The 144179-nt window shown below is 41.7% G+C and overlaps 3 protein-coding genes across 5 annotated transcripts; 1 reads left to right on the top strand and 2 right to left on the bottom strand.

Moving 5' to 3' along the window:
- Positions 1 to 43195: 43195 nt before the first annotated feature.
- On the bottom strand, positions 43196 to 66604 carry BMS1 (BMS1 ribosome biogenesis factor). Its single transcript, XM_082486160.1, is given in 25 exon segments — positions 43196 to 43694; positions 44389 to 44550; positions 45037 to 45212; positions 46128 to 46275; positions 47304 to 47426; positions 48411 to 48469; positions 49005 to 49185; positions 49756 to 49944; positions 51623 to 51691; positions 51693 to 51746; positions 51748 to 51807; positions 52838 to 52914; positions 53872 to 53953; positions 54486 to 54643; positions 55769 to 55870; positions 56703 to 57532; positions 58103 to 58239; positions 58956 to 59152; positions 59846 to 59967; positions 60603 to 60745; positions 61252 to 61440; positions 62963 to 63042; positions 64484 to 64674; positions 65828 to 66070; positions 66535 to 66604. Coding segments are annotated over 24 exon segments (3942 nt in total). The 5' UTR covers positions 66004 to 66070; positions 66535 to 66604; the 3' UTR covers positions 43196 to 43457.
- An 18092-nt stretch (positions 66605 to 84696) lies between these two features.
- Positions 84697 to 92090, top strand: TMEM254 (transmembrane protein 254). The gene is made up of 4 exons (XM_082486539.1): positions 84697 to 84861; positions 86824 to 86927; positions 88146 to 88205; positions 90507 to 92090. Exons 1-4 carry the CDS (start codon positions 84754 to 84756, stop codon positions 90625 to 90627), a joined length of 393 nt encoding a protein of 130 aa, XP_082342665.1. The 5' UTR covers positions 84697 to 84753; the 3' UTR covers positions 90628 to 92090.
- Positions 92091 to 97119: 5029 nt separating this feature from the next.
- On the bottom strand, positions 97120 to 133302 carry LOC309674252 (L-threonine ammonia-lyase-like). 3 transcript variants are annotated; one of them, XM_082486245.1, is made up of 12 exons: positions 133061 to 133302; positions 128834 to 128860; positions 125229 to 125571; positions 119292 to 119408; positions 118153 to 118394; positions 113876 to 114041; positions 113306 to 113402; positions 112324 to 112399; positions 111487 to 111612; positions 110070 to 110237; positions 109702 to 109759; positions 97120 to 100388 (listed from the first exon to the last, which is right to left on the bottom strand). In XM_082486245.1, the coding sequence occupies exons 1-12, from the start codon at positions 133192 to 133194 to the stop codon at positions 100290 to 100292; spliced, it is 1653 nt and encodes a 550-aa protein (XP_082342371.1). In that variant the 5' UTR covers positions 133195 to 133302; the 3' UTR covers positions 97120 to 100289. The 3 variants fall into 3 exon arrangements, with proteins under 3 accessions (XP_082342371.1, XP_082342373.1, XP_082342372.1); XM_082486247.1 differs by having other exon boundaries at positions 133255 to 133269; XM_082486246.1 differs by lacking the exon at positions 128834 to 128860.
- Positions 133303 to 144179: the final 10877 nt, after the last annotated feature.

Below are 144179 nucleotides of genomic sequence, written 5' to 3'. Positions count from 1 at the left end.
TAAGAGATCTATTGAAATTTCAGACAGGAGCTTGTTTATCTTCAGTAAAATTTCAGAGAGGTAATGTAATTTGAAGTTTGGTGTGGTGAATCAGAAGCTGACAGGTTAAAATAATTGAAAATGAGCTCAAATTTTCATGTTAATTGCATGCTGCAGGAAAAATTTCGTGCTGCAGCCTCACATTGAATCAGTGAACAGAGACACCCAATATTTACTATCCATCAACATTACAAGCATTTAATAAAAAGTTTTCATAACGGAAAGGTTCATGGAGCTCCGATGGATCATTTCCATTAACCAACTTCTCTCCACAAACTAAAACTCCATTACCAGAATCAGCAGTCTCCTATTCTTTTAAAGCTCAGTTTCCTCCTAGAAACAGCAGCTTCTGTAGCACGTAAGAAAGACAGAAAAAGCAACATTTTCTTGCATCTTCACCAAGATACAAGAAGTGAATTTGGGACAAAAAGGGTTTTTTTTTGTTGTCCTGGTTTCAGGTGGGATAGAGTTAGTTTTCTTCCCAGCAGCTGCTGTATTTTGGACTTAGTATGAGAATAATGTTGCTAACACATACTGCTTTAGTTGTTTCTAGGTAATGCTTATATTAAGTCAAGGACTTCTTCAGCTTCCCATAGAAGGGGAGAAGAAGCACAGGTAGGATGAGCTGGCCAAAGGAATATCCCATACCATAGATGTCATGCTCAGTATATAAATGGGGGTTGGACAGGGGGCAGGAATCCACAATTGCCACTTGGGACAGGCTGGGCAACCAATCACTGGCTGATGAGCAATTACATTGCATCACTCAGTTTGTATATACTTTCACCTTTCTTATTTTCTCTTCCATTACTGTTCTACTAAACTATCTTTATCTCAACCCAGGAGATTTTTTTTTTTTTTTTTTTCTTTTCTCCTTTTTCTCCCCACCCTACTGGGGGAGGCAAGAGGAGAATGAGTGAACAGCTGCATGGTCCTAGTTGCTAGCTGAGGTTAAACCACAACATTGGGGTTTTTTGTTTTAACAGGGGAGCCCTGGAGAAGAACACAGAGATGTGCAAGGGAAAGGATGGGATATAACACTTGACTCATTCAAGCCAACTGTGATTGACAATACATTTTAAATTAATCTCAGTAAAACTGCTGAACACAGGACCTATGCTCCTGTTAAAACTATTTGCTTGTCAGAAGAATTTAGCTCTAGATTGCGTGCCTGGCAAAGGGAGTAATAACAGGGCTCCTCATCATTATATACCTGCTTGTTTTCTGAGTTAAAAGTATCTCAAGTTTCAAAATGAAAAATGAAAGCGAATCATACAACTGAATTTACCCCCGTCCTGTTTTGAGTAACACAAGACTAATTTCTCTTTCAGTAATTTTACTTTTCAGTAAGGTCTCTTCTAGTGCTTGAGAAAACTTTGTTTCTAGAAGACTGTAGTCCCTGAAGCTGTGAAAATATTTACTTTATAGCCCCCTATGGTGTGTGGGTTTCAAGGTCTCAGTGTTTTTGAGCTCACCAGGTGCAGGGATGAGGAGGAGCAAGAGCTGGGCACTTGACCCAAGCTGGCCAACAGGATTATTTCATACCCTGAACATCACGTTCAATATAATTTAGAAAGTTTGCTGAGGAGAATTTCTCTTCTATGATGGCTGCCACCCTGAGAACTTCTTGCCCTGGTGCTGGACCCCTGACGCCATAGCGCTCGCAGTGTCCCACATTTTCTGTCACTGCTGGGAGTGCACAGCTTCCCACTGATACAGTGGGCTGAGTATAATTCTTGTGTATTTTATATTGGTATCAGGATCAATATTGGTTCTTTAGTATTCTTCATGTTAATTATTTAGTCTTATTCTATTAAATCTGTTTATATTTCAACCCTCAGGTTTCCTTGGTTTTCTGATTCCCCTTCCTGGGTGGGGAGGGGGTCATTGGGTGAGAGAATAATTGTCTGAATGACAATAAATTGTTGTGGGTTCCTCAAACCATAACAACCCTTTAGTAGAAGCCCTTTAAACACAGTTGAGGATGTGCAGGAAAACAGGAAGCCTTCAAAGCAATCTAATGTTCAACACAGTCTGGAAACATCAAGTACCTACTAACTTCAGCATTCAATGCAGACTGTTAATGTCAGGTTAGGAGTCTGCACTATTCCACACTCAACTGGTCATACCTGGAAGTTATCCATGCCCACACACTACAGATAACCTAACCCCCACAGTACATATGCATACATTCATAGTACAGATCTCTTCTCCAGAAACTTACATTTTCTTACTCGCATTCTCCATTTATTCACAGATCTATTAAATAGGAGGAAGGAAGTATACAAGCACTTACAGAAAGCCAAAACACAAGCAACAGCTCATGTGCCTAAACAAGATTAACTGTGCATCAGCTAGCCTGTCTGCATTACAAATTAAATGTTTGTCTGAGCTATCTAGACCACAGAAGTTTTTGAATTATTGTCATCATGTATTTTCCATATTTTTTGGCAAGAGAAAAGAAACCTTTGAAGGACTCTCAGAGGCTTTAGTCAAGAGGCTGATACTGCCTGTTCTTGGCTAGAGTTTAAGCAATGACATTAGAAATGATTTTTAGAAACGTGTCTGGCATTAAAATGAATAATCAAGTGGTTAAATAAACATATTAAATGTAGACTAGCATTTAATAAGTATAATATAATTTTATTAATACAGATATTTGAAACAAAACTAATACAGGTTTATAGAGAATATATTAGCTAAAATTCCATAATCTAGCTTGCATGTATACTTCAGGGATGATGATGTCCCTAGAAATGATGTCCATGAAGCGAGCGAGCTACAAATATATGAATTTGGGTCAGTCTTTATCAGATATTTATTTTAATTCATTTATTACAGAATGAAACTCAAGTAGCTCAGTCATGTTTATGGTTGTTTTAGAAGAAAATAAACAGGGAGAATAATTTTGCAAAATCTAAATGCTTAGGCTATATTGTCTTTTCCATTAAAAATGTCACTAGGGGAATGAAGAGATAGATAAGCCTTGTACCAGTCCAGGAGAATCAAAGTGAAATAAACTACGAAGTGAAGGAAAAAGGTGATTCTAATCACTAGTCCAATAAGAAGTAGAGCAAATTAGTTAATTACTTTAAGTGTTATTAGTAATGCAGTATTTTATGAAGTTTACTGGCATATTTCTCTTCACTGTGTACAAATGTTGGATTTTTGTATAAAACATCCCCAAACCTATAATGAATCATCAGAAATGATTGCTTTTGGTAGTTGCAAATACCTAATAAAAGTTAACACGCTGAAAAGAAGGGAGGGAGGAGGGTGGGGGAAGACAAGCAAATCATACTAGACACCTGCAAGCGCCCGGGCACTTGCGGGTAACTCTTCACCAACCAATTTTGCTTATATCACAGCCATTCTGTGGGGGATCTCCTGGGCATGCTGATGGAGCACGTCACCTGACCTTCAGCCCTTCATTTTACTGGTCTGTACAATCATTCTGATAAAAATAACACTTCACACACAGACTATGAGTTTAACTTAAGCAAGATCTTAAGCTTGCTCTGATGCAACATCATCTTTAGAACCAGAAAAATTATAGATATAACTCAAAGATACTAAGAATGATATCCAGTGTTCGGGGTTTTCTTGTATCACTTGCATTACTCTCTTTTGTCCTTTGAGGTCAAAAGGACAAAGCAGAAGATCTGACATAACCCTTCCCTAATAGCCTCCACAGTGCATTTTCTACAGCAGTTTAATGAGAGCAGTAAATGAACTCAATCTCAGGACAGTTACCCACATTTTCTGTAACAAGGGTATTTGCAAAGTTAACAGCCAGCAGGCAGCTGCTGGGATGAAGTAGGTCTGTCTGAAGCTGCTTCTAGCTGTGAAATACTGTAATCCCTCTCAATTTCTGGTTATTATTTTTTATAGCTGTGTCCCAAGAAAAATAGGGCTCATCCTAAACCAGGTAAAAGAACCAACCATTTCTAGGAATCACTGGGTATTAATCTTGACATTAATAAAGGTTTAACACTGCACTAGTATTTCTCCTTTGAAAAAAGCAAAGCAACATTTGTGAACAAGAATATGCTCACACAGAAGCTGTGACTTTCCAAAGGAGACAATTCATACTGAAAGATGAAGGGGAGGGGCATGTGCAAAATAACAGAAAATAAGTATTCCAAAATGGTGTGCCTCTAAAATATTTTGGGTTTAAATGCTTATATGTGCATGTGGAGGGTGGGGGTGGCTTTATCGTGATTCTCCCTGGACTGGTTCCAGGTCCTGTGTTAAGTGCAGCCAGTTACAGCATCTCTTAGAAACAAAACAAAGGTTTCTATAATTTCCTCGGCTGTTCTTTGTTATAGAGCACATCTATTCCAGGTCAGGCATAGGCCACTGCGTTCCCAAGTACTGGGTGTCCTCAGCTTTGGAACATGGTACTTCCCTAGGTTTCTAATCAAAAAAAGGTGTTTGGCAGCCAACAATCCCTAAAGATTGTTAAAAAATAAAAGGGTACTTTTCTACACTAGGCAAGAAGGTTTCACATTTTATTCATCTTTGTTACTAAATGGTCAACTTTTCCAATGCATTCTAATTAGGACTACATCCCAATTAGATCTGTATCTTTAGCAGTGACCATTGTGCAGTAGGTCTGTTCACCAAGACAGCTCTCCCTAGTTTATCTCCAGAGGAAGTTCAAAGTGCTGAGGCTGAGATGTATTCCATCACCTGAAGATTTTCAGCGTTTTTCTGTTAAATAGCCTGAAGAGAAACCAGCTGCAAGTCAGTGTAAGATGACATTTGGCTTTCTGAGGGCTTAACGCAGTTCAGCGTGTGATTAGAAGTAGCGCAGTAAAATACAAGCTGTGTCTAGAGGTTTCCTCTTCTGAAGGCGCTGTCCTTCTTTCCTGTGCATGTGAAGATTTGAGTTTTCACAGAAAACTCGAAAATAAAGTCCAGACCTGCCTCTAAGGAAGCACACCCTTCCTGCTAGATCATTGCTCTGAGTTTTGAATTCATTTATTAGGCTGGTGGCTGGAAAGAGATTGAAGTGCAAAGAGAAAGAGCAAGGAAGAAAAGACATGCAGGACAATCACAACACTTAAGTCTACTCTTCACTTCTGCTTAGCTGTATCTGTAACACTATTGTGACCAGAGTTAACAAACCCAAGCAGAAAGACTAGCTGCACAGCTGCTGAGGCAAGAAAATTCAGACAGTAATTGCTGAAGAATGTGCTCAGCTATTCTTACTGGGTTTTCTAGTATGAATGCAGTACTCCTGCAACAGCACAGCACTTTTAACCTAGTTCTGGAGCACCACCAACACACAACCGAGCACACCAGCAAAGCCCCAGTGCGGACATGCCCCACAGCTTTCCACAGAGGACTTCCAATTCTGTAGTAAGCAAGACAACTGTGGGCCATATACAATACACTGCTTAACATTAGCACAAGGAGGTCATCAGTAAAGGAAATGAAACAATTAGGTGTGGACAGAGGCAACAGAGAGAGAGGCTAGTGCTGTCTTTACAGAGCACCCCAAACTGCAACCCAGCAGACTTTGAGAGACATTAGCCTGCCAAGCAAAACACTTCCCTTGCCTGGTTTTCTCACGAGATGTGGATAATAAGTAAAGATGCATATATTTTTTGGCAGAACACTGTACAGAAGTACAGTATTTGTAACCCTACTAAAGTTACTAGCATTATTAATTACTAATATCATTACTGTTATATTTTATTGGCAAACACTTATTTAACACTGTGTTATAAATGATGGGATGTAGCACAATGTCTCATCGAACAGATGCACGAGTTTATTTCCTGGGGCTTTTCAGTTTTGAGAGTCTTCCAAACAATCTTGAAATATTCATATTTTCTTGGGTTTGGGGGGGTGGGGTGGTTTGGGGGTTTTTTTGGTTGGGTTGTTTTTGCAAGTTTACCATGTTTCCTTTACCCCCTCCCTTTTTGTCTATAAGTTCTTAAGTGCTATAAAGAGTATTTGTATGCCTTTAAATGAACTACACATTTCACACTGCAATATTTAATCTTCCATGATGTCAAGAAGACGCTCTCTGTTCTTTCACAGTAGCAGTACATCTCACATGTTATTACTAGAAAAGGTCATGAAAAGATCAATATATGCCTTATGCTTACATATCTTAGTATAGGAAATTGTCCTTTAGAAGCAATATTAAAAAAAAAACTCCCTTAGAAGGAAGCAGAATCATAAGGAGTAAAAGTGGTAATTAATAGAAGGCAGATGGAACGCCTTGAACCTTCAAGGTATGATCCAGCGCAGCCTAAGAGGAGATAACATCCGTAATAGACTCTTAATAACATGAACCACAGATGTAAGTGGAGCTGACTAACAAGGAAAAGCGAGGGGGAATGGGGAGCTGTTATGTTTACTTACTGAGAAGGGGATGAGACTATAATCAGTAGATTAAGCAAAACTGCATCCTCCCAATGCCCCACCCATGCATTTTTTGTAATAATGGCGTAATTCCCTGCTCCTTCTAAGTACTGACTGCATCTCACAGCCAGTGAAGATTTGACTCAATAACTAATTCAAAGGAACTGGGTAACAAATATAATTTGAAGTTGTGGTGAGAGTCACTAGTTGGCCCAAAGTCTATTTCTATAGAGTGGTTTAGGTTGGAAGGCACCTTGAAGATCATAGAGTTCCCACCTTGCTACCACGGGCAGGGACACCTCCCACTAGACCAGGTTGCTCAAAGCCTCATCCAGCCTGGTCTTGAACAATTCCAGGGATAAGGCCTCCACAACTTCTCTGGGCAACCTGTTCCAATGCCTCACCACCTCGGAGTGAAAAATTTCTTCCCGATATCTAATCTAAATCTCCCCTCTTCCAGTTTGAAGCCATTACCTCTCATCTTATCACTACATGCCCTTGTAAGAAATCCCTCTCCAGCTTTCTTATAGGCCCCCTTCAGATACTGGAAGACCACTATAAGGTCTCCCTGGAGCCTTCTCTTCTCCAGGCTAAACAACCCCCAACTCAGCCTCTTCTCATAGGAAAGGTGCTCCAGCCCTCTGATCATCTTCATGGCCCTCCTCTGGGCCTGCTCCAACAGGAGCATGTCCTTCTTGCGCTGAAGACTCCAAAGCTGGACACAGTACTCCAGGTGGGGTCTCACCAGAGCAAAGAAAGGGGCAGAATCACCTCCCTTGATCTGCTAACCACATTCTTTTGATGCAGCCCAGAATATGGTTGGCCTTCTGGGCTGCAAGTGCACATTGCTAGCTCATATCAAGCTTCTCGTCAACCAACACACCCCCAAGTCCATTCTCCGCCCAGCCTGTATTTGTGCTTGGTGTTGCTGTGACCCAGGTGCAGGACCTTGCACTTGGCCTGGTTGAACTTCATGAGGTTGGCAGGGACCAACCTCTCCAGGTCCCCCAGATGGCATCCCTTCCCTCCAGCACATTGACCACACAGCTTGGTATCATTGGCAAACTTGCTGAGGGTACACTCAATCCCACTGCCCATGTCACCAACAAAGATGTTAAACAGCATTGGTCCCAGTACCAACCCCTGAGGAACACCACTTGTCACTGGTTTCCACTTGAACATAGACCCATTGACTGCAACTCCGAGTGCAGCCATGCAGCCAGTTCCCTATCCATCAAGCAGTCCATCCATCAAATCCACATCTCTCCAATTTAGAGACCAGACTGTCACGCAGGACAGTATCAAATGCTTTGCATAAGTCAAGGTAGATAGTTTTAATGATGTGTTGTTACTACTGTTGTTCTATGACAACATTTTTGGTTTGGGGCAGATGGGCATAACAGAGTCAACCTTTTCCTATTGTATCAAAGCCCTTGCAGAGATTCACCATTACAGATAACAGTTGAAAGAATTTTATTGCAGCTTCCTTCTTGTGTGGCTGTGACCACCAGGGAATCTGCATGCTACTTAATCATTCACATCCTTTTCACACACAGAAAAATGAGTTACAAAACAAACCAATTCTGAGATCTAAGAGGAATTTTTGTATTGAAAGTTGGAGTTACTGCAATGTAGGAACCTAAGCCAAAATTACAATCTTCAAAACCCATGTTCACTTGCCTAAATTCCTCCAATACATTAGTTTTCAACATTTCAAATTCCCCATCTGCCTAGAGCTTGGCTTCTGCAAATCCATGTTGGGCAGGTGAGGAAGGCTAAGGAATTCACAACTTCACATCTGTGTCTTGTTAACACAAAGTAAAGTACTTCCACATATTTTAGCCAAGAGGGTAGTCTAGCAGACATTCCCATAGTACACTGAACAAGTTTAACTCCACAAAAGTGAGGTTCATCTGTCAACTTCGACCCCAGTGACATGCCTCATTCGTTCTTTTATAGGATAGCCTAGTGATGAGAGCACTCACCCAGGAAAGAAAAAAAAGCTCTTGTTCCGAATGCTTTATATTTAGAAGTGATTTTTGAGTCATCACCACAAGGACAGATTTTCTTCTACAGCACATGACACAGCTCCCATTCCTTTTCCATTTACTCTATTCGAATCCTGAGAGTGCCCTTTGAATCCCTAGGAAACAGACTAACTTCAACAGGAGAGATGAGTAATACCTCCACACAAAACAGCCTCCAGTCAGGATGGGGGCTGAGCTCTCACCAGACAGAGGAAATGAGGACAACACTAGTAACCCACATACTGTGGACATCTCTAGTCACACCTGTTTCCAAGAAGAAAACTGTTAAATAACTCAGTGCTTTGGTTTAAAACCAAAAAAAAATAAAAAAAAAAATCACTGCAGTATTGGCAAAAGGAATTCCCTGTTACAAAATCCAAATGGGTTGGGCAGCTTCTGGGATGGAATTCAGTTTTATCATACAATTGTGCAGCTTATCAAACTTACTAACTCCCTTCATAGAGTAGCTCAGTAGGCCCCCATCTCCATCTGTTGAATTTTGTGTGTCTTGCTGAGAAACCAAGGTCTCTTCTCTAAGTTTGCACAGAAAGATTAGGGTTATAAATTTTCCCAGTAGGAAAAGAAGGGCCAAAGCAATGTGTTGTTGAATCCCCATCTCTATTTGGTCTTGATAACTTGTGTGTCTCCTCTCACAAAGGCAGTGGGGCTGTGACCTGTATGCCCACATCAAAGACAGGAACAGCTTTCAAAACCGGATATTCAAGCTTTGTATATTGACTTTCAGGTATTTCCTCAGAGTACTATTGTTCTGCTCCTTTTTTGGCAGGTTCTTGTATATTTTGTCCCAGTTAAGTGTATCCAGCTGGATTGTCCAGGCAAGTCTCTTACCAGTTTGGGAACCAATCACTGTACTCAACTGTGACAGTCCTACATCAGCTCTTGATCCAGATACTTGTCCAAACAGATGGTGTTAAAACAATTGCCTCCACCTGGAAGCAGATTCAGTGTCTAGATGCAAGTGTGCAGTACTGCGCAAGTGCACAAGTTAGAGCCTACACCCAGGCTTTTGAAGGTGGCAAACACCCCTGATCCCACCTCTGTACCTTACAGTAGTAAAGACGACTTTTATCCTCTAGTTGTTTCCAAAGGAAGGTCAATCCCCACGCATTGTCTACAATAGATTGTTCTGCCTTTTATATTTTATGCCTAACGACATTTAACTAAATAAACAATAGGGCATTTTCCATAGGGTGTCATTCATATCCTATTACTACCAAGTGACCAATTGTCAGCATGTGGCCACGTGTACTTAAGGTGCCACCTAGAAACTATGGTGTTTCTCCATTTGGAGCTCAAATATATTGCAACATAGACAAACAACAAGATATAAGCACATCTGCAAATAAGCAGCAGGCTGCCTTTACACCTATTGTTTCACTTCTCATAACCAGTGATTTTTGTTATTGACATAATTTTGGCCCAAGACACCCTGTAGCATGACAAAAAAAAAAAAAAAAAAAAAAAAAAAATATCTTTCCCCCAGGACTCTTTTGGAAAATGTAAAGCTTCTTTTGTCCTTTCCCTTGGAACCCATAGTCCTGAACTCTTTTCTTATTATTATAGGCTTGAGGTTTTGTTGTTTAGGTTTAGATCTAGAGACACTTGAACCAAGATTGTTTTTAAGATTACGTATGTCTGTCTCTAGCAAGAATGGAAACAGTCAGTTCTCATTTTGCGTTGTTCCTTTACTCCAGAAGGAGTGTAAATGCCTCAAAATACAGGTTACATTTTAGCCTTCTTGTAATAATTAATAAAATTATAATTAATGTCCATGGCATTACTAAATAGGTGTATTGTAACTGCTAACTTCACATCATGGTTATCTAAACCAAGCACCCAGCAAAGACAGATGAGAAAAGTTAAAGGGAACAACCACTCCTGGTGAAAGAGCAGTCCCTTCATTCACTTCAGTGATTCAGAGGAAGTTGGGGGAATTTCAATTAAGTAAAATATTGATTTTTAACTTCCATTATTTCTTAATCTTGGTAACAACTTGATGCACCTTAGACACAGATTTTCTTAGACACTGAACAAGCACAAAGAATTGCCCTTTTTGTGTTCCTCACTGCAGCACATCAGACACTGAAAGCAATAGAGAAATCAATAACAACTGCATATAACTTTCCCGCTGAACATAAGTGACACCGCCCCCCCCCATGCCTGGGCTGAAGGCTTCCTTCTGATCCAAGTGTCAGGCTGAGACTTACACTGACATAGAGACACTTTGAAAAGCAATCTTCACACCAGAGACTAATGATAGAGAGGTCCCAGTGACTAAGCCCAAGGCTTTAGTTTCCTTAAACTAGCCTAGGTAGTCTCCATTTTACTATGTATAGATATAGACAGATAAAACTGGGCAATTTACTTTGCTCATAAACCTGATTAAATAAATTTTATTAAGGTTCCTTTGTCTTTTCTGGATTTTATATGCAACTTCAGCCTGCTAGGAGAGAAAAATTCAGCAGAGGTGAACTTTCCCTGAATCTGCATTAGACCTTTCCAGTCACTCAGCAATTTTTCCGTTTGCTTCAGTTACATAACCACTCTTGAAACAACATATGGATTTACTATAGCAATTCAGTTGCTCACACTGACTGTGTTTGAACACGAGCACGGTCATTGACCTTGAAATACCTCAGCAATAATTCTATCTAATTCTCTAAGATATTAAAATAAATATTCTATAAAGATATGGTCACTAGAACAACTCAGATAACTAAGCATATGTCTTTGCTAAGAATTACATTGCATGCCAAACTTTGCTTAGCACGTACATGGAGGACTTGTATAAAGTGTAATAACATATGTGGACTTATTCTAGGCACAAGTACCTTAATCTATGCGAGAGTTGGTTTTTGTGTACAAATGAATTTTTCTTGTTCTCAGAGCAAGTTTGTGATGGTTTAACAGCACACGTGGTCAATATTTAGAGCAGACAACAATGCAGAGCAGACTGATTATTTGCCCTATGGTCATAAGCAAATTATGTACGAAAGAGCACAGCACAGAGGACAGCGAGAAAAACAAACCAAACAAATATCAGCTCTTCAAAAACAGGTAGTTTCATTTCTTGCTTGTCTGACTGAACAACTAACCAAAAAAAATTCAATACATGCAAAGAAAAATGGCCAAACTGTGACATATCCCCGTTGCTTGATAATTAGGTCTTCAGCTATGCTAAGCTTTTATTACATCCAATTTCAAGTGTGTGGAACTCAAAGAAAATATTTTCTGTGAAAATTGCACCTGAACAGCTTCAGTTAAGGTACACAGAAGCTATAGAATAATTTTTAGCTAGTTTGGGTTTTCTTATTTTCAAAAATGAACTCCAGTTCTGTATGCACCTGAAAAAAATGAGAAATTAACATTGAATGTTCCTGGTATTCCATGTGGATTAGTGAGCAAGGCTGAGAATAAGTCCAAGAGTAACATGAATGAGGCAATTTGAGGTAAAGTGCAACAAATACATTAGCCAATGTTTTGGTGATACTTTTACTAACGGGCAGGAAAAAATGGTAAAATGGTTTTTGAAACATACTCCATGAAAACATGTTCTAACCAAAAAAAGTTATGGTTTTTTAAAGATTTGTCCATGAGCATTTCTTTCTCTCCCTCCCCCCCCGCCCCACTATTTATCCCCTCTTGTCCACCCATTCACTTTTTCCCCAGAAGTCTCCTCAACTGCTATTCATGTAATTTCTTTCCCAGACACACTCTCTCTCTCTCCATTTGTTCCAAGACACAAAAAGTAGCCTGTATACTGCCCAAAGAAAAACTTATAAGTTCTGACTGGTATAAAATACTCCAAGGGAAACAGGTCTGTAAAGTGAGAGGGAGTATGCTGACTAGTTCAAGGTTGAAAGATTTTAAGTTGACCCACCAAAGAGACAGAATAAAAGTTGAAATATCTGGATTTTTGTTAAGGAATCTTCAGCCTTCCATTACACATTTCACATCCAAAATTTGTCCGGTTTATCATGCTGTCCCCACCCCCAGCACAAGACAACTTTACTTAAGAATCCAATTTGTCTGCCATTCATCAATGCCCTCCACGTGAACCTCATGGCATCACAGAGACATTTCTATCCCCTGCATTCACAGTGCTGGAGTCTCTTGAGCCAACAAACTGTCAAATTAGTGCCAACTCATGACAGCTTTATGATATGTAATCTTGTTCACTAGCAAATGGTCTGAGACCCCCTGCTTGCTACTGCTGTCAAACGAGAAATGCTTTTTTGTCTCTCTGTGATAAATTTATATTTTGAAAGCAGATCCCAGCTGGGAAAGTAGTGGGTTTGCCTCACAAAAATCTTGCTAAGCACACTTAACTGTTTTCTCCATGTGTTACTTAAGAAGCTTTTAGGTTTTTCTTGAAAATGATAAGTTAGGGAATAATAAATCTGCTTAGATTAATTCAAAATTTACATTGTCCTGCTGATTCAAAATACTTATTCACCTAACAAGTAACAAATCCTTACTCTTTCAGCATTCAATCACAATTGATGCAGTGCTAAAATATTTTTCCTAATCTATGTGGGCTGTAAAGCCCACATATCAAAAGCTGATGTGAAGATAAACCCAATTTATTCAAACATATTCAGAAAGAGGAAAAGTTGAAATCAGAGAACACTTCCTAAGATTTCAAGATGCTAGATGACAGAACAACATGGAGAAGTTAGGAAAGCAACACACATATCCCTTTGCACAGAGTTCTTTGAGACAGAACATTAGTCTGCACTTTACATGTCTTTATAACAACTTTGTTCTAGTCATTGCAGTATAAAACAACAAGATTATACTAGCTGAATTGTTGCACGTATCCTGAAATGTTCAGCTTTTACATCCCTCCTTGTGTAAGTGAGCTGATAGTAACTGCCTGCATTTATTTCTTAATTGATGGCAGAATTAACCACAAGAAGGAGCCAAAAGAAAAAACTATGTGTGAGAAATGCTTAAAAGCACGAATGCTATTTTCTATTTGCTTCATTTATAATTCAACAGACACAAAGGGTGCAATTCTGCAAAGTTCCCATACAGAGGACCCTAGTGAAGCCAGGGGAAACATGAAGATTTACAGGAACAAGCCCTGTAAAAAAGGTCAGAAAACCCAAACAACCCAGGAGTAGGGGGGACAAAAATAGGACATTAGGAAAACATCAGTGATGACTTTCATTTTAAAAGTTTGGTTATACTGTCTCCCCTTCAAAAAGGTCCAAGTGTAACACAATTGTGCTAGAAAACAGTCTCTAATTTTTTTCTACTGCATGTTCCTCTGCTCTACAGGACACCAGAAAACATTCATGCTTTTGCTTCAGAAAATCCATTCATAGGTGCAATACACATACCTAGACTTGAGCTGACAGGATTTAACTAATAGAGCATTCATACGTACCCCCATGTAAAGTCTATCAAGTAATATCCCCAAATTACTCACATAAACAACCTAGACAATTAATGGACAAACTTATCTCACCATCCCATTAATCTAGCTGTGTTAGGACTTGCAGAGACTACAAGGCCATGTGAAACAAGGTGCTCAAATGCACTGGATCCCTGGCTGCACAGACACTTAACTCCAAATTTGTGGCTGGGTAGGTCAGAGAGACTGCTGCAGGTCTGTGTGGAGCGATCCTGATCTTAGAGCTGCTGGAAGGGAGAACATCTCCAGGCAGAGTCAATAGTGCTGCTACAGATGAGCAAATAGTGTCTCTAGGCATTGATGGCCTCATAGGAAGATAAAATTCTATTCCCAATCAAAACCCCAGGAATGGCTCCTAAAACCCACCCACAGTTGTGGGGGGAGGTTTAGCACACATTTATACCAAATGAGACATAAGGGGATTGTGTTTTCTTAGAATCAACTCATAAAACCCTATTCTTGAACTTCTGGGTGAGGTTTGTCAAAAGACTAACTCAGAACCTCAGGCAGCAGGGTAACCTGAGCACCGCACCTTGTCCCAAGACAAACCAGTGACTATAAAAGGCTGTAGGAAACACATTCCTGCCACTCTCTCCTCACCGTCCGTGCCCTGGAGAGGAGAGTCCAACCCCCCGGGGACTCTCCTCCTCCGAAGCGCGCTCAGGAAACCCAAGGAAGCAAGCACTTTTCTCACCAGGGAGGCACCTTCCCTCCCTCGCTCCCACTCGGTTCTGCTTGCAGAGGAGGATGGTGGCCCCTGCTGGCACACGCCACACCAGAAAGCTCAGCAGCCGCAGCTAGGCAGATGCTGGCTGAGATTACCCCAAAGCTATCCTTTTTTTGTCGGAAATTACTACAAGTTGTTTCATGAATGAGGATTCTGTAGCTTTAAGATTAAAAATAATTGCAGATATACCCCAAAGCTATCCCTTTTTTTGTCGGAAATTACTACAAGTTGTTTCATGAATGAGGATTCTGTAGCTTTAAGATTAAAAATAATTGCAGATATACCCCAAAGCTATCCCTTTTTTTGTCGGAAATTACTACAAGTTGTTTCATGAGTAAGGATTCTGTAGCTTTAAGATCAAAAATCATTACAGATATTCCACTATATTTTATAACTGAATCTAAGATACTATTTTTTTTGGGGGGGGGGGGGGAGTACTTTCTAATATGGCTGATATTAAAACCCAGTAATTAATGGGAGAGAAGAATCTGCAGCTCATCCCATTTCCACTCTAGTTTATTTCAAAGCGTTGCTTGTTCCTGTACTCTGGCCAACTAGTGCTACATTACATAGTCTGAAATTAGTTAGGTATCAACAGAAAATTTGGCAGCACAAGCAAGCAAGTTTCCATACAACATCTAGACATACAAACTAACTAATTCAAATGTAAAAAGCCCACAGTTCTTCCATCCTTGCTCTTTCTGGAAACTAAAATATCGATACGAATGACAGATTTTTGCAAAATAACTTGTCCACTGGAGTTTCAATTAGCAGAACTATTGCCAGATACAAGTTGGAATGAAGTATTGGAAAGACAGAACCTCAGTTGTTTACAGTCCTTTAAATTTAGTCCTTTAGGGCTAGCATTTTCTGTATTCAGATGAGAATTTTTAGATCATGAAGAAAAGAACATTATGTTTCCCATGTAGTTACTCATACTAATGTCTTAAAAATATTTTAGTTAGTTTTGAGTAAAAGCTCAGATTCATTTAGGTTCATGTAGCCAGGCACTTCAACACACCTAAGAATTTGCCATGCTGCAATAGGCCTAAACCCAGGCAATCTAGCCAGTAGCTCTGCATATACAACTGCCTGCCTACAAGCGTTTAAGACGTGCTGCTTGGTCTTTCCTGTCGCACACCAACAATCCATCTTTCCCATTTACCTGCCATCTAATCAGAAACAGAGATGGGGCCTTTCCACTTGCAAGTTAACAAGTTAGAATTGCTGCTCACTTCACAGGACTGCCACAGACTTGAGCAAAACGTGTGATCCACAAGTGCCTTTCAATAATGCAAGGCATGAAGTCAAGCAGGAAGATGCTTTTTTATTAGTCATCTTTTTAGCAGAGAAGTCTTATGTTGTGAGCCAGATAAATCCCTGTCGCTCCTTCCTCCGTATTAGCATGCAGAAATGTGCCTTTCCTCCTTAGTGCCAGTTTACAGTCTAAACAGAGCTGAGGAAGAGAAGAAAGGAGGCACACAAGTTTCTTGACACAGGAAGAAATGGAAGCCAAACTCTGGTGTTCCTGCTGAGGTTCCTTTCAACCTTACTGCACATCCAAAGTGGACATATATTGCAGTATATTCAATATATAGTATAGTTTGTATTTATAAATAATACATATACTCAAGTATACTTATAAAATATGCTTAATCATTGCAGCCTATGATCCTTCCATGAAAGCTGCTGCTATGAATTTTCATAAAACATCACTTGAGTACAGGCTGTAGCAACCAACATCTCCGCAGTGTATAGCTGAGCTCAAACCTTTCTGTACATGTTCTATGTTGGTAAACTTGTGTTTGTAGACAAGGGAAAACTGCACAGACCTCAGTATAAAGTGTACTCAACCTTTGATGTTCACTACAGTTACAGAAAGTGACATTCACAGCTGTCGCTGTTAAATAAGTCCTAAGAAAAAAGGAATGGATCGCTATTGTAGATTTTTAAGAGCATTCTGTAAATCCTTCAAATCCCAGCCTACTACAGAAAAGCTGTAATAACAAAAAATAATTTAAAAAAATGTAAAAAGAGAGAGAAAAAAGAGCAAGCAGGAGATTATGATGCATTTGTTCTTTGGCAACACCCGAGAAAGGCTCCCGAGAACATACTGTATCACAATTGCCAGACTCAATTAAACTTCAGGGTATATACCTTGGGTCCTGAGAGCAGGTAGATTGCTTTCATGGAGAAATCAGTTCTGCAGGGAAATTGGATCAATAAAGCCCTCAAAGTGTGCCACAGTTTCTTGCTAATTTTCCATTGCTAACCACTCAATAGATGAGCATTAGCTACCCTGCCTTTCCTTGATCAAGCACATCGTTAACTCCTGCTAAAAGAAGTAATCTGCTATGCCGCACCAGACGCGCTTTCCTCTAGGGGATCAGAAAGAGCCAGTGTTCCAGGCATCACTTCTCCACTTAGAATTGAATTTGTGTTCAGACTTCAGATAAAGCAAGAAATGAAAACATTACTTCTAAATAAAGAAAAGCATGAATTTCATTCATACTCTCTTTCATGGAAAGGCATTAAAATTAATTCTCACCACTGTGCTAATGCGTCACATTATTTTTCAAAAAGCACTGTTCAGTATCAATAACAGATGCTCCATCCAACTAATCCTTCACATATCCTGTCATTTGTTTTGGCTTTCAAGCTTGCTGCTCTTAATGGATTCTTTTTCCAAGTAATGCACATCATCCTAGATGCTGTATCATTGCAACAGACGGAGGTGCCTCTTTTCCTTTCTTCCTCCACTCTAGATGCAATTTTTCTGATGCGCTTTTCCCAACCTGTTACCATACAATGTTAAAAGTGATACACACACACGAAAGAAAAATCTTACTTGAACAATATATTGTACCTGTAGGTGAACAGTAAGGTAAAGTAAGTATGGCTTCATAGTTAAGATGTTAAAACAGGACACACAAGACCTGCATTTAGTTCCAGACTCAGCCAGGAGTCTGTTACTACCTTAGGTAAAATTCATAATCCTTCAGCTACAGCTTTCTTCTCTATAAAATGATAATGACATTGTCCATATGGTTATTTTATTTTTGAGCTATTTTGAGGTTTAGAGCATTCTGTATTTGCTTATGTCCAATATCTAATACCTCAGAATACAGGTTGATAGGGGTCTCTCAACATTTCAAGGAAGAAGAAGAAAAGCAGAAAAGAATCCTCCTAAGTCAGCCTGTTTCTTTTCTAATTCATACGTATTTATAGAAAAACGAATAGTTTTCATTCTTTCATTACCAGAAATTAAACGGGATACAAACACTTTGACAAATTAGTCAGGAGGAATCAAAGTGTGACTGACAGTTCCCTTCAGGAAGGGATTAGAGCCACAGTTACAGGCAGGATCATATCACTCGCTCCTTTTCACTGACGAGATCTCTGATACATCTCACATTCTCTCTACAAGTAATTACATAGATATTGCCTGATTTTATATATCTAGATAGGTATCTATAAGTATATAAAAATCACACACAAGCAAAATGTGGCAGCAATATATTTCTTGGAAGCCTACATGAAGATGACCTTTTAAAGGAATATCCTTTTATAAAATCAAAATGCCATTCTGCTTCATAAGACAAATTTTAAAGGTAAAATAGTGAAGCAGTATTAAGTTAATATAGAAATAAAAACTTACATATAAAATGTTCTGATATATATACACATGCATATACGCATGGGATATATACACATAAACAGAGAAAAACATCCGTTTAGGAGTCCAGAGCAGACTTCCCATTCACTAGGTAATATCACCATTAAATTTGATCATTGCTGTCTTAAAATAAGTTGGTAAAAGTACAAATAGGATGTACAAGAAAAGGAAATCTGCCCAACATCAGAAGTTACAGACTGTGCAACAATATTATGAGCATCCTACATGCATGCCCTTTCCCTTATCAGTTCCTTTGACTAATACTGTTTCAGGAAGGCAGCATAGAATCTTCATGTTATGGTGCAATCATCAATAAACTGACAGTTTTGTAGTGTATATATGTTTATACATACATGTGCTCAAATTACTCTAGCACCATTCTTGTATGATTGCAGTTCAGCATATGCACAAAGCATATGCTTAATTTAAATCCTATGCTTCAAGTTAAACACAGGTTTGCGTGCTCTATCTAGGCAGCTTAAATAACTATCAGAAAGAAATACGAGTTTTGCTTGATCCTGGCTTGGGTTGGATTTCTACAGGTTCTGCACAGAGCCCATCACATACTATGAACTGTTACCCCCTTAAATATCAGGTATGAGATTTGAAATTATAATTTCAATAAATGAACAACCCCACACCTGTCACTAGGAAAGGCACACGGGGGTGGGGGGCAACATGACTATTACCAGCAATTGTATGCTATTTTCCTATGCCTTTCACCATCTCGGAGTTAAAAAGCACCTGGAAAAGACAGGCTTTAAGCTTTTGAGAGTTACCTTTAGTCAGTCTTTTACATCACTAACCACTGACATTCAACATCATGTAATTGGGAATGCCTTAAAGGAGGAGCTGCAGCCAAACACACAAATACGTATTGTTCTAACTCAATCTAATTTCTAGGGCACCCAGAGGCCCTCGGTCCTGAGAAACTGCCCTCGTTCTGCCGCTCTCTGAGGTAGGTGAGACAAAGTTTAAGAGACACAGTGCACTAATAAAGAGAGACACCTGTGACTGCCAAGTTTCCTGTTCCTGCAAGTGCTGGCATTGCTCCTGGAACAGAGGGGAAGAACAGTCTGTTAAAGTACTGTTGTCTCCAATAGCTCAAACATCTGCAGGAATAATAAGGGGATTTACTCTTCTTTCGTCTTTGCTTTCTCCCACTTCTTGGCCACTTTCAACTACAAACACTTGTGAGGTTTGTGTATATGCCACACTGCAATATTGACTTAAATCTGACAGCAGAAAGCCCCAGTTATTTATTTAGTTTTAGCTTGCAACACTAAGTTTCTGTGGCAGCTTTTCAAAGCATTATACTGAGAACACACAGAAAACAGAATGTTTAAAAACCTTTTAAAATAAAAAGCCCTATTTGGTCCTAAGGAGTAAAAAAAATAAAAGCATCTGCATAAGACTTTATTACATGTAACTGGACATTTTTCACTGTTGAAATTGAAGCTTTCAAGAAGGCCCCAGAATATAAAGCCTAAGCCATGTTTCCAAAGAGGTTTAAGAAGATCCAGAGTCAAGCTGAATATGTGAATATATCTAACACCAGTTTCCATGGTAAGTGTTGTTATATGTAATTGAAAACACTAAAAGAGTCTTTTCTATAGTTCTATAGCTAATATGTTACACTAGAAAGAGGTCTTAAATAATTATTTTTAAAACATACGTAGGATTTCATCCAGAAACATACAGGATTCATCTTTTGTGAACAACAATGTATGCTGAAACAACATCTCGATAGCCCCAGCTCTCCTCAAAATGATTTTTTGAAGCATTGCAAGCATGAAAGTAAACTAATATCACGGAACTCTTAATTTAAATAGTTCAGAACTGGTGCGTTATCTGGAGTGAGATAAAAGTATAATCCAGTTTGTTACCAAATGGCATGCTAGCTCATGTTCTGGTTGTAGTGAAGTATGTTTGCTGTCTTCGGAAGGTACATGTATCTCCACTTCTTAACCGTTGGCATTAAAACCAGTATTTAAGAGTTGGAACAACTTGGCATGTGAAAAGGTGAGTTAGTCCTCATATGGGACTAATTTAGACAGATATCTACCTAAAAATATGCTCAATCACACACTATAGCAATCACAGGATGAAGTTTGTATCACTGACTTCTACAGCAGCTTAGACCCTAATGATCCCTGCTGTCCTAAAAATCTATTCCTCTAAAAACAAGAAATAAAGTAACCCACCACACCACAAAAACAAGATACAAACAAACAAAAAAATACCACCAAACCCACACACACCACACATGATTCATTTTCCTATTTTGTAGTTCTATTTAAGAGTTTAGTTGGCTTAGGACGGGGAGTAGGCATCTTCCTTATGATAAATCAAGTTTTCATCTCAGAGAACTTTTAAAACACATTATCTGCAGCATTCAGACATGAAAAGAGTGTCTAGCACACATGCCCTGACTGTATTAGATGCGCTTTCCAAGCTCAGATGTAAGAGTTCAGTTCCCCTCTCATTTCTCAGGTGAGAAAGGGCTAACAGTACTTCAAGAGGTAGTGCATACTCTCAGCTGGATAAATTCTTTCACTGTGGGGAGAATTACAGTCCCAAAGGAAGCTTCTTTCTTCTATTAAAATGAGAATGGCTGCTGAGGGAGGCAGATCTGTGGGAGAAGATTTTTAATGAACTCAAGTAGAAATTGCGTGAATTAACAGCTGCGTCACAGGACTGGGAGTCAGGAGAGATGTGCTCTATTCCTGGCTTTGTGACCTCAGGCAGATCGGTTTTACTTATAATTACTACGCTATAAGTAATAGGTAGCCAAAAGTCTTGTAGTGCAATACTTACATAGTACTGTTAGCCATTTTATGTTGCTTTCAATTTACTGGCAAATGACACAGTGGATGTCTCAGCCTTTCTGAAAATATAAAGTGGGGAGAGAAGACAAAACCCAGGACCTGGCTCACTGGGCATCACATGCATGCACAGTGAAGAGCAAGAGTGAACAGGCATAAAGCAAGCAAGAAAGAAAGAAGCAGGATTGTCCTAGCCATACTGTCCAAGCCAGGAGTAGCACCCAGTACATCTTATTTCCAGGCATTTCCCCTATCACTGGGCTATGAAGCCTTCTTCACCTGGTGCTGTTACAGTGGCCTCATGGCCGATGCCTGAGGTTGTTCGCTTTCTGTTTAATCCTTTACAAAGAATAATGACAAGCAGCAACTGCCATCTCCTTCTACTCAGTCTTTTCAAAAGACCTGATGTGCCTCTTGCATCCTTTTTAAGATCAATTCAAAGCAACACAAAGTATCCAATGGTCAGTACTGCAGAAGAAACTGGAATAGTGCCATTTAAAAAAAAATAAAAATACCTAGAAATCAACCATTTTAATACCACAAGTCCAATAAATAAAGTTACAGAATTGTCTAGGACTTTGCTGGTCACGATGTCAAGCATATTTAAGGAAACTAGTGAAGTATAATAAATTGTACATGCAACAGGTTGTATCTTGCCTCCTGCGAGCAATATGAATGGCTTACAGTTTGGAAGGGGGAGAGGATTATTAATCCTCTGTAATACTCTTATTACAAGACTATCAATCACTTTGCTATACATTATAAAACAGAGACTAGATCCCCAAAGCCAAATAAAATTCAGAAAGACATTCTACATCCTCTTTCCTTCTGGTTTTGCAGAGTCTTTCCCCAGCTGGTATTAACGCAGACAACCTGTTTCTTTGCATTAGCCTCAAGCTGCCTCTAAGCTCTCAGTGCACCTTGGGTAAGAGATTTCTGCTCTCATCCTGCACCTTAACCACTAGAGTTTTAGAGAAAATATTGACGGTAGAACTAAGTCAGGTCAATATTTGATATCTTGGCTTTCTTCATAAATGAAATTAACACTGCAGCAAGAAAAAGCCCTCTAAGTTTTATCAGTTTTGAAACATAAGCTCAAAAAGGAGGTCTCAGGTGTCTTTTGAAAATGGAAGGAAAATATCCCAGCTATGAACTTTAGACAGTGACCAAAATTTTTAGTATCTACCTATAATTACAATTCAAAAATTATTGCATCTAATATTTTTTCAGAAAGCTGCCCCTAAGTATTAACACATTTGCTGAAAATGAAAAAAGAAAAAATGCAGGAGAAACCAACAACCAGAATCCTACTGTGCAGAATCATGAAACCAGGTTGTACAGAGTAAGAAATATAGATATTTGAAATAACCTCTGTCATGGAGACTTCAATTGACTAGAAGTTTCTCTTAGCTACCAGTCTGCAAGTTAGCAGGCTAGATGTATGACACGTAACATTTGCTCTCCTTCCTCCTTCTGCATATATTTATGGGGCTAAAGAACTTGATAACTAAGAAGTTTGTTACAGCATGAATTCTTCATCAGAAGAATTACCCAACACCAGCATCCCCTGTTGTACCTGACATCTAGCTGAATTAGCAGGTGTTTACCACAGTTCTCATCTGTGGTGTCCAGTTTGCCATAGTGAAAATAAAAAGGGAAAACAAACCAAAGAACCCACAGACCATTTTTCAGCTATATCTTTACTATGCAGAAAAAGATGAAAAGCCCTGTTGTGGGGTACCAGAGGCATACTGCACCTCCCCAGTGGACAGAAATGGCCTCAGACAGCAATGAGCTACGACTCAGAGAGCACAACTCAAACTGAGTGTCCCAGCACTGTGACAGCACACACACGTAGGGTGCACAGAGCTAACCTGTACTAAGAACAAAGGCAAAAACCTCATGGCCTGAAGCCCTTTCCTCTAGAAACACATCATCAGCTTCAACACCTACAAAGGATCAGCTTAAATCCAACAGCATGAGGAGAATACATTTGTAAAAGGCTTTTCAGCTCCATCCCAGTAAAATCAGATTGCTCAGCTAAATTAAAGCCTTTTTTTTTTTTTTTAATACCATTCAGGAACAATTAAGTCCATAATGTACTCAAACTGAATTTGTAGAAATCTCATATTTAGTTGCCAGTATAAAGCACATCTTTTTCCATTCCTTTTATAATATTCATCACCAACATACAACCATAGTCTATGCAAAACTATTGAAAAACTGAGAACAAAGACTATGTTTAGAAGATATACTTGCCATTTGATTGCAGAAAGAAAGTTATAATGGTGTTTCTGAAGACTTAAATATTTCAATTACTTTTGCTGGAATTAATTTAAAGTGTTTTATACTTTTCCTGCCCTTCCTGCCTATAAATGCACAAACTTTGTTCAAAGAAATCAGTCTTGGCTTTTCCAACAAACTGGAAAGGTTAAATGCCATCTTAATAAGAAAAGAAACAAATTTAGGAAGTGCTAGAACTATGGATTGGATGCGATTTCAACTACTTTCAATGTAAGCACCAGTATGTTTTAGACAACAGAAATTCTCCTTTACTTTAGTAGTATTTGCAAGAATTAAGTAAATCTCTACCCCTTCTCCAGTAACACGATAAATATGAATCACGCCCCATAACCAGTAAAACACATAGCATCCTGGTATAGCGAGGGAAGCCAGTGACAGGGAACATCACAAGGTGGAAGCCAGACACAACCAGGAGAGCCCCACACCCAAGGGCTTGCCTGTGGCACAAGCCAGGCTCAGCTGCCCTTCCTGCCTTTGGCCATTCTTCACATCTACCATGTGTTCTTTTTGTACCATGAATTTCTTTCCCAGAGCACAGAATAAAAAGATTACTTCAGGCAGACCCTTTTGCACTTTAATCCATCTAACTGGGGACACTCTTCAGCAGGTAGATGCTCTGGTTTCATGCTTCACAAGTAAGCAAAACAAAGAGCAGCAGCAAAGTCAATGTGTAAAGTTGCACCTCACAGAATAAAAACACCTGGCTCATGTGCCTCCTCAAGAAAACCTAGTATTAGCCAAAGCATTAGCTAAAATAGAAATTACTAGTATATATAACCTCTGCAAAGACCATTTCTAGATCTGCCTCTCAGAGCCCAGCAGGTCACAAGACACTTCTTTCTGCGAGATGGAAATCAGCCTGACTTCTCTTGTTGACTTGAGGAGGGCCGATTCACAGGACTAGAAAACAGCAGCTATAAAAAGATCCATGACAGTCTTTCTGTTGCAGGCGAGAGCTCTGCCCATGCTGTGGACTGCAGAGCAGAAGGTAAGCTCTCTTGGTGCTGCCCCAGGTGCAGCAAGGACTGAGGAGCCCCCAGGCATCCTGGGCTGCCAGCAGCCCCTGCTACTGGACGAGCAGCAACTGCCTGACACCTCCCTGGGCACCAGAGAGGGGAATGTCACATAACAGCAGTGTCCAGGGAAAGAAGTAGCCTGTTTAATTGTGTACAAACCCAATTTCCTTCCTAATGTCCTCTCCTTTCCTCACTTGAATAAGGTACAGCTTTATTATGTTACTTGGCAAAGAGCAGCTTGTTCAACACAATGGCAATAGTTTAGGTTTTTCTGGGTAGGAGCTTAAATGAGCATTTGTTAGCAACCCCTAAAATTCAAGCTAGGTCCCTATTGCTGTCAGCAGCATCCTGACAGAAGGTTAGAAGTTCAGTGCCGTAACAAGCAAAACAGCGCCACTTACTTACAGCATGTGCATCCAGTGACCAGGCAGCGTACTGCTCCCACTTGCAGGGCAGCAGGGGAACATTCAGAACTTCAGCTACCAGTTCAAGACAAAGTGAAAAAAATGAAATATATCACAAAGATTTCTCCTTTTCTTAAGGGAGAAGGGAGAAAGGGACTTAACTGAAGCAGCGCACTTGCCTTGTCATAGCACTCCTTTGCCCTCAGATCACAGTTTAAGAGAGCACCCTGGGATTACAGTAAGACTGTAGCAATTGCTTAGCTGCTGCTCTGAAAAATATGGACCCTTTGCCTCTTGTGGTTCCTTTTTCTGTGCTTCCAACAGAAGACTTCCTAACAGGAGAGAAGGCCCGATATCTTCATTTCTTTTCATTGATGAAATACTGCTAAGGGTAAACACCTTTAACAGAAATTATGTGTTATCACCAGCATGACTGATATCATAGACAATGCCTAATACTGCGTCCTGTAACAAGCCATGGATTTTAGCTGTATCACATCTACTTGTGCTAACATTTGTAATGGAGATGATTTAGGAAGATGGAGAGGATTTAAAACAGTCCACACAAAAATCTAGCAAAATAAAAATCAGTAATAAACCAGCTGCAATCCAGCTCTCAAGCCCTTTTTAAAGAACATATAAAACTGGTTGAGGCTTTCAGCTTGTTATGCAGAAACAGTCTTCCCAGGCAAGCCCAGCAGGTGCTTACCCAGAACTTTGCGCAAAGGCCGGAGAGCAGAACAGAAGTTCACTGAAGCCTGGGACATATGGAAGCAAACTGCTTCAATGTCCAAATTAAAAACTGCAACAGAGACAATGAATGATGTTGAAATTAACTGATCTCTGTTAAAAAGAATTGTTTTAAGAGAAATATTTTAGCAAATCTATATTGCCCACATGAATACAAAAAGATATTCTTTCAAACCGGGATAGCACGTAGCATGACTGAGGTCAGCAACATCAACCCACTCAGCCAAAACCCATCACTGAAGTCAGAGCCATTTCTCAAACTATTTGACAAAAACACCTCTCTTCCACTCCGCTGAGCGGGCAGCTCACACTGGAGTCCCTGACCTGATTTCACCCACACTTCTTAACCTGCTCTGGAGTTGTTTGGCTGCACACCCTGGTCACACAGAGACATGTATACATACACACACAGGCTTCTTGCCAGTCAGGACACACAGCTTCATAAGTACTACACCAAATGGGGCTGAACCTCAACAAAATGCCAGATGGGTTTGCTGGTCTAAAGACCAAAATCATAACCATTACAATTAAACCTTAAATTTTTTCAGAAGGAGAGGTTCAGGCTGATGGTGCAAGTCTCCAGGCCAGCCATCACTCTGCAAATGCCATTTCCCAAGAGGCAACAGATGAGCATACACTGGCCTGTTTCCACCTCAGATTTATTACACTCTAGGGAGAATAAATCTTAATATCCAAGGAAAAAAAAAAATCAATGTAAACTTATTATAAATGCATGGTTTATGAGCTTATTTTTAGAAGTTGGTCAAAGTATCAGGATTTTTTTCATAGTTAAGTTCTTTTTCCTTTTTTCACCCCAAATATGCCAGTGATTTGACTAAGAGGAAACCTGAGAAGACAGTAAAAGTTAGTTTAAAAAGTACTTCCTTCTCCCTGATGTAAAAGCTTTAGTAAGGCAAAGTATTTCCTGAATATTGAAAAAAAAAAAAAAAAAAACCAAAACCAAACCAACCCTAACAGTATTACATAGCAAGACAAAAGAGTTCATTTGCTTGCCATTTACTAGGTACAATATTTATTCCAAATTTTCATGGACTTGAACACACAGCTGAAGGTGCAACATGGGTACTGATGAAGGAATAACCATAAGCCATAATTTTTCCTTACTACCTTACATGCCACATCAAGCATCATTCCTGCCCCAACACTCGGGTAAGAGACACCAGCCACCCTGTGCTGCTGCTCAGGGATCACCAAAGGTTTGGTGTGGAGAAGGGGGCCTCAATCAGAGAAAGAGGAGAAGGACCTGCAGATCTGAGGTCTGTCTGCCTGCTCTCCCAGCTCCAGGTCTGCCAACACTCCTCCTCACATTTCCCATCTCTGAGCAGTTACTGCTCCTGCAGCCATATTTCTAGATTTTCCTCCTAACAAGCATCCCCATTTGACATCCATTTACCTAAGGCAAATGCAGTGACTTCCGCAGCAGAAATTGCTTTAGAGCTGCATCATTTGTAAAGCAAGCCTTCAGAAAGGAAAAAAAAAAAAAAAAAGAAAAAAAAAGAAAAAAGAAAAAAAAAAGAAAAAAAAGAAAAGGAAAAACTTCTGACCACAAACAACTTCACCTCCTCAGCAATATTCATCCTTAACTCTTACAACGTATTTTTCATACCAACCCAACAGGCTTAGAAAGAAAGAAGGGGCGAGGGGGTATTCTCTTTGTACAATTCATTTTATCCAGTGCATAGCATTTACTACAATCACAGCACCATATTCTGCAGGAAGAAATGCAGTATAAGTATCCTTAACCTCCAAGGAAGGTTAGGTTAAAAGAGCCCTCTACTGAAACCTGTGTTTTCTCCCGAGTTTGCTGGACTTCAGAACTTCCCTTTCTCCTCCACATGCCTCAGAACGGTTGCGTTGATTATTCAAGCCATATCATCATAACCCCCCTCCATAGCTAATGCTGTCAGTCAAATCCTGGAGATATTCACTGGTTTTATTTAAAATGTTTTCTCTTTCTGCTGACAGCAGCAGTGGTCACTAAGCCTGAACTCTTAACTACCCAATATAATCAGAAATCAGACTTCAAGGCCTACATTTAGTTAACAAAGCTTACAAATTTGCATGTGCTTAGATGTTCTTCAGGCAAAGATGATGCAGTTCTTCCTCCAAAAATTTTACAGTGCATATCATTCCAATCACTTTACTTGGGAAAAAAAGAAAAAATAAGTTACAGAGTAGAAGAGTGTGAACGGTTCCAAGTTTTACAGAATATCAAGTAAAATCCTTTTCAGTACAAAACTCAATGTAAAAAAAAAGAATAAAAAAAATCAGAATTGAAAGAGTAAATTGCATGAAAACTTTCCACTGATGACAACTGAAGAATAAAACACCCAGTTGTCTGATACAGAGAAGGTTAAGAGGACAAAAGAATGAATTGGGTGGACATGAAAAATTGAAGGAAAGACAAATTCGGAACTGATGTCAGGCCACACATTTTAATTGCGGAACTGCATGCCAGACATTAACACAGAGCCGGGGTCATTCGGAGAACGATCAAAGGGCACTTGAGGGACATTGGGCACTGGGGTGCAGCAACTTTCTACAGAAAATCTTACTAGTCTTTACTTACTTGTACTATTGCTGCATTATTTGAAATAGCTAGCACGAACTGTGGTGCTCCTTTAGGAGAAAAAAAACAAACACACACAGAAAGAAAGAAAATAGTCCTACCATTGAGGCTGTCAATCATAAATAAGAAAAACTACAGGCATTTAAAATAAACTGCCCCTTCAGAGCTGAGGTCACTTTGTCAATATCAATCTTCTCATTTTGATGCACATTAAGAGCTATTGGAGTGTCCCCTTTTATCCTATGACTGTGAATTGACCTTACTGACTACTGAATACAATATGGCCATTTAAGGATGTGGTAATTATCGGTAACCGCACTAACTAAGTTAGTAGCACACAGGGCATCATTGCTCTGGCTTGTATTGCCACCTGGCCTTCATTTTAAGATATTTATTCTTATTTCATATACCTTGACTCAAAATATAGTCACATCAGTCGCTTACAGTTATTTTCCATTGGACTCCCATGACAACTTACACTAAAAAGGAGCATTTTTCACAAAAAAAAAAAAAAACAACCCAACTGTTGCTTCAGAAATTTTAATTAAGCTCTAAAAGCTCATACTTCAAACACAAATACCTTCCAGCCTTATCATAGCACCATTCTGCATTCTCTATCTTAAACTTTATGTCAAGGCACTGATGGAAAAAAATTGCTGCACGGGTACTACCTAGCTATTTATGAAAGAGAAGAGCTTACTGGAGAGAAAGGCACACCCGTGAAGCATTACTGAGAGTACAATATACATGCCATTACACCATGATGTAGTGTGCTTGCTGAACTTCAGCCCTTTAACAGAAGTACTGAGATCACCCGCATCCAGGGTAGTACCAGTTTGATGACCTTAATTTAAATAAAACAATGTGCGTAGGCCCACTTATCAGTTTAAAGTATGGAAAGAAATTAAATCTATTCAATAACAATTTAAGACATCACCCATGCACAAAACTAAGACTTTCGTAAGAGAGGCTTAGAATGTGATTAAAAGAACCCAAAACAACTCACTGTGACTGTGTGTTGCTTTGTATGAATGGCAATTCTCAAAAGGGAACACTTTGTGCGCACTACTGCCTTCAGCACAGTATTAAAGTGCTCTTTGTCATCTCACATTTACTCCTTCTGACAAAAACACTCTCAAATGAATCAAACAAGACTTCTGTTAAAATACAACACAGGAACAACCAAAGCTGGGTCAAGAACCAGACCTCCTGCCACGTGTGTCACAGCCTGTCACTACAGTGGTGATACAACATGCACCAGCTCATCAGAAGCAAAACCCACCAAATTGCAGCACCCTTTCTCCAGGATCATAATCCACTTCCAAAGTGAATCAGAAGGTAGAACAGCCTGTCTCCAAAACTCAAGATTGGGAAGGACAGGCACCCAAGATATGTATACATGCTCCTTTTTGCACAACTTCTGAGAAGCTGCAGCCTTGTGAGCCCAAGATATGGCCTTACCGGGAGGACACTGGTCAACCTGGGCACACACACCAGCTGCTGCGCTGCTACCAAACACGAGCCACATCACTTCCTCATAGGGCAGCTTCCTTTGGTCTAAAATCAGCTTTACTGATTTGCTGATGAAGATATATAATGTGATCACCATAGAGATTACTTTTTTTAAAGGGAAAAAAAATAATCAATAGTAGCTTGGGCTGGAAAGGGACCTTGGAATCAATTTGGAGATGACACGCTGGGCTTAGGCCCAAAGCAGAAATCCTGGCCAAACAGAGTCTAATGCTTTTAGAGTTCATTTAAAGATGACCCAAAATTAAATTTCCAGTTGTAGGAGCCTAATTCACTCTAGATTGTTTAGAAACACTGCTAGGGGAAAAAAAAAAAAAAAAATCCCAACACAAATATCCTTCTGAGGTTTTGGAGTTCAACTTAATAAATTTTTCATCAGACTCTGTATATTCTTCCATGCTTGTTCACTTTTGTTGCCATAGGTTGTCACATTCTGTTAACCCAGAGGATCAATAAGGAGGCAAGCTTCTCTGACAGCTTGCAAACACTACTGTTTTCTTCACACTGTTTCTATTCAGTGCTACTTCTGCCATAGATACACCCAAGTTTGTAAAGCTATTTATTTTCCCCCAAAATAGATACAAAAGAGCGTACCAAGGAGAAGGCACAATTCTCCACCTATTTAAACTAAGCACCCAAAAATATCTCACCTTGTTTTGCCATATCACAAGCCAGAGTAGAAAAGTTACCTGGCTTTACAGATTGCCATACACGCATCCCTCCAGACTGCAGCAGTCCCATCACATCAGATTCATCTGCAGTGCAGTCTTACCTGCACACTGCGTCAGCAGCGTTTGCTTTGCAACTGCATGAGAAGTGAGAATAAACCACATGCTGATGACCCATCAAAAGGTCTCTGAACCTGGCCCTGCTGTGAAATGACACTATATATATCCAGGAAGTGATCTGGAGCACCAGAAATACAGCAGTGCTGCAAAACATGTTCATCTACTACTCACATTATTTCAGCATCTCCAGCAGCTTGAACCGTACCTTTGTACGGTTCTCAATGCCAAAGTCCTAGTACTTACCTAAAGCATCACTCTACCAAGATAAAGGTCATGGGGTGAGCAGGCAGGGAGAGAGAAGGGGAAATAAAGGTGAAAAAGACTTAAGAGTGAGTCATACTCACTTTGACTGTAACTTCAACTGTGTCTTGACAAACAATTAATGCTAGATTTTCACACTACCACTCATTTGGCAGAACATATTTAAGCCAATACAAAACACAGATCGGATTTCAAATTAGCAAGATCACCACTGAATTATATGAGGAGAACGATAGCAAGTCTGTGCTGGCACCAGGCTTCAGCATGCCACATGGTATTCCAGATTGCACTGATCCCAGCCTGGGCTGATCCCCACCACCTGGTGCATTGCAAAATGCCTCTTCTGCAAGGCTTTCTGAGCAGCCCTCTTGGAGGAAGAGTCCTTCTGTTTCCAAGGTCACCCACATTTCCAAGAAACGGCCTTGCAGAAGAGCTGCTTGGCTAGATCAGACCATTATTTGTATCTGAGCACTGCAAGATCTGTACACCGTTTTAGCCTGCGGAATGACCAGTGGTCCCAACACTGCACTTGTTCTCATGACCAGGTCTACTTTCTCATGCCCGTTCTGCTCACTGAGAGCAGCTATACTCATCCTGGACACAAACCACAGTGAGCACCCCCACTCCAAAACAGCGTGCACACTTCTGCCCAAATTAGCTTCTCCTTGCTGCTTCAGAGCTGCCATAACTTCTCTGCATACAGCATCAAGGATCAATTCTCGACAAGAAAATAAGTGAAAGTGGTCGTTGTGCCCTCAAAGCTTAATAGATAAATAACTCTTATGGACCATCTGGTTTTCTCCCCGTCAAGCCAGTTTGCACAACAGTTCATCCCTGTTCCATCATCACAGTTAGGACCAGACCATGAACTAAAGCATACCCAGATCATAATCAGCACACACCTTAGCAAGCCCTGCTGTTTGCCAAGTTCAGGGCATCTCGTGCTGTATCATCTGACCGAGAAACAGAACTTCTCAAATACGAGCAGACTTCCTACCCCAGAAATTACCCTGGGGAAAGTCTGTTGCTATTTTTAGTTACAGGTAATTTTGTAAGTCCAAACAATAATGAAATGATCAATTGTAAAGCAGAAAAGGTTGGATGCCTGATCTATGTTGATGACCACAGAGGAATCATGCAAGGATCCAGCCCAGCTCGCCCACAGAAACCTTGCTTTTAGCAGAAACAGGCTAACCCTATTGTTGCACACAGGCATTGCTATTTACCTTTTTAAAAGCTGACAGGACAAAACTCCAGAGGTGAGGGCTGAAGAAAAATGGATAAAGGCCACAAGCCTCAGCCAGGGACCCTCCAGGACCACAGCCCGCAGTATCTGGTGCTCTAGCCCTCACAGCTCTCCAGGAACACACAGCCTGCTGGACTCCACACTACAACACAAGCCTCACAAAGCAGCACCTACAAATCAGCCCAGCCCATCCATCCCCTAGCAACACATGTAGCAAGTATCAGGACTAATCCAAAGATCGTAACAACAGCAACATACTTGGCTTCAAAAAACTTCTTCTTACCTTAGCCAGCAGCTCCTAAGCAGACTTCCAGCAACACTAGGGTCTCAGTAGTAGAAAGGAGCTTTCTCACTTACCTAGTTTTATTACCATCCTCCAAGTGCAGCAGCCTTCATGACTGTGCTCAACCTTTATCTAGACCAGCTTCAGCCACTCGTCACTGAACAGCTCTGATGCTGAACACCTGCAAAACAAGGTGTAGCAGATCAGTTGCTACTCACCTTAATCTGAAAAACCTGTGTCTCATCTCAGACCATAGAGCCCTAGCAAATTTTCTGGGGTCTAGCTAGCATACAGTGGGGAGGGGAGCTAAGGAACTGTCAGGGACACACAGAGTCTGTTTGCGTGAGGTGCAGTGCTGGCGCACCAGCTGAGCTCCTCAGCCAAAACAAGCACAAGAGAGCAAGAAGTGACTTGTAGAAAGATAGGTAGAAGGTCTGGTTGTATACTGGAAAACAAAAAAAGAACTGGAATAAAACCTGCCAAAATGAAGTTAAATCATTATGACGTTTTTTAGAAAACACACACATTTTAACTGATAGGATAAAGATATATGGAATTACTGCTTTATAGTAAGATAGATAATTTATGATCTCGCTGCTATGAGAGTAGCTTAGATGTTTCTTACACTAACATGAGTAAAAAAATGTCAAGACTTTTAGAGTGACGGTAGAATAAAAATGCAAAATATATTAACTCTCCACATTAGCTATGGCTGGAAGGAAAATAGGAGGCTCAGAAGACTAATTGCTTTACTCAGTATGGCAAATTATCCATTCCAAAAGGCAACTAGTGGCATGAAAATAATAATAAGTGAATGTTAGAGGGCATTAGCAGAGGTACAAGAATTCCATACCATTAACAGTGCTAGTTTATGCTTTTAAGTTTACAGCAAATTAGCCATACCTTTCTAAAGCTTATCAACACTTCTCTCACTAGAAATTAAACCTTGAACCCTAAAATATTGGCATCTCTGCCATTTCATAATAACAAACCTTAAATGAGATAAACTAATACTTTTCTGTACTGGTTAGGAAAAAACACTGGTTGAAATCATACAACAGTAGCTTCAAAGGCAAAAGTCCACTTAATCTTGCCTCTCCTATTATATGCTCATTTGCCTCAATGAGAACATTAACCTTCAAGAGCAGCCAGATCTGCTTCACGTGCTCCAATTTAGCAGAGGCTGCTTTGGAGTCACAGGTGACCCCCCAGTCGCAGGCTGCCCTCAGCGGGACACGCTGTGCACGCGTGGCCAGTGTGTGCTCCAGCCCATGGCACGAACGTGTGTTCAGGGGCCTCGTTTCTCTCAGAGAGGTGAGGAGCAAGGAAGACTCCCAGAGAATGCGTTATGGGTTTGAATGGAGCCAGTTATGTGATCCTGTGAAACAGTCAAAGAGAAATCACTTCTGGGCTGGGGGAGTGAGAGGCTGAGGTGGGTTCTGCATTACACAATTAGGCAATGAAGGGCACATTTCCCTAATGAGTCCTTTTAGCCCTGTAACAACAGGATGAATTATGTCCCATATATATTCCAGTTCACTACCTGAGAAGATAAAAATGGCATCTTTTAGTTTTCCAGAAGTGAAAGGCTGGATCACTATCTTTCCCACCTGCAAAGCCTCTGGGACTAACAGGCATCACTCCATCTAGGAGACAAAAATCTGCCCTTCCAGCTGAGACCATAACCCTTGAGTATTGATCAAGCGTCCACGTCCCTTCCACATAATAGAATTTCCTGGTGAGCTAATTGTTTTTACTTCTTTCATCTCTGTAAATGAGGGCAATGGCAAGGGCAAAGAAGAAAGAATTAGCTCTAAGTGTTCTTGGCTTCAAAGCAAAAGGAGACAAAGCTTCCAGATTTTGGAGAGTGCCGTACAGGCTTTATAAAGCACCATGGGACCTTCCAAATATCTGAACTTAGAATTGCTTTAGCTTAGGACAAGGCTTGCCTGCACTGCTCAAGGATTTATGCTTTCTACATCTGCCGTTACCATCTGCCTGCAATGACAGAGCTGAATGGCACCTCCTGCCCAGCAGCGCCGCGTTGTGAGAGTGTAAGTGAGGCAAGGCAGAGTCGCAACAATGCAGATTTGTGCATGCGGATATACACCAACATCAGGTTTACAGAAAGGAAAACTGAACTACCAGCAAAGATGCAAATGGCAGGATTAATGCCTGACTCCCAGGAGAAAAGTGGCTCCTTTGGTTTTCTTTCCCAAAGCAGCAATGAGTCTCTGAGGTGTGGCCTTTAGTCCTCCTCACTTTTTTTTCCCCCACACATGGGCACATGTCCTAAATCGAGGCTTTCCCCTGTGTAATACTGCAGTTTCCCACTGTGGGCTTTGAATAAAGAGTTCAGCAGCAAATTAATTGCTTCCCTACCCGTACAAGCAGAAGTCTGTTCGTGCCTGTCTCAGGCCATCATTCCTGATCCTTGTTATAGTTCTGCCTGTGATAACTATGCTATAAAATATTATTTTGCCAAGACACTAATGGGTCCTATAGGGTTTTTATATGTGTCTGTGGGGGGGTTTTAATACAGGAGAGGCCTATTAAGAGACAAAGTATCTCCTAGTCATCTCCAAAAACCAAAGGATTACTTTCTGTTACCTCTTTTCTTTCCTTCTTTGAAAAGAATCAGCATAACCAAGTGTACTGTGAATTAAACCATGCAGTCATAAGTATTTTCATATATTAATGTCTTAAACCTCCTGTGTGTCCTTGTTCTTCTTCACTTATACAACACATGTCCTGGAATACTTTTGTTAAAATACAGCCAAAACAAAGCAGAATGCAGGTCCTTTGTATAGGACAGGCACCTACCGTCAGGCGATTTCCAACAGGAAGGAGAGGTGGGGGACCTGGTACCATTCACTGACAGGGACACAACAGCATCCAGACCCAAGTGGTTCTCAAAAAACAGGAGGTGTCTTAATCAGCATTCTTAGAACTTTTAAAATATGTTTACTCAGAAACACTATTTTACAGCAACTCTCCTCTGAAATCTGCGATTTTTGAGACATATATCTGGGTTTTACTCCTCTACTTTTCATTCCAGCTGGTAACATTCAGGCAAATCTACACTGGTAAATACATTTTTTTCATCATACCATACAGCAAGCTTATAAAGACAGCATTGCTGTGCACAGAGTGATCACTTTCTGTTAAAATAAAGATTCTACACCTACTTTCACAGAGTTACTTCCCATATTTTGGGAACAGCTAGAATTGAAAAGAAATCATGTTGCTAGTATAAACAGCAATAGCAAAACTTCAGTTATCCAACAGAAGGATTAAAAAAAAAGCCAACCAAACAAACAAAACCCAACTGCTGTATACAGCACAACGAGGACATCCAATATTTTTTCATCTCTGAGTTCCAGCCCTATGAGCCTAGCAGTCTGATTGCCAGTTGCACACATTAGATTGCCTCTAGCATGCTCAGGGCTATTGCAGCATCTGCTTTGCAGCCCTTGGGTTTATGCTGGTTCATAACTGCCCAAGTACAAGATAAGGTGGAGAAGTCAGAGCAGGGCTGAGGACTTGGGAGGTATCAGGTCAGTTATGGCCTCACCAGACCTTGCTCCGGCCCATCTGCAAGGAGGACGCTAGTGCCAACCACTGCCTCTGCAGGGCAGGTGGGAGGGGGGCTCTCATCTACTGGGCAGCCAAATAGCCAACAGATGGAAACACCTTTAGTCTCTCCCAACCAGGGCAAGACAAAATTCAGTGCTGGAAGTCTCAGTAGTTTGCTGTTCCTCCCTAAACACTAATGCTAAAGCTGTACAAGTCAGTTTTGCATTCTGGAAATATGCTTTTTAAGCCAAGCTCTGATTTTTGTGGAGTTTGCAGAGACCAGCTCAAGAGACGGGAAAGACCTAGCAGACCTTATGGCTCTCAAAACACATGTGGTAGGTACCCTGTCCTCAGGGAGCAGCCCCCATTAGCCAAAAGCTACAATACAAGTAAGGTCAATAGTAGCACAATGTCTAACATTTCTAAATGGATTCTGCAAAGCAAAATTGTTATGGGAATCTTCCTGACATGGCTACATATGTTTTCCCCATGTTATTGCCAGAAAGGACACCTTATAGAATATAAAACTACCCAAAAACATATGCAGCTCAACTCTGGGAGTAAATTTTGAAAGTCTGTTTCTTCCTGGATGCGAGCAAAGGTTATTATGTGTCTAGAATAGATGTAGTCTAGACAGATGGAGCATCATGGGGGGAGGAGGACTGAACTCACGATCTGTTTGTTTCCTGAAGAGCCTTTTGTAATGAACTTTGTAAAAAGCCTTTTTGTAAATCCAAATGAATTAAATTGCTTTATATAGCACTGGGATAAACAACTTATCGACAATTAGATTTTTTTAAATTACTTAAATGATGAATGTTGGAAACAGATGAACAAGCAGGAAAATTTGTAGAAAATAATTTAAAGATACACACATTCCAGTAGGCTGGAAATTAATTCTCTTCCAAAAAAGTGTTTTTAATTTAAATCATAGAAGCAATCCCATCAAAGTCAGGATTTTAATATTTTCAGGAATAAAGATCTCAATCTTTCTTTTCAAGCTATGACAAGTGTCAGATCACAGAATCATCTATCACAATTCTCAATAATCCATCTCTTTCCCTGTGCTGATTACTGTCTGTAATGAACAATGTGCTCTAGAAACTATGCATGATCTAAAGACCTCTGAATCTTTAGCAGTCTGCAGCCTTGTAAGATTTGCAGTCTTGCTAATTTTTGAAAGAGCATACAACACTATGGACACGTGCTGAAAAACTTGTGCATAAAGAAGAAGTCTTATAACATAGTTGTGTTTTTGTCTGGCATCAGATATATACTATTAAAAACAAAACCAAAACCAACCAAACAAAAAAAACACAACCAAAACCAAAGCAAGGAACTTGTGATCTTACAGCCAAACCAGAGAAAGAGAAGACCTGAGAAAATCTCAGCAGGTCTGATGAGCCTGAAGTGATTTTCAGCTACAGATAATGTTATTTTAACCTGTCTTTGTATCACTTAACCCTGCTGTGGCACGAAAGCCATGTTCTTCCTCATGCACTGAAATGCCAGGTTTAGTGCAAATTCCAAAGGGAAAATATGAGCACATTTCAGTTCAGTCCCAACTATAATATATCCACTTACTAGCCTGCTTCATCTCTGGCACAGTGGATTTACCGCTTCCCCCATCCATATAGAAGGAGCTTCAGTAAGGCAGAGCAATGGGCTCATGATGCTTCTTTTAGCTCTTTCTTACGACACGGTGGTGGGACTTCTGTCTCGAGGTCCTACTGGCTGCTATTCTCATGGGGAAACAAGAAAAAATATTTGTTTAGACAACTCAAAGTAAAAACCTACTGCAAATATACAGTGTGGTTTTGACCTAACTTTTGAGTTAGCCAGTCTTTACCTTGTTTTGCTTACATCAGGCTATAATCTTCTCCTACATGAAAAAATCTTGGGAACTCCTTCATAGATATTATCCACAGCTAATTTAAAATGAGGCTTAAATGGCAACCTGTTTATACCACGAAAGGTGAAATTAGTAAATGGATGGTACTGTAAATAATTCAACTAGCTTTTAATATTTAATTTCTATGGATCATAAGTTTGTTTCATAGTTCCTATGAAACCTGCCCTTAACAGTAAGTGAAAAATAATTACAATAGCATTCTTCAAACATCTGTGCTTGAATAGTGATGGCACTGAGCATGAGGGGGCTGCGGCCACAGTTTAATGAGGTAGTAAAAGCTAAACCTGGCTCAGTGAATTTGCCCCCTCCTCTGCCTCCCCATGAGTTTATGCCAAAGCAGATGACACACTGAGTTGTGCCACATGGCAACCTGGAGCAGAGAATTGATCTGAGTCAAAAATACCTCCCCTGTTTTTTTCTTTAGACACCACTGATGAAGGAAACTGGCAGCATTCACTTGGGATTACTATCCAAATACCCACGTCCTTAGGCCATAGTCTGAAACCTTGATTTTGCACCCAGGAAACCTGGCATTTAGCAAGAGAAATTCAAAGCCAAAGAGCCAGTTGCTCCAGATCACATCTTCACAGACGACCTGTCTCAGGTTCATTGCTAAATTATCTTGCTGCCAAGTTAGTTTTCAGTACACCAGTCTTCCAGTGTAGGAATAGAACCTCCAAAATAGGAAAATATAATCCAGAGGAAAAAAATAATGTAAAGACAAAAAAAATCTAACTATTCCCAGCAATTTCTGGGGGAAAAAGAAACATATGAAGGAAAAAGTTGTGGATAACTCTTTATCTGATTTTTATACATTCAGCATAGAAATGCTTTATCATCCCTTACAATATAAGCAACCCAACATTTTTAATACTATAGAGAAGCAAATATCTTTTTTGTAAAAAGAATTAATTTTAATCTATTTCCTCTGTTTCCTCCATTCAGGCAACTACTTAATGCATTGATCTTCCATGCATTTCCATTTTCTCCACCAATACATTTCTTATAATTGGAATGAGCTGCTCTATTAAGCTTCTTAATAGATTCTATGTTCTCAAAACCCAATAACTTCAGGACAATACATTAAAATAGACAACAAATTAAGCTTGGTGTTTGCAAAATGTGAGGCTCCATCAACAGTGACCTTTAAAGCTACAGCAAGGATGCTGTTTAAAATTGGTTGCAGAGGAACTGGTGTCTAATATGTCTAATTGCATTAGTTTGTGTCAATGCTCCACCACCTTGAGACTCTCTGCAAACAGTTTGTTGGTGGCCAGGAACAAATTACAGTCTGCTGATTGCACATTGCTGATGTGAAGCAGCAATGGACATGTGCAGATGTCTATGAATTTACTTAAGGCTGTGGGTCCATAGCAGTTGGAAAAAAAACAGGACCTCTGTATTTAGCTGTATCACCTAACACAGACGCAGCCTAGTTTGAGCGATGAAGACTAGCATTAGCTTTGTATATGCAAGCAACATTGAGCCTTACACACAGCGCAAAAGTATTTTGACAGGCTAACATAATTATTTAATTATATCAATTGAATCCAATAACTATGCTGCAATATCACATTAACTTAGTTTGAAATTCAATGTGAACGGAGGTTTTATTTGCAAGCCATTACAAAGATGTAATTCCATTTTAAAATAGCAAACGATATAAAATAATTCTCTCAAAGCTAGTTAGCCCTGGTAGAATTCTTACCTCCTCCCATAGCTATACAGCCAGCTACCTTCACATGTATTTTATGCTACCTCTTAAGTCATCCAGTGAGCAGTTTTCCACCACAAGTAAAGAACAAGGTGACCTGACAACGTGTCGGGGGAAGTCTCAAACACACAATGAGCAACCGGAGCCAGGGGATGGGGAACACCCCGACAGACATTTTGCAAACCGACAGAGTGGACATTTGCCGGATACCCACCCCACAACCCATCCTCTAGAACAGGACATGAGACCACATCTGCTTCAGTACATGTATTGCCAATTGCAGCTAGAAATACTGAAGCAACACCAAGAGTTAGGAAGAATGGGGTCTAATCCTTGTAAAGTTAACCCAAGTAGTTAACCCAAAATGGAAAATATTCTCCATCCAGCTTCATGCTTTCTAGGAAAGGTTTTACTTAATAAGCCAGCTCCCAGCTGCTCTTCACCTCCCATTAGCCTTTGCTAACCATTTGCACAGATAGTGCTGTGGGTAACAGACCCCCATCAGCACCACAACTGCCCTCTTTACTGCACCCCATCGCCCCCTCATATCTCATCTATTTTTAATTCTAATTCAAAACCACATGTGGCCTGTTTCTTTGCACTTTCATAGGTGGAACTGTTGCAGTTGAAAACCCCTTGCTCATGGGCAATTTAGCATCCTCTTCTAGGTGAAATACTTTGGGATACTGTTCATTTTGCACAACACCACCTGGAAGACCTGTGTGGTGCCTTCTACCAGCAGATTACCATTTTTTTTTCCTTTAACGTGGAAAACATGGTACAAAAGACTTTGCTTTTGTTACAGGTTTTCATGTTTGCCTAGGGCTTAATCACAAACAAGACTGCTAATTATTTGTACCTCCGGCAGCGTTGGCTAAGTTTATCCAAGATAAGAAGAGTTCAGCCCCTTGTTCCGCCACCTGCCAGCGCAAGGCTCTTGCCAGCAATTCCCTCCAATAACTCAGGCTTTTTTTTTTTTTTTTTTCCTGCAGTTGACAGGGAGGACTAAATAAATACTGGTTTTGTTTTCCTAGCAGGAATCTTTACTTGGTGAATTTTACGCAGCCTGGGGGGCAGGCCTTGGCCTCTTCTCGACCCGGGGCGCAGGCATGAGGGGGCACAGGCCACGGGCCCGCCTCGGCAGGGGCAGGTGGGCTTCTCAGGACAGGGTACAGGCACAGGGAAGGGTCAGTAACTGTGGGGGCTACTGCTTTCTCCAAGGCCAGCAGCTTTTTCAACATACATGTTAAAAACAATTTATTGTCATTCAGACAGTTATTCTCTCACCCGATGACCCCTCTCCACCCAGGAAGGGGAATTGGGGGAAAACAAGGAAACTTGAGGGTTAAAATATGAACAGATTTAATAGCATAAGACTAAATAATTAACATGAAGAATACTAAAGAACCAATATTGATCCCGATACCAATATAAAATACACAAGAATTATAGTCAGCCCATTCTATCAGGGGGAAGCTGTGCAATCCCAGCAGTGACAGAAAATGTCGGACACTGAGTGCTACAGCTTCGGGAGGAAGGGAAGGACTCAGGGGTCCGGCTCTGAGGCAGGAAGTTCTCAGGATCACAGCCATCATAGAAGAGAAAAATCTCCTCAGCAAACTTTCTAATTTATATTGAATGGGATGAAATAATCCTGTTGGCCAGCTTGGGTCAAGTGCCCGGCTCTTGCTCCTCCTCATCCCTGCACCTGGTGAGCTCAAAAACACTGAGACCTTGAAACTCACACACCATAGGGGGCTATAAAGTAAATATTTTCACAAATTGAAGCACTAGATAAAGTCTTCTAGAAACACAGTTTTCCCAAACGTTAGAGGAGACCTTACTGAAATGTAAAACTGCTGCATGGCTCAAACCAGGACTATGTCGTGAGGTGCTCCCCTCAGGCTGGACGGAGGGTAGGGCGTACAGCGGCCTTCCCGGCGTACAGCGGCCTTCCCGCAGCACTGTAAATCATGGGCCAGGGGCAATTAGCACATGCAGGGCCCTGGCCAGGCTCTGTCACCGTAAGGCCTGGGTGGCACCAGGCCTGCCTCCCTTTGTCCAAAGCTGAGCTAAACTGGTTCCCTCTCATCAGTTTCCAAAATAAAGTCAGCACTGCCAGAGATTGCAAAACCTCTGCCTTTCTTTCAGCAGGGCTCACCGCACACACCAGCTCCCACCTACAACCCACTGCATGTTAAACTTTTCTTTATAAAAAAAAAAAAAAAAAGTAATCACTGAAACTTACAAGATGTTCTCTCCCTTTGAAAAGGGCTACCTAAAGAGTAAAAAACCAACCAAACAAACAAAAAATTACATATATATAATCCAGAACAAGTATCTTGTATAGTCTTCACAGGTGAAACATTTTCATGCTCAGTTGGCTCTCTGAGTGGTTCTCTCCAGAACAAAAACATGACTGAAGTCCACCATTTCCCCATTTTCCTCTTTGGCAGAGCTATTATGAACAAACTAGATCAAAGTTATTTTTCATTACATACAAATAGCAGATGTGAAACCTTAAGGCAGGTGTTACAGTGGTAACTTCTCAGGCACTCAAGAAAACTACAACTATTTGTCACACATTTATGGATGATGCAAACAACAGCACATGATGGAAGTTTGATCTCAACAGCATAAAAATGTTATTAACAGGAAACACTTCTTTGATGGTTTAGATTAGACCTAGCCTAGCACAGTACGACAGAAGAGGAAACAACCCTGCAGAACAAAGTCATGGTGGACCACCCTGCGCCACTCTCTGGGGAAAAAAAAAAAAAAAAAAAGGCAAGAGCTTTGTTGTAAAACTCTGAAAGCAGACGTTTTCTATTAAGCAGAGAATCTTCAATTATTTAAGCATAAATCATGTTTTCATATTCACATGACCTCAGCTGAATCTCTCAGGGAAAAAAATTACTGACAAATTAATTTGAGTCAGGCTTCAGCCTAATATCATATAGGCAAAGATGGATGCATTAGAATTTCAGTATTAGTACATAGAACATTATGAGATTAATTAAGAAAATCCTGAAATGCTAAACTTTCACAAAAAAGTCTGAAAACCCATTCAGCAGAAAGCTTTTGTATGAGGCAGCCTGATCCCACACGGGATCTCCCATCTGAGATAGCAAATATTACTACAGTGTCATAATAACAATAATTAATTTTGGCTTGATGATAGAGCGAACTTATTCAGGAAAGAGACCAAGAAATTACTGATGTTATCTGACCCACTGCCTGTTTGAGAATGAAGTATTAAAGATACATACATCACAGTAACTATTTGATGCCATATATGGCATAAAAAAAATAAATTCATCTGCTCTTCCAACAGAATGATTGTTCAAAGTCTCTTGTCATGCAGAGAAAGACTTCAGCTCTCAGTTAATTTAACAGGATTGAAACCATCTATTACCTCTCCTCTCCATTCATCTTAAGAAAGTCTAAGATGATCTAAGCACAGGAGTGTGCTACTCTGGTGGGATCTGCTAGCGCATCAAAGCTAGAGAGTCCAAAACTGCTGATCTTCACACCTTTTAATGGAAGATTTGCCAAGGGCAAAATTTAGGCAATGGCTCAAAGTACTGCCAACACAGGAACACGCTGAGAGACACCCAGAGGAGTTCTCTCCCCTGCAGAAATCCACCAGTACTGAGACAAAACACTTAGAAACAAACAATATTCTGTAATTGACATTAGAATACTTTATTGGCTGGACAGAATGTGCAGTATGGATAGAAATATACTGAAATACAAAGTCCTCCAAATCTCATGTAGAAAAATCACAATCCATACTTCTACATCTTATTTATATACATCGCCAAATGTATTCAAGAGCATCAATAAGGTAATATTTGCATTTTTTCTTCTCTTGAAAGCACGTCTGGTGTAGTCCAAGGCCTTTTTGTTTCTTCAACAGAAAATTGCACAGCTACCCTATTTCCTCATTTGGCCTGAAATCTGATGAAATTTTACGTACTCTTCTCTCCCTTGCTAGATCCTTTCAAGCTTGACTTCTGCCTCTTTTTCTCCCTTTGTCCCAGTATGCGATAGATCTTTTTCTTAGCCTCCTTTTGCCTCTTGAATTTCTGTTCATCCTCCTTCTGCTTAACTTTGAGATATTCTTTAAGCTGTTCCCGATGTTTTACTTTGGCTTTCCTTATCTTGTAATTATTCACTGTACTCAAAGCACTGAGTAGGGCTGATATCTAAAACAGAAAGTAGAGAATCAATATACAAACAGTTCAATTTCAGTGAGCAAGAAACAGTTTAACCTCAGCAGAGCACCATATAATGAATCAGAGATTCAAGGCAAGTTTCTAATTATTTCTGCACCTGTTACCCAATTTCTAAAATGGTTTAATTATTTATCTGGTTAGGAAGTTAATCAAAGGTTTGATTTTTGTGACCTCTGATTTTGGTTAGATACTATTTAAAACGCTATGCCTGATTGCTACTACAGAACACAAACTGCAGTTTGGATCTTCTCGCCTTTGCAAGCACTCTAAAACTCTCAATTTTTGACCTGTCTGTGTTAATAATGTATAGCAATGACAAGTCAAATAAAAGATGCAGCTGCCAATTTAAGTCACCAATAACGTGAGAAGACTACATCCAACTGAAACACCTTGCAAGTGGTGGACAAAGACAAAAGTCATATTTAGGCTTCAGGTGACCTACTAGTTCAAAAAAATATACACTGTCCACTCAGCGACAGTTTCACGCACATACTGTGTGTCAAACAGGAAAAAAAAACAAATTGCAGGCGATATTTTTTTTAACTTGAAGCATATGTGTCTTTAGCACTAGCAGTAGATAAAAGTGCTAAAACAATAGTTAGAAATGGTTAAGCAACACATTCAACCCTTTGGGAGTCCTTGTTTCAGAGTAAGCGATAATTACCTTCTTTTCATGAGGCTCCCTGATAACAGCTGGTCTCCACTGGTCTTTTGGAGTCTTGCCTTTCTTCTCAAGATTCTTAGGCTTGTTCTTAAAAGGCAGTGCCTTCTGCAGTGCTTTAGGAATGTGGAGCTTATTGAAATGCCTTTTCTCCCTCACAATAGGCTATAAGAATGGATACAGAACATATGTAAGATTCATGATCTTAAAAAGCTTTTATTTTATTTTCCATCTTTCAGGGGAAAAAACCCCAAACACCACAAACAAAAAAAAAATACTCAAACCAACCCAACCCCTTCCCCAACAAAACCCCAAAAACATTCTCTGACGTCCTTGCACCAAACTGTGAATGGTATGTTCACTCCAATTTTACTATGATAGAAATCTCAGTAAGCTTTTGGAGAGGACTTCTACCCTGCAGATTACTTTATAAAATCTCACTGACTCACAACAATCTTCTTTCCAGCTTTTTATTCCCATCTCATTCCAGGAAAGACTGTGCCTTGTGGATAAAAATATGAGGTTTCACATGCATATGTATGAATACGTATTTACACTGCTCTCAGTTTGCACAGGTCTGAGGCAGAGTGTAAATTTGACTGTGATCACTGCTTTAAAAAAAAATAAAATAAAAAGACATATCAAATATACCTTATAGAGAGAATCTTTGTTTTGTTTCAGTTTGATGCCTCGTTCATGCCTCAGTTGGCCTGTTGTCTTCATTCCACTCCAACTATCTTTCTCACCTGCTGGCTTCAGCAAGGATGTTACCGGGTTATAAAATGTTGGGATAGAAACAGGATACCAAGTCCTCACAAAGACGATATCTGAAAGAATAGGAAATGTTACCTGGCTCTTTAACACCACAGTTCATCACATCCACACTCTAAGTAAAGACTGCCTGAATAGAATAGGTAACTATCATCTAGACTACATGCTAGTATTGTGTTTGGCACATACACCAAATCTCTTCAATGTTAGGCAAAAGCAATGTAACTATTTGCACACTTGGATTCTGCAAAACCTCATGTCATAAACAGTACATTTTCCTGAAGAGCAGCCGGATGCATACCACCCTTATTCATTATTCATATTCACTTAAAGAACTAGCAATGGACTTCATATATGTAGTATCTGTGCCTTTACTATTACTGACAAAAACAATTCGCTTTTCCTGTGCCTATTTTTATAAAAGAACTAGCTTGCTTTTGTTTTGCACCATCCATAATTTCCGTGAGTTTAGGAAAAGAGAGGTCCTATAAACCCAAATAAGCATTAACTCATGTCCTCAACATCACACCGACACTCAGCAAACATAGGAGATCACTTAACCCTATCCCCTGCATAATTTCCCCCAAAGGTTAAGAAAAAAAGTTACAATGCCACTCTTTGGATTTCTCAGAAAAATGTCCTTCTAGCACTTGTACTACTAAATACAATTAATCTTCATGTTCAAGGAGAAAAGTATACCATGCTGTGTAAAACACTTTAAAATGCTCAGAGAAATAGATCTCCAAGACAAACCTTTTCATCTGCATACTATATGACTTCTGAGTATAACTGAAAGAAATCCAACATAAAATGCACTTTTTTTTAAATTTCATTCTGCACCTCACCAGATATTTCATGCTCTTTGAATTCGCATCTCAATTATCAGATTCCAGAGATACTGAGACATGGCTTTTCAGTCTGTGAAGCAGGATGAAAGTTAAGTGATAACTTACATGGGAAGTGCAACTTACCACTCATCAGCAACTTGTCTTCAAATGTTGCTCTGAAAGCACCTACTGGAGCTCGGAGGGCCTTTTTGATCTGTCCTCGGATACCGCTCACAGTACGAATCGCTGCACCTTCAAATTTAGCCACTTCCAACTGAGAGTTAAACATGCCCTGAAAGTGTGAATTATCCACCATCATTCAAGATGCTAAGGCTCTCCCTTTGACCTATGTAGGCCACAAAAATGTAAGCAATTCCCACAAGCATAACTTATAAAGAAATGGGAAGAACATAACGTCCTCTTTATACTAAGAGTGCTAATCATACCAAAAACCTACTGAGCTGACTTTAAGGTAAGCCACTAAAAGTAATCTACTTAAGTCATATACCACAAGCAAGGCTTCTTAGCATTAAATATATATATCTAAAATTCTAAACCAAAACATATTTAAGAGGATCTGCCCAGTTCTCTTTTAGCCATTTGCTGGAACACAGCATACCTAAAAAGCAAGTAAGTTGCCTTAAGTTGCTAGCCGTGAGACAAGTTCTCCAAGGTTAGTGCTCCATTCGTAAATCACAAGGAAGTCAGTAAAAAATCTGTGTATGCTTAGTGCAACCACTTGAGTGCTTCACTACTGGAATCAGCGCTTAGTTGCTTACTGCCCAAAATGCAGAATAACCTAACCTCTTTCTGAGCCTGAAAGCCCAACTAAGGACAGCTGGAAGGTGAATGAAAATTCACTTCTGCACCACTTCCTGCCCCAAACACTTTAGTAACTGTAATTGCGAAGTCCTAAGCACTGCCAGAAGTCATCTTTGATACCAGAGCTGAAATTCAGTGGGATCAAACTGCCTGAATGATGCCAGGGACAGGTTCACATTCTCCAGAGGTGTCTTGCCACCCTGGTAAGGTAATCATCAGTGGGTTTGAGGAAAAAAAAAAATTGAATGTGAAACAGGAGACTGTTCCAGAATGTTTGTCTGGTTAAGAATAATTAATATTAATTGGATAATGATCAGTATCTTTAGAGACTGCACTGAAGAGAACTCAAAAAAAACCCAAGCAGCTATTGAGATCCAGAACACTATGCAACAATTACAGGGTACTTCTGCCTTGGGAAAGACAGATAGGAGTCCCAGGTTGCATTCCTTCCTAACATCAGTACCTGTGGTGTTACAGTATACATACCTACACACCTACCTTAATAAAAGAAGTGTTCTTAAAAATTTTGAATGGAAAACCAGTTAGCTTTAATTTCTTTACAATAGTTATGGATTTATCTAAATCGAGCACAACTCCTGTTGCAGCAATCCGGAAATCAGGCTGAAATATAAAGAGATGAAAGACACTGCTGAATGTAGATTTCCCAAACAGTGAATAAACCATTTCACTGATACAATTTCACTGCTTTTTAGAATCCGAGTTCAGAATTTATAACCTTTACAGGAGTACAGTAGCATGACAAATGCAAATTGACTTCGTACTGACTAGCTGAGGTGCTGCTGACATAACATTCTCACCATTCACTAATGAGATTTTCAGAACTGCCATTCTATTACCTTGGAAGCAATCTAACATTCCTTGTTATCTACCTCACTGTGTTCTCTTTATGAAACAGAATCTTACTTGGACAAAAAGTCTCAAAGGAGAAGTGCTTTGTGCACTGCTTTAAGTCACTATATTGTGCTAGGGACACATGATGAAAATAGCCTGTGCAATAGGACTTAAACAAGGCATATTTTAGGAAGGAGATAATAATCACCACTCTGATTACTGTTATGCTCATTACAATGCCATGCAAAGCTTCCATTATACAATGTTTGTAAACATAAATCTGCCTTTGGGTAATATATATGCAACAAAGATCATATTTGATAAATACTGCTTTAACACTACTTAAATTCATTCAGATACCCATAAACATTCTAACAAGATGTGGAGAAATCACACCGAGGGCAAACTTTTTCAACAGGAACATCAGCATCTCATCCTATAAAAAGGTTTTAAAAATTATCTAAATACTTAATACCTGAAAAATCAAGTGGGTATAAATCCTTCCACAGAAAATAATAAAGCAATATTTATCATTTTCAGTGTAGCAGACAAAAATTGTTTAAAAAAAAAAAAGCACGCCTCCATCCAGTTTCCTATCTCATCACAATACACCTTTCAACAGCTTGAGTCTACCTACTTCCTCAGTTCCTACATCACTGCTTCACCATATGTAATCCTTCTTCCCCAAATGTATGTATTTTATCCAAAGACCCATGGAAAGCAGTAATCAACATTTTCTGATAACAAACCTACCGTTGTGCCACTGACAGACTGAACTGCCAAAAATCCCGTACCCTGAGGAGTGATGGGCCCTACAAGAAAATTAAATCCAAAAAATTATTAAAAGCTTTACTACACAACATCTATCCTCTATTTAAAGTCAGAAAGCTTAGAAATAAGTGCCAAATATTCTCAATGAATTAAACCAAAGAAAAGTTTAAAGCATTCAACCCACTACTCACAGGTATAACCCCACAAAAGTTAAAGGAATGGTTAACAAGAAGTTACTCGTGTATGGAAGCATTGGCAGGGCTGGGCCCATAATGTGTGCAAGTGTCTCACTGCACATAGCCAATAAATCAGGTTCCTCTTTGATATGATACAACCTAGCAGAAAGCTCAAATAATTCACAATTCATTCAAATAATTCACAATTCATTCAAATAATTCACAAATAATAGACAGGTGCCTATTTTCCCATACTATTCGGTGTTATTTTATATTCCATGGGGAATGCAACTTTTTAAAGACTTCTCATTCCAAAATGTATTTCCTGATACATCCTGTAAAGCTTGAGAATTCCATAATGATTATGTGATACAGGTTAGTAACTCCAGAACACCCTCACCCCAAAAAGTTGCTCCACAGTGCATATGTTGTGGTGTGTACTTCAGAAGCCTATGACGCCCATTGTGATCTTCAATGTAGAACATGGGGATAGTCTGAAATCGCCTCCACCCTAATGAGAGGATTAAAGGATCACGTGTCTTAAGTATCTTCTTATACCATCGGTGCTTCTTCAGGCGCAACTAATTAGAAGAAAAGATGAACAACGCTATTACAGGATAATAACATTAATTCTGAAATTCAAGCCTTAATTTGCAGGAATGATTGAAAGCAACTTCCATCTACACTAGAATTTTTTATTTGGTAAGCTTTATATCTTGGAACGTTCTCATTAACACTAGGCTGACTGGAAAGATAAAGCTAATCAGTGTTTCACTCACTTTGAAGTCATGTTTGTATGCATACGAGCAAGTATTATATTAATATACATGTGCTAGTAACTTTTCTATGGCCACTTGTCCATAGACCATGAACCTCAGAGTGTAATTTACATTAGCAATTTAGTTCTGAGACATGTCTGCAGATGAACATGAAACAACAATAACTTCTTCCAGTTATCCAATTAAGCCGGTAGAAATCCAGTGTCTCCTACTGCAGAGTTAATTTGTGTCAAAAGCAAATCAAGAGCCAAAGATAAAGGTTTCTCTCTGTACTTACTGTATCTTTAATAAACAGAAAATAAATAACAACTCCAGACAATCTGAAGCACACCTGTACCGATATAAAGAACACTCACAGCTTTGGCAACCTACCTGTACATATCCGACATTTCCTTCACTGTTGCCTAAACCACCCAGGATAATAGGATAATGAGGGTCAAAATTCAGGACAAATTCACATGGGACATTCTCAATCTCTATTCGAACGTACATTCCAGGCCGGAAGCCCTCATACTGCACTCTGGTCTCATCATCTTGATCTTCAAATTCCGCTCGATTAAGCTATGTGACAAAGAGAAAGTCACCGTGTGTTTTACAAAATCCAAGTATTAACAACTTGTCCATGAGGTGCCAGTTCTATTTAAAACATGATAACATTTATATAAATCTTTCGGGACAGATCTGATCGTTTTTGTGACTTTCTATTCAGAGCAAGATCTCTGCCACCATGAATTCCTTCCAATTTGAAATCCCAAGTGGGCCTGTTAGTCTACTTGAAAGACAGTACCCAAGAGAAGCAAATGACTGACTGACTTCTGATATACCTTTCATAATGGTGACTTTGGCTTTTAAAGACACAACTGTCAGAAGTACATTTTTGATTTAGGAGCTCAAGTGCCTTTTAAAGTTAACATCCTGATCTTTAAGATGTCACTTGATGAGGAGGCTGGGCTTACTCAGCAGCTTAAAAATATTTCTGTGCATCCTCACACTGTATATCGTCAAAAGGGTTTTTTAAAGCTCTTCTGTACCACACAAACATAGATATTGTGTAAATAATTAACAAGATATCCTTGTGAATAACAGAAGCCTCACCCCCCCTAGCTCCTGATGCTCAGCTACCTATAAGACGCCATGTTTAAGCAAACTAATTACTAATTTCATTTCTCAAAGTATTGGTACAAATCTTCTGGTCCAAGTTTATTTTTCTAGAAGCCTCTACACATCCCCAATTTGAGATCCTTGCCCTTCCATCCTGCAGCGGGAGTATTCCTGATACATATTTCTGTAACAGACCTCAAGTGAAACAGTTGTAAATTGTCTTGTATTCTTTTACTAGAATGTCCTTCTTTATACTTTAAGTGCTCTTAGTAACTAAATCAGCATACCAGAGCTTATATGATCACTTATGACAGAGGCTAAACCAAGAAGGTAACGATTAATTTAATAACTATTTAGGGCAAGATTTTGTCAGAAGAGAAGACAGTGAAGTTATTAGCGATGTAAGGCAATGTTCTTCCAGGTCAGCCAAAGAAGCTACTTTTAAGCTTACAAGATTTTATCTAAAAAACCAAGGCCTGGAACAAAATCAACACCTGCAATTCTGGATACAGTTACCCTGAAGTACCTACCACACGTACAGAGTCATCAATTATTTTTTCCTCAAAATAATTTGACAGTTTAATGAAAAAGACTACCACACAGAACTTACTTATCCGTTAATTATTATTACAAAAATCACACTAAAAAGTAATACCAGGAAAATATTTGACACAAATGAGTATGAGAAAGATTTTCACCTTCCTACACATAAAAGGATGCGTTTTTTGCTCCCCCCCACCTTCCTTGAGGAGAACCTTCTCTCTCATGTTTTGGGGTTGAGACCTGTCATGCTAGTTCCACTAAGGGCCAAATGGCTAACTGTTAAAACTTTTAAGTAGATGAAGTTTAGATGACGCATCCTGACTTATTCAGTAATTTAGAATACGGTTAACTACTTAAGTCAATTTAAATTAAGCTTTCGGTTGTTTGGCTTGTTTGCTTGTTTTTCTTTACAGCTAATGGAATCAAAAGTTCAACAGTAAAAAAAAAACTGTAAGCATGTATTTCTTTGTGTGTACTTTCTGAAGTAGCTCCTGAATGTCATGTGTATCTCCAGGAAAAAAAAACTTTGGACAAACTCTGTGGGGTATTTTTGAAGACGTATAGCCAGTTATATTGCCAAGTTCACAGCTTGTACCTGTGCTTGTTTATGCATTTCTTCTTTAAGGTCATCAAAGTACGTGGTATCCCCTTCGTCATACTCTGCCATCAAACATTTCTTTCAGTTTCCGTTTCTTGTCCATGCGCTCCTTTTTCTTTTCCCTCCTCCTCAGGTTCTGGTTTGGGTGTTTTTCCATCTTCCTCCTCTTCTTCACTTCCAGACTAATCAACAGTAAGTTATCAAACATGTAAAATGGTTAATTGAAAACAACCCATTCTGATTAACAGTTTAATATATACTAAGTAAAACCTTGTCATAATCCAAATTATTAGACACTTGAAAAATATTTCCATTTTAGACAGAAATTAGTAAGTTATTCCTACAAGATGTAGCTTCAGCAATCACCAAAATATATCATGATCTAATCTCATCCCTTTTCACTGAGAAAACTTCTTGACTTAACATTTATTTCAATGTCAAGGAACAGGCCCTACAACTGACCTATCTGTTATTCTACAGCTAAAATAAGCACACATAATAAAAGATGGAAAAAAAAAAAAAAAAGTAAATTGTTGATAGCATTGAGGAATTACTGTGCTGGAAGGTGGCACTGTAGAGGCCAGAGAGGAGGAAGTTTGTTCACAGGCCATTTGAAAATTGCCAAAATGATGCCATTACCCTCAATTTTATAATGAAATGCAAAGGCACCAAGTTGCTCAGTCAAAAAAAAATTTGACTTTCTTAATCTGTATTGTCAGGGACAACTACGGCTCTGTTCTTGGAAGATATCCAAGCCACAGCATAAAATTGCTTTCACCAGCCTCTTTTATGCAGATATGAGGAATGACTAGGAAATGCTGTCAGTTTCCACAATTTTGTTGTGTTTAAACAGAGCTCTAGAATCTTCTGCATCAGCTGAAATGACATAGTACAGTTATGATCACATTCAGTTTTAAAATACTTCTCTCATACCTCCAGCTCTTGATTAAGCCTGACACCTACTGTTAAGTAAGTGAGGCAACTTCTCCTACATAATTAACTTTACACAATTCAGTTTGAGGCTAAACACATGCCATTCTAGATATTTATAGGTTCCAAAGTCTGTAATACATATGCCTTTTCTTCCTTGTTCCCATTGATTTATTTCCTATAGATTCACAAAAGCTCAAGTTATTACATAGGACGCCTATCACTTGATCAGAAATTCATATGCATGTACGTTGCTAAAGAACATAAAAATACAGGTCAGACCTCATCTCCTTCAGCAGCACTCTTTCCTTTGTGCACAACACCGGTTTCGAGATCTTCAAAATCTCCATAAAGTTCTTCTGCAACGATAAGCACCCAAGATATCTGACAGTTAACCATTCCGTTGTTCCATACGATTTCTGTTATGTTCAGTATTGTGTATTTCTCAGTACTGCTTTGCAGATTAGTTTCAGCCCAATTAATTCTTCTTCCCATCAACAGTTTTATAAGTCTGTTCTGCCCTCTCTATAGTTTCAGCTGAAAATTCTCAGCTGAATTCCAATGGCGGCTCCTTTTTCCTTTCAATACCTTGAACTTTATGATTTCAAAATGTAAATAAAATTTTCATCATTCCAAAAGACCACACACCACATTAGTTAGGACTCTAATGACACAAGACACCAGTAGAGCAATCGAGCTCCTATTTTTAATTAAAAAAAATTAATAAGAAATTTAAATATAGCAGATATTTTTTAAGTTAAAAACAAATGCTTATAGAAGACTGTCAAGCCACAATCATTTTGCCTATAAGATACAGCCACATTATTAAAATTTTCTAAATATTTCCTAATTAAAAAATCCCAAACAAAAACGACACTTTCAAAACATCTGAAGACAGATCTCACTTTTCAGCCAAATGCGAATGACCAGTTTGTCTTCCCATTAAAAAAGAATTTCTGCTTTTTTCTGCCAAGACTACCCAAAAGAACAAGTCATACATAGAGGCTAAACTCAGATACATAACTCAAAAGTTGGCATGGCCACATGTTGACAAAGGACTCCATTACCTAATTTAAATTATATAGCCTATTTTTCCAGAGAGTAAATTTTCAGAACATGCTACTTGCCTTCTGTTTGTACAGAAATTTACAGCAATGTTTAATTATATTAGTATCTGTATTATACTTTATGTAATAGTTTGAAAAGAATTTGCAAGTATATCACTAATGCAAAACATTCTACATACGTAACTACGAAGTCATACTTTTCTTAAAAATCCTGTATACAGTAATCATTTTTAGAAGTCTGACACATACCATCTTCCTCCAACAACTTTGCTGCATCTTTATCATCTTCCCACTTTCCAGTAACAAAGCAGTCTCGAATGCTGCTCATAACCTACAAAATAATAGTGTCATCGCCTTGTACAGTTACAGCTTGTCATCAACAGAAACATTCTGCAATACGTTCCCCAGTCCTCCATCAGAGATACCACCTCAGAGATAATCTGATACTCTCACATCAAGACATCACTACCAAAACTACACAATGCCTCAGCAAAAGCAGGAAATCAACTCAACTCTTCCCAAAGGTCTTTACACTAACAAGGTCTCTATCCTACATCATATTTTCATTTGTGATTCCCCTGCTTTTTACTTTTTGGTAAATAAATAGCAAACTATGATCTACCAAACAGTCAAGGCAGCGAAGCATTAAATTAACTTATTCTAACTTTCCACTCCTGTAAGAACAGACCATGGAGTCTGTTAGCTAGTAAATACTTCTAACGACAGCAAGCAGCAGAAGATATGATACTCTGGCTGTAGCTCCCATAGGTCTGTTTCAGCGACAACTCAGTAGTACTTTATGAGACACAGCCAGGACATAACCAGTATCAGGGTCTGCAGAAGCAATTATCCAATGGTATTACCTCTTCTAAATCCCAATCTTGTGGCTTTTCTACCATAAATTTGGAGCAGTCAAGAGCATTAGCCTTCTGTTTGGATGCTTTGTCTGGACGGCTGACACGAAACAAACCTCCAAGTTCATCACCTGCATCCTCACTGTCACGGTCCTCATCCTCGACAGCTAAATGAAACGTACAAGCTGTGATTATTTCCCCCACAGTACATGGATTATATTCATCAACAACCTCTCTTCTGCCTTATGTTTCACAATACCTGCCGTAGTTTGAGGGGAAAAAAAGATGCAAACTAAAAATAGTTTGAACTATAAAAGACTGAAGAAAAGGTACACTGACCCAGTGTAAGAGTTACATTAATACCCTCACAACCACAAAATCAGGTGAGCAGCAACCAGGGAGATCCTATCCACTGTGATCATAGAGAACTTCAGCTGTACAGTTGTTCCATATGGAAACATGCCATTCATTTCACAAATTCCACATAGTTCAAGTTTCTTTAAACAACCTGAGGTCTGGTTCTATTTGCATAACTGGAATAATCTGAAGAAAGTATTGCCCAATAAGTAAACACAGGATGTCCCAAAACGATCTGTGAACAGAAAGGACATTAAGCTAGTCTGTAAATCAAGAATACCAGACTTGAAAATCTGCCAGCAAATCTTCCTGCTCCTGCACTGTGGAAGGTTTACAAAAGCCAAATTCTCATTGTTCTGCATGATGAGGTTTGTACAGTCAGACTACTACTGGAAAAGTTGTGAATTAAACAGGACAAATAACAGGAAGAGAAAATTGCTATTCATGTAAAGAGAGCTAGCTTTTTTTTTCCTTGACAAACACCCTTATTACAGACATGATAATACTATGTCACATCTAAGAGAATATTCCACTCTCAGTCACTGTGAGACAGAAATTCCTGAAAACAGCCAACAAACAACATCCCTTTATGAAACACCTCAATTACCGGAATGGATTTGCATAATATCTACCAGATAATTAATTATATAAATGACCCAACTTTAAACATTTTGGGGGAAACAGTTGTACCAGAAAACATAAGTAACAATTGAATGGTCTGCAAAATGAGGTCAAAATGCTTTGTATTGGAAAAGTAAAAACTGTTTTCATTACAATTATTAGTGAAAATGAGTACCATCAATTAAAAGAGTCAATTAGCTCTCCTCCAGCCTCCCACCAAAAGACAGTGCTCAAAGATTTGGACTTGCAAACTTGGTAACAGATAACAAGCTACCATATATTAAGATAGTACAAGTTTCCAAACAGATTTGTACCTGTTCCATATATGAGTTTACGAAGATTGGGGGTTGAACGTTGCTGTCTTAGAAAGGCCTGAGCTGCCTTCTGTGTAAGGTCCTCTTTCCACTTAAGTGCACCTAAAAAGGGAAAAAAATTACATTCTACATCTGAAAAAGAACAAGAATTAGGAGCTACACAAATAATTTAAATAAGGACATGACAACAACAGGCTTAAGTACATACACAACCCACAGTTTCTTTTTTTCATACTCCATATATACACACAGAAACAAACTGTGGCATACAAATTATATCACTGATTTTTATAATTTTTTAACAGATTATTTGCAATAGTAACAGATTTGATTATTTTCATGATGATGCATGTCTTCTTCACAAAATCCCAGAATGGCTGAGGTTGGAAGGGACATCTGGAGGTCACCTTGCCCAGCCCCACTGCTCAAGCAGTGTCACTTAGAGCAGGTTGCACAGCACCACATCCAGATGGCTTTTGAAAATCTCCAAGGACGGAGATTTCACAACTTCTCTGGCAAGCTGTTCCAGTGCTCAGTGAGTAGTGAATATATTTTAGTAATGTTCCCCCAAGAACGTTTTATCCTTTTTTCTAAATGTAATAGAGCATCATAATTTTTTTTTTTTTTTTTTTTTTTTTACACACATAGCCATAAAAGATAAAAGTTAAAGAGAAAGGTATGCACAATCAATGAATTTTATAAAATGAATCACCTCCATTTTAGAGGAAGGAAACCCAGGACCTGCATACTACACTGCAAATCAAAGGCTTCATAGCAGATACTCCTAGGTTTCCTAACTTGAAGTTTGCCACTTAACAACCATATATATATATATGGAGGAGCAACATTATGTAGTATTTGTTAATTATAATATCCTTTAAAAACGAACCCAATTAAAAATGAGCAGTAAAATTTTTTAACATTTATAGTCTACCTGTTGTATCAGCAGAAAAATCTATTTTTTCTTCATACTCTTCTTCCTCTCTCAGTAGATTCTCCACATCATCATCCTCAGCTTCTATAGCTTTAAGTTTAGTCTGGCTAATACTATCAGCTTTCTTTGCTTGAGTGTGCTGAAACCCGTTTTTATTTGACTCAACTTCTAATTCATCCCGTGATTCTTCTTCATCATCACCCTCATCAATGGAAGAGTTTTCAACCTCAGACTCTGATGCCTCTTCTGCTGTGCAGTTTCCTGAATCTGTAGTGAACACTGCTTTTCTTTTCAGTCTGTGATCTGAGATTTGTGGTTTCATTTCTGTATCTTCACTATTTATTTTGTACTGCTTAGATTCAGCTACTCTTTTGCTTGCAGCCTCAAATTCACTACCTGAGCTTTCATCTTCATAAGTCCTTTGCTCATCTTCCTCCTCCTCCTCCTCCTCTTCCTCCTCCTCCTCCATCTCATTCTCTTCAGGGGCAGTTTTTTCTTTTTCTCCTTCAGAACTCATCTCAAGATCGTCATCGCTATCTGCGAATGCTGGCAGCTCATTCACAGCTTCTTCTTTAGCCACCTCTGTTTTCAGACGTTTGGCTCTCCCAACCACCATCTCTTCCCCTAATAGCTCTCTGTCACTTTCTTCCTCAGCATCATCTTCATCATCGCCATCACTTCCATCCTCAGACATGGCTTCTCCTTCTTCTTGTTCATCTTCCTCATCACTTAGTGCATCATCATTTTCTTTCTCTTCTTCAAATAATGCCTTCCGACGTACTCTTCCAGTCTTCAAATCAACCTGTCTCTCTTCTTTTGGCATCACAAACCTGTTTTCCCAAAGATCACGTTTGGGGTAGTATGGCAAAGTACAAGAAAATTTTAATGAAACCATGAAGCCTTGTGTTAATATTAAAAAATATTTTTTCTTTTTGTTTTATTTAAAAAAACGGTAAGGTTATGGAGAACCTTAAAAAGGCAATGGAGTTCTTTAAGTACGGAATGCCTTTTAATTCAAATACACACCCTATGTTATAGCCATTAATAATTCCAAGAAATTTCTTAATTTTCCATGGAATGAAAATACATTTTACAATGAATTTTAATGAAGATTGTGACTGTCGTTCTCCAAAACTCTGAAGAAAAACAGAAATATGTTATTTACGGCTGCATCAGCAAGGAATTCCTGGAAGACAGGACTACACTGCTTGCAAAACTTTTCCAATATCAGTTATTCCTATTTCAAAATACACATGTGGCATATGAGTAGTCTCAGAAAAGGAAGAATTAGGCAATAAGCCATTCTACTAACTGTGCTCTATTAAGAATTTTTCATAAATTAGAACCTGAAATTAGAGATTCATTCACACTCAAACACCGCTCAGCCATTCAAAACTTACTCTTGTCCTACATCTTCTGAACCTAAGGGTCTAGAGTCCATGAAGAGCGAGACCTTGCTTGATGCCATCTTAACATCAATGGCTGAATGTGTGGAGATAAGGCTCTGAACTAGTTCGTGATTTGGTCTCACTTCCTCCTGCAAAGCCAAGATTTTTCACTTTTTAATTAAAATGCATAAACAAATGTCTAATGAACAGCTACCAGAGTCATTAATCTGCCCAAAACAGTAGAAACATGCATATGCAAGAAAAAAATCACAAAGCATTTTAAACAAACTTTTTCTCAGAAATAGCAAGGTCTCCCTTCCCCTCTTCACATTTCAAGAATGCATAAATATTAATCCTAGAAAAATTAAAGAGGGCCTCCTTCACAGTATGCAACCACTACAGTAAGTTATCAGCAAGCACACGTCATCATAGACCCAAACGTATTTAACACGTAGCACAATACAGGGGAAAACAGCTGAATTCAATCTGTCCGTACGCAAACATTTTCCACCAGTCAAATCCTGTACGTGTTCTCCCACAATCACCCTGCCCTGCAAATAAGAGTGATAATATCCCAGTGCCAGGAGTTTTTCTAAATCTTAAGTCAATATTTGGAAAGTTTATGAAACTATCTTTAGGTACTTATTATTAACTGATCCTTCAAATGTTTTGCACAGTATTTTACACAGAGATGATAAAAATATCCCTCCTCTGAAATCAATAGAGTAGAAAAAGCAATTACCCACCATGGATATATAAGGATCGATTATTTTAAAGCAGCCTAGTTTTTAAACACTTATTTTGACTCTAAGGATAAAACCTACATTTTGCAAGAGAATTCAAATCACCAACAGCATTCCCTTACCTCTTCTTTTTCATGAGCATGGCTTCCACCAAGATCAATATAAACAGCATCTTTATCATATACAATGCCCCCAACCCCTGAAAGAGGGGCATAGACCAGCTTCTCTTTCTCATTCAAAGAACGCTTCTTCTGCTGTTCAGGTAGAGCACAGGGGTCTGGTAGGAAACTCACATCACTCACAGTAAAGTCTCCTACACCTGAGGTGACAGACAAGGGAAGCAATAAAGTTTTCACAAAGTTTTGATTCTGTGATTTGTACAATTGTACAATACAGATTAAAAAAAAAACAAAACAACACAACATTCAGTGATTCATCAACAGCAAGCTCTGTCTCGAGCATCCAACTCTTCTACATTACCACCAAACTTAGAGGAGCATACATAAGTTCACCAGAACACTGCAATGCTTTGGGTTTGTTTGCTTGTTTTCACATGAGAAAACTAGCAACTCACTTTTCTGAGTAGGTCTGTAACTTTATTATTAAAATATTTCTGAATCTAAGCTTTTAAATTGTTCACTTAAAATATTAAATTTATTCAATGAATATGAGAGATTTTAAGTAAGCCAAATTTACTTTTCACTATTAGGGCTGGTATGTTTTGCACTGCAAAGACTGTTTAAAGGGAAACACCTTTGAAAAACTCAGACACTGCCAATATTGCAACAAAACTGCACAATTAAAAGCAAAACTATTTACAAGTATATATTTTTTACAAAAACGTTCATTACAAAAATAATTTCCAAAAGCATAACATGTACTTAGAAATGTGAAAAATCTATTTTACAATGTACAGTTTAAAGATACAACTCATTCCACAATAAAAACAGCAACAGCTATGTTGTTATTCATAGATCAGTACACAAACAGTTTTAAGAATCTGATAAATTACCTGGCATATGAATTTGACTTTTGTTTTTCAGGTGCGCTCCTCTCAAGTATCCATAAAGCGATATCTTCCTGTCACATTTGGGATTGATTCGAACATCTTCTGGGTTTGTCAACTCTTCCATTCTACTCAACATTCAAAAAAAAGAAAAAGTTACAAATCAATTTTGCCATTAGAGGGAAAATTTCTCTGACAATTTTTTCCAAAGAATTAGAGCTTTGAAAGAGACTTGCTCTAAGCACCTTGGATTCTTGTGGGAGTTTAGTCATAACTGTAAGCACTCGGGCAATAAAATATGAGAGGTGAGGCAATTTCTCAGGTAGGCACGGCCATCATCAAGATTCCTTTCATGTTCCAAAGAGACCGTGAATGAAATGCTATATGTGGAGATGGAGCAGAAGGGATGTTCCAGGGAACTCGGAGGACTAATTCACCAGCTATTGTTAAGTTGTTGGAATGCTGTTTCTTTTCCACAGAAATTCAATATAATCACCAACGAGCAGGATTTTTCTTCCCGTGTTTCAAAACTATTTACAATATACCAAAGGCCTGTCTACATGATCCAATGCAAGTGAAAACTGAATGGCTAAAGTTACTGGCACAACCTGAAGAGTATGCTTTCATTTCCCCAAAGCCATCTAGATAACAGTAAATACCCACTCACACATAGAGCGGACTGCCTCCAATATTATGGGGTTTTTTAAACAGCAAGGTGCTACTGTCTGTGCTGAGACTGAAGAACAGAGAGAAAAGCACACACCTGTCTGCAAGAACGTACGGGTGAGATGTTTGCCAAGTAAGAGGTCGGAATTTCATAACTGAGATAAAACGCCCCAAATTGTGAATTTCCTGCTTTTGATATTCTCCGTGAACCATCCCAGACAGATAAAACAGCTTAGCACCCTAAACACATTTAAAAAGACATAAAAACATTAAACATCAATTTAATACCTACAAAACTGAAAAAAGGTAATGCAATTCTAATTTGTAAATCATAAATGGAAATCAGAGGTTACAACTGGTTCCAAAAGATCAAACTAACTAGTTTACTTCAACATGAAAATTGCCCCCTAAATCCTAGGGGAAAACAATTCCCACCCAGAAAACCTCATACAAAGGTTAATTTGCCTCTCAGATCTACAAGCAGATCCTCCTTGCATAGCAGATGTGTAACAGACCTTTTTACTGGTATCGCACGTGCAGTAGCTAGTCACACTGGGATTCAGAATAATTACACAAGTATTCTAGCAAATAGAAGAAAAATTACATGAACTGATGCAACATCAGCACTGTCCACTTATAGTATTTAAAAAGATGTAAGAACATAAAAAACACTTAGGTATTGCCCCACTTTTAATTTAGCTTCCACAATGCAAAATATATGGAAAAATGAATGTTGAATGTCATACCGGATACACTTCAGTCCAGAATCTGTGCTTTAACTTCTTTTTAGTCTTCTTTAATTGTTTGTTGTTCTTGAACGTATCCAGGTGGGTAAGAACGCCCATAATTTTGGGAAAGCCATGTACCTGGCAAATGTTCAGGAATTCAAATGTTTCCATCTCAAATCCAAAGCTGGCATCAATAAGCATTAGAACCTGAAAACATAACATCAGCATTTTACTATAACAATACCACAGTGCCCACATGAGCAAACTTCAAAGACTACACCTTTAAAGTCATAAGCTTCTTGGGAACCAAAATCTTGCAAAGAAAAGTTTTGTTCTTTATTTTCATATAACCTGAAAATAAACTTTGGCTTTTTATTAAGCATGGATCTTAGCTGCTTTAGAAGTTAGTGGGGCTTAGGAAGTCAAATCTCTTCTTCCAGTCAATCAAGTCTCCTTTATATAGATTTGATTTGCTCATTTCCAAGAAAACTATCGAAGAATAAAGTTGCTCTATGAAAGCAATAACACACAGTATCATAATAAGGTCTGAACAGGTGTTTACTTGGTGAATTTAAAATATGCAAAATTGAGTATCTATATTTGCAGGAATGTCTAAAAAAATTAATAAAATTTTTACATCTGTGTCTTGGATGCACTAAAGCCTCTAAGGCCAAGTCTTTTGGTAAAATGAGATAAACTTACTTCACACGTTGCAATTACTGTTATGTATCACTAAAACACACCGACACAGGAAAACAGCACCCAACAGTCACACAAAAATGGAAGCAAAATCATATTAGGGCCTCAGCAATTAAGAACTTAAAAGATGTGGAAACCCATGACAAAGATCTGCAAGTGATTATGTAATTTAAGCCTCCTAACAATAAACCCCAAAAGATTCTCAGCATCACTACGTGCATGCAGAATCTCAAACATCTGTCACATCTACTAACAGAAAAATTTTGTATTTTTTAATACATCTCCCTTCCTCAAGTAGAAAACATGGAAGTAGAACATCTGGATTAGTGCCCACGTGTATTTAGACAGTTAATATTTAGATAAGGATCCCAAATCCTAGTCAGCTATGAATAATATACTCCAAATCCACATGTAAAGTAAAATTCTAAATAGACAAATGGATCGTGCATTGTGTCCCCAAGATCAATTCACGTAATCCACTGAACCAAAACTTAGAAGAAAATTAGAATGGTGACTACGCTCCACTGAAATAAATTGTATTACTGTACAGCAATCTTCAAAGATGTAGACATCAGAGTGCATCAAATAAAATCAACTACTGAACTAATACATATTTCTACTTTATACATTAATTGAAAACTTCTTGACTAAAAATCATTTTCAGATTTTACATGGTTTGACCAAATCCCTTAATGAAAAGTCACTTTATCACCTTGGCTTCTTATAAAATCTTCCATTAGAAGTTTACCAGTTGCATTAGCAATGAAGTTCAGTTCGATCTCCCTTCTTCCACGTCCTCCCCACCTTCACACACACTGTATTTTCCCTCCACCCCCAGGATAAGGGAATTCCTAGGGGTTGTTCCAGAATATCAGGTTTATTGTCGAGCTTAGTCCTGTCCTCTCTGAAAACCAGATGGTTTTGCCTTTGATAGCAATTGTTAAGAGAAATCAGACATTTATGCAGTCCAGTCAAAAGTAGTATTTTCAATATAAATCGTAATAGAAATCATGTGCCATTGTTAACTTACCAAATCAGCAACTTTAGCCAGGTCAATCATTGTGTTAATGTCACATCCACATTCAATAATAGTTAGCCTGCGTTTTTTACCTGAAAACAGAATTAAGAATCAAAAAACAAAACAGAGTGAGCAAACTAATTAGTCCACTGTTTTTTTTTCAGGTCAAATTCCTTAAGTTCCTAAGGAGTATCTGGGACTCAAATTCTTGTCTAGCATATAGATAGTCCAACATGCACGATTGTAGAAGTGCCTGTTTTCAAATGTTTCTTATTTTGCTAAATTTTAACTTTTTAGTTTAAAATTATCACGTTGAGTACATGTTTTCAAAGGAGTTGTTCAGTCTTTTCAAAAAACAATGCCAATAGCAAAAAAATGGTTGGTTTTTTTTTCATTGTGAGGAAAAAAAAAAATAAATCTCTGCTTCTTTACCTTTGGTGCCTCAAATGGACTCTATTTTACCACGTATTTTTGTTCTTTCGATATTATTAGGAAAAATACACTCTGTTCTAGCCTTTTAAAAAAAGAATAGATTTACATATCAAAACATTTGTTAACATGCATCCAAATGAGCAAAAAGTACCTACTGTTAACTTGGCTTGACTAACCCAAGTTAGCTAACTGAACTTTAGATAACAGGAATAACAACTTTAAACAACTACAGACAACAGGCATCAAGGTTTTTTTCTTCAGATTATCAATTGCAAAATTCAACCCTTGAGTCCCAGTAGACCAATCAGGAAATCCAATTTAACACATCAATTTTCCTTTCCATTTTTGTTTTCCCATATTTGTCAATTATGCTTTGCAAAAAGGAGATTTATTAGTTAAAGTCTATGTTTGGTGCAGGTACACTTTTCAGACAGTTGTCTGCATCCAAGCAAGATTTCCCTTACAAAGTGGTTCCTTGAGCTGCTGTGGGCTGTGCTCCCCCTAGAACCTCAGTGATCGCCCCAGTAATATTCAGGGAAAAGGATGAAGGGAACAGACTAAAACAAGTGGAAACCAAGACTGAAAACTTAACAAAAAGGAAAAGGAACTGACTGGGGGGCGAGGTGGAGAAACTTAACTGGAAATGGCTAGGCAAATTAATTCTTGGCTTCAGAAAGGGACACAAAGATGGGATTATAGGACAGGGAAACTGAAAGAATGGGAAACACAAGTAGAGGTTAGGATGAAGCCAGAGGAAAACAGTCAAAAAGTGAAAACAGAACCCAGTGGAAAAGGAAAACTTGGGAAAAGTTTGGGGGATGGAAGAAACTGGGAAAAAAACACAGAAAGGAAAAAAAAAAAAAAAAAACACAAAAAAAAAACAGAATTAGGATCTGAGCAGGGTGGAAAACAAGTTTAGGGGGACAAGTCCCCCAAAAGCCTAAATCTCACTAGTCTTTTACTGTTAATAAGTATGCCTGATAACACATCCAAATGATTTCTTCAACATGACCAAAAATCATGAGAACACAAACAAGTCCTAGCTCTAAACACAGGACAAATAAGAATTAGCATTTCTATTTCTCATATCTTTGTTCTCACCTGAAACAATTGTAACAGGACCCCGGATTTCAACCAGTTTTTGCCTTGTGAAGTTCTTAATGAGACATTTTATTACAGTGCTCTTCCCAACCTTGGGAGGGCCAACTACAACCACCACCACAGGCGGTGGCTCCAAAGGAGTACGGTCAACCACAGGAATGTGATGTTTTTTAGTCTTCAAATCCTGAGTCCTGAGAAGAAATTTGAAATAAATAAGCAGAAGAACTTAAAAAACTGTAATATTCATTCTCTGAAAGACTTCAGTATTTTTGTCCAAAAGCTTGGACACAAAAGCTTGGACACAAAAGCTTGGACACTAACATGTATGCAGAACCCAAATCAGCTCTAAGGAGCTGTGCACGTTTGTTTTTTTTTTTTCATTAAGACTAACACAGCTGTACCACATAACACAGATGCAGAAAGCATCACACACCTGACACACACATAAACTACAGCGTGGCCTGGTGGATGACAAAAGCTATGTGAGCACACCACTGAAAATTAAACTATGTATATTTCTACACAAAGTAACAAAGAAACCCCAGTCAACAGCTATTCATCCAGCTGGCCTCCAGAGAATCATAAAATAGAATCATAGAATTGTCTAGGTTGGAAGGGACCTTTAAGATCATCGAGTCCAACCATTAACCTAACACTGCCAAAACCACCAAACCATGTCTCTAAGCATCTTGTCTACCCGTCTTTTAAATACCTCCAAAGATGGTGAGTCCACCACTTCCCTGGGCAGCCTGTTCCAATGCTCGATAACCCTTTTGGTGAAGAAATTTTTCCTAATATCCAATCTAAACTTCCCCATGTGTAACTTGAGGCCATTTCCTCTTGTCCTATCGCATGTTACCTGGGAGAAGATATCAACCCCCACCTCACTACAACCTCCTTTCAGGTAGTTGTAGAGAGCGGTAAGGTCTCCCCTCAGCCTCCTTTTCTCCAGAATAAACAACCCCAGTTCCCTCAGCTGCTCCTCATAAGACTCGTGCTCTAGACCCTTTGCCAGCTTTGCTGCCCTTTTCTGGACACACTCCAGAATCTCAATGTCTTTCTTGTAGCGAGGGGGCCAAAACTGAACACAGTATTTGAGGTGCAGCCTCACCAGTGCCAAGTACAGGGGGACGATCACTTCCCTAGTCTTGCTGGCCACAATATTCCTGATACAAGCCAAGATGCTGTTGGCCTTCTTGGCCACCTGGGCATACTGCTGGCTCATATTCAGCCAGCTGTGGACCAACACCCCCAGGTCCTTCTCCACCAGGCAGCTTTCCAGCCTGCAGCACTGCATGGGGTTGCTGTGACCCAAATGCTCTACAACCAATTCCCATTGCTTACCTATGGAAAGTTCTGGCCATCCGCACAGCGGACTGGACTGTAAAGGCTTTGGGGTTTCTCTTCCGCGCATTCTCCTCATCTCCTATTCCTAGGTCATCGAGATAACGTTTCTTTTTCTTCTCTGCCTTTGGCCCGCTATGCTTTGCGCGATGCTTCTTCTTCTCTTTTTCTTCCATCTTGCTCTTTCAACAATTGTTTACAATCAATACAACGTAGATTGCCTCTGTGTGATGCTGTGCGCAGCTGACATGGGAAGAAAATGCAGTTAGCACACACAGCATACCTGCGACAGAACCGCAGCGCTACGTAAACATTACTTTCTTAGTTTCTCCGGAAAAATAAAAAGATAATTTACGCCCTGCCTGGACGCACATGGGAAGCACCGAAGCCTTTCCTGAGTAAAGCCGTTCTGCTGGCAGCCCCCGGGCCCTACGCACCGACCACCACGGCGGCAGGGCTGGACCCGGGCCGGGCTCCGTCCCCGGCAGGACGCGGGTCCTCCGTGCAGGCCGGCAGCCTGCGCCTGGCGGGGCGGGCCGGCGCGGGGGAAGGCCCGCTACTTTACTGCGGGCAAAGCCGACTTCCAAGGCCACAGCGGCAGAAGAGCTACCGGGAAAGCCGCGGGCCGGCCCCGCGCACCCTGAGGAGAGGGTCCTCCCGCGGGGCTGCTCCCCGCGGGCCGCCGCCGCCGCCACCACCTGCCTAACCTGTCCTGTCCCGTCCCGTCCCGTCCCGCCGGGCGATCCGCGTGGACCCGTACCGGTCCGCCCGCAATGGTGTCCCCCCCCGGAAACAGCGGCTGCGCCCGGAGTTCCGGGGGAAGCCGTTGCGACGGAACCCTATTACCGGCGCACACGGCGGCGACCTGTCCGCCCCCTCCGCAGGGTGGGGAAGCGGCCCGGCATCGCGGCTGCGTTGTGACTAAGTGACTGTCCCGGCAGTACCATGAGGGTGGGCGGTAGCCGTCCGGCAGCACCGGGGGCTGAGGAGACGTGCGGCCCGCGCCCCGCCGGGGGCTGGTGGCCTCCCGGGGCTCGGGGCTCCCTGCCTGCTGCCGCGCGGCCTTCCGCCCTGTCCCCACACCGACTAGCTGCTGTGGTGGCCCCAGAAGTCGGTGGTGGCCCCAGGAGACGGTATGGGGAAGGTCTCTTGTAAGAAAAAAGAAATCCTTGCCAAGGACTACGGGACGGCAAACGAATCAGAGGGTAAAAACCTATGAAGGGCCTTCCAGAGCTCCAAACTCGGACGAAGCGTACTTAGGTGGGGGCTTTTTTCGGCCACCGAGCCTACCGCCCCGAAAGGACCGGACGAGGAGCGCAGGAGTGAAGGTGTTGCAGGTGAGAAGTGGGTGAGTAGGTGTTATCTCAGGCCTGTGCCTGAAGGAGAGTCCTCCTGAAGTTACGACAGGTACAGGCCCTGCTTAATTAAGTGAAGAGCCCCCTTCTCCGGGCTAATTTGTCTTACGCCAAGAAACAGCGAGGAGCAGGGCTGCTAAAGAGGTGTCCAGGTCGTGAACTGCTGTCCCCATGATGCTGGCCAGATCCTGCCTCCCAGGCGGGTGGCTTCCAGCTGGGGACAGGGATGAGGGACAGGACAGTGGCTGTCACTGAGGTCCTGCTGCTGGAGGAGGTGGCTGAGAAGAAAGGGACGCGCTTTGCAGGCTCCCACCAAAGGAGGAACGTGAGACGCCTAGCAGTGGGGTAGACCCAGGCCAACTATAAACCACACTGGTAAATTTCGGTCCTCGCTATCTCTCTTTCTCAAGTTACGTGGAAGAAAATAGAGTTTTCAATATTCAGTGTGCAAAATCCTCCTTTCTTCTATAAACAGGAGCATTTTACAGGCAGTAGAAGAGTAGTCCGATACCAAATTCCTGCCCCACCTCTTCCTCAGCATCACCTACTCATATGAGCAGAGATGCTTTTGGCATGCAAGTCGAGGGGAAGCTACTAACACCATTGCTGTGAAAGTGCCTCCTATATGTTGAACAAGCATATAATTTGTGTTCTGGCATTCTCCACCTCATAGCAAGGAGTGTGAGTTTACAGAAACATCAGAAGACAGAGCTGCATCTGACTGCTCTGCACGGAGTTTTCTTATTTGTGAAATATATGCTAGGTAGGTCTGTTAAAAGCAACTTCTAAGAAAATAAAGAAAACCAGTAACTTACAGAAAAGTTGTGCCCTGAGCAGTAGGTAGCTCTGTGATGGGAGAATTCCACATTAGCGTTGAAACATGGGTTTGCTAATAAGGGAAGTGTGTTCCCTAGACCAGATGAAGGGGTTGTAATGCCCAGTATTAGAGCAAGCAGGAGTGACAGCTCAATGCCAAACACCTGAGACAGCTGCCTTGGTGCGGCTTTGTGAGCTTGAACAGAATAGGATGTCTGCAGAGCAGGAAAGGGAAACAGCTGGATGCACTGCAGAGACCAGGCTCACACAGGAGAGCCTGTAACAGTGACCCTCCAGTTATTTACCTCAAACCCCTATGAGATAAGAAGGTGCTGGTTACCATGCATGGAGATCAGCAGGGAGGACACCATGAGAAGACTCAGTGCTGCCTGCCTGATGGCCACTGATTCCAGGGAGGAATGAAAAGCCCACATCCTTGTTGGTTTAGTGGGGTGTGCTATTTTTTCAGATGTCCTTTTTCCTCTTCAACTCACTACCTCTTTATGAAACAAGGCTGTTTTGCTACACTTTTGGAGACCAGTTTCGTGTCTTTTTCATGGATAAAATTATTATTATTGTTCTGTCTGGGCCTGGGAACAAGTCTCACTTCCCATTAAGTAGGTCTTATGAGGGAGAGAGTGTATGTAAATAAAGAAATAAGTCTTAATGCACAGTTTTTGAAAAGTTTACTAAAGGAGTCACTGTCGTGGTTTGGCCTCAGCCAGCAACACAGAACCACGCAGCCGCTCGCTCGACTCCCACAGCCGTGGGGAAAAACCGGCAGAAAAGGGCAAAACTCGTGGGTTGAAATAGTATAATTTAACAGAACAGACAAAGGGAAGAAGAAAGAAAAACAATAACACCGATAAAGAAATATAAGAACGCGATTACAGTACCGCAGTGCGCCGACCGGACCCGCCCCGCCACAGCCCGCCCCCGAGTGGCGACTGACTCCCTCTCCCGGGCTAGCGCCTCTTATAGCTGGGCGTGGGTCACGTGGGATGGAACGCTTTCCTCCCCTGCCGGCTCCTTGGGAAATTAACCCCATCCTTGCCGGAACCAGGACAGTCATATATACAATCATAAATACAATCATCACCTTGTACTGAGCTCTCAGATACAACTTTTAGTGTTCAAAGTGCCTCGCAGCTATTGTCTGAAACTACAGTTCTTCCGTAATACATGACTGTGTTCCAATTCTTCAGGTCAAGGCAGAAAAGTTAAATGGCTTCTTCAGAGCCACGGGTAAAAATTACTGACAAAAGTCAGGATTAATTTTCTGGACTTTATGTGTACACATCTCAATAGACAGTTTTCTTCACAGAGATGTCAACTTCATTAATAAAATAATGGTCTGTGCTTAAGTTTTATTATGCTTCTTTTGTTCCATAAACAAAGTAATTAAGTTAATAACATAAGTATTAAAATCTAGGCATACTTAAAATATTCCAGAGCCACATTGTAAACACAAAAAAAGGATTTGCATTTATAGTTTCCGGCATCTAGGCCTGATACTGCTTTAATAGACAACGATGACAGCTCTACAGAAATACACATGAAAAACATTTCCATGATTACAGTGGTCTTCCAGACGGCCATGGATCCTGAGAACTCTAAAAATAGGCTCAAAGTGTGAATGCAAAGATGAAATGCAATTATTTTTTTTCTGTGATTGCAGTTCTACAAGTTCATTACCACCCAGGTAGAAAGCCTTCATTTGGCAAATAGAAAACTACAATTTGACAAAAAAAAAAGACAATTTAAAAAATATATATATACAAAAGGAAATCACAAAAAATATTGCCTTTTAAAAGGCTACACGTGGTCATTTTTAAATGAAAACATTAAGTATCTAGGAAAAGACTAGCACTAGTGTTCCTTATCAGGAGCACACCTAAAACGCAAACACACCCAGTGAGCCGTCCCCTGCCACCACCAAGGCTGCTTTTCCCATACTTGTACCCCTCTCATGTTAATTCTTTCTCCACTAAAAGCTATAAATAAGTTTGTTTTCTACAGATTTCTTAAGTTAAACTAAGTGAATTCTGACCAGCATAGAAACAAAACTCAGTGCGGTAAGGCCACAAAACCAACACCATAGTCACAAGACTCCTGGCAGAATTAATCCAGCACAGTCTGGACACAGAAAAAGTAAATCTTCAGTACTGACATATTTGAGAAGATCAGTCTGTACGTGCAAGTTAACGTGAGGCTGCCAATAACCAAACGCACGCAGGAATACTGCGAGCAGCTTGGTGACAGCTCCCGTCGGATGAGGCAGGGAGGCAGCACACATTCAGCAGGTTGTTCTCCTGTAGCCCTTGCTAACTTTGCTTATCTTCCTTCCCCTTCCAGACAGTGCACGAGACTCAGAGCAAGCACTGCACGCTTAGACGTGCAAAACCCCTAGCCGCTTTGGACAACACTGCCAGTTGAACAAAAAAACACGTTAATTTTTCATCGGGCAAGCAGACCCACTGCCAGGTTCATGTGTGACCCAAATGACAGGTTGAACTCTGGCCACCAAAAGCAAAGAGGTAACTTTTTGGCCCACCTTGCTCCCCATTTTGCTCACTCTCAAACAGCGAATCTAACCCAGTTCCCAAAATTTCATTTCTCATGCCCACCCAATGAGGGTCATAGTCATTTACTGTCTCCAGCAGCTGCTGCCCGTACGATGGGGCTGGAGTGGCAAGTGTCCCTGGATACCCCCCTTCATGTTTTGGAAGTACCAAAGGAGGACTAGCATGAGTAGCTGCAACCAGAGGTGGACTGTGCCTCATCTGCTCGAGCTCAAGCTTAGATTCCCCTTCACCGTAACTAAAAGTGGAGCCCTTCTCAAAGGGAGAAGTGCTGGACTTGATGTACAAATAGTTCTCATCACCCAGGCCCTGGTTAGCACTTAAGTAGTTTAAGACAGGCCTCCTATACATGTTCTCTTTAGCTGCCAGGTACTGGTGATCTTCCACATAAGACTGGAAAACATCTGCATCTGAGCAGTAGCTTTCAGGGAAAGATTTCTTCAGGTACGGATACTCCTGTGCCTGCTGCACGGGAAGGGGGATCTGGGGGGCACTCCCCACGCTTCCCGCACCCAGGGGGACCCCTTTTCCCACGCAGTCCAAACCAAAGTGAGCTGGGCTCTGACCTGGGGCTCCATAAGTGTTATCCAAGCTCCTGAAATGAGTTTCGAGCCTTGAGTACGGCTGCCCAGAGTAGGGCGAAGGCTGCCCGGAGTAACTCTGGTTTCCTCCTGGTAGGCCGGGCTGTGGATGGAGGAGGCTCCGCTCTGGCCCAGGACCTTCCATCGTCACCCGGGTCCTCTCCTGCCAGCAGCCCCCACCGCAGCGGGTCGGCTTTTGCTTGCCACAGGCCGGCTTGGGGTAGGCGGCGGCTTCGCTCTTCTTGTGGTTGAGCTGCCGGGCTCTCCTGTTCTGGAACCACACCTGCGAGGAGGCCAGCACAGACTCAGCGCCCGCCCGCCCGTCGGGGGGAAGCCGCCCCGCCGCCCGCCCGCCCTCCCGCCCCTCTCACCTGGATCCTGGACTCGGGGATGTCGGTGAGGTCGGAGAGCTGCTCCCGCAGGGCGATGCCGGGGTAGGGCTCCTTCTCGAAGGCGCGGACCAGCAGCTCCAGCTGGGCTTTGCTGAAGGTGGTCCTCTTCCGCCGGCCGCCCTCCCGCCCCGCGGCGGGGCGCGCCCGGGCCTGGCCTGAGGGGCGAGGGGAGCGGCGGTCAGCGGGCGCCGCGCCGGGCCGCGCTCCTCCCGCCCCGCCGCCGGCACCGGCACCGGCACCGTCCACTCGGCCCTCTCCCCGGTGGGGCTCACCGGCGGGGCCGGGGCTGGGCGGCAGGCTGGCGAGCTCCATGGCGAGCCGAGGTCCGCGGGGCGGTGGGGCGGCACGGCCCGCTCCCCGCCTTATGAGCCCTCCGCCCCGGGCGTTAGCGACCCCCACCCGCCCGGGCCGGCCCCGCCAATGGGGCCGGGGCCGCCGGGCCTCCGAGGGTGACTCAGAGCCGTCTCCCACACCTCCATTGTCATCCCATCACCAAAATACACAGAATGAGGTCTCGCCCCACCGAAGGAGCCAAAGCGTCTCCCGGTGAAGCCCCCACTGCCGCCACAAACCCATCCACCTTTCTTTAATTCAAATGGAGAGTGGATAATTTAATGAAGTTATCTTTCGCCTTCGGTTCGGGCCTCTGAGAAGGCGCCCCTTCTCTGCGCACCGCAGGCCTGAGGCTCCCTCGGGTGCAGGGAGTCCTCCATGCCGCCCTCCCCAAAGGGACGCCATCACAGCTCCTGCCGCAGCTGGGTGACGAGTCCCCGTCTTCCCCACTTAGTCGCACAGCGCCTGTTCCCATCCCTGGGACATTCCATATCAGCTTCACCCCAGTAAATAAAACACTGATGGCTTTACTGGACATTGCGTCAAAACCCAGCGTTGACAGTAAAGGACGAAGCCTCCCCCAGCAGAGTCTGCGGTCACCTGGGGAGAAGGAGCGCTCTCCCTCCCCAGCGCCTGCTGAACGGCTCAGCACACACTTTCCCTCTCCTAGGGCTGCTTTTTTTTTTTTTTTTTCCCCTCCAGACAGCTCTACTCATCCAAGTCATGTACAGAACAAGCAAGGTCTATGCTTTCAGCCCAAGGTGAAACCACGACCAACATATCAGTCCAAAAGAAAGGCCAGAAATATTATTTAAGAGAGCCAAGAGTGACATAAGGACTTACAGGGAACAACAATTGCAATGCAGAAAAGGATTAGATGTTAGAACAGGATTAGAACAGCAGCAAATCAATTAGTCTATGTAATAATTTGTCAAGTGAGGCCATTAATGGCTATCACTGAAGGTGCTCAAGAACAGCAGCATCATTACCTCATGTGTTTTTCAGCTCAACATGTCCCCATTCATTTTTCAGATTTGGCACCCGCTTCTCCCTGCTAAAGGGTACAGGAACAAAGTCTGAGAGCTGTTACATATATTTCTTGGTGTTCCTCCCCCTTTTTTCTACCGTCGCATTCCCATAAGCCTGGACTGTCACAGCACAGACATATCCCACAAAATTTCTTTTCTCCCCCAGAGCTCCAGGATAGTTCAGAGTTTTTCCTGTCCACGTAAACAATACAATTTGCATTTAAGCAAGAATTTTCATGTGGTAGAAGGGAAAAAAGCAGCTGGGTCACAAGTGGTTCAGCAGTTCTAGGTACACTCAAGGCATGCTGCAAGTCCTTCGGTTTTAGTTGTTTTAATATTCAGATACATATGTAGGGAGGGGCAGATGAAGGCTCACACACAATAAGCAGACATATAAAGCTTGGTGGCATATTTTTATTGACAGTCTTCTCTCCAGCAAATCCAGCTTCACCTATTCCTTCTTGTTCTAAGCATGCAGGGTGCAATTCTACCTGTCTGTAAGCCCCCAAATGGCTTCTCACACAATCCTGCGCATACCACCTCCAGTGCACACTTGACTAGCAAATGAGCCAACTCACAGAGCTAGTCCTTCCAAAAAACTGATCACCTTTTTTTTTTTTTTTTTTTTGGCCAGGTTAGTTTTTGGCGAGTTTAGTTCAAGCACCAGTATGGGATGGGGATGCACAGGAACGGAGGGTAAAAGAGAGCTGGGGAGCCCCTATTTAAACTGGCAAAAGAAAGTATGGAATTGCATATGACTTTTCCATCGCTCTGCAATTCCAATACAACTGTCCGTGGGGTGCGTAATAAACTGGATCAGAGACACCAAGTATGTTTTTAGGGTACAAAGAGAGCTTACTCATTCAGTCTGGCCACAGGGAAGGCTAGAACAAACGCTGTCATTTTTCTTTCTGGATTTCCAGTTTTCATGGCAGAAAACATCATCTCATAGGAATAGCCACAACACAAAGATGACCCGGCAGGCAGCCTGTAGTATGGATCTCAAAAGGACAAGGAAGCCACCCCCTCCAAGGCACACATATACACCTTATAGCCACAGCCATAAGCAGAGATAAGGAGGAGCCAGCAGAGGCTTGCACCGACTTGCGCTGCTTGCTAATAGTGACTGTCCATCACTCCTGGCCAGGTCAAACAGACCGGGCTTTTGTTAACATCCTCTGGCTATGGAGAGAGCAGTTCACACTTCCCGGAGTTATTGTTTCAGGCACTCTGCCAGGCAGCCTCTTTACACCCTTCATTTTCAGAGATTTTCTTTGCAATGCTAATTGATAGAGACTTAGATTGCCAGTTTTGTTTTTAAGTGAGATTCCAGGAAAGAAGATGGCAATCTTTGCCTCCCCCTCCCCTTCCCCCTCTTCTGCTGAGACATATGGACTTGGCCTGACGTAAGAGTTACAGTTTGACCTTACTCTAATCCAGGCGGCAACACTGACCAGCCCTTGCAGCCCATGTTCCCTTGGTAACTGTTTGTGAGCCACCTCATCTCTTCTCTAAGCTGTATTGGGAAAACAGTATTCCCGATGGGTATTTTTGATTCTTTTCGCAAATAGGGGAGTAGGAAGAGCGTGGGGAAAGAAGCGGGAATAACGAAAGCAGCATGCGTAACAAAACCAGTGTATCTTTGGTTCATAGATTGTCTTCAGGCTCCCACCAAAATCCATGGAATTTAGCTATAGATTTCAGTAGAGTCCAAATGTGGAAACCCACTGTGTCCTCTGCCAATGTTCCTTTATGCCAGAGTCATTGTATAAGTGCATCTACAGAGGAATACAAATCACACGTGGAATATGCTGAAAATACAACAAAAATGAAAGATGTGTATGTGAAGGACATTCAGGAGAGACAACCCAGTTGTTAGACAAGGACTAGACGCAAGGCTCTTGAAAATGTCTCTCAAAAAAGGTTTGCATCTATCCTAGTCCAGATCAGGACATCGGGAGCTCCTCTCCTCTCTCCCTCCAGAGCATCCCTAGCATTAGGATCTGCAAAGGCCACCCCAAAAATCATGCTAGCATGAATGGGATGCCGAATTACCCAGTGCAGCATGGGCTCTGTCACCAGGTGCCTGCCTGGGGAGTCTTAGGACAAGCACAGCCCTTTAGAAATCCCTACATCAAACATTTTCTAGGGCAGTACAATGCTATTGATGTTTAGGCAGAACTTTCATCCTGAAGGAGGCGAGATCAATTTCACTAGTTGGTCTTCAGACATTAACACCTCATAAAAAGGATGCTCATGCCCTGCTTATCTGGAGTGCATCTTTAATTATCTTTTGGTACACCTTTTGCAGCCCATTACTTACCAGTCAACACTGCTTTAATTATGGGCTTGGCAGTAAAAGGCAGCTCTTACATCACTGAAATAAAGCTTCAAAACAACTCTGGAGAATTGCAAAGAGATTTCATGTTCAAGTGGAAAACTGTGGAATTCAGCAAAAAAACGTGAATTCTCTTCCACAAAGATTTCTCCCTATGCGCAGTACTGTGAGAGCCAGATGTGCCCAGCAACCCTCCAAAGAACATGAGCAGCCAAATGATAGTTGTGCTCTCACCTGCTCTTCAGGGAAAGGAGCATTTACAACACCCCATTTTGTTTTGAAAATAATTCAGTGGCCAGACAGGCACGCTTCCCTGATGTGTCAGGGCAAGCAGGATGGAGGCACCTTGTGCCCCTTGAGCAAAAAGAGGGCAAAACTTATGATAATCCTTGCTTTCTAAGGGCATTCATTCTGCAGTCCAGAACCGGCTCTTGAGCGAGCTTGTCACCTGCACCACTGAGCTTTCCCTTACAGTAAGCGCTTTTATTATGCCAAAGCATTGCTCTAGCCTTTTTTCCTACCTGAAATGAACATTGTTTCTAATGCTTGAAGGTGGAGGAAAACAATATTGCTGAAAACACCATCCACTTTTGAGACATACCAGTCTTGCTCTGATTCAGTTCCCATTAAAAATCTATAGATTTCAAGGTGAAAAAGGCACTGGGCCAGTTTCATGTAACTTTTGAATAATCTCACACTTAAGTTTTTCATATATTTAACCCTTAAAATAATTCATGGCACTGACTCTAATTATCGGAATTCTAAGGTAACTGTAAAAAAAGGGTCATACTAGCTAAGACTAAACGTCTGTCTAGCCTGATATTTAACTCTTCAGCAATGGCCAGAAATGGATACGTGTCTAGGGAAGGCAGGTATCTATAACCAGCTCAGCCAGTGACATACTGGTACTTCTACCTAGTAATGATAATGTTGACCTCGGTCATTTTCAGCCCAGAGACATCCTGACATGGATGAGAGTTTCCAAGTATAAAGAAAGCACAATATGCTTCTGTTTTGTTAATTTATTCAGTCTTTTTTCTGAACCTATGTAAAATTTTAGCTTCCAAAGCATCCACTGGCAAGGATTTAGCCATGTGTTATGTGAAATAACACTTTTATGTGTTCTTAACATGTTGCCTGCTAGAATCATTTGGTGCTCACTGCCTCCCACACAAGAATGTGGAATGACCTTCGCTGCCCATTTTTTCAATCAAACCCCATCACTTTTCCCTTTCAGCCACCTCTTTTCCAGACGGAAGAATCCAGAATCCTATCTTACTTATGGTACCTGGTCCATGATCACTCGCCCTATGGTAACTGCTCCATGCTTTGGATCATGCATGTCGCCCTTTTCAGAGCTTTGTCTGGTTCTACTGTGTCCTTCCTGAGATAGGATGACTAGAATGACTCTCAGAATTTAAGATGTAGAGGAATCATGGTGTTTTAAGTGTTATGATGATAATGGGTTTTTTTTCTCCATTGCTTTCCTAATAACTCCTAACATTGCTTTCCTAATAGGTCCTAACATTTGCTGTGCTTTTTTTGACCATCACTGAGCTTGCATTCCCATAGTACTATCTATCAAACTCCAAGATCTCATTTCTGAGTTGTAATGGTAATCTATTGCCTGAACCTGAAAATGGTTCCTTACTTGTACTGTCATTGTGCTGCCTACTGGTGAGCTTTTGAGTCCTGTGACCATCTTGACAGAAATTGTCATCCCTTTCAAAGAGAAGACTGCCTTAATTTTTAAAGGAAATAAGACCTCAAGTAAAACTGAAGCCAAAGTATTTGCAAACTTTGTGTCTTTTATTAAATGGTAGCCTGGTGGTGCCCAACACCATTCATTTTTCTTCTGGGCAGTAGAAAAATAGTCTTGGGAGATGGATGTAGGATAGCACAGACTTGCTGGGAAGGTAGCGATTAGTGCTCCCACTGTCAAGCAATACAGTGTCTCCCGCTCTGGTGGAGGGAAATCTCTCTTCTATGAACAGATCCACCTCGCACAGCCCCACAGAACACAGATCTGGAGTTCAGACAGGCTGAGTCTGAGCCTGTAAAGAGTTAGGGTGACCACAGGGAAGGGCAAATCAACACAGCAGAGTCCGCACCAGCGCAGGAATGGGCTGGAGTAGGATTTCCACTTTTAATAAGCCTAACACATAGATTATCAGTATTCTTTTGACCCCTTTGAATGCCAAGTACAAAAGCCGCACAGGAACCCACGTGGTAGCAAACCTGCGTTCAGTAAAAACCTGCCTCGAGAAACATCAAAAAAAATGTGTATAAAATATCCTCCTGAAATCCAGCCTGGGCTTCCAGAGGATTACTGAGTGCAGTTCAGTCTGGCAAGCCCTTGCTTGCTCCAGCACCACTGAAATAAATACAATTGCATTTAAATGTAGCAGTATTTTATGCCCAGTACAGTCAGGTTCACCATCTGCTTTACTTTATGGTAATCCTTTCCCTCCTACTCCCTGCCGTCTCCTTCCTGGTCTCCTTTCCTTTGTAAGAAAGTCTCTGTCATTGTCCTCACCAGTGCTGTTTGTGTAACTGGCAGATGCCCTGTGACTGATCAGCTCCAGGAACACTTGTGGACTCTTAGCACCTGAGAGGATCAGACCTCTGAACTGCAAATATTTTAGGACAAGGACTATATCTTTTTTCTTGTACTGGCAGAATACAAACACACCCATGTGATACTATAGAAATAGAACAAATCGCACCATCATAGTCTGCCGAGCTTGATTACGATAACTAGTCACATAAAGATGAGTGAATTTGGCCTTAAGGCTAGTCTGCTGGGACTGGAGACAAGTTGTCTGGAGTCTTCTCCTCCCTGTTCAAAGAACTATTGCTCTAACCTCCCTTGTCAGTCCTATTCCTTCTCATCTCCCAATAACACCCCCACCCATGTGGTTGTAATGAAATGTGCTTCCCACCCATCTCACCCATTTGCTAGTGACCCCGTTTCCTTGCCAGATCTGCGCTGACTTTTTTGTACTAGAGTTAGCTTTTCCATGACAGTATTCCTATTCCAGACACGCAGGGAAAAAAAAAAAAGTCAGAGCTAGAAAACTGTGTCAATTGACATGACTTATTAATTAACTGAGAACCACAATAAAGATGCATTTGCTGACCCCAACAGACCCTCAAGAACAGTGAACTAATTGGAAACCTTTCCTTTTTCCCAACACTGCACTCCATGCATGTGATGAACTTGGCAACCTAAGGCAGTGTCTTTCAAAATAGGAAGCAGAAATAAAGCGGAATTCCTTTAGAGAGAAACAAGCAGTGATATCAGATACCAAATACTATGCATGAAAATACACATGCACGGTCATCAAGTGGTTAAGGGACAGAACAAGGCATCAAAATGCTGATGGTTTGCTGGGGACTTACTCCTTCAGCCTGTTTTAACCACTCAGTCTATAATGCTGTAGGATGCTGGTATGCAGAGTCATGGCCCCTTATCTGTATGTAATACAGTTTTGAATAGCCTAAACTACTAAAGCTTTTCCAACATGACCAATACGAACAAGGCTGTCTGCTCCCATGTAATTTATCCTTGCAAGGTACATTCGGTATTATTAAATAGCCTCCCCAAAGTACGTATTTTTTGCCCACAGACCTTTAAAAAAATCCGGTCAAACACCAATTTTAAAAATTCCATTAAATACTTGTAGCATAAAGCAAACCTTTATAAACTGAGATTTCAAATGGATGTTACTTGTTACGCTTTCATTTTTTTAAGGTACCTCACATAATAAAAGAAAGCCATCAGAGATGTTCACAGAATATTTTCACTAGGACTGAAGTTATTGACTTCCAGCAGACAGCAGTAAAAATGAATACAGAACTGTAGAATGCACAACTGTGATCAAAACCAAAGCTCTCTGTGCAACCTGGACTTCAAACTGGTGAGCTTTGGCTGTCCATTTAGAAGAGCTTATTAATGCAATGTTGACTGAAGCACATCATGGTAAAAAAGTCTGCTTCACCTTTCTGTTCCTTTTTAATAACAGAAGAAACCCCAAAGCGATAGTATGAGGATGAGCATATAGAACTCTGACATAAATTCATCTCTAAAATGCACAGACTGAATTTATAGTAAAATCAACCAGAAATTAATCTTAATGTTTTCAAGGAATAAAGTATTTAGCTGGGACCTTTATAGCTGACAATTTCCAAGGCTTGAATTATGCTCCCAATTGTGTTAAAAATGTGACAGAAGAGAATTAGTTTTATCAGACATCCAGGGAATTAATTTACCTATGAGAAGGATACAGCAGACATTTGTGCAAATGTATATTTACTTCCAAGTCACAAAGGATATTCATTACAACAAGAAGCAGAATTACTATACCCCATTGTTTCTTCTTATGCACACCTCATTACTCTTTAAAATTTTTTGTAAGCATGGGAATCTGCTGAAAATCCTGACCGTTAGCCTCAAAACTGTACTGCTTGTCAAATTGCAACACAAAATACTTTAAAGGGCTGTACTTTTCCTTACTTTCTCTACTCTTAGAACTAAAAGATTAGAGTGAAATAATTGTAACTCCACATTAAAAATGGCAGAAACAGTCACGTGTTAACTAGTTACATTAGGAATCAGACATTCCTTGCAGTAGTTTTGTTACAGCATTGTGTCATTTAACCCTGAATAATTTTTTTTTTTTTATTGATAATTCCATCTCCTTAGGTAACTTTCACTGACTGCATCTCATCTCTTTTATACCAGCTTCAAATCCAGTTTAAAGTTGGCTGCAGTTCATTTCCAAGTAACTTCCTAAAAGAAGCCCAATCCCTTAATCCTTACTTATACAGAAAGTTGCTGTTTACCCAAGTCACATCACTGACTCCAGCAGGATGACTCACACCATAAAGGTTGGTCTGAATTAGACTAATCCTCCTCCCCCGCTTTTTAAAAAAAAAAAAAAAGAATTTTAAAAGACACAGAAGAGCTAACATGTCTCTATCTAGTCTCTGGCATCTACCAAGAACACCAAACAAAAGAGGCAGACTACCTGGCAAATACCCTTTGTACTTCCCGATGAAAGTGAGATAGTCAATATCTCTAAGTTAGAGATAGCAAATGTTTCTAAACTGAAGGGGGAACAAGTTTTCCCCACTACCAGCTACAACAGAAACTTCAGTATTTGAAAATCTAAGAGATTGGTATACTGATATACAGCGTGTGAAATGAGCCAGCTGTGTCCCAGGGATTAGGCAGAAAGAACGTGAAGGTCCTTTTTCTTGTTTCCAGCAGAACTAACCCATCTCAGTTTACATACCCAGTCACTATGGAGACCTCAGGATCCTACGGACACAACTTCAGTGATTTTTTTTTTTTTTTTTAACTAATGTGGTTGTCTCTGAAATCTCAAAGAGGTTCATATGTCTCATTTTCATGTTATTGTCTGGGTAGTAACCTTACCTGTTGATCTCATAATGAACATCTCTTTCGGTCTTAGATTCTTAAAAATTGCTTGTGGCTTTAATTACCAACATAATTTGCAATCTAAACCAAGTGATGCAAATGAAAGAAAAAATGTTTGTACGCAATTGTGAGGGAACACGCTTTTTTTTCCTTTCCAACTTGGTTTTAAGATTATGCTTTCCCCCTCTTTTTCCATGGCCTTTACTATAAAAACAGACTCAGTTTGGCAATCTGTGCAGCCTGAAGCAGGGTAAAGCTAGATTAGCTCATCTTTTTCACATGCTTACAGAGCCCTGTCATCGTGACAGCAGCTGTGCCGATTGCTAGCTACCGATATCTGCATGTTCTCTAGCACAGGAAAGGCCTGAGAAAAAATATACAGAGCTGTGTTAATTCCATCACAACAGAGATTCGTGTTCCAAACTATAAATCTAAATCTGGCTTCTAGTAAGCATGGCCAGAGCTGCCCGAGCTGGCTGTCTGCACTCAGCCTTGGTGATATTTTGGTGCGTAGTATGCTGTTGAGAGCTGCCAACTTGTAACAGCGTGCCAGGTCTTCATTCAGTCAGTTTGTGGCACTGATTAAGAGAAAAGGAAAGGGAAAAAGGAGAAATCTCAGAAGCTATGGTGAAGTAAAGCATGCAGAAATAGTTTTATTTCCTGTAAACTTGGCAAAGTAAATTGGTTCTGCATTTTTTCAATAATTCATAAAACACTGTTTGGGATTTGTAGTTTCTAATTCAGATTATACTAGTCAATAAATGCAACTCACTGACAAATAACATTTCCAGTGTTGATGCCACAAAGGTAGCTAACCTATTAGTCCAAAATATGAAGGCATAAATGCAATATAATAGAGCAAGCTTTTCAGCTAGACTCTGGAAAATGAATCCCTCAAAATTGGTTGTTAGGTACATACTAGAAACCTCAGAAACTCAAGAAAGACTAATCATTGAAAGCAGTGGATTGTCTGACTTTTGACTTCTTCATAGTAAGATAAAATGCCCCTTGAAGTATGCTTTAGCTAAGTGCCAGTTACTGAGCTCAATTCAGAGAAATAAGGTAATGTTTAATGGCCTGTGCTGGCTAGACGAGATGCTGCTACAGGACTTCTGACTTTAAATTATGAAAACTGGAACTATATTCAGCTTCTTAAATACTCCAAAGACTCCTCTCTTTGTCAGGAGAAAGAGCCTTTTTTAAAAAGTGGGGTCAAAGACACTGCCCTGGGTTAGAAATGGAACCACTGTAAGTCCACCCCCACAAAAGGTCTGAGCGGGGAGTTGTCTTCATTAACTATTTCACTTTCAAGTCCGAGGCGGTGGAGATGCCCAGGGCTGGTTGGGCTACCTGTGTCAACACGGCTGGCTGCTGCCACACATGAAGCCCGGCCCCTTCTGGTGGGCCACATGCTGGGCTAGCTGGTTTTGTGACCACGGGCTATCTGGGCCAGGAAGAATGACACTTAATGTTAATAAAAGGGTAAATCAATTATTGTCGGTGAAAGAAAGAAGAGTAAGCCAGCTACCCCTCCTCGGCCCAAGTTGACACAGTGTGGGCAGTCTGCACTGGAGTGTGGCAGAAAGGATAACATGACATCATCTCTGATCTCATCTGGCTGCTTTTGGTCACCAAAGCCAATATAACAAAACAAATGTCATAGAATCATAGAATAGTTTACGTGGGAAGGGACCTTTGAAGGTCATCTACTCCAACCCTACTGCAATAAGCAGGGACATCTTCCACTAGATCATGTTGCTCAAAGCCCTGTCCAACCTGACCTTGAATGTTTCCTGGGATGGGGCATCTACCACCTCTCTCGGCAGCCTGTGCCAGTCACAGATGTGTCCACCGAGATGCATGAGCAGCAGAGATGCGTGTCCCCCTCCAAGGAGCAGTAGGAAGGGGAAAGGTTTGGCTCCCCATCCCAAGCTGCGGGTCACACACCCCACGGCCGAGATAGCATCATCTTTCTCCTCCCAACACCCTTCTGCCTACGACAGCCCCCGGTTGCCGACAGCCCGTTTCTCTCCCCTGTACTTGACTGCCCTCTCCAGTCAGCTCCGCGCAGCAGCACAGCCATCCTTTTAAAAAGTCAGTTGCTGTTTACATTCTCATAAAACTGCCTTAATTGTGCTCGTAGAAGTTCTTCCTGGTGTGTGGGCAGAGCTTCTTATGTGGGGCAAGTCTTAGGTGCTTCTATCGCAAAGCCCGGGCCACCTCAGAATCTCAGCAGGACCTGTGGACAGGAATTTATAGGCAGGCAGAAACAATTTGCACAGAATATTCTAAAGAGCAAGAAATTAAGTAATGGGCTACAAAAAATAAGTTGAATTTTAGACATTTCTGCCAGATACCAAAATGTTGTAGGTGGAGCCACACATGCTTCTCTCCTGCATCAGCAAAGCAACCCAAGTGACTGTATCATGCAGGTGGAATTCCATGTAGTCAACCTCGATGGTTTTTATAGATGGCCTCCCAGCAACAGTTTGACCACTACAGGAACTTCTTACCAAACTCTCCTGCAATCTCCACACAACACCTCAGCAAAAAAAGCACAGTGCTTTGGGCAGGAATAGCTGGGAATGAACGACAGGGCAGGGAAACACAACAGTCTCAGGACAGCACAAAACTAACCCAAACACATGCAGAGCCAATGCCCTCCATAGCGACCCTTTTCTGCAACACAGCACTTATGCTGGGAAAACATCAGGAGTTACTGCATTGGTTGTTGAAGAAAACAGCTTTACAGGCACGTCATTAACACATAGTTAAAAAAGGCATCTGTATTTAGCCTTCAGGCAAGGAGAGAGAACCGCACAGTCAACATTTCTCACTGTATTTAACCTCTACCCGGTCAAAGTCACTGTCAGGCACACACAGGTAGCAAAGCTCTAAGGAACACGAGACACCTCTCCCCAACATTTCTGTGGGCACCTTCCCCAAGGCCCTAGTGACTTCTTTAGACAAGCTCACCGCCGAGTCCAAAGTCCCAACACGGCATAGAGTGGAAAACGCTGGATTTAAATCGGTAGTTTTCAAAGGGCAGGGTATTATGTAGTATTCTGGGAGTGTCTCATATATATACACATATATAACATAGCACTGTATATACACACATTTATAGGATTTTTACCAGGAGCTCAAATAATTTATTTAATATAAAGCATGGATTTCATCGTGTTTTACAACCGGTTAAATCTCAAACACAGGAGACCAAACTTGGACCCTTTTAGGGCCTCTTTTAGTTTTGCCTTAAGTTGCGGGTCATCCAAGGGCACGACACACGCAGGCCTGGGCTTCCCCGGCTCGGCTGACACCCTCCGGGCCTCCAGGAAGCCTTCCCAGGGCCCCTCAGCTCTTTGGAGTCCCTGTCCTCCCGAAAGTGACAGGAATGCTGCCACCCGCTTATTTCAGCCCAGCAGGGAGTCGTCGTGTGTCCCCCCCCCCCCCCCCCCCCCGGCGGATCCCCCGCTCCCTCCCGGTGCCGCCCTTCACCGTCCGTGCCACCAGGGCGCGCGCCGGTCCCCTCACGGCTGAGGAGGGCGGTCGGCCCGGGCGGGGTCAGGGCGCGCCGGGAGCCAACGGGGCTCCTCCACCGGCAGCTGGCCCGTTTCCTACGTTCTCTGCTTTTTCCCCGTCCCCACACCACGTAATGCCGCAGCAAATGCGTCAGGAGTTGAGCCCCAAAACCCGCTCACAAGTTTTGAGCCTCTCGCGGCCTGCGGTCCCCCCCTTCTCCTACCCGGGGGACAGGGCCGCCCTCGGGGCACGGCCGCCACCGCCCTCCTCCTCCTCCCTGCGGGGAGCCGCCGGGGCCGCCCGCACCCCCATTCCGCGGCGGGGAGAGGCGGCCCGCCGCGGGCTCACCGGAAGGAAGTGACGGGGCCGTTGCCGCCCCTGCAAATGGCGGCCGCACCCCCGGGCACCCCCCGAGCCCGCCCGCCACAGCGAGTCACCGGCTCCGCCCCGCCACCTCTCCCCGCCCCGTGCGGCGGCCTTAGCGGCGGCGGCGGGGCCCGACCGGCAGAGCGGCGGCTGACGGCGGCCGGGGCAGGATGACGGCGGTGACGGGCGCGGAGCGGTCCCGCGATGGCAGCTGCCACTTCCAGCGCTCCCGGCTCATCTGGATGATCGCCATCACCTTTGGCATGATCGTCCTCGGCGTAAGGAGCGGCGGGGAGGGGGGGTGGGGGCACGGGGGGCTCCGGGCCTGCAGTACCGGCGGCTGCGCTGAATGAAACACGGGCCGCCCTCTGAAATACAGCGGGAGAAAGAGGCAACTGACGGCCAGGTCAGGTCAGGTCAGGCTGCGAGGGGGGCGAACGCGTCCCTGAGGGGCGTTCAGAGGGAAAAAAAAAACGAAAAAAAGAAAAAAAAAAAGAAAGAAATACTTTGAGAGGGTTGGGGTTGTTCAGACCTCATAGCAGCCTTCCAGTGCCTGAAAGGCACCTACAAGAAAGCTGGAGAGGGACTTTTTACAAGGGCATGTAGTGGTCGGATGAGGGGTAATGGCTTCAAACTGGAAGAGGGGAGATTTAGATTAGATATCAGGAAGAAATTTTTCACTCTGAGGGTGGTGAGGCACTGGAACAGGTTGCCTAGAGAAGCTGTGGATGCCCCATCCCTGGAGGTGTTTAAGGCCAGGTTGGACGAGGCTTTGCGCAACCTGGTTTGCTGCGAGGTGTCCCTGCCTGTGGCAGGGGGGTTGGAACCAGATGATCTTCAAGGTCCCTTCCGACCCAAACCGTTCTATGATTCCAAAGCAAAGGGAGGCTGTGGCCCTGAAGGCACCAGGCATCCCTGGGCGCAATGACGGCAACCTCAACGGGTTTGCATTGCCACAGCCTGTGGAAGTGTCCTCAGCACACACAACACCAAAACCACCTTGTGCATCAGTAAAACTCACCCTAGGACAGCTGTCAGCTCTGTCAATAAGTGAGGCGCATTTAAAAACGACGGCTTCAGGTATTAACTAGTAGGGTTGTTGGAAAACAGATGAGTTAAGTCACCATGTTGTCTTGATTTCTAAAAACAGACTTCAAAGATAGATCAGATTACTGGGGTGGGGAGATTAATGACAGTTTTGATATATCAGACAAGTTTATGAAGGTCATCCATTGACTTACACATATTATAGTTTTTCTTCTTTTTGCATGGATTTCCTACACATAAGAGCCGCCACTGAAAAAATGACAGTCAAGGCAGGCCAAATAGCGCACAAAACAGCTTTTGGACTGTTTCAAGAAACAGAATGAGCCTTAAGCAGATTCCCTGTTTAAATCCACCATCTTGCCACATGCTTGGCATAGCCAAATTTACATATAGTTAGAAACTGCAGTGTTGATACCCGAGGAGAGATAAGCCAGTGTGAGCTTTGGCCCAGTTTAGTGTTTACGTTACATCCCCAATGGACTCTGAAATGCACAGCTCACCGACTCCCTGCTTCTCCTCCATAGCTTGTTAAAGTAAAGGTAGATGGTGATAAGCACTGCAGACAACTCAGTGACAGGAAAGATACCCCAACATTACCTGCATCTTTGGTCTTGGGCTTCGTGCCCAATTATCTTCTGTGCCCTGTTCAAAATGGAACAAAATCTGACATTGTATTTTTTGAGGGACAAAAGAAGAAAGACTGATCCCCTAGTTATAGACGAGTAGTTATTCCTCCTTCTCAGTCTAGTCATTGATTGAATTCTTCAGGTCAGTTGCGTGAGATTAACTTCTTCAGGACAGAGACAATGTATTTTTTGCTGCTATTGTGTCTTAATAGGTAATGAGCTTACTACTTAAATGCCACTTAACAAGCAGATGCACTCTTGGTACGCAGATGGCAACCTTAAACTTATCACCTTGGTATCTTGTATGTCAAAGAAAAGAAGTTTCATAGGTTTGAATCTTCTTAAGTAAGCGTGCTTTAGAATGCTAGTGGTCTTGTTGTTGAAGAATGTGGGTCTTAGACAAGGCTAATGGAATGAGAGTTGAAATACTATGAATAGACGAGCCCTAAAACGTGCTAGACAGACGTGGGGGGGCAGGGAGAATGAAAAGAAAGGTAATTTGAAGGTTAAGTTGATAATAATTCTACCTTGAACTAAGCTAACTTTTTTTTTTTTTTTTTTTTTAAGTGGGTAACTCTTTGGCCTTCAACTATACCTTATAGTTACTTGGGAATATTTGGTACCTTCCTTAATTATTTAGTGGAAAACTACCACAAATGGGTATGCTACGGGTAAGTTATATTTGACTGTATAATTATTTTGCATCTCTCCTGTTGCTTCACTCTGACTGTTCTGCTTAGTCTGTGTTAACAAGCTTTTCTGTAACCCAGTCATTAATTACATTTAAAGAGCTCTCCTTTCAAGCTCATTAGTACTAAGGGTGGAGGGTAATAAGTATATAGAAGACTAGACAGGCTAAGACCAGTACGAAAGTTTAAAAATTCAACTTAGAATTTGGCATCTGTGTTGTTATAGTGAGAAAGGAAAAAAGATTAAGATCCTACTTTTGGAAACAGTTATCAGTTCATATGTAAACTTAAATTTGTAACACCTAAAAGTGGGTCTTTTGTCAAATTGTTACTCAAGTAGTCCAATTCTCTTTAGGAGTCATCTTTTTCCAGCTTCAATTAAATATTATTTTCTGCCTTGCTACTACCTTATCCTGATCCTGTCCACATCAGAAATAACCTGCTGATAAAACCACAGTGCTAAGTTTTGATGGGTTACACAACTTAATTTTTGTTATTTTAATTAATGAAAGAGCTGGAAAACACTCCCCTGTAACCAGTTCTCAGACTTGCTGACTTCCTGTAAAGACAGCAAGACTTTATTTTACCATGCATCATGTAGAAAATAGGCCTTCATGTTTACTCACGTCTTTTGCTCTAGCAAGGTATTGAATTGATCCTAACTGAATATCCTGTGTAACTTTTTTTTAAAAAAAAAAACACTTGTACATGAAAAATTCTAGACCAAATATGACTAATTAAGTCATATTACATATTCTGAATCTGTACACACAGTTGCTTTCATAGAACGAAACCTATAAAAACTTCAGTAACTCATTAGGACCACTAAAAATACCTATCTAAAGGATAGATTTTGCATGCTTAACCAAGATTAACTTGTACTGCTTTCACTAAGCGTTTGGCTTTTTGGCTTAATCTAAGTTTTGGAAAGTTTTGGAAACACGCAGTGGGTACTTGAGATAGCAGGTCCAGCATGATATCCTTTATCTTTCCCAGTGACTTTAGTTTCTTTTAAGACTACGTGTTTATTTTTTTTTTTTTTTTTTTTTTAACTAAGATAAGAAGCACACCTCACTTTCTAGGTTAAAGTGAGGTGTCACTTCTGTGCCTCCAGTTTTACATTCTCTACATAATGCATTTCAGATACAAGTGTCTTCTCCCTAATTTTCAACAAAATAAAACATGCTTTCTTTTTATTAGGTTCTGGGTATCCTGGCTGATTCACGTAGTAGAAGCCTTCTACAGTGTTAAGTTATGCCAGTAAGTTGTTCCCTTCCCCCACCCCAACATAGATTCTCTGAAAAGGATTTGCGATACAAGTGACAAACTACAGACCGATTTGTGTAGTTCTCAGCAGCAGTATTCGTTCAGAGTGCACTGATAAAATTCTTGTTGCAGTTTGTTATCCTCCACAAGGGGTTACTGCAAATTCTGCTAGTGGTTACTGTTGTACAGGGTAGCAAAAGCAAGGGATGGCAACTTGCAGAACTGGGAGCAGCAAGGTTTGTCAGAGCTTGTCTGCCTGCCTCCGAACTCACTGTTCACAGGGTAACGTTGCACTTCAGGAAGCAGAGGGAACAATAGGTAGTGTAGAAATAGTCTGATAACTTCAGGTGTTACAACTTCATCAGATCTTACCTCATCAGAATTTTGAGATTGCTAATTGCCTGCTTAAGTGATTGTATCTATATTGTGAGAACACAATTGGATACTTGCATTTGGGACTATTTAAGATCTACTTGTATCTGCAGTTCTGTGGAATAAAATATTTGACTAGTCAGACTAAAAAAGTAAGGCCAACTAAGTCTTATGTTAGGATAACAAATTGTTTGGAAAGGTATTGCTGTCCAAACACGTAGCCCTTCTGTTCATTTGAATTTCATTTGTAGTAGTTCAGAATAATGTAGATATTGGTTCTCATGCTCTACAGAGTAGATGGCCAGTCTGTTTGCCATTGTAAAAAATGGTGGTTTTCCACTTCATTTAGTTCAGTTCACAGCTGTCTGTCACAGGCTTCTCAGGTAACATCTCTTGGAGGCAAAGGGATTTTGTTCCGTGGCAAGCTATTTAAGGTGGTTCTCGAGATAATAGAATATGGATGAATGTTTTCTGCCTTCAGAGTGGGAGTCAGTGACAAATTTTTTACCAGGCTGCAGTTTTAAATTTTGTAGCTTTAAAGTTAAAACTGATCTGATTCTGCAGATAGATAGGTATGTAGGCTTAAGGTGATTTTTTAAGTACGAGGGAAGTTGATTACCAGTCAGTGTACCAAAGGAGTGTACTGTAATCAAGTTAAGTAATGAAGTTTTAGAGTAGTGTTAGAGACCACAGCTTGCCAGCCATCGTCTCTTCATGCACTTCTCTAGATTACTAAACAGTTGTACTTTACTATGAGCTCCAAATACCCTATACTTTTTACTGATGTAAAAGTGATGTCTACTTACAAATATCACAAAGGAGGCATGAGGAAGAACTAGCGAGGAAGCAGATACAAATTTTTTAATCAATAGCAGTACAGTCATTGGCTGTTGGCCTGTACTTCTGCATATGGTCTCTTCAAGTAAGCTTGCTGTATATGAGCAGGTAAATTTCTTAAGCGCTGATTTCCAGTTTCTGCACTCATTTGGAAACACTGCAGCTGGGATTATAGAAAGCATTTTTCACAGCTGGTAAGACAGTTTAAGAATGAACAGTAGGAAATGTTGTGTTAAGTAGCACTTGCTACACAATCATTTTGTATGTGTAGAAGATAGAGAACAAGTAACAGCTGAACAGTTCTAGCAAAGGTCAGTAGAGGGAGCTCCCTTGTAAACTAATGAGTTGAACAGTTATGCTTGACATAATTGTTTGCTGGAGACGTGAAATCAGTTGGTTTTGCTGTCATCTTTATATATGTTCTTTTCTCCAAGAATTCAGTAGTATTTCCCAACAACAATGAAGTGGAGGAAAAAGTGACATTTTCTGTAATGTGCAGACGATTTCACATATGTTATGCTAAAACTAATTGACACAGGAAGATCTCTGCTTTATGAATAGTCAGGTGTTTTCTTGCACCTTTATTTTTTTAGCCACGGGTAACAGTGCTCCTCCCTCCCACATCGTGCAGTAATTTGTCAGGCCTCTGCCTTGCTAGCTTATGGTTACCTTCAGTGACTGAAGTCATCAAGAAGTTACATACAGGATTGCATACTAATAGATTAGCATTAAGCTACTCTAATTTCTTGGTTCTTTGTACCTGAACTTCTAGGATAAATCATTTCGAATAGCATAGACTGAGATTGCAATTTATATATTATTGAGGAAATTGTGTGCATAAAATCTCTGAAAGAACCTTTGTCCTGTAGATAGCTTAAAAATGACAAGAACTGATATGATTAGTTAGTACAGGAGGTTAAGTCTCAGTAGATTGAAATTAATGATGCTAAGATCAAATGTTCTAATCAAGTCTGATGTACCAAGAATGGGTATAAATATCTAACCTTACTTTGTAAGCATCACAGTATAGTCTGCAAAACCATTTTTTTTTTTTTTTGACACATTTTGTTTTTGTTAATGTTACAGATCTAAAGGAATCACTGACCCAGCAGTTCAGTTTCATTGGTTCATTCAGACACTTTTATTTGGGTATGCTTCCTTTGGCCTTCTGGTGTCTTACAAACCTTCAGCCAAGAAGCACTACTAGAAGACAGTGAAAGAAGCCCCTTCTCATATTCTTCATCCTCATTTTTCAGAAGATATCCTCACTTACATGTCTAGGTGCTATAATTAGCTAAATTACATTCCTCCTACATGATGCAGTGCCCTTCCACCCAAGTAACTCTCCTCTTACTAAACAAGACAATTATAATTCAGAGGGACCTGTGGATAGTTCAGTAGAAATCCAGCTCTTCAGTCTTGGCACTACCAAAGTTTAAGCCCACTTATTACACAAGAAGCCAGTCTTTGACATAGACTCTGTACTCTGATTGTCATTGAAGAGTCCCTGACAGCTGGTAGTAGCTGTTCATAGATTACCTTTTCACATGGAGGAATTTTCTTCAACAACAGGGAGAGTTACTTTACTGCCACATGACAACATGCACTTGTTTTGTGGTAGGATTTAAATTTACCTATATTTTCTCTACAGAACGTTTTACTGGCTTTTTGTGGTTGTTGTTAGAGCCTGGACTTTGTACTTTGTTTTGTCAACTTCCTTCCTTCCACAAAGAACTGACCACTATTGCTGCAGGCACATTAAAAAGACCAAGTCCCAGTTCAGGTTGAGGCGCAGTGATGATCTTGGGTACATAAAGCACTTTAACTTGGTTTAATACATGTGCCTTAATTTTCATGCAGCATGACCTCTTTTGAATGAAGATTTTAATCTTTGAGTTAGTATAGCATAAAGTAGTAATCCTGTAGCTTTGAGGGCAGCTTTTTCGAAAAGTAATTTATTATCCAAGAAAAAAGAAAAAAAATCAATTAGCATTCCAAAACCTAGCTGAAAATTTTATATTTCTGAATGAAATTAGATATAGGGATTAAACATACACCACTGTTTCCCAGATGCTGATGTCCTGAAATCTGTGTTTGAGAGACCATCTTAAGCACCCCTCAGAAACCTTCCTGTACATGTAGTGAGCCTTTTATCATGCTGTCTTTTACTTTTGAATATTTGAACAAGAATTTAGCCTGTCTTGTTTTAGCACTTTTAAAAATAATTACTATTTAAAATACTAGCTATAGTATGGGGGCAAATTTTGCCGCACCATATGTGGTGCTACTGTACTGGAAGAAAGGACAAGAAAAGGTTGCTCTTCCTCTAATGAAGATCTCTACAAAGCAGTAACAAGTAAACTTATGCCTTGTGCAGTACCTACAGACTGTAAAACTTCTGATGGAGAAGTCTTATTCAAGCACAGGTCCATAAAGTTTTTGATTTTCAGTTGGTACTAAAAGCATGGAGAACTGAAGGGTTTGAAACGGTGGTTTTATATTTTTTTTTTTTTTTAAAATGATGAACTGGTAACATTTTGTAGAGAAGTAGAAACTCACGTTTAGTGCCTAGAAATCAAACAGAAGCATCAAAAGCCTGAGCTATGTTTTACTGTGTAACCTTTTATCTTAGTCTGTGACCCTGGAATAAAGATTTAAAAAAGAAAAAGTGAAGAAGTTGTTTTTCTTTTTAATTTATCCTGGAAATAAACGTCTATACAAAATAACGTAGGCATCATCTTTACACCAGTGTCAGTATTCACACTTGGAACATACAGGGTCAGCTGGCTGTATACTTTCCAGAGTAAGTCCACCAGAAGCCTAGTATTTCTGACAGGACAAGGTATTGATGTGACTTGTCTCTTAAGAAAAAAAAAATAAAAAAATCCATGGCATTAAAAGACATATTGGTATAACATTTTGTGTTTCAAGATGAATTTTAATTGAATGCTTAATGAGCATTAACTTAAGAATGTGAAGGGATAACAGGAATAACTTCGGTTCAACATTTTCATGATAGTGTTCCTGTACAGAGGAAAAGGTGTAACAGTAACATCAAGGCTAGCTAAGCACTTAGGAAATGTGCTAAAAGACTTCTTAATAGGCATTTTTGTCAGTGCTTCTTTCCCACTATTCACTTTCCATCAGTGAAGCTGTAAATAAGGTCAGAACTACGTTAGTTTCCCATCCTACTGCCAGCCTGCACACCAAGCACTTGTGATGCTCATCATCACAGCTTTCATAGCCCTTCCGCGAGGGCACTGCAGTGGTTAGAGATGAATCACAGCTCTGGGAAATTGACAGCTTGGTGTTAGACTTGACTCAGTTAGAGCGGCTTCCTTTCAGAGGGGCGATGGTAAGAGCTTCCTCAGTGCAGCCCAAGGAAGCTTTAAAAGAAAAAATGTACAACTGGCAGTAGTTCAGTTTTTCCACCTACATATATATGTTTTTTTTTTTTTTTTTTTTTTTTAACAAGTATTTACCCTCAGCCTCTGGTTCCAGAGTTGCAAAAAGCACCGGTGCCCAACTTTTAATGTTTTTGAAGACGGTGGAATCCCAAACTCAAAATCCAAGCAGCATGGGATAAGCAATGCTGACTAGCTTTTAATGTAAAATAGCCATGAGGAAAAGAAACACACCTGCAGAATGCCAAGATTCAAAATAATTTTGAGATAATGTTTCTGAATACTTGTTTATAACATTGCACACAGCAAGATAAACGCACCGTAATACTTCACAAAATTACTAGTTTAAAAACAAAGCCTGCAGAAGCACAAATCCAAGGCAGCAACTCACTAAGCCCATGAAGAGAGACACATTCATGGCTGGTAAGAGGCTCTTCAGAAACGGTGCTGGTTGTACCAGGCATAAGCATTTCTCCAGGCTATCCTAATAGTGACATTAAAGGATTACTCTTAATCATGTAGAGCAATTCTTTCCACTGCCATCAAAATACTCCTTCCACAACAAAAGGGGAAAAGCAACAGAGGTGCAGCCTTATGTCCCTACAGCAGCTCAAAGGCTAGGCTAAGTGTCCAACCATCTCCAACACCAACACCCAACCCACCTGGCCTGCCAAAAAAACCCACTTGTAAACATTAGTACTTCACTGTAAAAAAGAAAAAAAAAAAAAAAAAAAAAGGTGTTTCAAAATACTACTTCCCACCAAAGGGAAAACCAAATGAAACTTACAGAAGGGCTTTTAGTATTAAACACCACTAAATAAGAAGGTAAGTCACCAAGAAAGCTAAGAAAGGTTCTCAGGGTGGCTATTTCTGCCAACCAGGCTGCTGACAGTACTGAAGAGGACTTTATGTTGTTTAACCATCCATTTCAAATTGAAACCATAAGAAAAAAAACAAGCCACCCTTGCTATGAAAGCCTATGTGCAAAACAGGGTATGCTTTATGCTAATAACATAAAGTAGATGCTGAAAAAAATTAAAAGAACAGTGCCTGTTTTTTCTAGGCGTTTACCAAAATAAGGCAGGATTTATTTGACCTGTATCGGTGATCAAAAGAAATCACTTCATACAAGTTGCAAATAATCATATCGCTTAAAACAGTGCTTTTACGCTGTGATTACTTGGTAAATTTGTTGCAGGAGAAAACATAAAAAAAACACAGAAATCCATTTTCACCTTTAAATCATAATATTTGGTAACGAGCGTAATGCACTTCTTAAAGGCAAGTCATCTCCCGATCGGCATGTTTGTCAAATCACTGCTCAGATCGAGCCGTGTTGCTGAGAAGCTGGGTCAGGAGCCTGAACAGAGGCAGCAAGACATCTCCCATCTGCTTCCGAGAAGTATTTCTGAAGCCTCAAGGGCTGTAGCTCATTTTTGTAAGGGAGGGATGAAAAAACCCTCTCAGAATCGCAATCCATTGTCTTGCTTTGCCTTTCTTTCATTCTGACCTAGATTTTTCTAAACACAACAGGAGTCAGCTGGGCCAGCCTTTGGAAATACCCAAGTGTTGGTTCATTAAGGACATTTAATTTGCCCTGGGGCTGGCCAGCTGGTCTCCTGAATGGCAAGGGAGCCCCGTTGAAGCTAGGGGAATGGCCTCGTTGACCGCTGCCATCGTGTCTGCAGTAAGTTTGACCACTGTAAGTAAGGTCTTTAAAGTTCTACAGTTCACTGCATGTGGGCATCCTGCCACCATCACTGGGGCAGGGGGTTGAGCAGAAATGGCAGACCTTCCACAGAAATACAGTAGATTTTAGAGGAACGTGTTGTGGGAAGCATTTTAAGATTTCCAGGCAAGTGACTGGAAAGACTAGAAAAAAGTAACTGATGCAGCAATGTTTCCATGAGTGACAGAATCAGAGTTATGTGTTCCTTCTGTATTTATACCTCATGTTTGAATAAAGAAGGGGAACATCAATTCATATTTCTTAATTACAGTACTGTTGTATACAAGCCCTCATTAATGAGGCTGTCAGTCTCCCTTCACCATTTACAAGGCTACACAGTTTAAACAATTCTTTGCTTTTTTTTGCTTGTTAATTACAAGCCTGTACGTTTTTATTCCCTTGCCTCCCAGCAGGTGATCGCCACATACAAAATAGACATTTATAGAGCTTTTTTTTTTTTTCAATAACTCCACTCATTTCAGGACTTAATGAAAACTTCTGGCATACAGCCAACAGCCTACGCATTCAGTTTATCTTGCCAGCAACATCTTTATTTGGACTGGTGCCTACATGCAAGGCTTGCTGTAACAGCTCAAGAAATTACGGTATGTTGAAAGCAAAAGAAACAAAACCTCCCCTTAACATTTCTTTTACTACCGCTCTTCAGAGGAGAAGTAGCACAATCCACGTACTGTACTAGACCTTACACAGGCCCCCTGCAACTCCAAACATAACTACAGCATGTTTATGACTGGCAAGGAGGAGGGGAGAGGAGGAAAGAGAGGTATAAGGAACACCATTGTATCATTGACCAGCGTTCTTCAAGACCACTCGCAAAGAAAAACTTCTTAGATCTCCCTTGAGGGAATAGGGAGACCGAGTTTAGAAACCACACAAGTTAAAATGTCCTTCTAAAGACACTCTAGACTTCATATCAGAAGAAAAACTGCATGCAAACAACACCCTTCACAAATTTCAGAAGTGCAAATATTTAAAAGTTCATAGATTAAAAAAAAAAAAAACCAAAAAAACAACCAAATAAGAGTACCTGCATTTAGGAGAGCTTTCAGGCAGCAGCACAGCTGAACCCCCTCCCCAACCTTCCCCCAGGGGCAGGGCAAGCCCCTCATATCCTTTCCCTGGACGCACTCAGGTGTGCTTGATCTGGCTCTGCCCCTTCGGGACTCTTCTCTTCTTCCTTGGAAGTCCTTAGGGGAGCCTTCCTTTGTTCAGAGAGATAAGCTGTATGGGTTTAGGGACCCTGTTGTTGTCTACGATCCTTATTGAGTTACTTAGAATTAGAATGTTTTCCAGCCACAGCCACCGATTTGTGCTTCATCTTTATTTAAAATAAATAAATAAAGTACTTTTGAACAATGGGGAATTCATCAGCTCAGGAGGACATTCAGCAGGATTCCCCCTCCATTGGGATATAGCTAAAAGTTGGGAGCACATGAAAGCCAACGTTTGTAATAGAAACTCTGCAAACTTTAATATCCTGGCAGACTTTAATGTACATGGCAGACTGCTTACAGTTAGCAAACAGCAAAGAAGGTGACGGGAGAACCAAGGCCATGAAATAAATGACTGGCAGGAATTATAGCCCAACCCCAAAGTCTTGCAGTTTCCTCTTCCCATCACTAAACCACACGCGCAGGTCTGGATCCAGCCAAAGTTTGATATAGCATGTCAAACACACTTACTGCATTTTGGGATGGGAAGGAGGATCTTCCAAAAGTAGTAGGCTAGATGGCAAGGTGCTACTTGTGAGGACATGCCACCTGCACGGGGAGATGAACTTCTGATGCCATGTAAACACATACTGGCAGAGCATTAGATATTAATCCAGAGCTAACAGGACCTGGCTGAAGAAATTAAGGAATCGATGTGGGAAGAGATTTTGTTTCGATTAAAGATATGCCTTGTTTGCATCAGTCCTTGGAAGAAGTTGTGCTGTGTCCCTGACAAACCTTGGATTCACAGGACTGCTCCCAAAGCTAAGGAGTTTAGCTCTAGCGGAATTACCTGGGTCAAAGCATCCTCTTCCACTGGAGACACGAACACGCGTTTTAGCTGGTGGAATCTGCTGCACCCTGAAATTGAAGGACTGGTTTACCAAAGTTCACAATATTTGTGAGGAGTATCTCTGAGATCTGATTCACCGGATATCATGGACTTAATTCACCCCCACGCGCCCAGCTCAGGATACCTCTGCACCCGGACTCTGCAGATCTCCTGGGAACGCAGCCAGGTACAAGCTAGGTGGCATTTCCACCTGCCCCAGTACGTGAAACAGAATCTCTTTCCAAGCCAGTAAGGAGAGATGCTTGCCCAGCCTGGCAGACTGGGCAGTCTGGCAAGCTCCCATCCCACTCCGCAAGGCAAGAGCAGCAGTCCTGCCCAGCTGTGCTCGCCTCCCCGGCAGCCCAGAGCTCCGCATGAATGAACGATGTGGGTTTCGTGTCGATGTCAATGACAGAGAAAGGAAAAAAAAAAAGAACTCTGAATTTTTAACGCAAGGCTGCTGTCAGCACAGCGTGAGAGAATGACGAGCCTTTCATTGCTGAGGTGGCATAGCATAATTTTAATTCTTTTTCAAATAAACACAACACTTAAATTTACATTTTGCTTACTTAAGAATTTGTGAAATTTTTACATAATCATGAAAATTATTTTTTAAAGGTACATAAGAACGCTCTATATAAAAATACATCTTTAAATGAAACATTTAAAAACATATTATTAGATCTTTGAGATGCTGTAGTCCTAGTATATTTCATAACGCAAAAAAGTTAGCAGCACAGAATTTTCAATATTCTTTCCAATTGCATACATTCGTTTAAATGTTCAATTTTGATTTTTCTTTTCTCTTGAAGTATTTCGTTTTAACTTTAAAGCCAATGGAGTTGCAGAAAAACAATATAGAATGGAAATCAACTCTAGTATCATTATATTCACATGTAAAGTCTTTACCGCTGAAGAGTGATTTACAATTTTATAATGTTTATACTTAATACAATGATAATAAAAACAAACTGCATATATCATGTTTGACATTTTAAGTAACTTCTAGACTTTCCTTTTTTTCTTTTTTCTTTTTATTTCTTTTTTTTTCTTTTTTTTTCTTTTTTTTTCTTTTTTTTTTTTTTTCTTTTTTTCCCCCCGAAAGATATTTTCAAAACCATACAGTGATTTTAAGTGCATTGATTTTTGGTTGCTCTACCTGCTACCTTTCTTGCCCCAGTTTTGTGAAGACTCGCTAAATGCAGTTCTCACTGATTAGAAAATAAGTTGCTAATGCTCTGAGCCTCTAAAAAAATCAAGTCTAGGATAATGCAGGGTGATAAACCAAAGACTCGGACAGCAAAAGCTGTTGGCCGCTACTGAGAACTTTGGTTATACAGCCCCATTTTCCTCTGAGACATCCTCAAGATTTCCTGAGACTTTTGCCAAGAGAGATGAGAGGATAATTAGACTCTTATTTATAGTGGTTTTACGTCCCTAAATCTGCTCTTTGATGATGCGGTTCATTGCTTGTTTCAGTGGAAGTGGCATGTACACAGTATGTAGTCTGTCATCACATATTTCTGTACAGATTTCTTAAACTCTTCTGACTGTGAAGAAAGGAGGCTGTGATTTACAGGACATGTTCTGGAGACCAAGCCCTATACCCATCATTCTGGATGGCAAGAAGGGAAAGAAACTAACCATTGGGGCATCAATGGTTTTAGTTCCATGTGCAAACCAACATGGTCCTTCCAAAAACAGACTAAATCCGTGACCTCCTATTATTTGTCCACCATTTGTGAGAATCCCTTCTCTACTCCTGCTCCTTCATGAGCCACAATAAGAAGGAATGAACAGACTATTTTCCAGGAAAAATACCGCAGAGACAGCCAGAACGCTGCCCTCTTTGTCCCACCTTGCAGGCACGAGTTAAGTTATAGATATAGCCGGCTATCCGTAAGTAGTAGATACAATGCAGATGAGATCTGCATAAGACTGGATCCGCAGCTCATTCTTTTTATCCATAGGGACTCCCTGTTTAGGTTGCTCTAACTCTCTGGATGATGCCCTTCCTAGCCTACAGATGGACTAGAGCTCAGAGGGCAGAGAAAGCTTTCGCCTACCCCAGGGCATCTCCTCTTCCACATGTGACGTCTTGATTGCGTTTGAGAGACAAAAGTTTCCCACTGCAGAACCCGGAAAGCAAACACACTAGCAAGCCCGTTCCTAACGGCAGGGGAGGACTACAGATGGGAGCTCGATTTATAAATCGCAATATGACAACACAGGAGCATCACTACGGGCTTGCAGCATCTTTGTCCCCCCAAAGTTGTAGTAAAGGTTGGTTTTCACAGACACCTAGCAACACCTGACCCAGCTCTGCACGTTGGAACTGGAGTGATTTGATCCCACGCGGCCCGTGGAGACGCTCACTCTGGCCTTGCTGGATTTTCAGCTGGGCTCTGCTAAATACATCGTATTTATTTATTTTATATACTTAATTATTAACTCGATATGCTAGAGGCACGATTAAGACCTCTCATTAAAACACCTACACCCAATATTTGGGTCAATCCTGGTTTAACGTAACCGAGTGGAATGGTATATAGTGGCTCTGTAGCAGCTGGCCTTGAACTGAGTTTTGCCCGAGTGGAAAGGTGGCTGTTGCGTGCACTCGCAGAATGTAGCCTGAATTTCCCTTACGTTTTTTGCCATCCCACTCTGTTACCTTATTAGTTGGTCTCTGCCTGTAGTGATGAAAATGGTATTTAGGTCAATGTGTTCTTTGTTAATTGCATTAGCCATGTGCCTAAGACTTAGGCTTCCTCTTCTCCCGGTACTGCCTTTGGCTATTAACATGTGGTCTTTAAATATATTTCGCTCTTAACAGTGTACTTAATCTGTCAGGTGAGATGGATAGAGTCTGTTTTAGGCAGACTAAGATGCTCAGTGGAATGCTAATTACAAAATTCACATGGGTGGAGAGCGCCCTCTTTATAAAGAAACACAAGCCATTTTATATGCTACTTTTTATACCAAGTCCCCAAAAGCAGAGGGAAGAATTACATTTGTGTTCTGCATAAGAGGTCTAATTATATTCAGAATAAGTATTTTTTTATTGCTGCGACATCTTTCGGAGCTTTACTTTATAAATAGCGGCTTTTTCCCTTGGAAAAAAAAATGAGTACAATATTGGCTTTTATCTTCCAAGGGTTGTGTTGTGTTTGCTTAAACTGCATTTTATTAGCGTAATTTTTCCTCATGTGATAGCAAAGATCAGAACAGAAGTGTGTTCAAACCCACACCCACATATTAGTAGTACAGCAAAGTCCAGCAGAAGGAGCTGCATTACTTTAACTAGGGGCATCAAAATCAAAAGACCTTTGAGAGGTCTATATTCAGATGTAAAGAAAAAATGCCTTCTCCGTGTTTATTTATTGAATGCCATTGGATCCTAAATACTAGCCAAAACCCAGACAGCCAGCTGATAATGAAGTATTGAATTCCAACGCCAGCAGAGACGAGAAGTTTCCCTTAGCTAAGCTAAAGTTTGGAGTTTAACTTTATTCCCAAGGACATTCACTACATTTTGAGCAGGAAATAAATACCCTGAAACTATTTGCTAACCGTTCAGCTTTGAAAGATAATATTTTTTCTGAATGCCTCAAGATCAGGGCTCTGTAAAATACTTGTCAGAGGATCTCGGCCCTTTCCCTTGTGCTGTGCCCATCACCGCTCGGTCCAGGCAGCTGTGGGGTAGCGTTCCAAGAGCGCGTTCCTCAGCTGGGCTGTGTGGATCTTGTCTCTGGTCTCCACGGTGCAGGTGACCTGGGAAAAGAATTAGGAACATTCCTGAAGGCATGGCAGCGATCTCAGACAAAAGCATTTCCAATTCAATCCTAAAATACACTCGTAAAAGCAAAATGATCAGTTCAACGTAAGAACTCTGGACCGCACATCCCCTATCTACGCAGGTAAAACTGACATTGCAGATATCTGGGGCTCTTCCAGCCCTTCTGGATGGTCTTAAAACCTTCCAACAGCCCTATTTTATTGCCTTCAAAGTTAGAAGATAAGCTGATCCTCTGCTGGCTTCTGGGCAAGTACTTGTCTGCTGTTGGCCTCCCTGAAGTCATCCATCCGTTGGCAGCTTCTCTTTTCTGTTCCCTGAGGTACATACGTGGTGCGGCTGCCACCTCACCTCTCTCCGACTCTCACCTCACCCCATTGCCCGTGTCTCTGGGCAGTTTTTGTTCCATCCTTCAACCTTTCATATCTGTTTGCGTGGCAAGATTTTGGTAGCTGGCGGGGGGGGGGGGAGGGGAGCTGCTGGGGTGACTTCTTGCGAGAAGCTGCTAGAAGCTGCCCCTATGTCTGGTAGAGCCAAAGCCATCCAGCTCCAAGACAGATCTGCGGCTGGACAAGACCAAGACCATCAGCGATGGTGGTAGTGCTTCTGGGATAGTATATTTAAGAAGGGGAAAAAAAAAAAAAAAACAAACCACTGGGCAACTGCAGCCAAAGAGAGAAGTGAGAATATGCGAGAGAAGAGCCCTGCAGACACCCGGGTCAGTGAAGAAGGAGGGGAGGACGTGCTCCAGGCACTGGAGCAGAGATTCCCCCTGCAGCCTGTGGAGGTTAATGGTGGAGCAGATATGGACCTGCAGCCCATGGAGGACCCCACACCAGAGCAGGTGGATGCACCTGAAGGAGCCTGTGACCCTGTGGGAAGCCCAGGCTGGAGCAGGCTCCTGACAGGACCTGTGTTCCCATGGAGAGAGGAGCCCATGCTGGAGCAGGTTTGCTGGCAGGAGTTGTGGCCCTGAGGGGGACCCACGCTGGAGCAGTCTGTTCCTGAAGAACTGTACCCCATGGAAAGGACCCACACTGGAGCAGTTTGTGAAGAACTGCAGCCCATGGGAAGGACTCGCGTTGGAGAAGTTTGTGGAGGGCTGTCTCCCGTGGGAGGGACCCGATGCTGGAGCAGGGGAAGAGTGTGAGGAGTCCTCCCCCTGAGGAGGAAGGAGTGGCAGAGACAACATGTGATGAACTGACCACGACCCCCAGTTCCCGTTCCCCTGTGCTGCTGAGGGGTGGGGGAGGAGGTAGAGAAATTGGGAGCAAAGCTGAGCCCAGGAAAAAGGGAGGGAAGGGGGGAAGGTGTTTTTAAGATCTGGCTTTATTTCTCTTTATCCCACTCTGATTTGATTGGTAAAGAAATAAATTAAATTTATTTCCCTGAGTTGACTCTGTTTTGCCCGTGACGGCAATTGCTGAGAGATCTCCAATGTACTTATCTCGCCCCACGAGCCTTTCCTTACATTTTCTCTCCCCTGTCCAGCTGAGAAGGGGAGTGATAGAGTGGCTTTGGTGGGCACCTGGCGCCCAGCCAGGGTCAACACACCACAGCTTTTTATGTACTCCTCCTCACTCATGGAGTTATCCCCCAGTCCTTTACTGTCTCTGCAGTATTTTGGCTGGTTTCATCTACTCACACACCTTCTTGTTTTATTCTGATTTCTTTATTTGCTCATTGCGTCACTTCTAGCTTTCTGTTATGGTTGTTCTGCTGCTAAATCAAGGTAAATCTTGACAATTTTCTTTTTATTCTTCACTTGCCTCCACATGCAATTACAGTAACTTCAATATCAAGTTTTCACTTCTTCTCTAGTCCCTCTTTTCTACATACTGACATCTCTACTGCATCATTTGAAAATCTGGGCACTACCGAAGGTGAGGCACCCATGTGAAGGTGCGGAAGGAAAATTATACATTACAGTTTTAGACTACTAACTTCCACCACCGCTGACCCTGCTGGAATTATCACTAATGTAGAAAGTGCCACATGGAAAAAAGACCTCACAGAAACAAGGAAATCTAACGAGCAAAGGATCCAAGATGAGTCACGATGCAACAACAGAGTGTTTATCGTAATAGGCAAATCTACAGAGAATAGAGACAAAACCGGTCATGGTAACCTTAAGGTGGACTACTGGGGACAGATGCCCTGTTAATGTTCTTATCAGAGCTGCAACTTTTACAGAGAGCAACAAGGCAAAAAATAAAATGGTCCCTACTCAAATATGCTTATGAGGACATTTCTAAATATGAACTTTGTGAATTCATGTTTCTGGCAATGATCTTAAAATAACAATAAACCTTTAGCAAAACCGTTGAATGAGAAGACAAAACACTACTCCAGGTTATTCGAAACTGCCATGAGCTCACTTAATTAGAAAACTGGCTATAGATTCTTAAATATCCATCGTGAAATAAGCCACATCTCTCATCTGTTTCGCGATTCTTTGCCTTTTATCCTGAACATAGTTCTATTCTTTGGTTCTTTGGAACACAAATTAGATGCCAATTTCTTTCTCCTCTGAAAAAGTGGGATTTAATCTCAAGAGAAGGACAGTCACAGAAGACAATTAATAATGAGGGAAGAGAACACAAAGACTGCAGAAAGTTATGTAAAGGACACGTAGGCACCAAAGTACCAAATACCCATCATCCACCCCCTTGTTCATATAAAATCCCTAAAGCTTTGCAGTCGTATCTTCAAGAACACACGCTCATCTCTCATGGAGTCTGCAATTAAAAAAAAAAAAGCAACCTTTTTCCCCTTCCAGAGCAATCGTGCCTGCTTTGTCCTGAGCAAATCAATTGCCACACTTGGAAGGCGCCCGGACTTGCCAGGTTCGGCTTTGGATGTTAGGCAGCAGGCAGTTGCTCTGCCCTGGGAGCGGGCACGGGAAAGCATTTTGATCTATAGAGCTAACGATCCTCCTCTCTGCCCTTTTCTTCCTGCTAATGATTGAAGCCAGACAGACTTGGGTAGATCGGAGCCAGCGAGCTTGTAAACGGTTGGGATAAATACTGTCTTTTTGTTTTGCGCACGCACAGCATCCAACACACCATATGTCCATTAATACGCTGCAGTGTATTATAAGAGTAATAACAACAGCAGCAGAAATAATAAACAACTCCAGAAATTTACCTGATTTTTTACACTTGTCACATAGAGGAAGAAAGGACATTTGCTTACAGCGGGAGCAAACACAAGATCACTCTAGGCTTCAGAGCAGCTACAGATCTAAATAGCAAGGAAGGCAAGAATTTGCTTTCTTGCCCAGATTAAGCCAATTTACACAGCAGTTTTACCTTCACAGAACTCCTCTCTCTTATTTGCTTCACCTGGGAAGTATGATTTCCGTGAGTGTCCAACAGGGCAATCCTCAGTTCGTGGGGAGGTATACGAGGATTGTATTTATCTAGGGCGAATAGTCATCTCTGGACTACGAGCTACAGGAGGTTGAGTACCACTGATGAACTAAGAGTGCTCCAAATCAGTCTTATTTAAGAACAAATGACAAAACCTATTGCCTGATGTTCCTTATACTCCAGACAAGATAACCCATGTCAACTAGAGAAAACTTTAAATTTGTTTCAAATTTACCTCCGTACTAGACATAGGCTTTCTGATCCAGCAGAGCTCTCATTAACTGCAGGACCACGATTATACAGTAGACCTTTCTTTTCTGTGTATCAAAAAGACTCATGAAGAACAACTACCACCGCAAAAAATGAGTGCATTTTATGCATTTCTCTCCTGCATATTATATCCTTGCTGGATTAAAAAGTAATAATAATATTGAAAAAAATTATCTGGTCCTGTAAGACTACTAAAATAACCAGCCAGATGGATCTTTTACTGTGCTTAAGAGTTCTGCCTAAGGGTTTGGTTAGCCTGTCGGGGTTTTTTTATAGCATGACTATAAGTAATGGAAGACAGAACAGTCTTCACTGACTATTGATGTCTTGTGGGTTTTATGTAATAACTAGAAAGAGTTGAGGGAGCACGAAAAAGGCAGGACAAAAGATAAAGGAAAAAATTGACCACAAATTGTTACCCTGTGCGACACCAAAATCCAGATGCATAAATTAAAATATTCATAGGAATTAATTCCATTTCAAAGAGAGGAAAGTTCATAACTTCACAAAAGGAGGAAAGTTGCAAAGTTCTGTGGTGAATAATTTGGGCAACAGGGTGGTCTCCTCTGCTCCCCTTTAACTGCAAGTCTCACACGTGGGCATTTAGCCCTTCAAATCATATTTCCCTATGTATTAAAAATTAATTTGGCATACCTGTAGGTTGCTCGTGCAAATAAAGATATTGGGTGGACATTCCGAGCCAGTGCTAGAGAGCAGAGGAAACGTTGGCAGCATTGCTTAATCAAAAGATTTCAGTCTTTTGTGCTTTTCCAGGCTCCACGTAAAGACAGACTGTAACCAACTTGTGCAATTCCTTATGTCCCTGACTGGTCCGTCGAACCTTCGTATCCCACTTCGTTAATCCTAGAAACCATATTCACCACCTTCTAAGCTGTTGGTCTCAGAGGAGCCATGTAACAATATTGATGATACACCATGCTCAGCAACAGTATAGGTTTGTTTGCATAAAAATCACTGGAGTTAGAAAGGAAAACTTTGTCTATATACACTGGTTTCTGTTGTATAAATAAAGCAAGACTTGTCATTTCTATTAACATCAACAATATTTCAACAATTTTCAACAATTATTCAGTAAACGCCCAGTATAGGTTACTGCACATTACAGATTATTTGGCAACAGCACTTCAGTTTATGGTTCAGGGATCAGCTGCCAGAGAGTCCCCAAGGTCAGCACCACGCAATGCTTGAGAAAGAGCGCAACAGCTGCCATAGCTGTCACTTGGTTGTGCAACCTGAGCCCTTATCTTTTGGCATACCCTTGCATTCAGGTCGGCGAACACGAGCACGAACAAGTAACCGTTGCATTACTTAAGTCAGATAATTATCCGACAGGTCTACAGGTTCTTATTTCTACAACTGGGACAGGCTATTCTGTACCAGGTCAGCCTGCTGTGGAATGGCATTGAAGAAAACGACCGAATTGTTTTGGAGTGCCTCAGAAGAAATGTATTGTTGAACTTCCCACTCCAAACATCCCCATTTTGCAGCTGCGGAACAGAAGCATGGAAATAGTGCCTTGCCCATGTTGTGCAGGAAATGCTTTAGGAATGATAGCATCCTTCTCGTAGCTGGACAGCTGCGTGCTTCTCTACATTCCCTTCTCAGGACAATAATATGGAATATGTTGGCAACTGGGGACTCCAATCCAAAATAGTCTCCTCTGGCCTTTTACAAAATACAACTTGGCCCAAAGGAATTTATTCAAATTGACCAGAGCAGACTACAATAATTTAATGAGTTCTGGCCTGAGGTGAATAAACTATGGAAAAAACAGGTATTACACCACACAGAATGAGCCAGGAAACCCAGCACCGCTGAGGACAGCGTGTAATCTTATCATAAAGAAAAAGCAACATTTGATTTATGAATTAGCATTTTGCTGCACAGTCAGAGGGAGAAATAATGTGGTGGATGTTCTTTTTACAACTGCTCTCTTCTGAGTTATTTAAAAGCACAGCAGAGTTAAGGTCCCGAGAGGTTTGACGTGAACAGACCAGACAACCCCATAACGTCAAAGAGGACCGAGGTCAGAGGGAAAACTGCCACCGCGGCTGCTTCTCTGCAAAGCTGCTGGAGCACCTCAAGACCTTGCAGAATCTCGCTGACCTGTTGCAGGACCCTCCTTTACCTGCCAGTCTGATTATGCTGGAGTTGCAGTGGTGAGGAGAAAACTTTTCTAGAAACTTGACGAGCTCAAAGGTATTTCTTTTCGGCTGAGTTGCCCGAGTCCAAATATGAGACACCCACTAAGCAGGCAAGCTGTGGTTCTACAGCAGAGTCTTGCACGGCTTCATAGCAAAGATAGTTCTTACCTTATTAAATCACTTATTGATTTTGCTCATTGACTTCTCTCTGAGTCAATAATACTATGAAATTAAAGGGATTTAAATGGTTATAAAGAGCTTTACAGATGCAAGCAATTTAAGCAATAAATCATCCCACATTGAATCTGAGAAATATTACTGATAAAGGCTAGGGAAAGTTCGCAGAAGCAAGTTGTGGCAGGGTAATCCTTTAGATCTCTATATCCAGTTAGCTGGTGATACTAGATTATTTTTTCCTTAGCTCTGATCTTTATTTCTGTCTAGATATTCCTGATCATCTAACCTGCTTCAATAGCTGGAAAATGTGAAGCCTACCGGACTGGTTACTTGTGTGTTACATTTCCAAACTGCTCAGGTAAGAGTGAATTAGGGTGTAGTCCTCTGCAAGACAGAAATCCAGTATGAGCCTCAAGGAAAGAGAATCTAAACTGGAGGTACGAGCACGCAGTACCCAAAAGAAACTCCCATATTGTTCCAAAGAACTGATCCAGCTGATCCCACTGCACAAGGCACTTCATTAAGAATCAGCTGAATCTAATGTAGCCATAATACTTTTTTTTTATTATTATTATTAAAAAAAATCTCTTCTTTTTCCAGTAAAATGTTCCAAAAGTTATTTTTCCAGAAGTGTAGTTTGAACATAAAGCTTCCTTCTAGAAAGTCCTTACTACTCCGTGCAATCAGACTATCAGCAAGGATCTTCCCACGGAGCGTTCCAAGCATGCACCAGATGAATAAACACTAACCCAGCAAGGCATTTCACCAGAGGGGAAAAAAAATGCGCTATCTTCCTCATAAGCAGCGACTAGAAGCCAAGTTTCTCTCCTTTGGAAATGAAAGGGTAAGTCTAAAAGGATGATTAAATACTGAGATGACAATCTCGACAGGACAGATTTAATGTTTCAAATAAGCCACTACACTTACTGCTCTGTTCTGTCAAATGCTTCATCTATATCCACAGCCGAAAGTATGCATTAGAGTGGAGTGGGTATAGCTGTAATGCTTTTCTTATTATTGAGAGAGTTGGGGTTGTTCAGCTTGGAGAAGAGAAGGCTCTGGGCAGACCTCACTGAGGCCTTTCAGTACTTAAAGAGGGCTTATAAGAAAGATGGGGACAAACGTTTTAGCAGGGCCTGTTGTGATAGGACAAGGGGTAGTGGCTTTAAACTAAAAGAAGGAAGATTTAGACCAGATATAAGGAAGACATTTTTTACACTGAGGGTGGTGAAACCCTGGCACCGGTTGCCCAGAGAGGTGGTAGGTGCCCCATCCCTGGAAACATTCAAGGTCAGGTTGGACGGGGCTCTGAGCAACCTGGTCTAGTTGAAGATGTCCCTGCTCATTGCAGGGGGGTGGGACTAGATGACCTTCAAAGGTCCCTTCCAACCCAAACTATTCTATGATTCTATGGTTATTGCCAGCAGTTCAGCACACGATACTTTTGGTTCTTCCTCCAGATGTAAACGCATGCTTAACTTAATGTGCTGTGATATAAAGTTCTTTGCAGGTCTGCTGTAGCAGCAAACGCTTAAAATGCTCTGCTGATGCAGGACTTTGGCCCTTACAAGCAACAAAGAAAAAAGCAAGACCTCCCCCCACAGATATTAGCTTTACGAAAATAAGTGCATTTTTCTATTTCTGGTTAGAGCAAATTAATTTTATGCGTAAAGATTAATTCAATATTCTGCCCTTTTTGATTGCCCTTGTTTTAGTTTTCAAAGAAAAGCTTCATGATTAACTAGGTGTTACCAGATAGACCTGCCTCCAAAGTCACTGAGGTCTATAAATCTGGATCATACTTTGTACTTCACATCTAATTATCTGATAGCCTCTCCCAGACTGATTAAAAGCCATCATGCAAATCCAGCATCTAATTAAATTATTCAGAGATGCAAATTCCTGCCGTCAACCCTCTTGTAGTACAACAGTGTCAGATTCTCAAGTGGACAGTCAGTGAAAATACATTGTGTTTAAAGTGCAGACAACAGCAAGTGGCACTTCATCCAGGGACTGTATTTACTACAGATTCAGATAAAATTGCCTCATTGGGAGGCAAAAAAATTGTGAGAGGTTGCAAATGTAATAGAAAATTGTTCTAACATTCTCAATCAAAAACTAAGAGAGTGGATTTTGTTTAATTTACCTAGTAGCATTAATAAAAATTACAAGCATTTGTTCATAATAATCGCACGGAAAACTTTAGAAGAGTTAGAGGGTTTGTCAAATGTAACCTTCAGTAAAAAGGTTTTTCAGAGCTAAGTTAGTTGCTGAATCAGAGGGATTTGTCTACCCTGTGCAGTGTCACATTATCTTCAAGTCACCCAAACCAGTAAGCCGGCCTATCGTTACGGCACGCTGCGGAACAACGTAGTTTTGGTCCCAGGCACTTGAGAAAACTGATAATATCATGTTCTGAAAGACGTTTGTGAACTTCATTGTAGTCCTTTGCTACAGTCATCTTTAATCTAACCTGTTCTTTATATCCGCAAGTGAAAGTACTGAAGAGGTTTTTGCACCTAGGTGGGAAATTGGATTTAAATGCCAAAATGGAAGAACTTACTTACTCAATAGCATTACCGAATTCCAGTTATGAGCCTGCTTAGCAAAGATCCCTAATTTGACTTCCACCTGCTATTTCACAAACTAAGTCAGGTTGGACTCAGACAATGGCAGCATGAAATCAGTGGAACCACACCTTTACCAAACCAGCTGAAATCAGAGCTGTGCCATGAGACAAACGATCTTTTTAAGAGTTGCCATTAACTGGTAACACCTACTCACCGCTACTGTATCAAACACTCAACAAAGGAATACAGGTTTTGCTCTACTCTCTTTGTGGTTAAGGTCCAAAACTGGGGCCCTAGTTAAAAACGAGGATTCCTTAAGAGTAAGGGTGTTCTCCACATTGCTTTAAGGCAAATCGATCTGGGATAATTACAGCCAGCCTACACAGCTGGCTCTTCAAGTTCTGGATGGATGCTGCAGCTTGTTCACCACCTCCGGCACACCACCACGCACGTAAGGAAGGTTTGCAATAGTAACAGCTGGAGTATTTCACCCACAGTGTCGCAACAGCAGGTAAAACAGGTCCTGTATTGTTTACATGCCCGACAAGCGTTTGGTGAGGCAAGATGCTGTACAGCACAGAAGAAATTATCTATCACGCTGCTGCCCGATTCACTCTGCACACGCTGTTGGAACTTCTTCAACATAGTCATATGACTATTCACTATGTCACAGGAAAACTGAATAAACTAAAGGGAGGTCAGTACTGCTAGAGAAACTCAAATTGCATCTCATCTTACCTCCACAGTGAAGAGCTCAGATGTCACAAACGTGCGTTCTTGTTTGATATCCAAAACTCTAGATCAAATAAGGGATAAATTAGAGATCACAGCAATCCTTTGTCATTGTAAAATAGTTACTGCAAGTGTTTGGACAGTAGCTGTCTTTGCTTCTGTATTAGACACAGATTCCACGCTGCAAAGGTCCTTTTATATTAGAACAAAAATGAAGGAAATAAAAATTTTTCTGAAACATAACAAGAACAAACCCTCTGATTAATGAGTTAGTTACAGACTTGCCTTCAGAGAACATTTGGAAACACGTCCAAATCTTTAATAATCTTCGTGCTATACCGTGATCATATTTCTCTACTGTTAGCCTGATTTACCTTGCTTCTTCCCGAGCCAAAACCTCCAGAAGCTTTGAAATGTCTCCTGGGTAGTCAGAAAGCACAAGGGAAAACCTGCACACTCTGTTGTCGAGGGTCAGGGCTCGAACTATGCACTGTTGCAGCAAAGGTAACTCCAAGTTTCCACTGCATATAACAATTGCCACTCTGAAAACAGAGAGAAAACCAGGATTTTTGATTAGCACGCCTCCGTGCAAAGGAACCGTAAATCACAGACACTGTATTCGATATCAGCTTGAGATCTGCTAGGGCTGCCCTTCAGTAAATAGGTGTCACATGTCAGAGGGGCTCCTGGCTCTCGGCATCAGTTGCGGGCAGGCAGTGGGAGCCTAGAAGCTGGCTGCATTAGTTGGTCTGAAACTTGCTTTTCGTTTTGCATTTCCTGGAGATTTTAGTTGTGTTAGAGGTAATTGGCTGGCAAATTCTAGGTCTGTTTTAAATTTTAAAAATGCGGCATCATTTTTCCCTGGAAGTTCTGAGGCTCAGCCTCTTGATGGTTAGAAAAGATGTACGGTCAAGGCTTTCTGTAACCATTAATGAAATCCATCTCAACCCTGCAAAACGAGTGCAGAAATGTTTGAAGAGCAAGTGAAGAGCTACGTGGTTAGTCCGTGCTAATCTCTCCCTGCAGGCTTAAACCTGACCTCTTTAAACCCAAACCTTTGCATTTTCCCTTTTATTTTAGCTGTGCCGAATTGAAATTTGTTGCTGCTCTGTACGTACCCTGTCAGCCTCCTCCGAAGAATTGCCTCAGCAGTATTTCAGCGTACAATGCTGTGCGTTGGCAAATTTATTTTGTCTTGAGTGCATGTATGTTTAAATATATTCTGGACTATGTCCTGAGCCAAGGCTCGATCCGCTTAAGTACTGAGTACTGAAGCCCAGATACAAGGCGGCTCTTACCCCCACTTTCAACACTAAGCACAAGGGTAATCCCATTGACTATCTGAGCAGGAGTTCTCAGGGCTGGGAGGCAGGTGTCACTGAGCCGCTGCAGAAGACGGCCTAGCTCCTGTCGCACCACAGACAGGGCTGATTTCCACAAGCGTAACGAGAGACGGCAACAGGCTGACAAGAGCAGGATGCTCTCCTGGCAGATGTGACCGTGCCTCCTGGAGCTGTGTGTGACTGCCCTTCCGCCAACCATTTGAGAATACAGGAAAATGACAAGATTTCTCAAGTTTCCAGGCTGACATTGGCCTTGTTCAACACGGTCTTCTGACCTGTGAGCCATCTCTTCAGCCCAAAGCAGGTGCCACAGATAAGCCCATTGCCAGTTCAGAGGCAGGAACTGCCTCGTCACTCGTGGAATGAGTAGCTTCTCCCCATATCCCAGGACCGAGGCACTCAACCCCGTGCTTTTTCCTCAGTTCCCTATGGGCAATAGCTGTCGTACCTTTTGCCCTTCAACTCGGGCAGCTTCCCCGCAACCAATGCTGCAAGTCCAATGGCCCCTTCCGCATCAACCGTGGCTCGCTCATACTCCAGCAATCTCAACATGGAAATGAGGATGTCCTCCTCCCTGAAGGCAAAAGAGTTGTATCAAAACAAAACAAAACGAGCTACCAAAAAGCAGAAGACAACGCATTTACGTAACTCGATTCCTTCCATTCTCCCAGCTACATACGAGCCCAAGGTGGTGTTACAGAAAGCTGTGCTGCTGGGGGTGAATGTACATCTTAGTCTTGTTGTTAGCTGAAAGACAGGATGGCATTTTTTACTAGAGCCATCGTGATACCTAAGTCCTAGTGGTAAGTATATTCTGCCAACGTGGGCTTTCTGTGAAGATTTAGAAGAGTTTTGCCAAAGGCTGCCTTCAAGTGTTGTAGAACACAAGCTTTAAACCTGGAGCACGACCAGGAACCAGCAGCAGGGGAAGTTTTGGCCAAAGGGGTCGGTCTGGACAATGCTTTTAGTCATGTGATTTAGTTTTAGGTAGTCCTGTGAGGAGCAGGGAGTTGGAAGCCATGATACTTTACGGGTGTTTTCCAACGTGAGATATTCTATGGTTCTATGGTGTATGAGGTTGGGTTTAGCGTCTTCAGGGCGCCTCTTGGAGGGAAAGCCACCCCCCACCACCACCATGGTCTCACAGTGTGTGTGTGATGGCAAGTCCTGCCAACCTGCTCTCCACCATACATGAAGAACCACCATACCCTGATGCTACAGCACGTTTTTCATATACAACTATGTTTACCCGGCATTGTTCGCTTCACTGTTTTTCTTCACCTACCTCACAGCAACAACTTTATCCACAAGTTTCCCAGTCAGCTGCAAAGAATTGCTGCCAAAACAAAGTCCGCTTACATCTGCAGATTTCAAAAGACAAAAATATGAAGCTGGCTGCTTTAGACAAGTTCAATATTTTTGAGAGTCCTGAATTTTTTGTGCCCTTAATGAGTCTAGCACACTGCTGTTATATGATCTTAAGTTGTTTGATTTTTTATATAACAAAAATGTGTTTGGAAGCAAAAGACCAGGAAGATTTTGCCATTTTGGACTCCTTTAAGAAAATTACGATCCTTCACTGGCATAGTTGCACTGCAAGAGTGACCCTGCAGCCCAGCACTTTTGACTGTTCAACGAGACTCGAATGAGAGAAGAACGAAGCGCGGCACTGGGTTTGTTAGCTACAGCAGGATAGCTAGCGAAGGAGTGCAGAGTCAAGCGGAACTTACCGAGAGACTTAAGACGTTGTTTGTTTATAAACCTCCCATTTAACCCAAAGCTTCCAGAGATTGGAACAATAGGTAAACAGGATATTCTTAAATTGCTTAACAGCTGAGGTTTTTTGAGCAAATGATGTGGAAACAACTGTATCATTTGTAAACACTGTTGTTCCAAGAACAGTTTTGTGAGTCTAAATATTTAAGCACCGCATTCTTCTGCCTTTTCAAAAATTCATCTTTTACATGAGAGTTTTCCCATTGACTTCACTGGTTAAGATGCTGCTTGTGAGCGCAATGGTCAGAAAAATCCTCTCACATTTCTAAGTATACACCTGAATGTTTCAAGTGCACTGGAAAGAGTATTGTATCCCAGGGTGGCGGTGGGGGAAATGTGGCAGAAGTTGCTCTTACAGCTTGAATTAAATTCTGACTCTTCAAAGATTTACTTTAAAATACGTTTGAACCGAATCAGTGAGAATATAATATGGTTGGAGAAATCAATGGCAACCTTTATTTTACCTCAAAAAGAATAATGCATTTTCTTACCTCCATAAAAGTGATGATTGCTGCAAGCCTGGTCTTCAGTTGGGTGGCCAGCCTTTAAGGACTGTTGCAACACAGGGAAACTTTCAGATTCAACCCCCTGGGGAAGACAAGCGTTGTCAGTTTTTCATTGATCCACTTAAAACAGAAGTCACCACCAAAGTGGACACCAAAAAAAAGCTACACAAAGTTTCCTCTTCAAACGAACAAATAATTTCAAACTGCACGATAACTGCGCTATCGCTAAGCTTACCCTGTGGCTTATTTAGGGCCAACCTTTTCCTGTAAGAAATTATTTCAAAACATAGAAGTGGATTTCATTTACTTCGGAAGAGTCTTCCCACATTTGTTCTTAAATCCAGCCAAGGGACAGGAGGCCTCCCAGGCTCTCAGAGGCTCTTCTCCTAGGTGAAGCCCACAGGACCAGATAGTCCCTGTCCCCAGCAGGTGCAGACTCTGCCAGTGTATCACTAGACACCAGCGCAGTGTTATCACTAGATACCAGTGCCTTTTGAAAATGCCTGCGGTGAAAGCTGCCAAAAAACCAACACTTTAAGGTGAAAGGAAACTTACAATTATAGAAATATGTGGGTTGAGGTGTTTGAGTGCAGCAGCAGAGCCTGCCAGCAAGCCACAGTGGCCTCCTGCAGGGAAAATCACGGCATCCAGCTTTGGCACCTGCTCGTAGACCTCCAGCCCCACAGTTCCCAGGCCCGACAGGTAGACAGCGCTATCCTCCCTGCGAGAAGGAAGGGCACAGCTCAGCAGGGCTCACAGTTGTCAACGCAATAATAGTTCCCTCTACTACTTTAAAGACATCGTTCGACAGAAAAAGGTATAGGTGCGAGTAAATCACCAGCACAATGACAGAGGGAGATGATACAACAGGACACTGCCTCAAATAGCCTTCAGGCTGAAGAGCACCTATCTCTGTTGTTACCAGTATCAAGTGTTTACAGAGCTGATAAGACAGAAGTCATGTTTCCATTGCCATCACTTCCTTCAGCTTCAAAAATTTTAAACCTTGCAGTCCAAACTAAAAGCAAAGCCTCGAAAGGCGATCTCCTTCTCTTTACTTAACAGCGGGATTTAGTGTTTGTGATAAACGGGAATATTAATGACATTTAAGCACTGCGTTCAACCTCACAAATACCAAACAGATTGCTACAGCGTTAAGTCTTTCCACAATGCGGGGCCAATGTCTGATACCTTCACATTACTCTGGAAGACTCTGGAAGGTTAAGAGAAGCATTTAGTTGTGCCAAAATACTCACTGGTAAAACACTTTCAAGCAAAGGTAATAAAATGAGAAAAATAGGGACAAACAGAGTCAAAAGACTGAAGAAAACTCCACTATACAGTCACGTGACTGACTTGGATCTATATCTAAAAGCTGTTTTCTGTTTTATTTAAGAGTTAGCAATGATGTAAACGTAGAATGATATATGAACAAAAAATATGAAATCTCTGGATGCCTGTTTGTGCTCTGCCTTTTCTGGCAAATGCGTAAGAAAACAGAATTATAGATCTGATGACTTCACTTGATTTACTTCACCCAGGACGTTTGGGTACGAGGAAGTTAAGGTTTTATTACTGTTAGACATGCACAGAGAGGCTCAGCACAGCAGCACAGAAGGCCTGCAAGGTGGAGGCCAAGGCCCTCTTGAGAAGTTACCTCACATATGTAGCAAAACTGCAAATTCCTCAGGGCAACAGTCTATATAACTACACAAGAAAGCATAGGAGGGATAAACTTTCACTCCTGCTAAAGACGAAGGCAAGAAATCATAGTGGGATGGGTAACTGAACTCTTGAATTTATTGTCTTTGTCAAGATACTGCAGAAGCTCTCTCCTTCTTATACATGACAAAATATCTCACTGGTCTCTGGAACAATTCTTCTGGAGCCTCATTCGCAAACGATATTCAGAACTGAGTTTGGGGAGTCACCCATGCCACGGTTACATGGGCAACCGTGGGGGCCTGCAGGAACGAATGAGGACCTGGGATATTCAATTCACGAGTAAAACTTCTCTAACACCTGAAAATTCTGTCCGAAGGAGGCTGCTCTGGGCACGGAGATTTATGAGCAGTTTGAATGAATGTTTCAGATAATCGTGTTCTCCTTGCTAACATCTAGTTAGAACACCAGTTCACTGATCAGTTTTCAGCTTTTTATAATAAAATGGGTTATTTTATTTGCACTGTGACTGATTACTTCTGCTTTGTGAAAGCAAACACGTCTTTTTCAGTGTCGTATGCCATTGCAGGAAAAGAGCAGCTAAATCTAAAGACTGTAGATTTAAATAAGCATCTTTGAGTGAGAGCTAGAAATTTGGCCATTTGCCTTCTGAAATGTGTGATACATCAGCAGTCAAAGAGGGGCTGTCAGGCTTCAGTTTCCCAATGACATTTTGACGTGGCAGCTAGCAGGCTCTGTTCCCCTGTTCTCCAAATAAAGGGCTCAAAAGCTATCGCCTGTCCTTCCTAGAGTAACAGGCTAACCGGATCACAAATGACCAAGGTTCAGGTCTGATCAGTATTTGGATATAGAGTTACATCAGAAAAAACTGGACTCTCAAGGAAGGCAGGTGTGTAATTCAATCTGTAGCACTCTTACCTCTCTGATTCGCAAATCAAATCCTGCTCGCATCATCCCAGAGGTATTGTGTTACTTACTGGCAATCTTCACATTGTGTTTATAATGAGGTCCTGAACATCTATAGTTATTAAAAGTCCCATGTTACCTAAGCAGCAATTACGTAGACTTCATGATTGAATTCCAACTGGAAAAATCACATTTCCTTCCTGGAATTTCACAGGAAGTTGCAGTTGGATTAGAAGTTTCCTTCCTCTAATTGAACTCTTGCACGATCATTTTCATAACACAGTACGTTAATTGCACTCAAGAAATGGGAAGAGCTGACATTGACACACCCAACTACAGGACATTACCCGGGCAGGTAAAACCAAAGACAGTCATGTAATGTCTGCTTCAGGAAGGAATGAATGTACTGTTGGTTAAGGAGAACCAGAGACAAAATTGATAGGGATTTTATGCAAGCTAGAATTAAGCTGAAAAAAAACGACATTTCAGAAGTTCCATTCTAAAGCACAGGAGATCAGCTGATGTTTTACAGACAGCTTTGGCAAGCGGCGATGAACATGTGTGAGACACAAGTTGAAGACAACTGGCTATCCTCATATGCATACATCTCCCTGGGAAAGCGCTCCCAGTCTACACCCAACAAAATATGTTTCAAGCATCCTGTTATGCATAGGCTCCCAGTTGCAGTGGGGAGGGTGTCTATTTTTTTTTGTCTCCGGAGTGTGAAAAATTGCATCTGTGAGGTTTTAATTAAGCATAGTAACAGATTGAATAACTCTGTTTCGTGTAACCTAAACCCTGAAATAAATCAGAGCGCTTTGATATTATTAGTGGTAACGTGTACATTTAGAGTTCCTCAATGCTAGGTGCTGAGGTCCTTCACATGTGTTGTCTCTGGAGCTTCATGAACCTGGAGAATATCTACCTTACGTAACACAAGTAATTATTTGGGGAGGAGGGGAAAATTAAACATGAAATTACAATAAAATAATTCAGTTCAACATGATAGCTGATGCAAGCCAGCTGGGACTGATTCAAAAATGGTTGACAAATCTGGAAATCACAAGGTTATGGAAAGCTGTGGTTTTCAAAGAAAGCCTAAATGGGTTTAAAATTCAGTGGGATTTAGGGCACCTCATTCCCTTAGGTTTCTTTGAAAGTCTCAGTCTGGAAAAAGGTTGTGCCCGTGGTGACAGATGAGGCACACCAACCTCCCTGTGGGTCACTTGCTGTCGGCAGAGCTGACAGTGCAGTTGAAGAGTGCATTTTTTGATACTGCCTTCCCAATAAACCAGCTGGGAAAGAAGTGAGGACTTTCTCCATTCTGGTCATTCTGGGATCCTCTTTCCAAGCAAGGTTACTCATTATTACGATGCTTAATGCAGTAGAGCCTAAGAGCCCAAGGGGAGCAGTGGGTACCATACAAACACCAAGTGGCGGATAGAGCCTGCACAGAGGCAGCGGTGGGGAGGGAGAATAACATCCCCAGCTCAGTGTATCAGGGGAACCACCAGCTACCTCATGCTAATGATTCACCTCTCTGTGCTTTTGGAAATCTTACTTGAAAAAAAGCAAGAAAAGAAAAAAAAGGGAAGGGAAAGGCAGAAGAGTGCAGAGGGAAAAGGAAAAAGGGGGAAAATGGACCAGTTCTAAATATTTTTGGCTGTCTTGTCTTGTTATAATCGCATTTTTATTAGCTCAGGCTTTTTCAATGACCTCAAATAATTCAAACAAATTTATGCTCATCCTTAGCTAGTTTAAATATATATGTGAAGTAGACTCTTAATCATCTTTTTTTCAAGGCAGAATCTCAATTTTGTCAGTCAAACCAGATATACGAAAATGTTACAGCATTAATGTCCTCTTGCTCTATACTATACCACCGAAGCCTCCGCATTAGCTTTTACCCACCTTAACTCCAAACAGAGAGACCAAAAATGAATGCTAGCCTTAAGGCTTTCTGACAGGGTTCATAAAGAGTTAACATATATCCCATTATCATACTAGCCCATATAATTCCTAATCGGGAAGTTTGCCTAATTTGGGGGAAGAGCGTTTCATTTTGGTTTTTATCCCCAACTGTTATAGAAAGATTCATGATTTGTGCCTGGGAATATGTAACGGTCCATACCCCAAGTAGGTAATGGGAAAATTTTGATGACCGGTGACAAAATTTTAATGAAACTTATTGTTTTTGCAGAGCTGCACAGATATCTACTTTAATCTTTGTAATTCCCACTTACTCTTCAAGGTAGAGGTAACCATTCTCCTGTGCCAACCTTCTTGCGTGCGTCTGGGAATCCTTAGCTGTAGTGCCATAGGATATCACCATGGCACCGTACTCACGGCACATTTTCACTCTGGCCGGGGACGTGCTGGTTGACATGATGACAAACACAGGAATACGGAGCTCTGAGGCGTGGTAAGCAACAGCCATGGAAAAGTTACTGTCCGAAGCCACGATCACCCCTTTTCTTTGCTGATCCTAAAAAACAGGGTTGCTTATTGCACATTATATAGTGTCACAAAGTTGTCCCATACGATTCCTGGATCATTCTAATGGTCTGACTTCCTTCTTTTCCTCTACTAGCTGATCATATTAGGATATAGTATACACGTCTGGTGTGATCGCAGGAGTTGCACACAGAGCTAAGAAAGCACAAGATCAGTCCCTGTTCCTGCACTCCTCTGGGTTCAATTCTTGTTCCATTGGCATGAGCTGCCAAACTCCAGCTGATCCCAGAAGAGCCGCTATCTGGCCCCTCAGAGCCGATACCTGGTCCACCTTCGCTGCCTGTGTGAAATTATTTCATTTCAGGTTTCACTTTGATAGAAGGATTTATTCATACTAGTACGAAAGGGCAGGAATAACCACTGATTCTGGGCTGCTGTATCATGCCCATTATAATTACTGTTGCTGCAGACTCAACCTCCTATGACAAAGGAGAAACGAGCTATTCATGTAATGATGCTGAGATTCATTACAAAATCAATCGGTGATCTAGATCCTTCTCATCACCCGTTGTAACTCAATTTCATCATCACTACAAATTCGGTGGTTTCAGCATGTCAGAACCATAGTACACATAAAACCACTTTCATCTAAATGCCACAGAAGAATGCTGATGTTTACATTTTGCAAGCATTTCTTTCAAATATTTTTAAGCATTTCACCAGCAGATAGGCCAAGTGTAAGCAAAGTGGTAAAGTATTTTACATTCAGATACTTGCAGGCCTATCCGTGTTGTTCAGCACGGTGGTTCAAAAGGCAAGAGACACTGGGATTCCACGGACATCATGGGTAAAATGATCTTTAATTCTGCTCCATTTTTGTGAAGCAGAACTACTCTATTTCTTTTTGAATGTTGAGATTTTGTTATACCTGAGGCAACGATGTCAGAAGGTAAAGTACACCTCGTTCCTTCACAGATCCCGTGTACTGGAGGAACTCTTTCTTTAGGTAGATGTCCATTCCATACTGCTTGGATAGCCTAGAATACTGGAGTATAGAAATATTATTATGGGGAGGTATCTAAAATTAAGAAAAATCTTTCACATCCATTCAGCTCCCTGGGGAGGCATGCATTCAACTGCTATGTATGAGCTCCAAAAAGTGAATTTCGTAACCTGTTTCATTAGAAATACATGACAGCGTGTTGTTACCTCCCAGATTATTCTGGTTTATGGAAGTAATTTTTAAACTCGCAGCAGTGAAATATGTACTCCACTCCGTGCCATTATGAATTCTGAAAATAGCATTCATTTTGGTCTTACTGTTCAAATACAGATATTAAAATAAGTATTTTCAACTATTTCAAAAACCACCCTATGGTCTGATATTTTAGCACTTACCAGAACTGGATATTGAATACCCAAAAAAAAAGTCATCTCCTAATAGATATAGAAGCAGTTAGAAAATTCCCCCTTCGCTCCCATTGCGGCTCTGCTATGGTTTCTGCCACTGATTCACCAATGAATATTGTTCATTTTGCATCCTAAGCCCAGTACGACTTTAGTAAAGACATTTCTTAGTTGAAGAATGATGGAAATACTAAAAAATACTTCTGAAGATTGCACGTATAAGTAGCAGCTGTTAGAAAATGCTCCGTGTTTGGAACAGAAAGGATCCCTCAGCTGAGAGGAATTAGCAAGCACAGTAAATATGATGTAGTATCCAAGAGCATGACTTTTTTTTTTTTTTTTTAATGGCAAACCTGTATCGTTTTGTATAGAAAGACACAGCACGTGTTATCATATTAATTTCCTATTACTGTATTATCTAAAACATGAGTTTTAAGCAAGACAACTTATGAACCAGAGCTGCAGTAAGAGTGTCGGTTCCAGTTCCTTAGCCTTACTCTGTCTCCATTTCATAATTGGCTCTATTTCTTCCGTCGCCTGCCAAAGCAAACGAGGACCTGGGGATTTAGGGGATCAAGCCCTCATTTATGACGAGTCACAAAGAGAGTTGATAGATTAAAAGACAGCATGGCAATGTATTTTAAATATTTATCTCAGAAAGTATCTGGCAGTGTGGTGCATACGGTGTGTAATACGTACTGACATACTTTTCAGACTGTGGAACTTTCAAAGTGAATTTACACAAACTAAATATATCTGAAAGAGATACTCGCTTTAAGGCATACAATTAAACTAAACATTTCAGATGAATGTTTCAAGGCTTTTTAGTGGATTTACAAGCTTGTGTTAAGTTCCTCACCCATAGGTGGGGCCAGATTCTGTATTTTGCCTCTGAAACTCCTGCAATAGGAGCTGCCGCTTGCTGCTTGTTTGCAAATCTGGCTGCAGAACTGAAGGAATGGAAAGTGCTTAGTACACTAATAGGATAATTGTTTCTATCCTAAACAGCCTAATCTATGGAGAACGCCTACGCAAAACAGAACAAGGACACTAGACAAGAAATACTACTTTACTGGTTCTTCACATACCATACTAGTTTTATCGCTTTGGGGTTTGTAGAGACTCTCGGATTCTAGAGTGAACAATGAGAAAAAGGGTTTAAGGAGACGAATCCTGTGGCTTTATAAAGTTGCTAAGTATCCTACATTTAAAAATGCGTGTCATTAAGTCACTCTTTACCACAAAGGTGGTGTGCTTCAGATTATTATTATTTTTCTTCACTTTTGGTACTCAATATTTTAACTCTTTAGGTTATCCTTTTCTGCTTCCTTTAACTGAGGCTTTTTTTAATGTAGCCTAAATATAGCAATTGCTTCTAATAAAGGAGGTGTCCGTGCTATTTTCAGCTGTACTGACCTGATGCGTAACCTTATAAGACGCATTGAACCAGGCTGTTAGTTTTCCCTTTTGTCACTGCGATCTAAGGACTGCAGATACTGTGCCTAACGCACAACACACAGCACAGCCTCCATTTGGCATCCACAAAGCTAACACAAAAAAAACCCTTAAAGTTCCTACATCAGTAACCAAACCAAGTCACCAATTTTATCAGAATCACAGAATCACAGAATCACAGAATTATCAGAGTTGGAAGGGACCTCTAGAGATCATCTAGTCCAACTCTCCTGCTAAAGCAGGATTGCCCAGAGCACATTACTCAGGACTGCATCCAGGCGGGTCTTGAAAATCTCCAGGGAAGGGGACTCCACAACCTCCCTGGGCAGCCTGTTCCAGTGCTCTGTCACCCTCACCGTAAAGAACTGTTTCCGTGTATTTGAACGGAACTTCCTGTGTTCTAACTTGTGCCCATTGCCCCTCGTCCTGTCACTTGGAACCAATGAAAAGAGCCTGGCTCCATCCTTCTTCAACCCACCCTTTAGATACCTGTATGCCATAATAAGGTCTCCCCTCAGCCTTCTCTTCTCCAGGCTAAAGAGTCCCAGCTCTCTCAGCCTTTCCTCATAAGGGAGGTGCTCCAAGCCCTTAATCATCTTAGTTGCCCTTCGCTGGACTCGCTCCAGCAGTTCCCTGTCCCTCTTGAACTGGGGAGCCCAAAACTGGACACAGTATTCCAGTTGTGGCCTCACCAGTGCCGAGTAGAGGGGGAGAATGACCTCCCTCGACCTACTGGCCACACTCTTCCCTATGCAGCCCAGGATTCCATTGGCCTTTTTGGCAACAAGGGCACATTGCTGGGCCATGGATAATTTACTGTCTACCACAACCCCCAGATCCTTCTCCTCCAAGCTATCTCCCAGCAGGTCAGCCCCTAACCTGTACTGGTGCCTAGCATTCTTCCTCCCCAGGTGCAGGACCTTGCACTTGCTTTTGATGAACCTCATTAGGTTCTTCTCTGCCCAGCTCTCCAGCCTGTCCAGGTCACGCTGGATGGCAGCACAGCCCTCTGGGGTGTCAGCCACCCCACCCAGTTTGGTATCATCAGCAAACTTGCTGAGGATACACTCTGTCCCCTCATCCAGGTCATTAATGAATATATTAAACAAAATTGGACCGAGTATTGACCCCTGGGGGACACCACTGGTTACAGGCCTCCAACTAGACTCTGTGCCGCTGATCACAACCCTCTGAGTCCTGTCCCGCAGCCAACTCTCAATCCACCTCACTGTCACCTCATCTAGCCCATACTTCCTCAGCTTCCTAATGAGGATGTCATGGGAGACAGTGTCAAAAGCCTTGCTAAAGTCAAGGTAGATGACATCCACGACTTTCCCCTCATCCAGCCAACCAGTTATAACATCATAGAAAGCTATCAGATTGGTCAAGCACGATTTACCCTTGGTAAATCCATGTTGACCACTTCCAATAACTTCCTGTTCCTCAACGTGTTTGGAGATGACATCCAGAATGAGTCGCTCCAATACCTTCCCAGGGACAGAGGTGAGACTAACCGGTCTGTAGGTTATGCTAATTACTATTATGCTAATTCCTTGTTTTCCTATACTCACTACCTCTACAATGTTTGTTACAATCATTCATGATGCCATATCTCAGCTCTGGGCAAACTCCTGCATAAGGATCCAGGATGCTCCATCCATGATTTTACCTGCAGATTAGGAATCGCCCTGAAAAGTGTTTCTCCATTCAATTAGATGAATGAGTTACAGCCATTCTTGCTTTTTTAATCCAAGCAAATGTCCCTGAAAGGGGCTCTTACCTCTCAGCAATGAGTTAAAATAAAGGTTATCTGTGTTTTTCTTCACACCATGCTGTGCTTTCAATACCTTCCTTTTGAATCAGCGCACGAAACATATACTAATGAATTCTTTGTGAACATTACTTTGAATAGCAAGAGTCACGGGCTATTTTCACACTAAAACAAGTGGGAATATATGTTTTCCACTATGCCGATCATCCCAAAAGCTTAGTTCATAAAAAGAGACTACAGAAAGTTAGCCTGTTTAGCTCGGCACAGCAAATGCAGAAAGGGGACACAACCGTATTGCATAAATCTGCCCGGGACACCCAAGAGAAAAGAACTATTTCAGTTGAGGGGCAAAGCTGCCTGAGAACAAATGGCGTGAATTGGCCAAAGACACCTTAACTACTTGTGAGCAGGAGCACGATCAGTTTATAAAGTTTCGTCTCGCACGGGTGCCTGCAGGAGCAGAAGGTGGTGCAGTCTCCCCTTTTCCTGCATTAGGATGTGTTGAGAGCGAGGAGGTGGCTCAGGGGATGGGGCCGAGATAGACTTTACTAGTTTGGCAGAAGCGCATGATGCCGTGAGCTGCAGGGACGGGATGATCCAGGCCGTCACAGGGTACGGAGCTAGCTAGTTCTGCTTTCCCAATTAAGCCCTGACACTCTCCCTCTCCCTGCCCACGGACCTACCTTTGTACAGTAAGATCAAACCCATCTAACAAAGGTGAAGAGAGCTGTCAATTACGGAGAAGCGCAGTGCTCGCTACTCACAATATAAATGCCAATCTTCTCCTCCTGGGACAGTCTCTCCACAAAAGCAGAAGACTGACACTTCTGTCTAGAGCAGTGTCTGTGCTCTCTGGCACGACAGTCTGAGACTTTTGCTGACAAACGACGCAACGTGCCGAGTTTGGTACGCTGCCTCTGGTCGCCTCGGCCCCCCGACCACCCGTGCTGCACCCGTGTTTGCTCGCTCCCCCAGCTGCCTTCCCGAGCAAGCCAACTTTCCCACTCTGAAAGGAAATCCAGGTACAGCTGTTGGGACGGTTTGCTCCCGAGTCGCTCTGAACAGGCACTATACAAAGGCAAAACGCATCCAGTTTGCTTCCCTGCACTCCCGTCAACACTACCCTGCGAGGCTTTTGTGCCACCTTACAGCCCCAAACAGTCTTGTGTCATGCCCTTTATCACAAGACACACTTCTTTAGTACTATGGTACCAAAACGACAACCACCCTTATTTTGGGTACTGTAAGCTAAAAAAACCCCACTGAGAGTAATTATGATGCCTCTGGATCAGCAAGAACCATCTGGGAACCAGGAGAACTGCTGAGCCTTGCAGACCCAACCGCTGCGCTCCAGGGACCGTTAACCCCAAGCCATGGCTCAGACACCACGGTCCTTTCCCCGTGCAGGCCAGAAGGACAATCCACAGCCAGCGAGGCTGGTGCGGTGCCCTGGCTCAGCACCAAGGAGCAATCACCTCTCCTCGAGAGAGCGATTTGGGGCTGCTGCTACGAATTGCCGTTTGGCAAAGACTCTTTTTTCAGCCACTGCAGGGAAAAGAGGAGATGAGCCACAGCGTGCCTACAGTAGCCTTCATGAAGAGCTCCCAGCGGTGGAAATACGCTATGAATTAAATAGCTTGCCACTCTACTGCTCTTACGCTCTAGCAAATGCTTGTACATTTGGGAGTGTCTCAGTCATTTCATACCCAGACTGATGGATAGGTGCGTATGTTTGCGTGTGTATATCTTAATGTCCTGAAGATGCACGTGACAGAACCAGCTGGCTACAGAAGATATCCAGCCTTGCCAGGCTGGCCAGGCTAGGAATGAAAATCTGTACCTTCCAACTCTCCAAATATGAGGGCGCTGGTTCCAAACCAGACCCTCCCACAAGACTGCTTACCCAAACACTGACAGTCCGCTGTCTCCAAGTCAAGATCCTTGTAGCAAGAGTTTTTCACTGTGAGCGTAATACCACAGTGCATTAAGTCTATGCCTAATGTGGTTTATCCTTTGTTTACAAGTCACTGCAATCTTTGAGGATTTAGGTTAGTGTAAACAGGTAAGAAGAAAATGCTTATTGACAGTTAACAACAACGAACGTGAACGTGAGTCACCTTACACAGATCTATCTGCTGCAACTCACACACACTCTTCATGCATTTCTGATCAACTTTTATAAAGAAAATAAAAGAAATATTGAGAGAATGCAAAGCCATACAAACTCCCTACCATGCAGGGGGTTTTCTGGACACCGCACTGGATTTTGAAAGCTGCTGCACTAATATCTTCAAATCGAATCAGCTTGTTAGAGCTTGACAGGCTGGTCCTACTGCTCGACTGAGGGATGCGGGAAAGGGCATCCCTAAGTAACTCCTCATTACGGCTCACTATCTTCATTTCCCAGGTCTTCACATCCCCGTTCAGGTAATCCTCCTCACCAAAATCTTTCAGTCTCTCAGGGTTGATAGAGGGCGACTTCTGCCCAATAAGGCCGTTTCCTATCGGCCCATCCTTACAGCAGTGAAGATCACAGAGTGCCGGGGCATCTTGTTTCTTTATTTTATTGTCGTCCCTAAAAACAAATGAAAGAAGCTTGTTAGGGAAGCTTGGATGATTAAAGGCTGGACATTTAGCATTTAAGACGGATGCACGTCTCGGTTGCTCTTTACGAGGCTCAAATAGACAGACTGAATTATTACCGTCATATTACCTATCTTGTGTTGGATTGAAAGCTACTGTAACCAGCCAGCTTTTAGAAAAGCCACAGATGACCTGGCATGTGGCCAAACTGGGAAACTGTCATTGCCAAGAAAATAAGAAAGATATAATCCATGCTGTCTGGGCAGCCAGACCTTCCTCAGTACTCAGTCTCTACCGGCAATGATCCCAGTTCAGTGCTTCCACAAGTTTTGGAATAACTGGAATGGTATTTTCTGTATGCAGCACCATGATTTTCAAAAAAAGGCCAATAGCGGCCAGAGAGCATTCCCTAATACTATTAATAGCAGTAACAAATGTCAGTACATTGTACACAAGAGGTCTGCTTCCCTGCTCTTGCGTACTTGCAGAGCATGCTGTTGACGGTCGCCAACTGCCTCGTGACGGGAAGGAAATTACTTTGATAAGGGATAACAATTATATCCTACCACAGAGCTAAAGACCTCGGTCTCCTGATATGCGAATTAACACTTCATAGATAAAAACACTTGTAGATAAGAAGACACCGTGATGCCACACAAACCTCTTTCCCCAAGGAACTTTGGAGAGACGGCACTGCTACAAAAATTTGCCTTACTCTATGGTCCAGAGCGTTCAGGAGTTCGCAAAGGATAATATACTGTAGTGCAGGATTTTGCAGCCCTACTAACAAATAAATGCCAAACTTCCAGGAATTCTCAGAATTTGGAGAGTAATGTGGGGGAAAAGGAGCATTAAGCAGAAGACCAGTGATTTGGTAAAAGAGATGATACTACCCCTGGTCTGTGGCTATGATTACACAGATGATATCAGCCCATCTACATGAAGGACTCCGTATTGATCTGCTTGGGATAAAGGTTTTTTTAAAAAATATATATGTTAAATTATGTCAGAGATTTCAGCATCATCTCCAACAAAAGAATATTTACCATTTTCACAAATTAATTTAGATTTAAGTTATGCAGTTATCCATCAGCAGGGCTGGCGAAAGCAAATGTTGCCCTAGTTTTACAGCAGAGATCAGCACCGTAATATGTCATTGTAACCATTTCCAAAAAAGAATTGAAAAGTATTTAGAAACAGCTGCTTTTTGAGCAATTGCCCCACTTTTGGCAGTGTCATCCATTTTTCTTTGTGGTCCTGATAATCTGTGCCAGTAGCTCTGCTTCCTATTACACTTCCAATTGTTCCACTGAGGACTTCGCATACCAATATGGGCAACATAAAAGGTTTTGTTATTTGAATCAAGTAATACACCAGTAGCATCAATCATTCTGTATATCCTCACAGGAGACAAAAAAGGACAACTTTTGTAGCAAGGTCTTCTCTCTCCAAAATTAATGAGATCAACACTGATTTTCTAAGATAAATAAATAACGTATTTACACATTTGTAACTTGTTTCTGTTGAAACTTGTGATTTAAAATATTTTCCCAATACTGTATCTTGGTGTTAACACACCCGAACAGCAGGCATTCTGCCTTCAAATTAAATAGCTTATTAAATAGCTATATTCCATACTTTTCTGCATTTCTGCCCCTTTGGGGGTAGAGGGTTGGAACACTTTGTAAAGATGTTAAGCTTCTGCTGTTAGTTCTCATGCATATTAGTTAGCTTAATGCAAAGATGAGAATCAGATCAGACTGTCTCCCCGTGAACTGGTTACAGCACAGCCCCCGACATAGGCAACAGTATCATCATCTCAGAGGCCACATCGCTGTTAAGAGTTCATTCCCAACCTCTACCCCTAAAAAACCCCATTTTCCATATTACAGTAGCCCATAACCACTCCAAAAAGAGAAGAACATATACATCTTATCTCTAAATATACTCTCTAAAATGTTTAGCAAGCATTAGCAATGAATGATATTTCTTACACTGGCAATGGGTAAAAAGGGTTTACGTAGGGTAAAATACATAGGTAGATCAAAAATTCGTGATTTTTCTAGGTCAATTTTTTGAATTGACTGGCATTTGAGATAGGAGATAAATTCACACTTTTTCCTTGCGTTCTCTGCAATCAACTACAAAAAGCCCACAAATTAACCCAGCCAAAGATGACCACAAAAAGTCCATTGGTGAACCAGGATTCTGCTAGAAAGTATAAACTACAAGGTAATGCCTTACCACATTAGTGCCATCAAATATTTTTATCGGCAAATAGACCAAAATGGGATATTGATTTTTGGCCCCACTTCTGGATTTCATTTTTTTGGCAGAACAAAGGAGGGAAGTAAATCAGATTCTCAGTCCTTGACCTGCAGCACGGCTCTCATGAACAGTGAACATCTGCTCAGGACCATGACCGAGACACCACCTTATGACCGTTGGAAAAAAAGAACAGAATTCAAACAGCTGTAAAATATGTGTAGGCTTTTCAAGCTCGAGATAGGTTTAAAGCACATCTGAAACATTACCATCTCCACATTTAATATGGAAACTATCGTCTGTTTGCACCTGAAAGGTCAGCAGCCTCATTAGCAAAGGAATATCGTCATGCTGTTGTATAAGTATGTATTGTATATATTTCAGATCAATTTTTATCCTCTTTCTGCATACATATTTTTCATTTACATTAGTGAATGACATTTTCCCCTACTGATCCCGCCCGGGTGTGCCACACACCCACTGCGAGCTCTCAAACTCCCACGGTAAACAGTGCGTTTAGTTTTGACGATCCATCACAAAGAGGCAACTAATAACCCTGTTGTGTCAGATGCATTTCTCTCCTCAAACACAGCTCCTATGCTTGGCGTAGATCACCTCAGTAGGAATTTCTTTTGCAGGAACAGTCAAAGCAGGCAGCAAAGCATGCAAGTGCTCACAAAAAGACAGCCCGGGACTTCTCATGCACAGCACCAAAGCACGGCCCCTGTTCTAGCGATCGTGCCCACCAGATGAAAATCTGAGCCAATATAAATACAAACCCCAGCATTATAAAACATTGCTCCTTTCAAAAGGATCACTTTTCCTTTTTTGGAGTTTGTCTAGGAAAGTTTTCATAAAAAAGTCTGTTTATTTCCAACCATAAAACAAATATCTAGCTGGCAAGCTTTGTTACATGGTTATAAATTACGACATTTTACCTTTCAAGTGATTAGTAAAAGCAAACATGAAAATACAGTTTATAAACCTACTTTTTCAAGAACAGCTGCTCAGCATAACTGCAAAAAATAAAAGAGAAGATCCGTATGCAGACATTCCATGAATAATTAAGGAACTGGAAAAAGTGTCATTTGTTTAAGCAAATAGCTTTACATAGTTTAAAGTCTCAAAGCCAATGCAAAGACTGTGTGTACTGAAATGTACTCCTGGAATGATAAAAAGCAACAACTTAGGAGGAATAATTTTTCTGTTTCCAAATTGTTCTTTTTTTAATATACTGATAATTTTCATCAAGTTAAATAGCACTGGAGAAAACACGTTTGGAAAAAACAGTAATATTAAAAAACCAAGAAATTAATAAAACCAACAAAAATAATTTGGGGGAGATAAAATACAGTCGTAGCACATACTATACCTAAATACCACAACTGTTGCCTTTGTTACAAGGAGAAAGAAATGCCCACACAGTTATGCTGCAAAGATGGGACAATTGCATGTCCCCATCAGTTGAAGCACACGCAGATTGCCTTCCTCAGTATCCATGAAATGGACCGAGCAGATTAAACTGATATACTGGATCTCTAAAACTGAAGGAACAAAAAAATAAAAAAAAAATAAAAAAATCTATAAACTCACAGATGTCCAGGAAATAGCAAACTGGGAGAGATTAGTAGCTGTTTCTCCCAGTATAAACGTTAGGGAGCGAGCACATGAAAGTATGAGATTCAAAATTTAAAAGTTCCCTTCTTACAGAAAATAATTAGCTGGCAGAACTCATTGCCACAGGATGCTATGAAGGAAAATGGTATAAATGGATTCCTAAAAGAAATTGTGCAAGTCTGTGGAAGAAGGTCTAGTAGTGGCCCATAAATACAAAATCCAAGAAGCAATCAGTAATTCAGGAAGCCCCTAGGCACTTACTTGGCAGGCTCTACGGAAGGATATGAGAGAAACCATCTAGGTGGCTTTTATTTTTCTCCAAGCTCCTGTTACTGGTCACCACTACAGAGAAGACTCAGAGGCGGACTGCTCTTTGGTCTGACCCAGCGTCGCCATTTTGCTTTGCAGATGTACCCAACATCAGCATTTGGCCCATTTGGCAGCTTTTACACCTCTTACAAAAGGAGTCACAACAATACGTTTTGAGGCAGAAATTCAGTTGGAATTGTGGATGTACATTCCCCTGTTACTGTGCTGCTTCACAGATAGAAATTCACGTGTCACAAAAGTAAACAAAGACATTTTAGTGTGAGACTGAAAACTCAGCATTTCTTTGTCATTTCTACGGCAGTTTTTATCATCTGAGTACGCAATGATACACACTCACCATGAAGAGGAACTGACAGTATGGTACAAGTTCTGTAGTGTATTTTAGCATCCTAATAGGTCTACGCCCTGACAAGAACTTCAGCCTGCAATGCCTCACTTGGACTGACCAGTGCAAACTGGCCAAGTGTTAAGCTTGAATACCACTTCAAACCATCCCGATGAACTGGGGCTGGTCTGTAATTAACTCATCAGCACACATACGCAAACGTTGTCTATATGTGGGTTTTTTCTTTCGTTCTTTTTTAGTCTTTTGGGGGCAGGGGTTTCTCAAGCCCATATCTACATGCTGCCATCATCTTCAGGCTCCCTGAACACCTTCCCGGAGCACAACGAACAACAGACATTGGCAAGATGCAGTTTTAGACATAGTTGTCAACTGCTTTCTGGATAAATGGGCTCAGATCTTATGCCTGCATAAGTTTGGAATACTTATTACAGCAAGAAGTGGTGCCCTTAAAGTCACTTCTGTCTCATTCCTTAACGTGTTGAGCAGAGATGGGTCACGTGCTGGGGGTGCGAGGCAGGGGGAGCAGCCTGCCGCGGGTCTGCTCAGCTTATGACCGAGGTGTGACCAGGGCTGGGATCTCCTCTCAAAGGAGCGAGAAAGAGGTAATCCCAGGATATGACAGAGAGGGGCCCTTTCCCTCATCCAAATCCCTCTTTTACCCAGAACCTGCCCAGCTCCATTAATCCTTCTTATTCCATGTCCCCAGCCCTATCTCCTCTTACCCTTCCGGATGCCTGAGCCCTCCGCACCCCTCTGATAACTTTCCCGTTTCTCACAGTCCCCTTTCCCAACAGCTCCTAAACATTCCTGTTCCATCCCAACTTGTCTTCTATTTTTCCCCCCATCCCCAAACACATTGAAATGCTGCATTAGCTGCGATTCTTAAAAGCATCTCAGCAGCTTGTGCAAGAGGGTCTTTATGAAAGAGAAATGACAGAAAAATTGAGGCTTGCTGAGATACAAACGGCAAGAAGCATCATAACAGATGTCCTCTTCACTGCTAGTAGTTCTAGGTTACTGCGCTGAGTGTCCTCCACAGGACTACAGGTGACAAGTAAACTCCCCCAGGCACGGGGAAGGAACACGCTAGATCTCTCTTTGACGGTACAGTTAAAAGAGATCAAAGGCAACACTGCACTCAGACATTACTTTTTTGAATTATCATTATTTTGTGTAACGCTAGCACTTAGAAACACCCGTTCGAGACTGTATCGCTCCAACTAGTGGCAATTACAGGGTGGAAATTTAAAATGCATCTCTGACATTTAGATACCCAAACCCTACACGAAGTGATTGTTCCTAAATCACACAGGAGCCACCGATACCTTCCCCTAAACAGAAAGACACGTTCAGTAAATATTAGCTCAATTTTATTGATAGAAACTGGGGCACAGACAGATCGAGTGACTTGCCTAAGACTCCCGCAGGAAGTTCGTAGCAGGGCTACTTATCGGAGTGTCTTAAAGAGAAGGAGATCAGGGCTTAGTTACTGGCCTGTATGACACGCACGTTAGGGGCTGTATGCACTGTGACCATCCAGCACAGACGGGTACACGATAACCAAGCCTTGAGATTGGGCAGACATTTATAACTCTACTCACCTTATACAGGTCTGACAAAACCGTGCGATGTTACGCCAGCAACAAGTGCAAAGAACGCTCAGGCTCACGCAGGGCACAACCAAGCTGCATTATCACTTCTGATAAAATATCTCCTTACTTCCAGTAAGTCAGATTTACCAGAGCCTGAGCCTAGTACTATATCTGCCTTCATCTGTGGTCATAATCCGTTGCCAGTCTTCCAGACACACTACTGAAATGTCACTGCTCGCTGCTGGCAATAGCAACTAGGTGTCAGCTGCTAAACAGATAATGTGAGAAAAAGTAATCTGAAAGCAAGAACTCCAAAGGTCATCCCTCTTGGTTGCCTCTGCTACCACAGCTTCCAAGTGTCCCTCGAACAGACCTGTCCCTCTAAGCACTTCTTACAGGACATTCACAGCTGTGAATGTCAAATGATCGCTATCAAATGCTGCGCACGGTTTGGAAATTAAAACTCTTCAAATAATTAAACCTTTTTCTTCTTTAAGTTAAATGTATTCTGAGTTTAGAGGTTCTCTGGTGATTAACACATCTCCCTAAATCACTTGAAATAAAGAACAAATAGGATAACCCAAACAAAAGAGTGGTCCTGTGATGGAAGGACGGGTTTAAGATTCTCAGTTCATTGCAGAACACGTCACATCATGCGTGACTTTGGGCAAGCCATTTTTTCAATGCAGAACTGAGCTCTTGTCTTCCCCTTTGCTGTTCCATGGGGTTTTATTAACAGCATCGAGCCCACCGAAACTATTTACGTCTTAAATGTTACCAACATCTGTGACTATTGACAGAATGCAGGAAATGAGAACTGCCCTTTGTTTATACCGCGTCTGGCAACACCAGGTTGTGATCTTGCTAGCTGTGTCCGGGTGATAAATCTGGGGGAGAAAACAACTCTGGGAAACGTTAAGAACGAGGCTGTGGAAACGCAACCATGCCGTATGGGTGCACATCCTCAGCTGGTGCTACTCAAGGGCACTAGATGCCTCCTAAATTTCATCTGCACAATCCAAGCTTGGAAACAGGAATTCAAGACGACCACAAGCACCATAACAAAGACAACCACAGAACACCTTGAATAACGGATTCTGACAGGGGCTATCCCGAGATAAATTTTCAGCAGTCCGTCGGCCTGTCTATGGTTATTTCTAATATCATACTTAAAAAGAAATTAAAAACTTGAACTCCACAGGTTTAAAGTATTCAAATCTCCACTGCTTCTAGTGGATGACTCCAAGAGCAACTCATACCCACAGAACCCTGGGAGATGTCGGAATTTTTTTTTTTTTTTTAAAGTAAGGAAAGGAAAAAGAAAGCATTACCTATACAGCACAGCGACTAAATAAACAACGAGGTGAAGCAAAACTCCAACTACGGCACCATAAGGAGGCAGGAGGGGTCCAGGGGTTGTCATGTCCGTGGGCCTGGCCCTGGGTGGGCCCCGAGGGCTGACCATGACCCCTGAGGGGGAGGAAGGAGCGCTCTAGCTCTAAGTCAGACAGCAATATTCTCCAACCTTTGCCAGAAAGGATCGTAGTCTTCATCTTCCCTGGAGCGGTCCCTGGGACTTCTGTTTTTTAACACCCTGGAGTAGAGAAACTGTGCTGCAAAATTCATGGTAATTCCTGGTGCAAAGCAAAGCTGGGAGCCTGCGGGCAGGGGACACACTTGCCTGTGAGAAATGCCAGCCCTGCAATGCCCGGGTGGGAAATAGCGGGTGACGTGCTGTAAGCAGCTCTCCAGCGCTGGTTGGGGGAGGGAAGTGCCTTCGGGAGAGTTGGCTGCTGCTATTTAAAGAGATTATTTCAGAGGCCATCCTGTCCTTGTCAATTTGAGTCAGGGCTCGGATTATGTTTGGGTGACGCTCTGTTAGCAGGACACCTGAAGCTTTAGTTACTTACTGCTTAGCTGTGGAGCATGATCTAGACCCGCTGTAGGGCCCGCGACTTAACGGCGTGCACTTGGGTGGGCAGAGGCAGCAACAAAGGGATGTCTTCTTCGTGGTGGTTGAGTCACCTGCAGGGATCCTTTAAGGCAGCGCCAAGAAACACGGGTCTTCATGACTGAGGCGCAGAGGAGACCGATTACTTTGCTCGGGTCTTCTCTTGGCACAAGTCCTTGGGGCAGAAAAACAGAAATATCCAGATCATACAGATAGAAAAGAAAAGATCATCTAGGGAAAAGACTGCAGCAACAGATTTTAAAAAAACACAAACGATCTAAATGTGTTCTTCATTGCGTTAGCAAAGGCAGTTCCAGATTTCCAGATGCAGGATGGCTGCGCAGTGAGGATGGCAGCAGGGGGTCTTTCCATAGTTCCTCTCCTCTGGAATACAGCCCTGATGGAGCACAGGCTCCAGGCTGCTTGGGCACTGCTCTGGTGTGCCTTTCCAGGACCCTCTGATTTCTGCTGACGAGGTACAAAATCTTAACCTCCAAGACGGAGACCAGGCACATCGTAAAATCTAACCCAAGCTGTGACCTAACCCTCCCCACAGAGTCCCGTGAGAAATATTATAATCTGCTTTATATGGGAGAGTCAGAATAAATGATCAAATAGTCTTCTGGGATGTCTAGGAAACTCTGAGCGGTGCTGGTGAAGCCTTCCCTACACTGGTGTGGCAGACAGGTCCATGCTCCCCCAACTTCATCGGTACAGATGAAGCTCCAGATTCACCATTTTTTATTGTCTCTCCCACCCCAAACCCCTTCCTCCTTCCCTGTGTGCAGGTTGCGGAGGTGGCACGTGCTCCATGTGGCCACAACCCAACAGCACGCTGCTGCCAGAAGTTAGGAGGCAAAAAGGCAGTCGGCCTCTGCCCGCACTTGCGGCTGTAAGCCAGAGTCAAGTTCAGGCCAACCTCACCGGTGCCTTGAAGTGCAGAGGGAAGGTGGGTGGAGTTATCGCTTTGCTCATAACACATCTGCGGCGCAGTGGTGGGCAGGAAAGGGAACGTAAAAGCAGTGAAAATCGCGATGCCCAGCTTTCGGGTGTCTGGCAGTCCAGACCAACGTGCTCAAGTCTTGACACGAATTCAGCGCCTCACAAACTGAGGCCCCGATCTGTGATCAGCACTTGTAGAGCACACAAAACCAGTAAAAGGATTTTTGGGACCATTTGGCCGAGCAGTTGGAAACAAATTCACCGGGCTGTTTCAGGAGAGAAGCAGACGAAGCACTGAATTGCCGTGCTTCTAAACCACTCCCGAACAAGCAGCCCCATTGGGGAAAAAGGGTATTTGGAAATTTCTGCTGTAGATTCAGGCCCACGTCAAACATTCATTCAAAGCCCTTACCTAAGCGTGTGCTGGAAACGCTGACTATGCAGTGTCTCAGGAGGTACTGCATCACTGTTAATTGCTGTAAGTTAACTATGACCATTTTCTGAGCTGCTTATTTCCTTAATGAGAGATAAACGGTTAAACACACGCTATTATTAGATGTGTCTTCCTTTCATTCTTGCCTGTCAAACTTCATTGTCCTTACAAGCTTCTTAACGCTTTGTCCGCCACTTCACATATCCACCTTCGCTGCCTGCGCCCACAGAGAGGACGGCTGTACAGCACTCCCGCTTTCTCTTTCTACACCAATTGGATTTTGCCACCTTTCACAGGCACTGGTTTTTTGGTATCCGTGTGTCTTCTCTGACTAAGGCATGTCTCTCTGTTGTTACTTGAATCCTACAAATAACTCGGCCACCTTCATCTAGGAAGTTAATCTCATCTCCTACTTCTTCCTAATGTCCTTCTCCGGGAAATTCCTGTTTATTTCATTTGTCTTTACTAATGCAATTAGTAGCAGGAGTTGGCATATCTGCTGTTGCTCTCCAAGAACCAGAACTCGCCACCACAAAGGCAATACCTCTGTAAATTACATATTTTAGGGGCAGTCTCACATCAAAATACTTATTCTGGGGATAAACTTAAGTAGACGTTTTATGCTTTTTGATTCAATACACTTGAATTGGATTAACCCATAGTTTAAGAGCTATTACAAAACCGGTGCGATGGAGCTTACAGCTCCTTCCTGATTTCATTGCCTTTTCAGACGTTCTTCCCAGCAGAGTGCTGGGATTGTTAGAGGAGCTTTACAGCTGACCAGGTGGGTGCAAACTGTGACAGTGATGGCAGCAGGGTATCAGACAGCCTCCTGCCCACGGCCACCGAGAGCATCTAGTCGGGGCGGGTGCACTTGAACTCATTGGCTATAAAGGGGCTTCATCCCATTAGTGATTTCTCTGATCCAGGCTTCTGGCAACTCCTTTTTCAAACTGAGTGCCTCCGAATCAACTGTCTGCAAGGGGCTGCTGCCGCCGGCTGCACTTGAAATTCCCAGGATGCCCTCCTTTCCCTCTGGTTTTGCACTTAATTGGCAAACGCCTTCTCTGGCATATCACCTTTTAATATCCTGCACATCTTTCACATATAACCTCACTCTTGACTCTTAGCTTTGAAAAGCCAAAAGCCTCTTAGCTAATAGACTGAAATAAATTATTTTCATTATATTAGTTCATCTTGAATGGGATCAAGCCAATGACTACCAGCAGACCAATACACATGGAAAATTAACAAGTTACCTAAGTATCTAGGGATCGGTCCACTACTTGAAGGTTTAAAAGTATGGACCGTAAGACCCACCACAAAATTACCACATGAACAAGAGCAGCTGTCCTGGGGCAGGTTGAGGTTGACTTTTCTGTGCCTTTTGCATCGATTTGATCTGAGCTATTGCCTATTTGGAGACCAGTTATCTAACTTCCAAATAAGCCTGGCACAGAGATTTTTGGACTTTTAGAGATTCTAGCCAAACTCTCCAAATAACCAATTTCCTAATTCTCTTACACCATGACCTGGAATAATTCGATACAGCCATTTTGAAACCCGTTCACAGTGCCACAACCACTGCAGGAAGGAAAAACTACCTTTTGTCTTTGATGTTTTCCTTTTATATGGGGGCAGGGAGGGAGGGGTTAGGCAAGATGCAATTACGTTGCTGGTATGGTCAAGTGAAACCCAACACAATTGCCATCAAACTGTCAAGGACAACACAAAGTTTCAGGTCTTCCCCAGATCACATTTCTTTTCAAATCTAGAGTTTCTTACCTCCTCCCAGCTGCTATCTGGTGCGTCCTAAGGGAAGAAAACCAGCATCTCAGTGCCGTACAGCTTTCTGAAGGTTTCATTTACACCTTGAGAAGTGTTTTTATCCACATCCTCATACAATATTGTTATTTTGTACTTAGATACTTCTGAGTCCAAAGGAAAAAAAAAAAAAAAAAAACCAAACCAAAAAAACAAACCAAACCCACAATTTAATCAAGGGACAGAATTGAAATTCCTTGCCCTTATACATGATCAGATGAGCACTCATTAGGGCTGGAAAGAAGAGAAAAATCCGGGTCTCAGAATAACAGTTTTACACTCATCAAGTTGTATATGACTGCCTGCCTTCCTCCCTCAGTCCCTGACACAAAAGCCATTAATAGATAGCATAACAGGGAAGGTAAAAGCTGCTTCTTTTCCCAGAAAACCTTCTGAACAAGGTTATGCGGTTATTCCCCATACTGAAAAAAAAAAAAAAAAGGGCCATTTTGACTTTAAAATGGAAACCAGTGCTTCATTCTTTTGTAACCAGAGAGAACTCAGTTTGGAGAGCACTAGGAGAAATAGCTGTTACCATTGTAAATAAGGACTTCATTGAATTACAGGACTTGAAAGCTGGTTTTGAAGGGTTAGCCAAGTTTTTCCCCACACTAAATAAAATTAATAACATTTCCAACCTCAGTGAGAACAGCATGGGTGGGAAGAAATAGTGGAGAATTCTTTGCAGAATTTGATCAGTTGCAGAAGGAAAGAGGGTGGAGACAATCTGCAGTTAAGCCAAGAAAAATAATAAAAGTTGTTCAGAGCGCAGCAACACAGAAAACCAAAATGATAATTTAGGATTATGCAATGTATCGATGCAAATGTGGTGGTAAACCACTATAATAATCAGTATGGGTAAATAAATATAGACAATTCAAACGGAATCGCCAATTAAAAAAAAAAGAAAAAAAGGAATAGACACCCAAATACTTCACATTTCTTTCTAATTTAGCATATTAAGTTCACTTCCATCTCAGTTTCTGTATAAATCAGTATCTATAAAGCAGACCAGAGTTTTGGCCTCCAGCGTTTCTATGTCAGATAGCAGGTGACCCATGGTAGGGAAATGTCACGTTCCTGGTGGTTATCTTTATGGAGCTGAGAGAAGACTGATAAGTTAGATTGAAATCAGTGTAAATGGATCTAGTTTCCTCAAGCTGTGTTTTGTACTGGCTGAGAGAAAGGACAGGCATCAATTCAAAGAACGTATCTGCTGGCACAAGGGGTGAGAGGGAAGCCTGAGTGTGCTTTGTGTAAAGTTACTGCATGGGACGGACTGTATCTGCTTATCAGGTAAACGTTTTGCAGAAAGGATGAGATAGAAGACAAAGAGCAAAACTTTACTTTAGAAGTCCAAAACTTATCTCCCCAAAATAGTATTTATATCCACCATAGGTCTAATTCTAAGATACCAAACCAATACATTTCAACAGCTAAGCAAAAACTGGGAACTCCAGCACAAAGCTTGTGCTTTGCTGCTACAAAAAAAAAAAAAAAAAAAAAAGCAACTATCTACTACTGAAATTGAATAACTGATAAGAACCAGCAAAACATTTTGCATTACTATTTAGGATATTTAGAACCATAGAATATTTTGGGTTGGAAGGGACCTTTAAGTGTCATCCAGTCCAACCCCCCTGCCACGGGCAGGGACATCTTCCCCTAGACCAGGTTGCTCAGAGCCCCGTCCAACCTGACCTTGAATGTTTCCAGAGATAGGGTACCTACCACCTCTCTGGGAACCGGTGCCAGGGTTTCACCACCCTCAGTGTAAAAAATGTCTTCCTTATATCTGGTCTGAACCTTTCTTCTTTTAGTTTCAAGCCATTACTCCTTGTTCTATTGCAACAGGCCCTGCTAAAAAGTTTGCCCCCATCTTTCTTATAAGCCCCCTTTAAGTACTGGAAGGCTGCTATAGGGTCTCCCCAGAGCCTTCTCTTCTCCAGGCTGAACAACCCCAACTCTCTTAGAGCCTGTCCTCACAGGAGAGGTGCTCCAACCCTCTGATCATTTTTGTGGCCGTCCTCCAGACTCAATCCAACAGGTCCATGTCTTTCCTGTGCTGAGGGCTCCAGAGCTGGACACAGTACTCCAGGTGGGGTCTCACCAAAGTGCAGTAGAGGGGCAGAATCCCCTCCCTCGCCCTGCTGGCCACGCTGCTTTTGATGCATCCCAGGACACGGTTGGCTTTCTGGGCTGCAAGCGCACGTTGCTGGCTCGTGTCCAGCTGTTCATCCACCAGTGCCTCCACGTCCTTCCCAGCAGAGCTGCCCTCAATCCCTTCACCCCCAACCTATATCAGTACTGGGGGTTGCCCCGATCCAGGTGCAGGACCCCACACTTGGCCTTGCTGAATTGTTGGATTTATCTCGGTTGAACTAGATGACCTTTAAAGGTCCCTTCCAACTCAAACTATGATTCTATATAATGCTTATTCTACAATTGAAATTGAGACAACATCTTCAATAGATGCAGAGGCAGTAAATTAGCATTGCAGATGCATGAAAGTATCCAATAACCTATTCAAATACACCTCAGAAAATGCTATTAATTAGGAAATACTGTATCTAGATATCTTTGGGAAACGTGAGATCCCTTATGTTATCACTGACTCCAGCTTTTTGTCCTTCTGGGTCTAAAGCATTGGTCACGCAGCAGTGTTCATGTAAGAGGAAAGGTGCACCAGCTGAGGCTCATACAGTGAATCCCTGAAGAGATGTACCAGTGCGCAGAGCATCGCAACTGTGAACGGCAGCCTCACCTTCTGCTATTTTAGATGGCATTAGAACATGACAGGGGCATCATATAATTTCAAAGTACTACTATAATCATTACCTTTATTTTCACTAACAAAAATCACCAAGCACTCAAACGAGGAGTGGACAAGAGGTGAAACACAGACAGCTTTTTACAGACTTACTCAAAGGGAGTCTGATTTGCTGCAGTCCATAGATTAACTAGTACACGATGCTTTTAGAGGCTCAAAAAGCCTTCAGAGATGTTTGAGACATCACTGTTTAGATACCCAACAGCAGTACAGAACACATGGTGATTTCTGCTGAAGAAGTAAATGCTCCACCGGCATGCCATACACCAGCCCCCCTCAGCATCGGCACGGGAACTCCTCTGCTTTCCCACCACCCTAAGCAAGCTGAAGGTCAGGTACATAATAGTTCGGGGTGTGTTACTTTGGCCGAGACTCTCATTGATCTCAATCCTCTTTCCTCCTCTCCTGCTGTGTCTAATTAAACCCCTGATCTCTGGGTTGCAGCTCACGCTGTGCTGGAGATGAGCTCACCTGGCCTGTACCCATCCCGGCTCTCGCGCCGGCGCAGGAAGAGCAAAACGAAGGAGCCGCCTGAGCTGCGGACAGGGTGGGAGACGGAGCAGCTCCTGGGGTAACCTGGTGGCCATGCAGACAGAAATGGACGACCTCACCAGCCACTCGCAAGGCAGCTCCCTCGCTGCCAGGGGATGTTTTCCCAGGTTAGCCAGGCTGCTCCCTGCGCTCCTTCCCCAGCCCTTCCCCCCCTCACCACCTCGCCTCATCTCTCCTGCTCCAGCCTGCTCTCTCCACCAACTCCATGAAGGCTGTGCCATCAAGTCCCTCCCAGCAGTTGTTTCCTGGTCTTAGTATCTAACATCCAGCTGGTCACACCAGCAGAACGCTCTCTGGTGTAATTTCTTCTTCTAATTTCCGACTACGGGCTCTTGTCCTATCAGCTTCTCCTAATTCACTTTTCTAACGATAGTTCAAAGAGAAGAGATTACCTCAGGTTTATTTACAGCATCCTGTTGATTCACGACTTCTATATCCTCACTTCTGATGTTTCTTATTCCTTGAGGACATGCAATTAGCCCTCCATCTCCCTTCCACATTTTTTATCCTATAATCTGCTATTTCCTCTTTTCTCACTGCTAATTAGAAGAGACTTTAGTCACCGATATGAAACAAAATTATGCCTTCATTATTGTGTAGATGGTGGAAAGTATTATCCAAGGAGGAAAAAACAGAAGGCACTTACAGAAAAATACAAAATTACGTCAATGAATATCTGAATTAAGAAATAGTATTTCTATTATTCTTACAGTTAGCTCCAGTGGTGGGTCTGAACTAAAGAACAATTGGGACAGATGATAATTTAAAGCATTTTACTACTTCTGGACAGAGTATTGTAGCAGTTATTTTAATATACTTAGAGCCAACTGGTGTCTTAAAGCAAGGTGGGTTGTCCTAAAATCTGGCATTAGAAACAGCATCCGTGCTCTCCTGAGCTCCTGCAAGGACTTTGTTGCAACTGACAGTTCTTGCTTTAACTCACTCATCCTTAACACCAACTGGAATATCCATGCAGATACAGCAAACTAATGGCAGGTGTAACCACCATCAGCCTCCCCCTAAAAACATACGGAACTGATCACGCTTCAAGGATCTCATGAGAAAAAAAATTCAAAACTAAGGGGTGGAGGACAAGAATCCAGAGTCCACATCTGTTTTCTGACAATCTGAATTAATGCCCTGCCTCCAGAGCTTGCGGTGCATGCTAATCTTGTTAATCTATTAATTCCTTCATAGACCCACAAGGTTTTTCATGCCTCGGATCAGCTTTTAATAGGAATTGTTTCATGGGCACTTCTCTTCCCATTCACGACTGCACAATTTCCCTATGGCAACCACCACAAATTCTCTTACTAAATAGTGGCATTATGAAAGTATTTCAGTTGTCTTTTAACGCAGTTTTGCAGCTGGAATTAAAGAGGTGAGAAGCCAGTGCCACAGAGTAATAGCTAGCTGTACTGTGGGGGAATCTTGTTGGACAGGATCCACCATGTGATTAACTACGCAGACGGCAGCATGAAAAAATTCGTATACATTCCTGTTCAGTCTTTGCCTAGAAGCATGTGTCGGAAGCATCCTTGAAAAAAAAAAGGGCAGCTAAAGATGTGAGGGAGCTGTAATAACAAAGGAACTACTACCTTCCTGCTACAGTATTGTATTTCCTCCGACCCACATATTTTATAAGGAGTCTTAACCTGGGATTTTTACGGCATCAGCTGTAAAATAATACATGTACTGTAAATTTTCAGAGGAATGGCAGTGGAGCGATTAGCTTGGCTTTTCTCTCTGGCAAGTCATTCTTTCCCTTGCATCTGTCCGCGACCTCGTGGTAATTAAGAGGAAAAGAGAATAGGCTGACTGGTAATCCCAAATGGGATTTATTTCCAGCTGTTTCTCCGTTTCATTAGGTATCTCCACTTCACAAATCCCTCATATGGTAAATATTACCTATATTCGAAGGCCTTATATAAATGGCCGATGCAGTGCCTAATGGAGAAAGGCACACAGATGTTAAGCAACACAGACCTCTGCTTTACTGCTGTTTGTCATGACTCGTGTTCAGCAAGGTGCTATTCAACAGATGAATAGCTTCTCAGGTATTGGTGGCTCCTTCACATAATGAAAACGTTGGTCCAGTTTCAAGTAATTATCTCATTTAATTGTGTGGTTTGCAATATTGATCTGCTAAAGTCACTAGCTGAGTAATTCTAATTAGGGAATAATCAAGTACTTCCCCCATGAGTATTATTTTCTAGAATACTATCTGCCACGGACTCACAGATCTATTTCACGGTTTTGTGTGACTCAAATGGGTGGACGTAAAGTTACAACAGCAAAGGGATGCAGCCTTCTGTAACAGAAAACACAGCACGTATTATCAGATCACCACGTGTGCAATACACGACTGGGAGTCAAGACTCTCCTCCTGAGTCACTAATTTAGCTGGGGACATAGTTCATCCAGCTTCGTTAGGACAAAGTTTTCCTTTCTCTAGAATGGGCAGCCACACCGCATACCATATTTCATCGAGGTTTCCGAGGCATGGCCAGGCTCCATAAAACGCATGAAATCTGTCGATGAAAGGATCTAATAACTGGTTAAAAATGCAAAACAAACAACATCATTCGCTAATACTCCACGGTGAGCAACCTTTCCCTTCAGCTCTCTGATTCGCTTTCCTGGCAGGTGATTGCTCGGGAAGCTGAAGCCACAGATGCAAAACAGCCTGAAGCCATGGGGTGCTTACCTAATGCTGGCAAACAGAATCCAGCCCAGTGTGTCGGCACCAGGATGACACAAGAGAGTCAATTCCTGCGGCTGACTCACTGTTGCTTTTAGGCGTAGTACAAAATGTATTGTTTTGAAGAAGGCTGGATCAGAGTTGTCTGCTCCATGACACACACATTTGTTAACTTCTCCGGGGAGGGTATAACGAGGCAGAGCTGATCTTGACAGTACCTCATACCATCAACCATGTGATATATTTTTTTAACAGTGCCAAAGATTGTGCCTTTATGACAACAGCAGGAGAACTTCAGACTTTTTAGTGTCCCTTGCCAATCAAGACAATAAACACTAGTACAAGTTGATATATACCAGACTGGAGAAGGGATTGCACTGGCACAGCACCCGAAGGTGTTCACACATCGAAGGCTGCAGCCCACAGGACCCGTAACACCGACCGAGGCTGCTCCAACGACAGAGGCACGGAGGCTCAATGGACACTGTCAGGGATGTGGTGGATGCTAGGAGTCACTACTATCAAAAGCTTTAAATGGCAATGCCTGCTTCATTCTGGTGAAATCGCCTCTGCAAGAGGCCTTTCATCTGTTCACCAGGCAGACCCAGAGGTTGCAGAGCAAGCTTCTGCTTCCCTTAGAAGGTGTCCACAAGCTGCGACACCTGCTCTGTGGAAATCAACCTCTCCAGGTAACAAAATTCTGCTTCCACATCTATCCAACTATTGTTTCAGCCCAGCAACCAGAAACTGAGTAAATTAAGAGCGTGAAAATAATCAACCTCTTCTAAAAGGATGGTGAACCAAGCCGCATTTTACATAAGGTCCTCAACAGCCTCCAAGTAGCAAGAACTTTTGATCGTGAGCCGCTGGCAGATATTCAGCCTGTGATGAGAGCCCAAGGAATCTCCACAGTCCCTAATGGACACAAATCTTCTCCCAGGGGCAGGTAGGCAGGACACACAAACACTGCACTGATTTCATCATCCACCAGCGTTAAATCCGGGATCGAGATTATTCTCTTTCATTTCCTTCTCTTCAGTGTAAGGCGCTTTCCTCTCCCTGCAAGGATGGGTTTTCTACCATATTTTTGTTCCCTGAAGTAATCTCTACTCAATTTTCTCTGTCTCACTTCACATCCCAGGGGGCTGCAGTACAGCGTACTCCAATTTTTGCCAAGTGTACGCTCAGCTATATCCTCTGCCAGCCCATGCTGTGGG

Source organism: Vanellus vanellus (genome assembly GCF_965231255.1).
Source record: "Vanellus vanellus genome assembly, chromosome: 7".
Taxonomy (NCBI): Eukaryota; Metazoa; Chordata; class Aves; order Charadriiformes; family Charadriidae; genus Vanellus; species Vanellus vanellus.
Note: the sequence above shows the minus strand (reverse complement) of the source record. Positions and strands in the feature narration are given on the sequence as shown.

What these genes read in the sequence shown, in the direction of transcription:
- TMEM254 (XM_082486539.1), top strand. Translation starts at nt 84,754, where the DNA reads ATGACGGCGGTGACGGGCGCGGAGCGGTCCCGCGATGGCAGCTGCCAC. An exon ending in CACAAATGGGTATGCTACGG is followed by an intron (nt 86,928 to 88,145) that starts GTAAGTTATATT and finishes TCTTTTTATTAG; the next exon opens with GTTCTGGGTATCCTGGCTGA. An exon ending in TACAGTGTTAAGTTATGCCA is followed by an intron (nt 88,206 to 90,506) that starts GTAAGTTGTTCC and finishes TTAATGTTACAG; the next exon opens with ATCTAAAGGAATCACTGACC.
- LOC309674252 (XM_082486245.1), bottom strand. Translation starts at nt 133,194, where the DNA reads ATGGTCAGCCCTCGGGGCCCACCCAGGGCCAGGCCCACGGACATGACA. An exon ending in ACCCACATATTTCTATAATT is followed by an intron (nt 113,403 to 113,875) that starts GTAAGTTTCCTT and finishes TGTCTTCCCCAG; the next exon opens with GGGGTTGAATCTGAAAGTTT. An exon ending in CAATCATCACTTTTATGGAG is followed by an intron (nt 112,400 to 113,305) that starts GTAAGAAAATGC and finishes TGAAATCTGCAG; the next exon opens with ATGTAAGCGGACTTTGTTTT.